The 144,179-nt window shown below is 36.5% G+C and overlaps 2 protein-coding genes and 1 non-coding gene across 4 annotated transcripts; 2 read left to right on the top strand and 1 right to left on the bottom strand.

Moving 5' to 3' along the window:
* Nucleotides 1–778: 778 nt before the first annotated feature.
* LOC138432422 (small ribosomal subunit protein uS12-like) lies at nt 779–1,257 on the bottom strand. Its single transcript, XM_069573758.2, has one exon. The coding sequence runs from the start codon at nt 1,255–1,257 to the stop codon at nt 826–828; it is 432 nt and encodes a 143-aa protein (XP_069429859.1). The 3' UTR covers nt 779–825.
* Nucleotides 1,258–25,598: 24,341 nt separating this feature from the next.
* On the top strand, nt 25,599–118,384 carry LNPK (lunapark, ER junction formation factor). Of its 2 annotated transcripts, XM_069577140.1 has the most exons (14): nt 25,599–25,754; nt 30,932–31,020; nt 32,612–32,653; nt 33,359–33,546; nt 50,853–50,911; nt 54,738–54,778; nt 65,224–65,307; nt 65,387–65,438; nt 95,411–95,623; nt 103,843–103,948; nt 105,254–105,324; nt 106,101–106,271; nt 107,819–107,901; nt 116,854–118,384. In XM_069577140.1, exons 2-14 carry the CDS (start codon nt 30,994–30,996, stop codon nt 116,860–116,862), a joined length of 1,146 nt encoding a protein of 381 aa, XP_069433241.1. In that variant the 5' UTR covers nt 25,599–25,754; nt 30,932–30,993; the 3' UTR covers nt 116,863–118,384. The 2 variants fall into 2 exon arrangements, with proteins under 2 accessions (XP_069433241.1, XP_069433240.1); XM_069577139.1 differs by lacking the exon at nt 107,819–107,901.
* On the top strand, nt 66,768–66,840 carry TRNAG-UCC (transfer RNA glycine (anticodon UCC)). The gene has a single exon. It is a non-coding gene; the product is annotated as a tRNA-Gly (tRNA).
* Nucleotides 118,385–144,179: the final 25,795 nt, after the last annotated feature.

Raw genomic sequence — 144,179 nt, forward strand, 5'->3', positions numbered from 1 at the left:
TCTTTGTGGCTTGACTAATAAAATTCTTTAAAGAAGTATAGTCAGTTCCTGCTTAGGCACAGCATACTGCTCATGTAGTTTATTCTCATATATCTTCATATACATAAATAGACTATTTGCTTTATTTAAGATGTTTTTAAGGTGTTACAGCATACTTTCTAGAAGAAAGTAGTCATGACTCATACAAATACAAATACCTATCAAATATTTAATTTAATGCATTGATTAATGAAGGAAACTGTATAATGTCACATGCAATTCAAAGAAGAATTCAAAGAACCACATACATGTGGGCAATATGGAAAGCTAAAATATATTCGCAAATGATGCAAAACTGATCTATGCATAGGGCAATAATCAATGGCATTCTGTTGTATATAACTCATTTGCATTTCTAAGGACAAGAATCATTTGCATTATCCATTTTCTATAATTTACAGAGTAATGTATGAGAATTCTTACACCAGGTACTTTAGATGGTAAAGACTCTATTATTTGAAATTTAATATAAATTATTTTTATTTATATATTTATTAATTGCTTTGGATCAACAAAAAACTTTTTTGAGTACCTATTATGTGTTAGGCATTGCATTTGATGCTGGAGATACAACAATGATCAAAAGTATCCCTTGCAGATCTATAGTTTAATGTGGAGATAGATATTAATCAAATAAGCACAAAAATAGATATACAATTTTAACTATGAGTAAAACATAGAGTCTTAGAAGAGTCCGCAGGGCTCTGACAGGGTAGAACTTGAAGAATTTTACTTTTTTTTTTGGTATATGAAAATTTATTACTATCATGCTTTCATCATCAAAATTTATGATCTTGGTCTTTCCTTCTTGCCTTTGTATAAAGCCAAAACAGAGACATTGGCTACTTTGACAGCCTTAAAGCGGACTCCAGGAATCTCACCAACAGCATGACCTTTGCGACCAAATCCAGCAACCAGAACTTTATCGTTTTCCTTAATAAAATTCAGGCAACCATCATTGGGTACAAAAGCAGTGATTTTTTTGCCATTCTTGATTAGCTGAACCCTGACACACTTCCTGATGGCAGAATTTGGCTGTTTGGCTTCAACTCCTACTTTTTCCAGCACCATTCCCTTGGCATGAGAAATGCCACTAAAAGTGTTGGCCTTCAGGGCAATGCCCAAATGAGCTTTCTTGTACTGTGTATCATGCCACTTCTGGTCTTGTCGGTGGCTACGGAGCCTCCTGGCAGTAGGAAGACCGCAACACTTGCCCATCCTGCTGGCACTGTGGGCCTCAGCGAAAGAGAATTTTACTCTAAGTAACATCTATATTTCTTGATTTTTGTATTTATCAAAGGTGATGCTTTAACTTAGAAATCTATTTTAAAAAATTTTATCTTGCTGGGTTAATTATTCATGCAAACCTAGTAATTCTGCAATAAACAAATAAGTCTAGTATTTACATATTTTGGTATTATTATAAAACTACTGTGTAACATAAACTTCTGTGTTAATTTGTTAATTAGGATCATAGAAGAGAATCATAGATGGTAACAATTAGTAAAGTCAAAACTAAATCAGCTAATCTTTTGCCGGTTGCTTCTTCTGCAGTCCTTCTTCCTCCTCATACCCAACACCCCCCACCCTATTTTCCATATAGTTCAGCAATCATTCCCCTTATTCGAAACAATGACAGGCAATATATTTGGCCCCCCAAAAGAAGTCACTCTTCAGTGCTTTAGAATCCATGACATTCTATATTTGGAAAGACTCTAAGTACCTGAGGGTTACCCAGTGCTGAAGTGTCACTGAGCACTTCTGTTGTCCATTCTACTAATTTTATTCCCTTTATCTTCAAAGATCCAATTAGAAGATTGCTTTTATGAAGATCAATTTGATAATACACAAGATACAGATTCATTCACTTTTTGAACAGATTGTAGATATCCACATCACAAAAGCTAAATTTATATATATTATGCTGCACCTAGCAGCAGAAATACACATTTTAGTTTTTCATTTTTCCCATAGTAATAGTGATAGCTGCGAGCTAAGTTTTCCCTTCTTTTCCAGATACTCCTTTTGATCTTATATGGGAAGCCACTGCAAATGGCCCAGCACCTTTAGCCCTTTACCTAGTGTCTTAGATCAGGCTTCCTAGAAGCAGACCATCAGATGAGGATTCATGTGCAAGTGATTCATTAAGAAAGTACTCCTGGGGGAAACCAAGAAGGGGATGTGGAAAGCAGGACAGGAAAGAGAAGACATACAAGCAAGGATGAATCTCAGGCCAACTCTGATAGAGAGTAGTTTCAGCCTGTGATTTGCAAGGGAATCTAAAATGTAAGTTATACCTCAGGATTGTCCTAATAGCAGAGGGTAAGGGGGCTGGTCTTTCATACTGTGGCACACATCAGTCCCCCCTGGGTGAGGTAGGGTCTGGGGAAATAAATTCCTAAGACTTTCCAGTGTTCTTAGAACATCTTCTGAAAAACAGTCCAGTGTTTGATTTTGAAAGCAGAAACACATAAAGAGGTAAAACAAGTTCTGAGGCTACTGGGGAGAAACATCGGCAGTGCTTGCAACACCCTGTCTGGGCACTCCCCCCAAATCCATTCTCCTTTTCTTCATGAGCACATAGTTAGCGGGTCTCCCTTGCCGACCATGGCCCTATAACTGTGTTCTCTTCAATGGAACAGAGTGCAAGTGTGCCACTTCTGGGCCTAGGATAGCTTCACATATACTGTCTTTCTCCTCTCTGCTGGCTGGAACTCTGGGTGACCCAGCTTATACTATAAGAATAATGACAATGACCTAAGGTTTGATGATGCAATATGATGGAAGGGCTTGGGTCACTGAATGACTTCTTGATGATCCAGAGCAGTCAGGGTGGACTGTTAGGTGAGAAACAAACCTCTTCTTCAAACCACTGAATTATTGTTGGGTCTTTATCACTGTGGGGGTTTCTCTGGTGGCTCAGTGGTAAAGAATCTCCTTGCCAATGCAGGAGTTGCGTGTTCAAACCCTGGGTTGGGAAGATCCCCTAGAAAAGGAAATGGCAACCGACTCTAGCATTCTTGCTTGGGAAGTCACACGGACAGAGGAGCCTGGCGGGCTATAGTCCATGGTGTCACGAAAGCGTCAGACACGACTTAGTGACTAAACAGCAACAACTGATCACAGCAGCCTAGCTGTTTTCTAATTAATACAAGATGCTTTATTCTTATCATAACATTATATTATAGATTTATTTAAATTGCTTATTCTTGGTTTCTTCTATTAAAATATATATATATATATATATATATAAAGCAGGAGCTTTATCTATCTTTTTCTTGCTGGCATAAAATACTCAATAAGTATTTATTTAGTGAATAAGCAAAAGCATAGTTACCTTGTCCTATAATTATTAAAAATTTTAAAACTACATTACGATTACAGAACTTACTATAACACTAAATTCAGAGTGATATAGAAGAAATGAAAAGAGTTTAAGGAAAAGTAATCAAAATGTTTAATGAGATAAAATAGTGATATAGAGATAAAAATACTGATATATTAAAAATGAATGGCAGATAAACCATGTAAACTAGAAAAAACAAGGCTGAAGGGAACCTTGGTAACTGTTTTTGCGTATTGGAAAGGTGATTATAAAGAGGTTGCTGACCAACTGTTTTCCATGTCTGCAGAGGAAAAACTTCAGGAAAGAGCTTAAACTGACCTGACAGTAATAGTGATTAAACATTAGAAAAGGCTCCAGAGTAATATTGTAGAATCTCTGTCCCTGGTGAATTTTAAGGACAAACCATCTGTCTTAGACATTTCAGGCAGAGCCTTGCAGGAAGAGAGAGGTCTGGATTAAATGACTCCTTGAGCTGGCTCCCTTTCAATTCCAGGAGTCTGTGCCACTATACAACGTATCAGGGGATCTGGCAGTGACATATTTCACTCCAGTGACCAGCCAGATTGATTAACTGGCATCTTATCTGTAACTTGAGAGAACTATTTCTCTGGATGAGGATGATGGTGTGGGTTGAAAGTAGAGAATAAGAAAACAAATTTCCCCTTCCCCAAAAAAGATATGAAAAAGTATAGTTTGCACTTACAACTCTAAGGTACTAAGTGTTTTCCATACTATCAATACAAACTAACTAGAAGAGTTCTAAGATTTTTATACCTTTCAAGTGCTGCTGCTGCTGCTGTTGCTAAGTCGCGTTAGTCGTGTCCGACTCTGTGCCACCCCATAGGCGGAAGCCCACCATGCTCCTCTGTCCCTGAGATTCCCCAGGAAAGAACACTGGAGTGGGTTGCCATTTCCTTCTCTAATGCATGAACGTGAAAAGTGAAAGTGAAGTCACTCAGTCGTGTCCAACCCTTAGCACCCCCATGGGCTGAAGCCTACCAGGCTCCTCCATCCATGGGATTTCCCAGGCAAGAGTACCGAAGTGGGGTGCCATTGCCTTCTCTTTCTAGTGCTAGATTTTATTTAGTAAGATTAACTTCTACAACGATTGAAAGATAATGGTTTACTACTATATATAAAATAGATAACTAATAAGGACCCTTATGGCAGAAAGTGAAGAGGAACTAAAAAGCCTCTTGATGAAAGTGAAAGAGGAGAGCGAAAAAGTTGGCTTAAAGCTCAATATTCAGAAAATGAAGATCATGGCATCTGGTCCCATCACTTCATGGGAAATAGATGGAGAAACAGTGGAAATGGTGTCAGACTTTATCTTTTTGGGCTCCAAAATCACTGCAGATGGTAACTGCAGCCATGAAATTAAAAGACGCTTACTCCTTGGAAGAAAAGTTATGACCAACCTAGATAGCATATTCAAAAGCAGAGACATTACTTTGCCAACAAAGGTCCATCTAGTCAAGGCTATGGTTTTTCCAGTGGGGATGTATGGATGTGAGAGTTGGACTGTGAAGAAAGCTGAGCGTTGAAGAATTGATGCTTTTGAACCGTGGTGTTGGAGAAGACTCTTGAGAGTCCCTTGGACTGCAAGGAGATCCAACCAGTCCATTCTAAAGGAGATCAGCCCTGGGTGTTCTTTGGAAGGAATGATGCTGAAGCTGAAACTCCAGTACTTTGGCCACCTCACGCGAAGAGTTGACTCATTGGAAAAGACTCTGATGCTGGAAGGGATTGGGGGCAGGAGGAGAAGGGGACGACAGAGGATGAGGTGGCTGGATGGCATCACTGATTCGATGGACATGAGTCTGAGCGAACTCCGGGAGATGGTGATGGACAGGGAGGCCTGGTGCACTGTGATTCATGGGGTCACAAGGGGTCGGACACGACTGAGTGACTGAACTGAACTGAACTGAACTGAAGGACCTACTGTATAGCACAGGGAACTCTACTCAGTACTCTGTAGTAACCTATATGGGAAAGGAATCTAAAAATGAGTGGATATATGTATAACTGATTCACTTTACTATATAACAGAAACTAAGACAACATTATAAATCAACTACATTCCAATAAAAATTTTTAAAAATTAAAAAAGATAGTGGTTTAATACCAACAGTGAAATGACAGAATAGAGAAAAATGTTACTATTGACATTCCTTTATATTTATTTACATTATTTTGCAACACTAGCAACAATGTAAGAATACTATTTATGATATTGCATTGAATTTATACTATACTTATGTTACTCATCAATAATAATGTTAGAAGTTCCCTAAAGATGAGCTCTCATTAGAAGAGGGATTTTCTAAGTCTCAGAAGTTGACTTTCTTTTATTACTGAATAATATCATGGCTACAAAAGCAATTCAATAATCTGAGTGAAATTTCACATTTTTGCTACAGTCCAAAGATATACTTTTGAATTCTTCCAGAAAAGGCAGAAAACCCCTTTAAATTCTAAGGTGTTTTAGTTAGTTCAGTCGCTCAGTCGTGTCCGACTCCTTACGACCCCATGAATTGTAGCCCGTCAGGCCTCCCTGTCCATCACCAACTCCCAGAGTTCACTCAGACTCGCGTCCATCGAGTCAGTGATGCCATCCAGCCATCTCCTCCTCTGTCGTCCCGTTTTCCTCCTGCCCCCAATCCCTTCCAGCATCAGAGTCGGTTCCAATGAGTCAACTCTTCGCATGAGGTGGCCAGAGTACTGGAGTTTCAGCTTCAGCATCATTCCTTCCAAAGAACACCCAGGGCTGATCTCCTTTAGAATGGACTGGTTGGATCTCCTTGCAAAGGGACTCTCAAGAGTCTTCTCCAACACCACAGTTCAGAAGCATCAATTCTTCGGCGCTCAGCTTTCTTCACAGTCCAACTCTCACATCCATACATGACCACTGGAAAAACCATAGCTTTAACTAGACGGACATTAGTCGGCAAAGCAATGTCTCTGCTTTTGAATATGCTATCTAGGTTGGTCATAACTTTTCTTCCAAGGAGTAAGCGTCTTTTAATTTCATGGCTGCAGTTACCATCTGCAGTGATTTTGGAGCCCCCAAAATAAAGTCTGACACTGTTTGCACTGTTTCCCCATCTCTTTCCCATGAAGTCATGGGACCAGATGCCATGATCTTCATTTTCTGAATGTTGAGCTTTAAGCCAACTTTTTCACTCTCCTCTTTAGTGTTTGCCTATTTATTTGTTTCTCTCTATGTATTTATTCATTTATTTTAATGGTAGCTATTGCAAAGTTACAACTCAGTAGGAGTCTTTTTTTTTCATTGAAAGGAAAAAAATCTAGTCATATTTGGAAAGAAATATTGACTACTCAATGTAATGAGTTTTGAAAGTAAATGTTGCTCTTAAATACATAAAGCGATAATCCACCTCCCTCATAATTAGAAAACTACAAAATTACAATGAGAAACCATCTTTAAAAATTTAAGTATAGCTGATTTACAGTGTTATGAGATACCATTTTATCATACACTGTGTTGGCCAGAGTTTGGGAGAAAGACATTTCTGGTGGCAATGTAACTTAGTACAACCTCCATAGAGGATAATTTGGTAATATCTATTGAAAGTATAGTTGTCTAGACCCTTTAGCCCAGCAGTTCTACTTCTACATATTCTTCCTTACAGGTGTACATGATATAGAAAGAAATGGCACATATAAACAATTATGGGCTTTTTTGTATTGCTTGTAACTGTTAAAAGATCAGAAGCAACCTAAATATTGATGATGAAGAATGCTACATTCTATTTGATCAGTTCTAATGAGGTAGATGAAGCTGGAGCCTATTATACAGAGTGAAGTAAGCCAGAAAGAAAAACATCAATACAGTATACTAACACATATATATGGAATTTAGAAAGATGGTTATGATAACCCTCTATGTGAGACAGCAAAAGAGACACAGATGTATAGAACGGACTTTTAGACTCTGTGGGAGAGGGAGAGGGTGGGATGATTTGAGAGAATGGTATTGAAACATGTATACTATCAGGTAAGAAACGAATTGCCAGTCTATGTTCGATACAGGATATAGGATTCTTGGGGCTGGTGCACAGGGATGATCCAGAGAGATGATATGGGTTGGGAGGTGGGAGGGGGGTTCAGGATTGGGAACTCATGTACACCCGTGGCTGATTCATGTCAATGTATGGCAATACAGTATTGTAAAGCAAAATAAAGTAAAAATTAAAAAAAAAAGCTACATCCTTTTAATTGAATATAATACAGCTATTAAAAAGACTGCCATTCTTAAGATATATGCTTAATAGTGTAGAGGATGAACTAATCTTTGTGCAAAAAAAAAAGAGAGTGAGTGAAATATATCCATATATTCACAAAAGACATCTGAGAAGCTAACCAAGAACTGGCAATAGTGTTTGCTTCTAGGGAAGGGACCTGTAAGTGCTGAGAACAGGGTAGGAGAGAGATAATTTTCACCTTATGCCCTTTTGCAACTTAATTTTGTATCATATGTGTGTGCTACCCATTCAAAAAATAAACAAAATTATTTAAAAAGAAAAATATTGTGAATAATTCATTCATTCTGAGTTTGAGGGTTTGTTTACATCAACAAAATTATCTTTAATTTCAAAGTGTAGAATTATGGCAATATCAAACTTTTTTAGACTCTGCTTTTACTTTCTATGTGGGCTATATTTACAGGTTATAATTACTATTTATAATATGAAAATCCACTTCAAAACAGTTTCAATATATTGCCCTATGTAAAGACCAACATTATTCATTTCTCCTTCATCCTTTAAGTATGAGGTCCTTGAAGCCAGGGATCTTGTACTCTTTCACCTAGAAGGATAAAACAGGACAAAATTGTTTTTTAAAAAAATTATTATTTTAATTATAAAAGTAAGACATGCCATGCATATTTCAAATTTGGTGGTTATTTTAAAACTGACCTTAAGCAAGGGCTGATTCAGACGTTCACCCGCAGTGTATGAGAATACACATTACAGAACTTACCTCAGGTAGACTAATAATTTGACCTGTTTTACTCCATCACCTCAGTGCGTGCGTGCAAGCTCAGTCGCTTCAGTCTGCAACCCCATGGACCCTAGCTTGCTAGGCTCCGCTGTCCATGGAATTCTCCAGGCAAGGATGTTGGAGTGGGTTGTCATGCCCTTCTCCAATCACCTCAGAGAAATAAGGACAAATAAATAAATTTGGCTAAATAATTTAGATAGAAAATGAGAACAACTTACTGGTATAAAATAGAATTCCTAAAGGAAGCATAAGATCTCTGAAGTACTCTGAAATGAGTCATTTTGCAAAAGGTTGAGAATGAAATTTAAATAGCTTCAGTGTAGGAAAAAATAGAGTAGATAATTCTAGAGTGAATTTATCTCTAATAGAAATTGATTTCCACAACAGTAACCTACTTTTCAATAACACAAACAATATTTCTAGGATAAAACAAAGATAATTTGCTGATAATAATTTGTTATGAGGGTCAAAGTTTAATGCCGGAGAAATTAATACTGGAGGTGTTGAAAGATGGCATGTGCAAAAACAGCTGAATATAAAAACAATAATTTAAATTTGCTATGAATAGTTATAAAAAAGTAACATTCTAAAGTCTTTCATCAAGATTTGATCACCACTACCAATGTTAATCATATTGGAGCCTAAGGCAAAGGGAAAATCTGCAATATTTATTCCATTAAACTTTTTTTTGACATTTTATTAATTACAGATTTTTTTGCATTGATCTTAACAAGTATAAAGTTTATGCTGATTACTGAGTGTTTTGACACCTCCCTATAGTTTGGATATGATGCAAATGCCTCATTCACTTCATCTAGTTCTTTTGATCACTCAAATAATAAAATAGTGTTAAAAGAAGAGAAAAAAATAATTTAAAGCCTCTCTTATGTACCATTTTCTCAATGTTCCCACTATTCTATGGAGAGATATTGAAATGAGAAAAAATAGAGTTGATGAAATGCTAAATTTTTAGAATTCTTACAAGTCAGCAAGATAAGTATATTTTCTCCATATTTTATATATGAAGAAATTGAGGCTCAAAGATGTTAGTACTTTGCTTTGAACATACAAAAAAACGTGTGGCTCAGCTAAGATTGAAACCATTTTTCTGTCATTTACCAGAGCCCAAATTCTTTCCAATACACTGAGTTCTTTCTCAGGGAATTATTGACATTTGAATTAAGCCTCAAAAGAAGAGTAGGGATTTGCTAGGAGTAGAAAAAGAGATAAGACATTTCAGGCAGTTGGGAAAATTGTGGAGAAAGCTTGGAAGTAATGTCCGGAGGCAGATTTACCAAGAAACTAAGGAGGTTGATATGTCAAGACTTCTTGGAATAAAATGTTAATGAAGCTTCTTGATAGGAACTTTAGTGATGGTGCTCTCAAAATTACATATTTTTGCTAAATTTGCCCAAGAAAGATATTTTAACTCCAACCAGTGAAGATTGCAGTGTCTTTCCTTCTGACTTTCCTCCATTCAGTTCAGTTAAGCTGCTCAGTTGTGTCCGACTCTTTGCAACTCCATGGACTGCAGCACGCCAGGCTTCCCTGTCCATCACCAACTCGCTGAGCTTGCTCAAACTCATGTCCATTGAGTCAGTGATGGCTTCCAGCCATCTCATCCTGTCATCCCCTTTTCCTCCTGCCTTCAATTCTTCCCAGCATCCAGGTCTTTTCTAATGAGTCAGCCCTTCATATCAGGTGGCCAAAGTATTGGAGTTTCAGCATCAGTCCTTCCAATGAGTATTGAGGATTGATTTCCTTTAGGATTGACTGTCTGGATCTCCTTGAAGTGCAACATACTCTCAAGAGTCTTCTCCAACACCACAGTTCAAAAGCATCAATTCTTTGGTACTTAGCATTCTTCAAGGTCCAATTCTCTCATCCATGCATAACTACTGGAAAACCAGAGCTTTGGCTAGACAGACCTTTGTCAGTAATGTAATGTCTCTGCTTTTTAATATGCTGTCTAGGTTGGTCATAACTTTTCTTCCAAGGAGCAAGTGTCTTTTAATTTCATGGCTGCAGTCACTATCTGCAGTGATTTTGGACCCTCCCCCCTGCCCCAAATAAAGTCTGTCACCGTTTCCATTGTTTCGCCATCTATTTGCCACAGAGTAATCGGACAGGATGCCACAATCTTCGTTTTTTGAATGTTGAGCTTTAAGCCAACTTTTTCACTCTCCTCTTTCACTTTCATCAAGACACTCTTTAATTTCTCTTTGTTTTCTGCCATAAGTGTGGTGTCATCTGCATATCTGAGGTTATTGATATTTCCCTCTGCTATCTTGATTCCAGCTTGTGCTTCATCCAGTCCAGCATTTCACATGATGTACTTTGTGCGTAAGTTAAATAAGCAAGGTGACAATATTCAGCCTTGACACACTTCTTTCCCAATATAGAACCAGTTCGTTGTTTCACGTCCTGTTTTAACTGTTGCTTCTTGACCTGCATACAGGTTGCTAAGGAGGCAGGTCAGGTGGTCTGGCATTCCCATCTCTTAAAGAATTTTCCACAGTTTGTTGTGATCCACATAGTCAAAGAATTTAGGGTAGTCAATGAAGCTGAAGTAGATGTTTTTCTGCAATTCTCTTGCTTTTTTTATGATCCATTGGATGTTGGCAATTTGATCTTTGGTTCCTCTGCCTTTTCTAAATCCAGCTTGAACATCTGGAACTTTACAGTTCACATACTGTTGAAGCCTGGCTTGGAGAATTTTGAGCATTACTTTGCTAACATGTGAGATGACTGCAGTTGTCTGGTACTTTGAACATTCTTTGGCATTGCCTTTCTTTGGGATAGGGCTGGAATGAAAACTGACTTTTTCCCGTCCTGTGGCCACTGCTGAGTTTTCCAAGTTTGCTGGCATATTGAGAGCAACACTTTAACAGCATCATCTTTTAGGATTTGAAATAGCCCAATTGGAATTCCATCACCTCCACTAACTTTGTTCATGGTGATGCTTTCTAAGGCCCACGTGACTTCCCAGGATGTCTGGCCCTAGGTGAGTGATCACACCATCGTGGTTATCTGGGTCATGAAGATCTTTTTTGTATAGTTCTTCTGTGTTTTCTGTTTGTGGGATATATTTACATGTTTCACAGCCACTCCTGTGCTTATTGCTAACCATCTCAGGGTAAGAATAACCTCTCAGCATACTTGAGTTGCCCTTCCTGCCAACTCACTTGGCATGGTGATATGAAGGTGCAAGGGCCAGGGGCTTCTGCCAGAAGAATGGTACCTGGATGATGGGAATAGCTTGTTAGTGGAAGAGAAACAAGATTTGAAATGTATGGACTAGAAGACAGTTTGTGAAAAATTCTTTTAATCATCAGATGAGTAAAATTATGAATTGAAAGTTGAATTTTCATTAAGAAAGTGTCCTTTTTAGAAGCCAAAAATTAAGCATCAAAATACCAAAAAATTTCTTATTATCTTGGAATACATGCTAAAAATGCCAAAATCATAAAGAAAAGGATGGATTCATTAGAGGCAAGAAAATGTAGTGACAGGGGAAGAGATAAAGATTATGAGGATCAGGGCACTCCCAAAGAGGAAATGAAAAATCTGGAGAAACAGAAAATAATCAAGCAAAATACAATTTGTATAGTCAGCAAATGTTGGCAGCAGCTTCTTGTTTATGACTTCACTGACTTTAATAAGAACTGTGGTTTTTTTTATTATGGCCCTATTGCTAAAATGTAATAATGTCATTCAGTATTTTAATTAAAGATAATTTTTCCTTCAAAATTGTGAGTCCAATAATATTTAGATAGAATCAAACAGAACATAAAATGAGCAAGAGAGATATTTCTCAAAAAGATATTTTGAAAAAAGTTTTAAAGAGTCACACCCTTATGAGATTCTGGCTAGTTTATCCCAAGGCAAAAAGAGATCATAAATATTGTTTCATTTGTAAATTATTTTCAACAAGACAGACATTACTTACACTGGATGGTTTTACAGACTAAATGAATTTATTGATAGCCCTCAAAAGCTGTGACTATTCTATGAACCACAAGACAACTATCTTTTCTTAGATTACCCATAAATCAAAAACCAGCTGAGTAAGAACATTCCAAATTATTTTGAAGTGCTGAAACAGAAGTAGTTGAGGTTATTGCATTTTTAAGGGGACTTTCAGAGGTCATGATGAAATATAATCATTCAAATAACAGAAATTTAATGGGAATCCTAGAAATAACTATTAAATTTAATTCATCTTTGCATGAGAACTTGGAAAAATGCCCAAAATTGGGGGGGAAAAGTAACAGTTTATGAAGAATGAATAGAAGTAATGGGAAAATACATAATAGAAGGGTTAACAGATAAATAAACCAGAAACCAAATGTTACTCCATTTTTGTAGCTTCTAGGCCAGATGTGTCTGACACTGATTAGTTGGCCATTGTTGTGCTCTACTGCTGTGTTCGAAAACTATATATGGTTTTGACATTTTTCACCAACTGTAAACCAGCCTTTAGCTTTATTCAACAATGTGAAATAACTTTTGGAAATAGTAACCTGTGGTTGAAAACATTCATGGAGTGTTGTCCGTCTAGACATAGGTGAGGAAAAGGGCTCCCAGCACTCTTTAAAGATATTAATAAGTATGCAGGATGTATACCACGTGCAGTTTATTCCTTTAATCTATAAGAGAAAAAGCTGCTTCCACAGTTGTTAACCATGTTGGCATTTTACAGCAGCTATTTTCATTTCAGTTTCCTCTCATAAATGGAGTATTTTACATAAACATATCAACTTGGATTTTAAAAAAAAGTCTAAGGGTAATACAATGGGTTATCCTCTGTAAAGTTGTTCAAGCTTTGCAACATGGGTCAAGGAAATTTTATAGGCCCTAAAATATATTTTTCAAAGATTTGGAAGGAAACCCCTAACACAAAAGTAAACCAAGAAGCTTATTCAAAAAATGGACACCCAGCAAATACATCACTATAACTGTAATATAGAAAGACACTTTAAAATGTTTCTATGAGATATTTAATAAATTGCAGTCACTATATTTGAATTATATAAAGGAGACCATCTTTCTCCATCTTTAAATCTATTTATAAAAAACTGAGAAAAAATTCAGATAAAAATTAATGGAATATGAAACAAAAGTGGAAAAGGTAAGCAATTAAGACAATAGAAATTATTCTGACATCAAGAAGTATTTGTAACAACAACAAAAAAGATTTGAAATCGTCACCAAAGGCAGGAATTAACCAGTGGAAGAGATATATTTCAAATAAAACTGATGAATAGGCTCTTGTATAGTTTGATAATGCACTTAATGAGAGGAAAGAATCATATTAACACAATAGAAAAGGATTTATAACTCTTTGATTTGACACAAAATGATTACATTTCAAAAAGTAATATAAAACTCATAATATGCTATTGCAACAAAGACATCAAGAATGAGTAATAACTGTTATTGATTCAAAGACTATTTTTGATTAATTACTGCACAAAGAAACATGAAAACTCTGACATTTTATGGTGCCTAGATGAAAAAATCTAGCAATCTGGTAGCACTTTTCCCTCACTTGATAGCCATTCTTAAGATTTACATATTAACAGAAAGCTGAAATGTTTTCCTAAACAATCAATAATGCAAACCATTTAAATCAACAAAAGACTGGATTATCTTTCTACTCTTTATAGAAAATGATATTATAAAATTATTGTCACGTGAAAAGTCAATGAAAAACTAGCAGGCTGAACTGATGCAGTCAAATTATAAGCCTACTAAAGCCTATCTTTCTGCTGATTACATCTAAAAACACTAGATGAAATGCAAAAAGCAACTCTCTGAGGACTTTGCAAAGTAAAGAAAAGCAGGTAAATTGGGGAAAGGAGTCAAAACCTGGAGAAGTGAGCTGTATGGCCATGAATTTCCCATATTTTTGCCTTTTTCTTGCTCATCGTCTTAAGTGTAGGCTCCTGGTACAGCTGGCACATCAATACTGCTAAGTCACTTCAGTCGTGTCCGACTCTGTGCGACCCCATAGATGGCAGCCCACCAGGCTCCCCCGTCCCTAGGAGTCTCCAGGCAAGAACACTGGAGTGGATTGCCGTTTCCTTCTCCAACATCAATACTACAGACAGCTAAAACTCAGAGAAATCCTATCTATCTTCTGTCCATAAGACCCGAAAAGGGGATCCCTGTGGGCCAGAGAGCATGGGGGTAACACTCTTTTCTCTCTTCTTTTACTTCCTTGTTTGTTTGTGTCTTACAGAGGGCTGACCTATAGTGGAGCTGAAGCAGTGGGTTTCCTGTCTTTCTGTCCAGAAGAGTTGAGAAAGGGGAGCTGAGGGCCAGAGAAGGTAGGGAGCATTCCCATTTTTTTAAAAACCTTTCTTCCCTCCCCCTGCCTTGCCCAGTGAGTTGCCCCAATTGTGGGAAACCGGCAGCAAAATGGACATCTAGAAATTCAAGAGAAATGCCACCTTTCTGGCTAGAAGATCAGGAAACAAGGCTTCAGAGGGCTGGAGAATGGGAGGGAAATCCTGGAAGAGGGAGACTTAGAGAAGATGATTCCCCGCAAATCTGTGATAAACCAGCATAATGCCAGCCGACATCACTGAATTGCACATGTGTGGGTGAGGTATTTTACTCACAATACATCTGACACTAAATGTGTGGGTTTTTTTCTTTAAAATGAACCAATTTTCCCACTCTCTGGACATCAACTGAGTGTCCTACAATTCAATTCAATTCTGGCACAATTATCAGAAATTAGCATCAGATGCCACAGGGTTAAGGGCTAGGTCCCGGAAGATTGGACTTCCACAATGGTTCAGCGGTAAAGAAGCTGCCTGCAGTGTAGGAGCCACAGGAAATGAGGGTTCGATCACTGGGTCAGGAAGATCCCCTGGAGGAGAGCATCGCAACCCATTCCAGTATTCTTGCCTGGAGAATCCCATAGACAGAAGAGCCTGGCAGGCTACAGTCCATAGGGTCACAAGCAGTTGAACACAAGTAAAGCAACTTAGCATGCATGCCCACCTGAATGACTGCCCTCACTTCAGATGCCAGTCACCAAACTATTGGGTCCCCAGGTTACCTATGCTTCTATCTGACAGCTACAAATCAGGGTTCCCACAACCTCCCTCCCTCAGGTTGAATAATTTGCTCAATCAACTCATAGAATGAAGGAAAATATTTCACTCACTTGTACTAGTTTATTTCTGCTTTATGGCAGAAAGCGAAGAGGAACTAAAGAGCCTCTGGATGAAAGTGAAAGAGGAGAGTGAAAAAGCTGGCTTAAAATTCAACATTCAAAAAGCAAAGTTCATGGCATCCGGTCCCATCACTTCATGGCAAATAGATGGGAAAACTGTGGAAACAGTGACAGACTTTATTTTCTTGGGCTTCAAAATCACTGCAGATGGTGACTGCAGCCATGAAATTAAAAGATGCTTGCTCCTTAGAAGAAAGGATATGACAAACCAAGACAGCATATTAAAAAGCAGAGACAACTTTGTTACTTTGCCAACAAAGTTCTGTATAGTCAAAGCTATGGTTTTCCAGTAGTCATATATGGATAGGAGAGTTGGGCTGTAAAGAAGGCCGAGTGCCAAAGAATTGATGCTTTTGAACTGTGGTGTTGGAGAAGACTCTTGAGTCTGCAAGGAGTCTCCAAGGACTCTTGGACTGCAAGGAGATCCAACCAGTCAATCCTAAAGGAGATCAATCCTGAATACTCATTGGAAGGACTGATGCTGAAGCTGAAACAATACTACTTTGGCCACCTGATATGAAGGGCTGACTCATCAGAAAAGACTCTGATGCTGGGAAGGATTGAAGGCAGGAGGAGAAGGGGACAACAGAAGATGAGATGGCTGGATGCCATCACTGACTCAACGGACATGAGTTTGAGCAATCTCCTGGAGATGGTGAAGGACAGGGAAACCTGGCGTGCTGCAGTCCACAGAGTCTCAAAAGAGTTGGACATGACTGAATGACTGAACAACAACCACCACTGGTTTATTATAAAAGGGATAGCCAAAAGAGAGAAATGCATATAAGGCAAGGTATGGGGAAAGTGGGTGGTTTGGAGCTCCCACACCCTCTCCAGGTGTGCTCTCTTCCTAGTACCTCAACATGTTTACCAATCTGGAAGATCTCTCAACTCACAGGTTAGAGATTTTTATGAAGGTTTCCTTATGTGAGCATGATTGCTTAAACCTTGGCAATTGGTGATTAACTCAATCTCCAGCCGTTATCCCTTCCCTGGAAGTCGGGAGATGGGTCTGAAAGTTCTAAGCTTCTAATCAAGGTTTGTCTTTCTTGTGATCTGCTCCCATTCTGAAATTATCTAGGAGCCCCTCAGCCGAGAATCATCTTATCAACATATCAAATGCATTCCTATCATATATGAAATTCCAAGGTTTTAGGAGTTCTATGACAAGAACCTGGAACAAAGCCCAAATATATATATTTTTTATTTTTTATTTTACCACAGTGGGACAGACCCAAGTTATATGGCTAAGTCTTTGTAAATGGATCTACAAATCTCAAATCTCAGACTAACTTTTAAGTGGTACATGAAAAAATATAAAATAGACTAGCAAATAAATTTAAAAAATCAATCATTCAATCAAAACAAAAGAACCCCCCCCAAACTAATATTGGGAGCATGACCTACAGACAGTGAAGACAGAAGAAGAGATGAAACTTTTGTTCTTGAATGTAAATATGTTGATTGCATGCTACCTAGAGTTAGTCAAACTGTGAAATTTGAGGGTTCAGGGTTCTAGACTCCTGACACCAATCTATATTCACATTCAATAATTCACTCAAAACATTCAGAACTCATTGAGGATTATTATGCTTGTGGTTACAGCTTATTATAGGATTCAAGATTTGAAAATCAATATCATTCATCATATCGACTCACTAAAGAAGAAAAACTATGTGATCATCTCAATAGATGCAGAAAAAGCATTTGACAAAATTCACCATTCAATCATACATTCAATATCTAACTATATTGTCCCATCTATAACATTTGTATATATAAATAAAATTCCATACAAAAATGCAATTACTACAAAAAATAAAGGATTGATTGGTAAACCTCTGAAATTAGACAACTGGAAATCCTAACTATATAAACATTTAACGGCATGATAAATATTTTCTGCAAACTAAGAAGGGACTTCCTTAATCCAATAAAAAAATTTACAGAATACTTGCATCTAATATACTAAAATTGAAAGACTGAATGTTTCCCCTTAAGATTCATTTCAGTTCAGTTCAGTCGTTCAGTCGTGTCTGACTCTTTGAGACCCCATGAATCGCAGCACGCCAGGCCTGCCTGTCCATCACCAACTCCCAGAGTTCACTCAGACTCACGTCCATCGAGTCGGTGATGCCATCCAGCCATCTCATCCTCTGTTGTCCCCTTTCTCCTCCTGCCCCCAATCCCTCCCAGCATCAGAGTCTTTTCCAATGAGTCAACTCTTCACATGAGGTGGCCAAAGTAGGGAACAAAGCAAGGATGTCTGCTTTCACTACTTCTATTCGATATTGTACTAGAAGTACCATATAGTACAAGAAAGCAAGAGAAACAAATGAAAAAAGCGGATTAGAAAGGAAGGAAAAAAAAAAAAACTCTGTTAAAACTATGTGATTCTTCTATACAGAAAATACCAAGAAATTTATAAAAACCTCCTAGTACTAATAAACCATTTTAGAGAAGTCACAGGATAAAAGGTCAAAATATAAAAATGTTTTATTTCTACATATTGCCAACAAATATTTGGGAATCAAATTTTAAAACACAGTATCATTTAAAATAGTACCAAAGCCATAAAATACTTAGACACAAATCTAACAAAAATATGCAGGACATGTATGCTGAAAACTATAAATAATGATGAAAGAAATCAAAGAATATCCGTATAGAAAGAAATACTCTGTTTTTGCATTGGAAGACTCAGTATTGTTAATATGCCACTTTTCTTCAAGCTATTCTATGTATTCAATGAAATCCCAATAAAAATTGGAGCAAAGTTTTTCCTAGAAATTGATACATTTACTTAAAACTTCATATAGAACTAGGATAGCCAAAACAATTTTTAAAAAGAGCAAAGTTGGAGGACTCACACCACCTCATTTGTTTACTGTAAAGGTATGTGAAAAAAAAGTGAAAGTGTTAGTTGCTCAATGTGCTGGACTCTTTGGGACCCCATGGACTCTAGCCCACCAGGCTCCTCTGTCCATGGAATTCTCCAGGCAAGAATACTGGAGTGGGTAGCCATTCCCTTCTCCAGGGGATCTTCCCAATGCAGGAATCAAACCCAGGTCTCCTGAATTGCAGGCAGATTCTTTACCACTAAGCCACTGTAAAGGTATAGTAAACTCATTAATAAAAAGACAAATAATGCCATTTAAAAATTGGCAAATGTTTTGAACAGATAATTTCCTGAGTATGATCTATTTGGATAATAAAGAGAAAACTGTAGAGCTGCTGTGTCTACAAAGGTAGCAAGGGAGGTGGTTTGTGCCCTGAATACACTACACAGTAAGTTTGCCTTTATCTTGGAGAGAAATATTGGGTCTGATATCAGTACTGCCATAGCATTTGGACTTGTCTAGAACATAGGTATATGTTAAGAAAACTAGTGCTTTTGAATATATAGTCTAACACGAAGTTTCTTGTGCATTATAGCTCAAAAATATTCATAAGCTTTGAAGTTGTTCACAATTCAGCTGCATATAGAGTTGTATGGAATTTTATTTATATATACAAATGTTACAGATGGAACAATATGGTTTGAGCAAGAAGTTTGATTTAGTGTCTACTGTTTGGGAAATTTAGCTCTTAACCTTTCAAGAAATGAATTGCATAGTTAGGATTTCCAGTTGTCTGTTTTCAGAGGTCTGCCAAGCAAATCAATCCTACATTTTTTTTCTCATGTATTTGCTCATGCCTCACAGCAGCAAGTCTTTTCTTCTATTTTTGTCTTTTTTCTCCTTCCTCATTTCTTAGAACTTTGTCTTTAATTTCTCACATCTTTCATTCTTCCTTCAAGCTTTTTTTTTCAAATCCCTGGCATTTCTCAATTCTCTGTTTTTATGACTTTTTTAAAAAAAATATATCCAGTCTCCCACTGGTGATCACTTGTAAATCATCATGACTTAATATTTTTCCTGTTAGCTACCACCTACACGTGCTTTACTAAGCTCAAGGCAGAAAATTTGTCTTCCATATTTTATGCTTTGTAAAACCCCATGTACTCTTATGACTCCTACTAAAAATAAATCTCAGTGTGAATTAGCTAAAGTGATATCTTCCTTGTTTTATGTGTAAGCTTTACATGCATACAAGAGAAGACTCAAGTTTCACCAGATCCCTGATTTGCCATGTGAACTCTCATTTTTCAGGAAGCATTAGAATGCCATCTTTTTTGGACTTACTGGACAGCAAGCCAATAATTTATTTTCTTAGTTTATATATATTTTTCAGAACAAGCAAAGTTTTTTTTTTCTTTTCAAGAAGAAAATATTCCTTTCTTTTACAATAATTAGTTTGGACTCACATGGAATTATCTACATGCCAGGATACTTTGTATTCTAATTTTAAATTATGCCTTTCAGACACAATTGGTCTCTGGAATTATGCATTACTTATGATAATAGGAATCTTCAGCATTAGACTTGATGTCAGTATTTATTTTCAGTTATTTCACAGCGATCTAGACTTTATGTCCCCTCTCTTTTATTGAGATACAGGAACCACATTTAGTGCTTGTTTGCTTCTGGAGTGCGGGCTGGACTCATCTGAATGTGATATGAGCACACAGGCTGAGGAGCTGTTGTGCTCCTTTCGTGGCACCCTAAGCGCTTGGCTTTTGGTGCTGTGCTTTCCCTGACTTGCCGTCCCTCTCCTCCGAAGTACTGTCTATCTATCAAACATAGCTTCAGAGGCAGGTGTAGATACAGGTGCATTTTTAGTCTGGATTCTAAACGGTGAAGCAGTCTCAGCTGCAGGTCTTGAGTAGTGTGACCTCTGTGGTCATCATCCTACAAGTGAAGGCTTACTTGATAAGCCACCAAGATTTCTGCTCAATAAGAAAGGTGCATATTAATTTTCTTTTGCTGCTGTAACACATTACCACAATGTTAGCATCTTAAAATAACACTCATTTATTATCTCACAGTTCTGTAGGTCAGGAATCCAGGCATGCTGCAGCTAATGTGCAGTAACAGCATGTGGTTAGTCTGGTGCAGGGCCCAGGCATGGCAGTATCTGCCACCTGTGTCCACCAAGGATGCACAGAACAGCCTCAGGCTAGAAAGCTGATTCTAGAGGCTAGTTTTAGAGTGGAGCCTGCTCACCTCCTGGTCGGCACATGGGCCCTCCAACCCAAACACACCCTTCAAGGTGTAGTCCCTGGAGCCTGGATTCTCTGAAGCTCAGAGTTACCTCTTTTACATTTGCAGAAGTCCTTCATAGCAGTATTTAGACTATCATTTTATTGATTAATCAGGGGATGAGAATCTCTGAGGGCCATCTTTAGAATTCTACCTACTATAAAGGTATGAAACTCATGTGATGAAAATGAAAAATTTTTTTGGAAAACACATGGGCATGCCGGAACAAATGTGGAGTCATACCATAAGCCATAAAGGGCAGGCTCATGTTGAAGGATATTATTCTCTCTGAAATTAATACCTACAATTAAAGAAATATGAATAAAAACCTACAGCCACATGGATGAATCTTAAAGATTTAACTTTGGGTAAAAGAAATCAAGACATGAAAAAAAATTTATGATTCAATTTACATTGAGTTAAAAACCAGGCATGAAATATACTATTTGAGTAATTAAGCAATAAAACTATAAAGAAAAGCAAGGAAGTCAATATTTTAATAATCATGATAGTGTTTATTAACCCTAAGTACTTGGGGGTTATAAAGGAAGGGGCACTTTGGGGCCTTTTGGGGTGTTGGTAACATTCTACTTTTTGACCCAATGTGGGTTACATGAGTGTTTTGGGTTATAGTCTTTAAGTAGTATACATCTGTTTGCTCTATTTCCCATCAAAAAAAAATAATTCTAATCTCTTTCCCCCCTTACTTTCTGATTCTTCCTCTACATCTACAGGGCTTCATAGAGAAAAAGAGAAGTTACAGTGAGACTACGCAGAGAACAAACAATTCAGTCCTTATAAAACAAAATGCTTACACAGTTCTTGAGAATTTGTTGAGAGTGAAACATAGCATTCGAATCTATTTCCCTCTCAACCCTGGCCAGATTAGCTAAAAGAAACCTCTGAATTGGTAGGAGTATATGAAGCATAACACCCATAACACCTTCCCCAGGGAGGAAGGACAAGCTTTGATGGGAGTGGTAGAAAAAGAGAGCACTGGAGTAGGCTGAGCACCACTTCAGTGGACAGGGCAGGAGGCCTGGGCTAGGAGCCAGGAAAGCTGTTATAGCAGCCTGTCAGGCTGCTTGCTGCCTACATTTGCATCATTCAACAAAGGACACCAGCTTTCCTCTGAGCTGCCTGATGGAGCACGCAGGACACTTCTGTCAAGGATGGAGGGTGAAATCTTGGACTACCTGGTACTGCACCATCTTCCTTTCTCCCACCCTCCCATCCCTAGAGGGATGTGCTTTTAATAAGCACTTAGGGTAACTCTCATGCAGGTGGCCTCTGGCACTGGAGTACCACTTTCCAGAGAAACTCCCTGAGAGGAAGACTCACTGGTGGCACTTGTTAAAATTTCAAAATTTGATGCCTCATACTAGAGAACTTTTTTTTTAAATGAAGGCCCCAGGTAATTTGAAAGGAAGTTTGGCAAACAGAGTTAGAGACTTATACTTTTTGTTTTTCCACAATACTTATATTTGCATTTTGAAAAAATAAGTACTTTGTGGAAAAGAACATATTATAAACCCGAACACTTTTTCTCTGGCTCAGACTTCTCAGTGCTGCAGACCCATAGATCTGTTTATGTGACATCTCTCCTTTTAAGTCATGAAAACATCTGAGACTCAGCCTGTTGAAATCAACTGAAATCACCATCTCCCCCCAAATCTGACTCTCCTTCAGTGCTCTCCACACCTCAGTGAACATTGCTTTCCATCCACTGTGCCTGCCAGATAGCCTGTCATGACTCCTTCCTCTCTTTCAATCTCCATTTGTTCCACTCTACCTCAATCCATTCCCTAGACCTATTTCACTTCCTAAATTGTTCCATTTTCCTCACTTGTCTCCATCTCCTTGTGCCCATCCCAATCCATTTGAACTACTTACTACCAACATTAGCCATGATTCATAGATCCTAACTGGTCCAAGACTGATCCTGTTCATATCTCCACACTGCAGCGGGAATAATCTTTTCCAAACATGGATCTGATCAGGTTAAATCCCTACCCCATTTTGTTCTCAGTATGGCCAAGCAAGTCCTGCTTAGTCTGGTCTCCTTGCAAACTATGCTCTAGTCACAGTGACTTCCTTTCAGACCCTTGGGCTTGCACTGTTCATTCCTGACAAAAGGCTGTACATACATTGTTCCCTCTGTTTCCTTTTCTCCTTTCTTCAGTTTCTCATCCTTCAGATCTGTATTCCAGGTGACCTCCTCAAACATGCCTTACCTAACTTCCCTGACCAGATCAGTGACTGACTCTAAGCTCTCAGAGCACCTATCTCTTGCAACTTTCATTTAACTATCTAAATAAATGTGGCTCACTTATTTGTTGAATTAGATCTTTACAAATTCCTTTGCTTAGAACAGTTTGTTTCCTTGCTCATCATCTGCTTTTCACTTCCTTAGAATCTACTGCAGGACAATTTTTAGTATTAGTATTTACAGATAAAACACCCCTCTGGCTGTTGCTGCCTTAGCATTTTCCAATCTTTTGAACATTTGCCTCTACCACAACACTTATTTACCTTATATTGTGTTTCTGTTTGTTTGTTTGTTTTCTCAAAGGTTTCTCTCACTAGAGTCAGTGGCTTTGCTGCTGCTGCTGCTAAGTTGCTTCAGTCGTGTCTGACTCTGTGCGACCCTATAGACAGCAGCCCACCAGGCTCCCCCGTCTCTGAAATTCTCCAGGCAAGAGTACTGGAGTGGGGTGCCATTGCCTTCTCCGGTCAGTGGCTTTAGGGCAGCTATTTTACTTATCTCTGTGTTCTCAGCACTTAACACATGGTCTTGTCTTCAATAAATATTTGGAATGACTGCTGGAGCCTTAGTTCAGCCAAATAGTGCATATGCTGATCTTTCTGCTTCTAATATCTTCTCTCACTTTGCCTACAAACTCTTACCACTTGATATAGAGGAAGCAGTGATATAGAGGAGGATAGTATTATTTTCAACAATATGTGTATAATTTTTATTCAGTTCCTTTTTCTTTTCAGTTTCATTTGAAAACAGATAATTACCTTAAAAGGTTATTGGGAGGGTTAAAAAAGTTAATGATCTAATTAGTACTCCTCTGTCTCCCCCTGTCAGGCCAAATTTCTCCTCTTCTATGTCAACTACCTAAGGCATTTTGTCTCAGGATTAGGTTTTTGGAATTTCTTGCACCTAGTTAGCTCTTTTGTTTTCCCCCACCTGTTTTTTTGTCCTCTTTTCAGTAAGTCTTGATGGATCAATTAAAACTAGAAAACAAATCATTAGCAAATAGAAAGTATCTCTTCCTTGTTCTCTAGGAAAAGAGATTGTCCTGAGGTGAGGAGCTGTATTTGCAAAACTGCACAGGCCTTTCATTTTATTTTAAATACATATACATACCCAAATTCTTTTCCCATTTAGGTTGTTATATAATATTGAGTAGAGTTCCCTGTGCTATACATAGGTCCTTGTTGGTTATATATTTCAAGTATAGCAGTGTGTACATGTCAGTCCCACACTGCCCTAACCGTCTCTCCCCACTACCCTTCCCCCGTGGTAACCAAAAATTCATTACGTTGCCTTTTTTTTTAAACTTTAAAATAAGAAAGGATGAAAAACAAAATGGTTAAATTTCCATACCAAAATAAGTGAAATGTTTCATTTTCTTTTTATGTAAAGTGTCTTACCCAGAGTATAAGAAGAAACTTTGGTTTCCTTCCCTTCACATTTACAAAGCTGTAACTAAACATTTTAGCAGTTACGAAACTCTACAGTGAATTATCTGGTAGCTTCCAGTATAATAAATTATTCTCACCAACTAAATACTTTGCTTTCTTTTCACAATTTACCTGTTTGGTTGTCAAAGTTTAAACATAGCATAATACAACGATTATACTCTTTAAAATACCATGGGCACTTAAAATGTGTATGTAACTGAACAAAATAGAAGTCCCATGAAAAATATTTGAACACAGGGGTAAATTGTGACAAGAGCTTTTGCTGAAGTTTCTCTATGCTTCTCCAACATTACCTTGTGTGACTCAAGTACTATTTGTTATTGAGACTTGTCACTCTCAGTTGACTAGTAAATTTAATGCACTTTAGCCAACGTTTCAAACCTAAGGCAAATAAAACCTAGGTGGTTTATTCGTGGACCTAGTACCAAGACCTGCCAAGGGAGTGTTCTTACGGGTTTTAAGATAGAAAACTCAGCTTATGTTGTTAAGCCACCGGTTTGAAAGCAACATCCTCGGGCAGTTGACGTTTATCACATAATGGTGAGGTAAGCGGCCCAGTCATCAAAGGACCCTTTTTGAAGTCCATGAGTCATAAAAGTCTCAAGCACTCCTGGAGTCCAGGCTGAATTTCTTCACTCGCTTGTTTGGGAACCCGTCTCTCCTAAGCTGTGTAGTATTAACTGGCTCCGCTGCCGGCTGGATGACAGCTGATCCCGCACTCTTCAAGGCGGGCTCTTGTCCAGGTGCACCTATTTCCACCGTCAAACCCACTCCTCTCTCTCGCGGCGGGGTAGGGCCATCAGGACCAATTTCGGGGTTTTCTTTAGTCAGTGAGACTTTGCAGAACAGGTTCCAAAAGAAAAGCAGGAGGCAGAGGAGGAGTAAGAAGTAACTATTGGTAAGAGTCAAAACAAATGACACTCCACCTGTGAGACGCGACGACGAGCACCCCGTTTGGCTGCGGAAGCCACAGGGATGCACAGACCTCCTCCCGCCAACCGCCTGCCTTTTTCCCCAACTGCCCGCCCTAGTCGCGGTCACGTGACGAGGGAGCGGCGCGCGCCGGCCGCGGCACTGATTGGCCGGCGGCGGGAGCGCGGGGTTTGATGGGAAGGAGTTGGCCGGGCCCGTGTCTCTGTCACTGGCTGGTGCTGTCCGCTCTGGAGGCGGACTGCGCGGTGGTGGCCGAAGCTGGCAGAGGTGGACGCCAGCGCCCGGCTTTGCTCGTTTCTACTTGAAGGTAAAGGGCTCAAAATGAGGGTCATTGGGAAGGTTCGGCAGAAGAGAGGCGCGCTGAGCTTTTCCCTGGGAAATACGCTCCCGATTACCTTGCTTGCCTCTCCCAGGCGCTCCGCCTCATGCCGAGTGGCCTACCAGTTCGGCGGCGGCGGCGGCTAGTCGAGCTCCTGGCCCGGCTGCGCGCTGACCCCGTCTCACCGCCTGATCCCCTTGGTTTCCCGGTGCAGGGGCTGGGATGGCTCTGGAGTGTTGGAGACCCCTTTTTGTTCCCGGAGGGGAGTTGGTTCCCCAGCCTTTTTTCAGAGATTCGAGGAGGGGGTGGTGGTGCGGTGACTGGGTTGAGCTGAGCACCGTCCCTTTGGCCCACCTCCCTGTCCGAGCGAAGGGTCAGAAGGTCCTACAGTAGGCCGTCGCTTTGCATGGGTTCTACCCTTGTCATCTTTTGCTGAGTTGTGCGGAGGCGCCGCGAGTGGGAGAAATCGGGAGGGACCGAAAACTGTCAGTGTCATACTGCTCGGCCCAGGCGTGTGGGCGTGGATTGTGTGCTGCTTAGAGAAGCCTCTCTTCTGCCGTTGTCCTTATTTGAGAGATGGTGGGGTGAAGGGGAGGGCGAGATTGCGTGGGTGCCATAGGCCTGGCAGAAGAAGAGCAAATCTAAACCGCATCAGTAGTTTTTAATTCTTGAATATTGTGTAAGGGGTTTAAGAGAAAGTTGGGATTGGTGCACGCAGTTTTGCTGATGGTGTGCTAAGTAAAATCTGTGACTCACTGAATTTTCCATGTTCCGTTTTTTCCCAGTAGGCTTCTGGTCTGTGGTGCCCATTGTCGACTGTTTCCTCCTTTCTCTGTGGCCTGGGTGTCACTGTTGACAAAATTGTCACCACACAAAATTCAACAGCAGTTTGTATGGTTATGAGTAAGCTTGGTTTCAGGGATATGTTCAAACTGGCAGGGAATGCTAATTTCTTGTCCTCAACAAGCCCCCGTAGTTTAGTTTTAGGAGAATCAAGTTGATTTTGAACACATTTTTAAACAAGTGATGCATTTACAATTAGAATTTCAGTTTTTCTGTCATCTACTGGGATGAGCCCAATACTGTTAAAAACTTTGGTGTTCATATATTATTAACTTGAAAGAATATAAGGAAGAAATGGCTTACAACAGGTATGATTTGTTGTAGAAATCTTTCCAATCAAGATTTCTTGAGTAGTATTTAGTTTAGAATGACTATTAACTTACTGGGAAGACCAGAACTTAATCATTAAATAATAAAAGTGCTTTTAGAAGTGTACTTCTTTTCAGTAATTTTATTTTTGAGCAATAAATGTGGTGGTTTGGGATATTTCAGAATTGTCTTTTCAGTTAGGATATTTGGAAGTTAGAGTTCTAGAACAAACCCTTTTAATCTCAAGTTGAATAGTCCAGTGTATTATAGAGGTTTCTATTGATGGTGACTGAATAGTTTCTACTTAAGTTTGAAACTTGATAAAACTAAACTTCCTTTGCTATTAAAGGCCCTACAGGGTTATTTTAATGGAAGAGTTGTTAGAGTATTTTGCTTTATTTTTTATACTGGAGGAAACGAGAGCAATACAATTTCAGTTTAAAATGCAAACTAATTTTGTTTTCCAATTTTAAAATTATGAAACAGTTTCTTTATAAGAAGGTAGAAAGAAATGTGTTCCATATGAGAAGTATTGCTGTACTACATGTGTTTTCTGGTAATAGTAGTAATAAGTTCTATAGTTTATTATACACTTCATTATTTGTTGAACACCGTGCCAAATAATGTATGATTTCATTTAACTCATGCAACTATTATGTGAAGTGTATTTTCACGGCTAAACAAATGCTAAACTGAGGCTTAGAGAGTTTAGTTTATCCAAGATCACATAGCTAGTGTGTGGTTGAGTCATGTTTTGAATCCAGACCTTTTTTATTCCATTATTTCAATATGACTTGAAGTAAGCTGAAAATTTAAGAATAACATGTCCCAAGATTTTAAGTTCTGACACTTAAACCTGAGTGTGAATAGCAGTTAGTAGAAAGCATTAGAATAATATTGTGGGCATTGTTCTTTATTGAAAAACACATTAGATGCACCCAGCTCTTATGGTCATGTCAGGTCCCATTATATCAAAGTGGAAGGAGACTCTTTGTACATGTTCATAGAAGAGTTTTTGGAATAGGCCAGTTGAGATTGAACCATCTGTCCACTCAAGGGCAAGCAAATCGATTTATGCTTCAGAAAAAATGCTAGTAGTTTGATTCTCATGTATTTTCCCTGTGTTGAAAGGAAGCAGAGATGGACTGGAGAAAGGCAACAGCCACAGCAGTAAAAACAACAATTTGTGTTGAGAAATTAGGATGTGCCAGACACTGTCGTAAATACTTTAGAATGCTTTTTAACATTTGAGAGGATTGTTACCTATCACTGTTTTGCAGATGAAGATAATGAGTAACTGAGAGGTTAAGTACTTTATTTGCCCAAGGTTTCATAGTAATGTTAATGTTTCATTAATACTGAAACAATTCTCAAGCAAATAATTGATGTGAAAGTTGGTATTAATTGTAGTATTATGCATATATTTCATATGACATGTATTTTAAAAGTGATATGCAGTAAACAAGTAGAAGTAGTACTTGAAGACTTCTCATACCAGTTCTGCCCCTACCTGGAGATACATGATTTTGGCACATCATTTAGCTTCTCTTCCATGTAGACTTCAGCATTCAAATTTAATCAAATAAAGGAATTGGGCTACATGATACACTGTACCAACCCTGGATCTTGTGTTTATAACTTTCCACTGCAGTAACCCCATTTACCAGATGTTTGAGAATGTCTGAGGGTGCTTTTATGTACAAATAATTCAGTCTAATCTACAGAAAGATTTTATTTCTGATTTTGAGTTATTGGAAATAACGTTTCTTTTTTTGGCCTTTTTTATTGAACTATAGCTGATTTACAATATCATATAAATTGCAGATATGTAACTTAGTGATTTACAATTTTTAAAGATTATTCTCGATTTATAGTTATAAAATGTTGGCTATATTCCCTTGCTGTACAGTATATCCTTGTAACTTACTTGTTTTATACATAGTAGTTTGTACTTCTTAATCCCCTACCCCTAACTTGTTGCTTTTAAAAAAATCAAAACTAAAATACTGTGTCTGGCTCTTCTATTAGTACTTACTGTCTTTGGGAACTTAGCAAATTATTTCACTTCTGTAGCCTCAGTTTCCTCATTTGCAAAACAGATTGATAATAGTATCTAAATGACAAAATTTATGAAAAACATTTGTTTTAGGGCTTGCTAGAAGATTGAGTACTAAGCGTTTAAATATTATTGTCATTACTTTCAGATGTTAAAAAATCTAGTTTATGGTAGCTGTAAGCTTGGAGGCACATCACTGTTTCAAACCAGGATGTGTAGGTCAGTTGTGTACAAATCACTGTCCTGTACACCATGCATATGTGGGATAATGTATACTTTGAAAGTATACATGTTAAGTGGTTCATCTGAATCTTTCCTCCCCAGTCACGTGCCTTGGTGATGTTTAGCATATATGGTTTTAAGATCTATTTAATGTCTTAGCTTAGAAATTTTTACTTTTATTCATTAAAGTTCCTGGGTTTCCTACAACCACATTTTAGAAATTTGAATACTGAGTTACTATTGAAGAATTAATAATAATATTTAGATTGCAACTTAAACGTGCTTTATAGCATTGATTACATTTATAAACTGCAGAAATTTTTAGGATAGATGATAGATATTTCTGTCCATAAAAGTCACTTTGTATGTTTTATAATTAGATTTTTTGTTACTTCTGTAACCAAGAGAGTTCAAGGTAGGCATGCCTTATGCTAATTCCAACCTAAAAATAGTATTTCAGAGTGTATGTACTTACTTGGTACTGGCATTATTTTGTGATTACATTTATGGGTTTAAAAAAATGTAAGAATTAAGTCCTAACTTTTTTTTGGTGGAAATGAAGCAGTTTTATATTGGTAGTATATAACTGTAACCTTGTAAAAATATATAAGTTTGAAAATATACTTTAACTATTTCAATTTAAAAGAATTAAAAATTATATAATTATTGACTGGTAAATTAATTTAGGTTATAGTATTGCTGATACATTTTTTAAATGTATGGTAATATTTAATATAGCTTCCCTTAGTGGCTTAGTGGTAGAAGAATCTACCAGCAATTCAGGAGACCGCCTGCAACACAGGAGATGCCAGTTTGATCCTGGGTTGGGAAGATCCTCTGGAGAAGAAAATGGCAACCTACTCTAGTATTCTTGCCTGGAGAATTGCATACATTTGAGAGTCATAGAAAAACAACCAAAAGATGGGGATAGGAGATACAACTACCTGGCATGACACTTTAACTAACTTGAGGGACTCAAATAGAGTTTCAGCTTATTTGGGTGTTGACTGGTTGTGGACAGACCAGAAGTCTGAAGATAGAGTTCCTTTGGGTAATGTTTCTTCTGAGTTATTGCACAAATCACTTGATTTCTTTCTACTTAATTTTCTTATCTGTAAAATGATAGTAATGAAGATTATCCTGTGAAAAGTGGTAATATTATTAACTTTAATGTACAGAAAAGAAAATTATGGCTCGGAAACATTAAATGATATGCTCATTGTCACAAGTAGCCTTGTAACCCTTATTTTCTTACTCAGAATCCAGTTGACTTTCTATTATTGTAAAGTGATGTTATTCTGAACATTGTAGAGCACCCCTAACTCCAAATAACTAGTTTAGTTGGGAGACAGCCAAATTATAGAAATGGCTGTATTTAAGAATGTAGAATAAAAGTAGAGCAGAACTTTTCTTGCAAGAACAACATAGAGGACCTACTTTTAAGGAACAGAAAATTGCAAAGTGGTATAAATACACACTTTTAAAATGCCTTGCTACTTAAAAAGTCCTTCCAGCGTTATTTTCACTTTTAAATATGTTCTGCCTTAGAAGAAAGATTTTTTAAAAGGTGGACTATCTGCAAGTCTATCTGAATTAAACTCTCACATAAGTGGAATCCAAGGAAATTAATATTTTATAGTATTTTATTTATTTTATAGTGTTGCAACATTTAAATTTTATAGTGAGTATGCTGTATATTTAACTTAAACTTTAAAAATAATTGCTTTATTTCTAGCTGTGAGTTCCTTTGGAAAACTGATGATATTTATTATTGTGCCCAGTTTCTACAAATGAAAAATGGGTGGATTATTTTCTCGATGGAGGGTAAGTTAGTTTTCTTTACAACAGTTCCTAGTCTAATGTAAAAGTGTCCCATAAAGTTATTTGTGAAGGTCTCCTTTGTGGTGTAAACTTGAGTAGTAGTTTAATATTATCCCTAACTCTATTTAATTTTTTTTTCCTTCTTGTGAATTTGTTTTTTATTTGGACTTTAATGGTTCTACTTGCTTTATAGGTGTCTCCTGTCTCTGTTTAACAGGATTATTTCACTTTGACTTATGAATTATTTTTATTTCTATCTTTATAACTTCATGTACAAACGGTTGTCTTTTATTGTTTTCATAGCACCTAAATTTCAATCTTACTTGAAAGATAGTTGAAATTATTCTATGCAGTACTTAATGTTTTTATAGGTTGTATCCTTTTGCTTAAAGCTTATCACAAATATTTACTGAAGTGATACTAGATGTACTTTTAGGAGTTAATAGGTTAAACACAATTAAAAATAGAATTTTATTTTATTGGCTAAGTCTTTAAATTTAGGATTATAAAAAACATTGATAAATGCTCTTCTTTAACATAAGAGAAGGTAATGTAGTCTAGGAAAAACTGCTTTGCTTATTTTTTTTACTCCTTTTTACCGTAGTAAGTACTTGATGCACAGTTTAGTTTTTGAACTATTGCTGGAACTGCTTTGCTTTGGATTGACGTTTTATTGATACTGTCCACCTTGCCCCCCTTTAAAATCTGATAATTGAATTTATCTGTTTTTCCTTTATTTTTCTTGTTAGGTTGAACCATATGAAATTACCAGTCTTCAACAGTTTTGACTACATAAACAGCAATTTCATATGGTTTAATCTAATATTAACAATTCCTGTGGGTACTACAATGAATTGATGATTATCATTATTGAGTATATAATTAGTAATTATTTTTTCAAGTGTTATGTGAGCCATTTTGGCTGATTTTTATTCTAGGTGATATAAAAAATGTCTCTGAAAAACAAGCTCTGTTGTAATGAAGTATTCTTAGATGCCCTTTAAAAATCTGATCTTCAGAAAAGTATTTTAGGAATTCAGAATGAAGGTAGCTTATTGATTTTTGACCCCCAGCGTCCTAAGTGAACTTTTAGCAATAGTAGATCAGAACATTTTTAGTTTTGAATTTTTAAATAGAATTTATAGTAATTATAGAATTTAATTATAGTAATTTATAGAATTTAATGTAATTATTTAGAGTTAATAATTTATAATAATAATAGAATTCTTTTGAATAATCATATCTTAAAAATTTTTCCTTAAAGGAAAATTTAAACAAATTATCTCCCAATAATTTCTAAGTATGTTTTATTGGGGTTAAGGACAGTAAAAATTGAGCTACAGAGTTGAAAGTACTTTTGGGCCTAAAAATAAGTTAAATAGGAGCATCTTATTTCTTTAGTCTTGTGTAATTTTGTTTATAATTTTTATTTAAATCTAAATCTCATTTGTAAATAGGAATACATATTGCTTGGTAATATTGAAAAAACTTAGTTTTGGATTAAAATGTTCTTTTATGATTAAAAAAGTCAAAGTGTTTCCAAGTTAGTGATAACAAGCTTTAATGCTGTCTCCTATTTCTGTTTATATAACAGACGAAACCTTCAACTGTGGAGGTTCTGGAAAATATAGATAAGGTATGTTCTTTGGCTCTGGGGTGTTACATAAATATTATTTTAGTATATATTACTTTGGAGACTAGATCTGGTATGCGAATTTAGAGGTGACATACAGTTAAGTCTGAGAACTTTCATGTTAAAGCCCAAAGTCTTATCAGTGACTTAAGAACTCTGTCAAATAATAGTGTAAATCAATGTTACACCATTATAGATAAGTAGATTATAAAATAGTCTGCAACTATTTATATCAGCTTGCAAACTTCACAGCTTTTTACAGTTTCTATCATAAAAAATACTTATTCCTTGGGAATATTCAGAATGATGAATAGATCAAGGGAATCTAGTATGGATCACTGTTTCAATTTTTATTAATCCTTTTTATAGTTGCTTTTTTTTTTTGGCCTTATACAAAGAGAATTACTACTTGTTTGTTTTAACAAATACTGTTTATTGATGCCAACTTTATACCTCTGAGCTTTGCTAGTTTGATAGGTTATCAAATATTATTTTAAAATATCTTGCATAAAGAGATTTGTCAAATCATTATAGGCATTTTAATATATTTTAAACTTCATTTTTAATTGTCTTTTCATATTATGTTCTGTTTCAAATATCAAGGTATTATATTTCATTGAATTTTAAGGGTTGTTTCTCTGTAACTTCTCTATCATGTTAAGTTTTTTTTAAACAGTTTACTTTCTTTATGAATTTTTCTCTTCACAGGAAATTCAAGCATTGGAAGAATTTAGGGAAAAAAATCAGAGATTACAAAAATTATGGGTTGGAAGATTAATTCTGTACTCTTCAGTCCTCTATCTATTTACATGCTTAATTGTATACTTATGGTATCTTCCGGATGAACTTACAGCAAGACTTGCCATGACACTTCCATTTTTTGCTTTCCCGTTAATGTAAGTAAAATATTCTTGTTGACTTTTCTTCTTTCTGACTAGATAGTTGCAATATAGTCAGTTTCTTTTTATTATGAAATATAGTACTGTTGCAGGTTGAGTAAATTTCGTTTTTTTTGCAGTTTGAAAACTATTTCTTTAAGAAAGGAGAACAGTTGTTCTAAACCTTTATTTACAGTCCAGTGTACTTGAGGAATATGACCCAGTGACATTTGTAATAATGGTTCTATATGGTAATCTTTCTGTGATTCTCTAATAGATGGTCATGCTCCCTAGGAGTATTGGGCATGGAGTGGGCATTTCTGATTGTGGGTAATGGTAAGTGAGGGAACGCTTATAAAACAAAAAGAACACTTGCCCCAGTGATTCCGAATGTATTCCATTCTCATACTGTTCCCCTCTTTTTAGTAACTGCTATAAAGTAATTGATCCTTATTATAGAAATATTTTGTAATATAGTACTTTACAGGAGGTATGTCATGATTGAAAATTTTGACAGAAAGTTGCGTGAAAAATTTGTTCAGTCAGCAAATGTTTATAGGTACCAGTTGTGTAGATGTTGGATTATTGTGGTGTATGGTACACAAAAACACTAAACCTTTGTCCATAGATCTTAGACTGCATACATTAAGTATAATGAGTATTATGAGAGTGTCAAATGGTCTGGGAGCATTTGACAGGACCCCTAACACAGTCTGGAGTGGAGGTGAGGGTCAGAGAGGTGGAGGTGGGGGTCAGTCCTTTGTTTTCTTTACTACTGCTGCCACAAATTTAGTGATTTAAAGTAATACCCATTTATTGTATCACAGAAGTAAGTCAGAAATCCAGGTAGTTTGGACTTTTTGCTTAGGGTCTTGCAGATTTAAATCAGTTATCAGCTGGCCTGGAGTCTCTGGTGGGAAGAATCTGCTTCTAGGCCCAAATGAGGTGTTGGCTGACTTCTGCTCTCTCTCTCTGATTTCCTATTTTGCCCTTGATTGGGAGAAACTTCTGCTTTAAGGGCTTAGCTGATTATATTAGATCCACCAGGATAATCCAGGTTAATCTTCCTATCTTAAAATCAATTGAGTAATAATTATATCTGCAAAGCCCCTTCATAGCAGTACCTAGATAACTGTTTGTATAACCAGAGAATGGAAATCTTGGGGAGAGAGGGGGGGGGATATCTTTAGAATTCTGCCTACCGCAGCCTTCCTGAGGAAGTGATGTTTGAGTTTGAGATCTGAAGGTTGAATATGTGTAGCAAGGGTGGTGTGATATGGTAGGTAGTGTAGTAGGCAGAAGGAACGGAATATGTGAAGACGCCAAGGGAAGATAGAGCATGTAGGTTTAAAGAACTGAAAGCTGAAGACTGGATTATGGAGAAAAATCTGGATAATTAGGCGAAGGATATTTCTTGTGGGCCTTATAGTCCATGATAAGGATTTTAGCTTTTAATCTAAGAATAGTGGGCAGCCACTGAAGACTTTTAAGAAGAAGTATGACATGATTGTATTGTTATCTTGAAAATACCACTAAGGCTACAGGGTGGAGAGTAAATTAGAGGGGAGTAAGAAGGAAGGAATAATGCTAAAGCTGAAACTCCAGTACTTTGGCCACCTCATGCGAAGAGTTGACTCATTGGAAAAGACTGTGATGCTGGGAGGGATTGGGGGCAGGAGGAGAAGGGGACAACAGAGGATGAGATGGCTGGATGGCATCACCGACTCGATGGATGTGAGTTTGAGTGAACTCCGGGAGTTGGTGATGGACAGGGAGGCCTGGTGTGCTGCGATTCATGGGGTCGCAAAGAGTTGGACACGACTGAGTGACTGAACTGAACTGAACTGAAGAATGGATCTGGAGCAGCAAGATAAAAGGTTATTGTAGCTGTCCAGGAGAGAAATAACGGTAATTTGCACTTGAATGGTGGTAGCAGCATTGAAGAGGAACAGATGGTCTGAATGAAGTGGATGGGTTGAAGAGATTTAGGAGGTAGAATTGAGGTAATATGGAGAGGTTCTTCGTGATTGGTTGGATATGGGGTGGGGAGGGGGAGAATTGCATCAAGGATAAAATTGAAGTTCATAGCTTGGGAAATTTGGTTGATGGTAGTGTCATTCATCTGAATAAGCAACAACATGAGAGGGAGCAGGTAGTTGGCCCACTGAGACTGAAATACATGTGTTCTACCCAGATAAAGCTGCCAAGTAGGATGGTTAAGTATGACTATGAAGTTCAGGAGAGAAATTTAAATGGAAGGTACAAATTTAGGATTTGGCAGTATATAAATATTAGTCAAAGCCATCATTTGTCCATTCAGTAAATATTGAGTACCTGCAATGTATTATATTTGTTTTGGAGCTGTCCCCCAGTGATAAGATCTTTGTCATCATGGAGCTTGCATTCTGTTGGGGTTGGATAGACAAAAAATGAGAGACAAGTAAACAAACAGTTAATTTAGAGAAAGATAAGTGCAATGAGGGAAATAAACAGATGATGTGATAGAGAGGAGTAGGATACTTCAGGATGGTCCAAAAGGCCTCTTTTGAGGACCTGGTATTTGAAGTGAGAACTAAAGTATGAGAGAGAACCAGTATGGAAAGGGTTGGAATATATGGAAGATTATTTATATATACAATGTAGAATAGCATGTATACCCACAGAGAGATATCGGAAAGGATTATTCTGAAAATAATAATGGTAATTTTCTCTAGGCTTTGGAATTTTAAGTATTTATTTCTTTCCATTTGCTTTTTTGGTGTTATTTGAATTTTTAATATAAATATATTCTTCAAATTAAAAACAAAATTCCAAGACGATCTTTCCAAAAGAAAATGCAAAGGCTGTGAAGTATGAGAGAGTATTACATAGGCGAGGATCAAAAATATAGGTATATCTGGAATGTGTGAGGAGAGGATGAGCAATGGAGAGGAAGAGCAATACGTGGTGAGCTTGCACAATCTAGGTCATGGAGATCACAGAGAGGAGTCTGAATTTCATTTTGGGTGAAATGGTAAATGTGTAAAGGTTTTAGTAGAAAATGGCATGATGATATCTAAGTTAAGATCATATGTGCTGTCTTAGGGAGATGGAGTAAGAGGAGGACAAGAGTAGAAACCAGGAGATCAGCTCAGAGGCTGTTATAGAAGTTTAATTTAAAAATGAAGGTGGATTGGACTTGCCAGTGACAGTAGAGATGAACAAATGATTTGGAAATATTTTGGAAGTGAAACTGAGACAACTTGATGGGAAGAAATGGAAGGTAAGGGAAAAGGAGGAATCAGGGTGTAACAAGCTTTTTGCTTTGACGTTGGTGGGTACGATCTTTTTCTTTGGGACTTCTATAGTAAACATTTTTTGTTTAGTCTTTAGGAACCCCTGGAGCTGATACAGTTTTAACTTTGTGTGTAGGTTAAAGAGCCAAACATCGAGTGCATGCATATTACAAAATAATTGTTTCTGCCATTTAAAAGTTTTTTCTTCTCTTTTGAAATCTGTTGGAATGCTTCTTAACCCCACATGTAGTCACAGATTTCATAATGCTGCGCTTCTTTCCCTGTTTCCTTCCTATTTTTTTTTTTTCCCTTTAAATGAAGAGAGAAAAATTTAGAAAGCGAGTAAGTGGGAATATTAATTGATTTAAGTGTCTTTACTTAAACTCCACTTGACATCCATTTCCATATAAAAATTGATTTTCTGATTATAAAAGATTTTTTATCTAGTTGTAAAAGAACGCCTGGCAGGAAACTACTGTGTTAATTCCAGTGCCTATCCACAGATTGTCATCAGCTATTTTGACTCAGAAGACTTTTTTTTTTCAAATAAGTCATACGCTGTTTTTAAAAGTAAAAAATACTCAGTTTCTTTAAAAATGTTTGTTATTTCTTCCCGTTTGATCTTTCCACTCTCTGAGTATGAACCTTTGTTGTTCTTACTGTGTCCTTTTGCTTGCTCTGCATCAGCTACCTCTAGTATTTCTTGGCATGTTACACTTCAGAGCTATTTCTCACTCTCTCACTCACATCTGTGACCTGGTTCTCTGCTGCAGTTTCTATTTCAGTGTGCTTGTCACTTTTGGAAGCATAGCCCAGTTATCCAACAAAGAATGGAATTGTCCTTCTGATTGATGACAGTCAAAAAAGCATGAAATAAAATATAGCAACCTGAGAGTGAATGTGGTAAATAGAAAGAAGAGTCATCACAGGACGTTTTCTTTTGAGTGTAATGTGAGCTATTGCCCAAGCTTACCCCTGGACTTTTTTTCTTTGGAAACGTCTTCTTTTTTTTTTTTTTTAGGTTTTTTCCCTTTAGAAACTTTTTTTTTTTGAGGTCTTAACCAGGTTTTGGTTAAAGAAATGGAGGCAGAAGAAGCAATAAAATGGATTGCTTCACTCTCATCACTGTCTGCATTGATTTTAAACTTTAGACATCTACCTAATAACTACAAGAAGTGACTGCTGTCTCTGCATTCCAAGTTTCCCAAATGCTTTTACTGGCAGAGAAGTTATAGATTTAGGACTGAACATATATTGCCTAATCATAACTATTCCCAAATTATCTTTTATGATAGAATATCAGTACTCAAGATTTTATTATGTCTTCTTTTTAGGATGTAATATGGAGGAACTTGGTGAGATTCCAGTCAATTATTTTTCTGCTTTTCAGATTTGATAATATATTTATATTTCTCTGATCTCTTTAACTGTTACTAAAACTGAAATTAAAGTGAACTGATTTCATAGGAATTATTAAGACTGTGTGCTCCATTGTGAGGGAAGGTTTGGGTTACAGTTAAATTTTTATATTTCTACATTATGCTGGCTGATAAATGCATTACCTTGGGAGCTGGCTCATTTTTTGAGTGAACAACTGTAAAGTTCATCTCTATCCTTAATTAACTCTTTGAGCAACCTTATAAACTTTTATTTCTGGATACCTTATTCTTACAAGTTATACCTTTCTAGAAATTCCATTCAAAAGATCATTTCATAGACCAGTTAGCATAAAATGTTGACTTCCCCATAGGATTTAACCATATTTTCTTTCCCTGTATGTGTGTTTTCCTCTTAAAATGAATTTATGAGGGGGAGAATTTAAGCAAAGTAACTGAGGAAGGTGGTTTTGTGCTGTTTGCTATGTTTTCTTACTTTTCTGCTTGAAAGCTGTTTGAGGATAGAGGTTTGATCTTATACTGTTACAATTTTTATGTCTCGTTCCCACTTTCTCTTCTCCCAACAGATTGTGATATATATTTCCTCAATCCCTCTAGATAGCTAAAAGACAGAACTTGTAGCCTTTTGAAGAAAGTTTGTTTCATGGACTTTAATAATAAAGTATCAAGTATAATAAAGTTCGGTCCCTCAGTCATGTCCGACTATCTGCAACCCCATGGACTGCAGTACACCAGGCCTCCCTGTCTATCACAAACTCCCAGAGCTTACTCAGACTCATGTCCATCGAGTCGGTGATGCCATCCAGCCATCTCATCCTCTGTTGTCCCCTTTTCCTCCTGCTCCAGTCCCTCCCAGCATCAGGGTCTTTTCCAATGAGTCAGTTCTTCGCATGAGGTGGCCCAAGTATTGGAGCTTCAGCTTCAGCATCTGTCCTTCCAATGAATATTTAGGACTGATTTCCGTTAGAATGGACTGGTTGGATCTCCTTGCAGTGCAAGGGACTCTCAAGTCTTCTCCAACACCACAGTTCAAAAGCATCAGTTCTTCGGGATTCAGCTTTCTTTATAGTCCAACTCTTACATCCATATATGACCACTGGAAAAACCATAGCCTTGACTAGATGGACCTTTGTTGGTAAAGTAATGTCTCTGCTTTTTAATATGCTGTCTAGGTTGGCCATAGCTTTTCTTCCAAGGAGCAAGCGTCTTTTAATTTCATGGCTGCAGTCACCATCTGCAGTGATTGGAGCCCTCACAAATAAAGTCTGTCAGTGTTTCCATCGTTGCCCCGTCTATTTGCCATGAAGTGATGGGACCAGATGCCATGATCTTAGTTTTCTGAATGTTGAGCTTTAAGCCAACTTTTTCACTCTCCTGTTTCACTTTCATCAAGAGGCTCTTTAGTTCTTTGTTTTCTGCCATAAGCATGGTGTCATCTGCATATCTGAGGTTATTGATATTTCCTCTGGCAATCTTGATTCCAGCTTGTGCTTCCTCCAGCCCAGCATTTCTCATGATGTACTCTGCATAGAAGTTAAATAAGCAGGGTGACCATATATAGCATTGATGTACTCCTTTCCCGATTTGGAACCAGTCTGTTCCATATCTGTTTCTAACTGTTGCTTCTTGACGTGCATAGAGATTTCTCAGAGGGCAGGTCAGGTGGCCCGGTATTTCCATCTCTTTAAGAATTTTCCACAGTTTGTCATGATCCACATAGTCAAAGGCTTTGGCATAGTCAATAAATAAAGTATCTCTCATCAACTATAGTTATAAAGAAGAAGGTATCTGAACATCTCTTGATATTTACTTAAGGAGACTACTTAGTTTTTGTAGCTAAGAAAATAATTTTGCAAGCATCCCTTTTATAATACTGATAGCTATTAAAACATAGATATTCACTTGATATAATTTTGTATTTAAAGAATTATGTACTGAGACATAATTAAGAGACAAATCCTATTCTTGGATAGGGAGATTCAGTATTGTAATGAGATTGGTTCTCCCTAAATTAGTCTAAAAATGTGTAATCACAATAAAAATACTAGTGATACTTAAAAAATCTTGGTACACTTATTCCATAATTTTTAATGGAAAAATAAGCACATAAGAATATCTTGAAAAATTTAGAAAAGGAGCAGAGGTCTACCAGGCTTCAGATGTATTATAAAATTTCATTAAGTAAAAGTTTGGTCTAAATAGGGACGCAGACCAAAGGAAGAGAAACACAAGAATCCAGAAATAAATCTCCAAAGGAATTTTTATTGCATATGGTTTTTATACATGATAAAGATAACATTTCAACTTATTGAGGGGAAATGGTGTTGAGTTATATCTCCCTTTCCATTATAAAATTAAAAAAATAAAGCTTGTATATATATGGAATTTAGAAAGATGGTAACAATGAACCTATATATGAGACAGCAAAAGAGACACAGATATAAAGAACAGACTTTTGGACTCTGTGGGAGAAGTTGAGGGTGGGATGATTTGAGAGAATAGCATTGAAACATGTATATTACCATATGTGAAATAGATGACCAGTCAAAGTTTGATGCACGAAACAGGGCGCTCAGAGCTGTGCACTGGGACAACCCAGAGGGATGGGATGGGGAGGGAGGGAGGAGGGGGGTTCGGGAAGGGGGGACATATGTATACCCATGGCTGATTCATATCAATGTATGGCAAAAATCACCACAATATTGTAATTAGTCTCCAATTAATTAATTAAAAAATAATTCTACTCAGCATTGTTTAATAAAAAAATTGTTTTCTTAAAAAAATAAAGCTTGTTCATTATACCAAAATAAATTATTTTTGTTTGTCTGAATGTGAAAATAACTCTTGCTAAAGCCTTTGATGATTAAATAAACTGACAAAACCGAGACCTGTATTTTTTCATTTTTAGCTTTATATATTGCTAAATCTCATCTTAAAACATTTCAATAAATTGGATGGGTTTTGTGCAGTTGTTAGAAAGAAAGCACTTAAATTTGGCAAGAAGGACCAAATAAGTAAAAACTCCTTTGTATATGATGATTGCTGAAAAATCATCAGAGATTTATGGAATGTTAATCTTTCAATAAAAATGAGGAAGGTTTATGTTGTTTGAGTTTTAGACATTCTGCTGCATTTTAACTTTTATCATTTCTAACTTTAATACAGTAAAAACACTGAATATGAAGGATTTAAAATGTTCACTGAATCTAAGGTGTAATCCTGTTTTATCGAAACTCCAATTTTTCATGTTAGAGCACCTTTATAAATTTACAGTGCAAGTCACTGATAATATTCAACAGAAAATCATGCTGACTTACTTTTCAAGTAACATCAGGTTCATTCAGAAAGGAACAACAGAAATAATTTAATGAATATGAGTTAAGGGATTTTAGTATGCCTTAGTATTACTATCTTAGAACTGATTGTATATATGAACTTAACTGATTTTCTGTACTAATTTTGTATTCAACCATAATAATTATCTTATTGTTTCTTCTAAAAATTTTACTTTTTGACCCTTTTTATTTTGTATTAGGGTGTAGCTGACTAACAATATTATAATAGTTTCAGGTGAACAGTTTCTAATAAATGTTTCAGTTGATTCTTGGAGAGTTTACAAGTATGCAATCTTATTATTTGTAAATAGCAATAATTTTACCACCTCCTTTTAAATTTTTTTACTCTTTTCAGATTTTTTTCCCCCTCTTTCCTAATTGTGTTGGCTAATACTTGCAGGACAGTGTTAACTTGCAGAGAAAATAGTTGTCATCCTTGACTTGGTCTTTGGGAATGCTTCTAATTTCCCCAGTGGGCATTATTCTGACTTTTGGTTTGAGACATGTATTTTATGTTAAGGAATTTTCTAGCTTTCTGTATTTTGTTTAGTTTTTTTAAAGAAAGATTATTAAATTTTGTTAAATGCTATTTCATCATCTATGGAGATAGCCAGATAATTTTTCATCTTACACCTCTTGATATGATAGATTATATTAAATATTGAATTCAAATGCTAAAATGTTGATTTCTAGGAAAATTTCTACTTTCTTAGTTGCAGTCATTTTATAAAAAATTAGAAAGCTTTTCTTTCTTTTTAAATGGTCTGTAACAGTTTAAATAGTACTGGCAGTATTTGTCCTTTGCAGGTTTAGTAGTATTCCATTTGAAATCTTTTGGGCTTCATGTTGTTTTGATAGCAGCTAGCTCTTAACAACTTTTAAAATTCAATAGTAGTTAATTTTTTAGGCTTTCTCTGTCTTCCAAGGTTACTTTTGTTAATCATGCTACAGTTTTAAAATATATTTGCAGTGTTGTAATAGTAGTCATCACTGTCTCTGATTGATTTTTAAAATCTTCCTTGTAGCTATGATTGTTGCTTCCTTATTGTTTCTTATTTTGTATATTTATAATTCTTTTTTGATTGGATTGTTTTTATTAGCTGTTTTATTCCAAAGAACAAGGTTAAAAAATGACTTTTCTTTATTAATTATTTTTTCACACTTAGGTTTACTTTATTCTTGTTACTCAAAATTAATGCTTTAATATATTTATTTTCATCCTTATTTCTTAACATAATACACGGTGCATATATTTGAGGCCATGGTATTTTCTGACTGTTTTAGTTTTATCCCACAGGACTTAATATGTAGTGATGTGTATTTACTTTGCTTATTTTAAGACATGATTGCATTTTTTAAAAAGTTTTAATAATTTAAGAGTTATTTCTAGATGGCAGGGTGTATTTGTATGTTTGGTTTTTTGGCTTAGTTATTATTGCTATTTTTTTTTCACAATAATAAAAGATATTTATCAGCTTTCACAATCAATAGTCAGACAGAAAAATAAAAGATAGTCACAGTTGCAAGCCATAATGGGAACATGATTAATCTAACAGTAGAACATAATTACATACAATTTGGAAGATCAGGGAGAGTGATGTAAGTGAAAGTGCATACATGCACATGTTTTCATCCACCCAGCCAGTCTCTGTCTTTTGGTTGATACATTTAATCCATTTACATTTAAGGTAATTATTGATCTGTATGATCCTGTTACCATTTTCTTAATTGTTTTGGATTTATTTTCTGTAGGTCTCTTCCTTCTCTTGTGTTTCCTGCCTAGAGAAGTTCCTTTAGCATTTGTTGTAAAGCTGGTTTGGTGGTGCTGAATTCTCATAACTTTTGCTTGTCTGGAAAGCTTTGGTTTCTCCATCAAATCTAAAGGAGAGTCTTGCTGGGTGGAGTATTCTTGGTTGTAGGTTCTTCCCTTTCATTGCTTTAAATATGTTGTGCCATTCCCTTCTGGCTTGTTTCTGTTGAGAAATCAGCTGATAGCCTGACGGGAGTTCCCTTGTATGTTATTTGTTGTTTCCCCCTTGTTGCTTTTAATATTTTATCTTTGTCTTTAACTTTTGTCAGTTTGATTACTGTGTGCCTTAATGTGTTCCTCCTTGGGTTTATCCTGCCTGGACTCTGTGCTTCCTGGACTTGGTTGACTATTTCCTTTCACGTGTGAGGGACGTTTTCAGCTATTATCTCTTCAGATATTTTCTCAGGTCCTTTCTCTCTTCCTTCTTTTTCTGGGGCCCCTATAATGTGAATGTTGGTGTGTTTAATGTTGTCCACTAGGGCTTCGCTGGTCACTCAGCTGGTAAAGAATCCACCTGCAATGAGGGAGAGCTGGGTTCGATCCCTGGGTTGGGAAGATCCCCTGGAAGAAGGCAAAGGCTACCCACTCCAGTATTTTGGCCTAGAGAATTCCATGGACTGTATAGTCCATGAAGTCACAAAGAGTCAGACACAGCTGAGCGACTTTCACTTTCAGAGATCTCTTAGGCTGTCTTCATTTGTTTTCATTCTTTTTTCTATATTCTGTTCTGCAACAGTAATTTCCACCATTCTGTCCTCCAGGTCATTTATCTGTTCTTCTGCTTCAGTTATTCTTCCGTTGACTCCTTGCAACCCACTCCAGTATTCTTGCCTGGAAAATTCCATGGACGGAGGAGCCTGGCAGGCTACAGTCCGTGGGGTTGCAAAGAGTCAGACACGACTGAGCAACTTCACTTCTCTTCAATATATTATTCATCTCTGTTTGTTTGCTCTTTAGTTCTTGTAGGTCTTTGGTAAACATTTATTGCATCTTCTCCGTTGTTTTCCCAAGCTCCTGGATCATTTTCACTGTCATTATTCTGAATTCTTTTTCTGGAAGGTTGCCTATCTCTACTTCATTTAATTGTTTTTCTGGGGTTTTATCTTGTCCTTTCATCTGGGAGATAACTTTCTGCTTTTTCATCATGGTTAACTTTCTATAATACGGTTTTTGTTTTAGCTGCTGTGAAACTGCTTCTTCCTTCTGCCCTCTGATGGATGAGGCTAAGAAGTTTGTGTTAGCTTTCTGATGGGAGGGACTGGCAATGGGAAAAACTGGATCTTGCTCTGGTGGGCAGGACCTTGCTCAGTAAAGCTTTAATCAAATTATCTGCTGATGAGTGGGGTTGCACTCCCTCCCTGGTAGTTGTTTGGCCTGAGGCGACCCAGCCCTGGGGGCTAGAGAGTTTATGCCAAGAGGGACCTTCCTGGCCTGCTCCTGCCAGTGTCCCTGTGGTGAGGTCCTGCCGACCAAGGCCTCCACAGGAGACCCTTCAGCATGAGCAGGTAGTTTTGGTTCAGTCTCCTGTGGGATTACTGCCCCTTTCCTTTGGGTCTTGGTACATGCAGGATTTTGTTTGTGCTTTTCAAGACTGGAGTCTCTCTTTCTCCCAGTCCAGTAGAAGTCCTATAATCAAATCCCCCTGGCCTTCAAGGCCAGATTTCTTGGGGATTCCCAGTCCCTTTGTCAGATCCCCAGGCTGTGCAGCCTGACATGGGGTTCAGAATCTTCGCAACAGTGGGAAAGCTTCTTTGGTATTACTGTTCCCCAGTCCGTGGGTCATCCACCCAGTGGGTGTGGGGTTTGTTTCATTGATGTGCTGCTCCCACTGTCTTGCTGTGGCTTCTTCGTCTTTGGACATGGGGTATCTTTTTTTGGTGCGTTCCCGTGTCCTCCTGTCAACGGTTGTTCAACAGTTAGTTGCTAGTTTGGTGCTTTCGCAGGAGGAGATGAGCACACATACTTCTACTCCGCCATTTTGAACTGAGACCTTATTTCTAGTTTCAATGTATTTCTTTCAGAGCATGTTGTTTAATAATATATCTACTTCTTTGATCTTATTGAGACTTTTTGGCGGCATGCTGTTTGGTTACTTGCTGTGTTTCATGAATACCTAAAGATAGTGTTTTTTCCCACTTACACAAAATTTGATATTATCATTGAAAATGACCTTGCTATATTATATAGGTCTTCTGTGTCCTAATAACAATGTACTTTTACTTCTTGCTATATTTCCTTTAGTTTTCCTTTATGAGTGTTGATGCTTTTCTATTTGATGAGTAGATATTCCTAAACTGAAAGCACATCCTTTAAAAAATACTTTTTACTTTGAAATAATCACAGATTCATACAAAATTGGAAAAAACAGATATACAAGCAGGTCCTGTCTCTCCTTCACCTAGCTTCCCCAGTGGTTACATCTTGCATGACTATAGTTAAATAACACAGCTGGATATCGTTGTTGGTTCAATTCATAGAGCCTATTCAGATTTCACTAGTTTTGCATATGCTCATTTGTGTACATGTATTTTATATTTGTTTAGTTTTATCATATGTGTAGCTTCATATAACTACCCCACAATTTAGATCCAGAATTGTGCAGAGTTCCTTTCTGCTTCCCCTTTATAGTCATACCAGTTCTCTTCCACCTGTCCCATTCCTAACCCCTGCCACCCCAATCTGTTTTCCATCTCTATAATTTTATTTTAAGAATATTATAAAGTGGGATCACATACTATGTAACCTTTTGGAATTGGCTTTTTAAACTCAGCATATTCTTGAGATCCATCCAAAATGTTATATTCCTGTGATCCATTCAAAATGTTAAGTATAACAATAATTCCTTTTTATTGCTGAGTAGTATTTCATGGCATTAATGTGGCACAGTTTGTTAGTCATATTCTTGTTGAAGGACATTTGGATGTTTTCCAGTTTTTGGCTCTCACAAATGAGGTTTCCATGAATATATGTGTACAGGTTTTTGTCTGAATGTAAGTTTTCATTTCTCTGGTGTATATACCTGAGTGTAATGTCAGAGGCACATGTAAATAAATACATGTTTACTTTTATAAGAAATTGCTAAACTTTTTTTCAGAGTGTGTGTGTGTGTCTGTATTCAGTCGCTTAGTTGTGTCTGACTCTTTGCGACTCCATAGACTGTAGCTTGCCGGGTTCCTCTGTCCATGGAATTCTTCAGGCAAGGATACTGAAGTGAATTGCCATTCCCTTCTCCAGGGGATCTTCCCAACCCAGGGACTGAATCTGGGTCTCCTACATTGCAGGCAGATTCTTTTCCATCTGAGCCAACAGGTTTTTTTTTTTTAATTTTCAGAGTAGAGGTACCTTTTTACACTTCCACTATTATGTTTAAGTGATCTAGTTTCTCTGCATCCTTGCCAACATTTGGTATTACCACTATTTTCTAATTTGATCATTCTGATAGGTGTGTATTGATAGATCAGTGTGGTTTTAACTCACATTTCCCTGATGGCTGTGATGCTGAACATCTTTTCATGTGTTTATTTTCGATTTGTATCATCTTCTTAGTGAAATTTCTATTCATGTCTGCTGTCTGATTTTCCAATTGAATTATTAGTCTTTTTGCTGTTGAGTTTTGAAAGTTCTTTATGTATTTTAGATAGAAGTTTTTTGTTGGATATATGGTTTGTAAATATTTTTTCCCAATCTGTAGTTTGTCTTTTCATCCTTATAAAGGGTTTTTCACAGAGCCAAATTTATTATTTACAATTTTCCTTTTATGGATTATGCTTTTGTTATCAAAAACCCCTCTGTAACAGACTCACAGACTGAGGGAACGAGCTTATGTTTGACAGGGATGGGGGACAAGGATGGGGGATGGGATACCTAGGGAGTTTGGGATGGGCATGTACACATTGCTATATTTAAAATGGATAATCAACAAGGACCTACTGTATAGCACATGGAACTCCGCTCAATGTTATGTGGCAGCCTGGATGGTAAGGGTGGATTTGGGGAGAGTGGATATCTGTATGTGTATGGTGGAGTTCCTTCACAGTTCACCTGAATGTATCACAACACTGTTAATGGCTATACCTCAATGCAAAATAAAAAATTAAAAAAAACCCCAAAACTCCTCTGTAGCTGTAGGTCTTGAAGATTTTCTTCTTTATTTGCTGTGCTTTTTTCCTTCTAACATTTTACATTTAAGTTCATAATCCGTTTTGAGCCTGTTTTTAAATATAAGATGTGAGGTTCCATTGAGATCCTGTCACTTTCTTCTTTGCCTGTGGATGCCTGGTTGCTTCAGCTGTATTTGTTGGAAAGAAACTTCATCCTTTTTAATGCTATAAAATAACCTTTTTCTAGTTTGGAGCTTTGTTTGGTTGGGGGTGGGTAGTCTTGAATTTAATTTTGTGTCATATTATGATCAAACCTTATTTTGTGTGTATTTGCCTACTATAGTTTTTGTCCATTGTTTTATTTTCAACCTTCAAAAAACTTAGTTTTAGGTGTTAGTTTATATTATAGGGTTAGTTTTTATTTTATGATCTAGTCTGAAAGTCTTTTTCTTTTGCTCTGGTGAGCTTAGCTCATTTACATTTATTTAAATGAAAGATGTTGGTCTAAGTTTTGAAACATAATTTTCTATTTTGATTTTGGTTTTTATAACTTACAAACAAAATCTATAGGTATGTGGTATGTTTACTTTACTTTCATCCAGTTATTTGTAAGAGGTTTATTTGAGAGTATAGAGGCAAGTCTTCCTACATTTTAGGCTATCTATAATTTTCCTTATGATCCAGGGTTTAGTATGTTAGTTTGTTCAGCTTTTATTTGTCTCTGGCTAATAAGGTTAGGCAACTGTGTATAAAATTTTTCATAATATAAATCTTCTCTGCCCTGCTGCCATAGAAACAGAATATTCTTTGTAAATAGGGCATTTATGAGTGATTTCTCTTTAAGCCCTGATTTTTCTGTTTCATTATTGGAACCAAACTGGGGAATTTCTGCCTGTAGCATGTGTATCTTGTTCTCACTGTAATAAACATGAGTTCTAACCTTTACACTTTGAGAAGTTTATCTTCCTGTCTTTGAGTGAGATAAGCAGTTTTCCTTCTATGCTTTTATTCTTTTGAGCCCCAGCATGATCTCTATTGTTTTGGGGAACTCTTTCACATATTTTGAGAGATGAGTTTTAGCTTATCTTAATTTTATCAGAAAATGAATTTGTGTTTTTGTTTCCCTTCTGTTTGAATGAGTTCCAAGAAGAGAAGGGGGAAATGGAGACTATGCCACTATTCTCAAAGTATAGGAGTCTGTAGAAATATCCTTAATATCTTGACAAACATGTTATTTACTGTATTGTTATAAGTTATGTTTAATTATTGGGAGAGCAACATCTTTGTTGGGATAACTAGAACACATATTCCTGAAGTACTTTAGTTCTTTTCCTAAATTTTATTTAAAGAATTATCTATTTAAAAGAATTTCATTTAACTTCTCCTTAAAAAATAGCTAACTCTATTATAGTCTGTCTTTTTAAGTCTTGAAGACTTGACACTTAGAAATGTGTATTGTTTGACAGCTCCTTTTCTCCACCAATTGTTCTGATAAAAACCAAAAGAAGAATTTGTTGTCCACAAAGGGATATTAGTAAGTTTTATTGTGAAGTAAGGGACTGTATTTTCATTCTTATAATTTGTACACTTTGAAAATTATGTATAATTTTACAAATATCTACCATTTAAGAAAGTGAATAGATTTCCTACAGAGTTTTAGTTTTTATCTCTGCAGTTCCTTCTCCTGTGTCCTGTTTTCTTCCCCTGTACTTTTTTTTTTTCCACCCCCAAATCATCTCTCAGTTTGCCACTGTTTCAGTGGGCTTGCAGTGGGGAAATATTATGGGACTTTTCTACTTTTGTAGACTCTTTGAGGGTTGTGAGTTGTATGTTTAAACTTTTTTTTTTCATCTCCCTTCCCTTGAGAAAGAAGGCCAGTGTCTTTTTTTTTTTAGTACTAGGGTAGTTGTTCAAGTACTGTGTAGGAATCTGCTGCTGGTTATTTTGGTGTTTTCATATCATAAAAATAAATTGTCATAATACAAAAAACATGTACAAGTTATCTGTTGCTATGTAACAAATTGCCCCAGAACTTTGTAGCTTAGCAAATGTTTATTTTCTCTTTCAGTTCTTGAGGGGCAGAATGTTGGAGCAGCTTATTAGCTGGATGGTTCTGGCCCAGGGTCTTTTTTCATATATAAATTGCAGTTAAGCTATTGGCTGGGGCTACAATCATCTCAAGGCTTAACTAAGGCTGGAGAATTTACTTCTAAGCTCACATGTGTAGTTGTTGGCAGGCCTCAGCTCCTTCCTGGCTGTTTGCCAAAGACCTCTGTTCTCATGAAATGGGCTTTTCTATAGAGTTCCCTGAAGGTCTTCATGTCATAGCAGCTGGCTTCTCTCAGAGTGAGTAATCCAAGAGAGAAAGACAGCAAGCTGAAGAGGAGGCCTGAGATGGAAACTGTGTGTTTTTATAACCTAATCTTGAAGTGGCATGCTGTTACTTCTGTCCTAGGCTATTGGTCACACAGACCAACACTGGTGAGAGAGGGCTACATAAAGTTCAGAGTTGTGAACTCCAGGAGACAGAGTTCACTGGTGATGACCTTGTAGGCTGATTCCTAAGAATAGCAATGATATATTTCAGAGTGAAGAACTAGTTTTCATACTTATTTGAATTTACATTTAGATACAGTGTATTTCTTTTATAAAATGATAATGTTTGTATACTTATTCTGATATGTTCTATGAAGAAAGGAATTTTGGTTTATTTACATTGAATTTAAGAGATGACCTGGACAAGTCTGTGATTAGGATCATTCTTCGATTTTCTTTTAATTCTCTTAATATCATTTGATGTCTTACTAATGTAAAGCCTAAATAATTACTCACAAAATTTATGAAAGGAGATGTTTAGCTAAATTTACTTGTCAATTATTTATTTGATTATAATATTTTATTTTTTCTCAAGATAGCTTGTCTGGTAAAGTTCCCTCTAATATTCAATAACAGGGAAGGAGTATCAACTTACATTTGTATAATGCTCTGGATTTGTAAAATGTGTTTTTCCTAATGTATAGAAATAGATAAAGTTTTAGAGTTCATGCTTACCTAGTAAGAAGGAATTTTATAATTTGTTCTTAATTTTTTGGAGGATTCATAGATCCGTTTGAGAATGATAAGGGCAATGGTCTCTCCAGAGAAATGCACTTAGGTGCACAAAGGCAATTTCACAATTTGGAGGGACCATCAGGAGGTCCATGAATTTTAGATTGAGAATTCCTCCTTTGAAAGCACAGGTAGATTTCTGGTGACTTCTGAAAGGAGTGCTTTTTTATTTTCAAAATACAAAGGGAAACATTGTCTCTAACTATAATTAGAAATGTGTATTTGTTTTCATTTAATGTGGCTTCTAATTCATGTATCCTAATTATGGTTTTTGTTTCTGATTTTTGCTTCTTCTATAGCATCTGGAGTATAAGAACAGTACTTATTTTCTTCTTTTCCAAGAGAACAGAAAGAAATAGTAAGTTTAATTTTGAAGTTTTTATAAATACTTTTAAAAACCCATCTTATATGGTGCATTGGTTTGTAATTGAATGACAGGTTATGAAATGGTATACTGAAATGACAGTGTGGTAAATATTGAGAAGTTGTTCACTTTAAAGCATAAGAAAGTTTATGAATGATCAAACTGGTTTTATTTTTCAGTTGTATTATTTCTGTCTTGTCCATTTAGAATTTTTTTTCACTCAATACACAAAATAAGTCATTTCTTTAGATGAAGAGAAATTATACTGGTTATCTTTATAGAAAATTTATGTTATTAGGGAGTAAAATATAGTTAAACATCTTTTGATTTATTCTATTAGTTGCATCTATTCCTTTCAGTCTCACAGTAGTGTGGAATGTATTATTACCAAAACACAAAGCATTGCGCTTTTTATGCATTGACAGTATAATTATACTAAAAGAATGTACATATGTATTGACTACTATGCTAACTATTCATCATGGTATTCCCAACACACAGAAAAGCAATGTCAGAAAAATTAGAACATTTAAAATGGGATATCTCATCATAGCAGAATTTCTTCATAAAAATAAAAAGTGAAAATGAAACTTCAAAGTAAGTTTTTCTGTGGCTTATTTCTGAAGTAAAGATAGCTATTTACCAGTTGTGAGTTAATTAAATTATGTAATTGCAACAGATGAAAAAAATGTATTTAGGGAAAATACTTGCTTGGCTAGTAGCCTTTTTAGCAAGAACAATTGGTTGAAGAGTTAAGAACACTGGAAGCAACATAGTTCATTTAAAAACAAGACAGATGATTTCAAGTGATTGTCAGTTGGCTCTTTTTTTATTTTGGCCACACTATTTGGCTTGTGGGATTAGTTCCCTGATCAGAGATTGAACCTGGACCATTGCAGTGAAAGTGCTGAGTCCTAACCACTGGACGGCTAGGGAATTCCCTGTCATTGGTTCTTGATGAGTTGACAGATGTTACTGATACAGCTCAATTGTAGTTAGTTTACTTGAGGCGTCAGTACTGAACTTGACGTGACTAAAGAATTAGCCTCTGTAAACAGTCTGTGTAGAACATGCTGGGAGAGAATATTTTTAAAGAAGTTGAAAAAGCACTAATGTCATACAACCTGAAGTGGACTCTGCTGAGATTCATTTACAACTGTTGGTGGTAAAAATATGTGTGAAGCAGAAAAAGGCTTAGTGGATTAATTTACAAAGCTCATGAAACTGTGAGGTGTTTAAATTCTGTGGTTATTCACTGTGTTACTCAACAGCAGATATCAATACTTGCAAAGCATATTTGAACCTGTCATGGGTTATTGAACTCGAATAGTCAATGGGGAACTTCATGTGCTCTCACAGACTTAATCATCATCAGTTATGTGATCTTTTATCAGAAATAGAAGTGGGGAGACTTCCCTGGTAGCCCAGTGGTTAAGAATCTGCCTTGTAATGCAAGGGGTGCAGGTTCAATCCCTAGTTGGGAAACCAAGATCCCATTTGCCACGGAGCAATTAAGCCCATGCACTGCAGCTACTAAGCCTGCAAGCCACAGCTAGGGAGTCTGTGCCGCAAAAAAGGATCCTGCATGATTCAATGAAGATCCTGCGTGCCACAACTAAGACCTGACACAGTCGAATAAATAAATAAAAGAAATAGAAGCAGTTGGATGTATTAGTAATAGTAGTAAAATTTTATTATGATATTTTGAACTCAGCCAGGATCGAAATGTTTCTGAGGCAGACTGCCTTTAATCACTGTGAATGAACTGGGCTTTGGAAATTAGGTCTTGCAGACTTGATAATGGTTCTTAATGAACTCAGCCTAACATTACAAGGTGAAACAGTCCTCATATGTGAAATCTATAGTGCTATAAAAGTGATTTAGAAAGCAAATAACAATTTAATGACAAAAAGTAATTTTTTAAAAAGTGCTATGAAAAGTTAAGAAGATCTCCATTCCCACACAGATTTGTAGCAGATACATTATATGAGCTCAAACTGCAGTTCCAGCAGGGTTTTTCACACCTCATGCAAGTACAAAGGAAATTTCCATATTTCAAAATCCATTTAACTGAACGTGATTAATTTGTAGTGACATAATAAAGACAAATATCAAGAGAAGAAATTAAAGAATTTTATAAATGCCTTTCACACAGTGAATATGCTCAATTAAAATCATGTGGTTATCAATTGATTTAAATATTTAGCAGCACCTGTCTATGTGAAAAAATTTTCAAAAATGAAATGTGTGAAATCTCATTATAGATAAACTAACAGATTGACTTTTGCAATCAGTTTTGGTGGTAGGGGATACTAATTTTGAATCTCAATTAAGTGAAATGTTATCCCCCCACCTACCTCCTAAAATTTTTCTTTTCATTGGTAGACCTATGTTACGAGCAGTTGACCACAATTATTATTATATTTGAATTTTGTCATTAAAAGTTTTGTGGAAATTCATTTACTCTTTTGCTTTAAAATTACCTACTTAATTTTTCCTTTTTGCTCATAAAGCTATTTACTGTCTAGCCCTTTATAGAAAAAGTTTGCTGATCTTTGCATTAGAGGCTAAATATTTGGCTTGGTCTTATCTAAGTAAAGATGATTGTTCTCTTTAAAGATGTCAGCAGTTTTTTTCTCCTTTCAGTAATAAGTCAGCTATAACATTAAAGACTACTTAATACATTTTGGAAAAAATGTGGTAAAATCATCTTTTCAGAAGTTTATATTTCTTTGAATTTTTATGTAAATAATATTATTTGAATTGATATTTAGATGTTTGCTACTAAAAAACTTCAATGAAGAGATAATTTTGTAAGTAAATGTAATGAAAAATAAAGAACAATTATTTAAATTCTATTTGATAAAATTTTTTAAAATTAATTTATTTTTTAATTGAAGGATAATTGCTTTACAGAATTTTGTTTTCTGTGAAACCTCAACCTGAATCAGCCATAGCTATACATATATCCCCTCCCTTTTGAACCTCCCTCCCATCTCCCTCCCCATCCCACCCCTCTAGGTTGATACAGAACCCCTGTTTGAGTTTCCTGAGCCATACAGCAAATTCCCATTGGCTATCTATTTTACATATGGTGGTAAAATGTTTAAATCAAGTTTTAAGTCTCTTCTTTCTCGCTGGGATAGTATTCCTATTTATGCTAGTTCAGTATTCCTAGAGAAAAAGTAGAAACCTAAAATAAATTTGTAAAGCAGATACTGATGTTCATAAATTACGTAAATTTTATCCTTTGAAATGATTGTTTATGTTCTACCAATGCAACCTAACTAAGCACGCAAATCTTGGAAAAGTTTAATTTTTGAAAAGTAATTAGTATCATCTTCCTTTCCAAGTCCCTCCTCAGGTGTAATACTATAGGTTTTCAAAGGTTTTCTTTTTAGTGCTCATTTTCTTGAGATCAAATAGCTTAATAAAATGTTTTTTCCTTATAAATAAAGAGAACATTTTCATTGCCAATGTATAAAAAGAGAATCGGTGGGATGTTGAAGGAGAAATTATAAAAAGTCATGTTTCTGAAAATATTTAAAAAAAATATTTTTTTACATTTGAGAAAAGTGTTTTATTGTATGTAAAGTCCATTTTTTCCCAGCTGAACTTGTAGTATATAATATAGGCAAACATATAAAATATATGTGGGTAAAGATGAGATAACTTCTGTCTGTACACATCAGTGAGAAATCCTAAAATGAGAACATTTTCTTGCAGTTGCTTAATGTATATCATTTGACATGATTTTTTTTCCTGTATCTTAAGCATCTTAGTATCTGATTTAGTTTTGGTTTTAAATCTTGTTTTCTAGATGAAGCATTGGATGATTTAAAATCCCAGAAGAAAAAAATAGTAAGTTAACTTTTATTTAAGTTAATTTGTATAAAGCTAATGAATTAAGGACTGAATAATTAATGTTTATATGCTGAAAGTAATGACTCTCCAAGGAACACGTATGCTTTTAAATAGCAATTTAATGGTGAAGCTAAATTATGAATATTTTTGCTAGTAAATAATGATTGACAGGAAAAAGCAGTTAGATGGACTTATGAGATTCTCAGAGTTCATATCAGTTGGAAGCTGAGAAGTTAGTAAATGAATCATTTTGAAGCACTAAATGAGGCAGAGGGGTAAAAACGTGAATATCTAGATTTATTATTAGGGCCAAAAAAGGACCAAACATTATTTCAGTTCTCAGATTTTTTTGACATGATAAGGCTAAGAGAGAGGGGAATCAAGAGGATTGGCTATAAAAGAAATTTAACAATGAAAAAAGAAAAATAACCCTAAAGAAAAGGTGGGGGTGGGGAAGAGAATATTTCTTATTTGATTTCTTCCATTGTCTGTCAGCAGTTCTAATTACATGGGCATCTATTGTGGGGCCAGTTAATGCATCCTTCAGATGGGTTGGAAAGACAAGGACCAAGAGAGAGGAAGGACTTCAGATATTTAGAAGTTGATATTTATTAGTTTTATTAAGTGAATTGAACTTGGTGTTTGACTTGAATTTACATATACCTTTTCCACATAATTATTTTTGAAATATAAAAATGGTAGTTGAAAGGAGTATCATGTTATATGGAAACTTAATGATATTTAATCATATGCAAAATCAATTTAATGTAATTTAGTCTAACGTCCCAGCTGAGCTATTTAAAATTCTAAAAGCTGATGCTATTAAAGTGCTGCATTCAATATGCCAGCAAATTTGGAAAACTCAGCAGAGGCCACAGGACTGGAAAAGGTCTGTTTTCATTCCAATCCCAAGAAGGACAGTGCCAAAGAATGTTCAAACTACCATACAGTTGCTCTTATTTCACATTCTAGCAAGATAATGCTCAAAATCCCTCAGGCTAGACTTCAGCAGTATGTGAACTGAGAACTTGCTGTTGTACAAGCTGGATTTAGAAAAGGCAGAAGAACCAATGATCAAATTGGCAGCATCCGTTGGATCATAGAGAAAGCAAAAGAATTCTAGGAAAACATCTATTTCTGCTTCATTGTCTCTGCTAAAGCCTTTGACTGTGTGGATCACAACAAACCTTGGAAAATTCTTAAAGAGATAGGAGTACCAGACCACCTTACCTGCCTCCTGAGAAACCTGTATGCAGGTCAAGAAGTGACAGTTAGAACTGACTGGTTCATAATTGGGAAAGGAGTATGATAAGGCTATATATTGTCATCCTCCTTATTTAACTTATATGCAGAGTACATCATGTGAAATGCTGGGCTGGATAAATCAGAAGCTGGAATCAAGATTGCCAGGAGAAATATCAGCAGCATCAGATATGCAGATGATACCACTCTAATGGCAGAGAAGAACTAAAGACCGTCTTGATGAGGATGAAAGAGGAGAGTAAAAAAGGTGGCTTGAAACTCAGCATTAAAAAAAGTTAAGATCATGGCATCTGGTCCCATCACTTCATGCCAAATAGAAGGGGAGAAAGAGAAAGCAGTAACAAACTTAATTTTCTTGAGCTCCAAAATCACTGCGACTGGTGACTTCAGCCATGAAATTAAAAAATGCTTGCTCCTTGGAAGAAAAGCTGTGACAAACCTAGATAGCCTGTTAAGGAGCCAGAGACATCACTTTGCTGACAAAAGTCAGTGTAGTCAAAGCTATGGTTTTTCTAGTAGTCACGTACTGATGTGAGAGTTGGACCAAAGAGAAGGCTGAGCACTGAAGAATTGATGCTTTCAAACTGTTGCTGAAGAAGACTCTTGAGAGTCTCTTAAACTGCAAGGAGACCAAACCAGTCAATTCTAAAGGAAATAAACTTTAAATATTCATTGAAAGGACTGAGGCTGAAGCCGAAGCTCCAATACTTTGGCCGCCTGATACGAAGAACTGACTCATTGGAAAAGACCCTGATTGAAGGAAAGATTGAAGGCAAAAGGAGAAGAGAGAGGGTGTCAGAGGAGAAGATGGTTGGATGACATCACCGGCTCAATGGACATGAATTTGAGCAAACTCAGGGAGATAGTGGACGACAGAGGAGCCTGGTGTGCTGTAGTCCATGGAGTGGCAAAGAGTCAGACACTACTTAGCGACTGAACAACAACAATGTAATAAGTAACAATTATGGATGAAACTAATAAAAGTTATGAAGGTTAAGGTTGATGTTAAAAATTGTTCTGTGAATTGATAAGAAAAGACACTAGTCAAGGGATTTATGTACCTGAAAAATAAAGAAGCTTTAATTTTGAAAGGATTCTTTAATCTTTTTTGTTTGATGTCTCTCAGTGTTCTGTGAGGTATTTATCAAAATTGCATTGACATTTTTGATGGTCCTTAATTGAGTTGTAAACATATTCCCACTGTATCTTATTATATTTCTGGCATTTTGTGTGTTATGGAACAGCAAAGTTCAAAATGAGGAAATGCCAACGATTCTCAATAATATAGAAGTTGTGATATGATTAGTTTGGTTTGCTGATGTGATGAAGAAGATCTGATAGTGCTGATGAAAGCCAAGCCCTACTTGTACCAAAATGGAGAAATACTGATTAACATAGAAAAGGCAAAGAGGAAGACAAAAGAAAAAAGGAAAAAAGAAAAGTTCCAAGTGATGAGAAGCTGATTCAATGTCAGTGGAATTACATGACCAGAAAACAGAATCTTAGAGAACATATATGACTGGGGAAGAATTCTCAGTAGAGGAACAGAACGGACTTAGAAAATTCTATGAGAGATCTTAAACAACCCTTAATGGAATCGCAGAATAGAAAATGTGCATCTAGGTTTGCCAGTTGGGAAATTCAGTTCAAAGTTCAATTGTTTTCTATGTATAAATGGTTTATGAGGCATCAGTATTACAGAATAGTTCAGAATGGCATTTCTCTTGCAGTATGATTAGAGAAAAATAAGTTGGCTGCACTCTAAGGGAACACAGTTTATGTTGAATTAATTGCTGCAGGTTACAGTACTGTTGCTATTGGGAACTAGTCCCTTGTCTTTAATGCCCAAGCCCTCAACAGAGATGCTTTGTTTCAGAAGTACTTTATGCTTTGTTTAGAACAATGGGTGTTAAAGGGTGAATTTGTAAGGAGTACAGTGTTAGCTAATGATTGTACTGGTAATGAGAGGAGAAAGAAGGGACATTGCTTTTCAGCGAAAACAAAATGTAACCAAATGTTTTACCCTACATTTATAGCTTTAAATATACTGACATGACAAATACCTATTAGTTTAAAACTACCCAACTCTTAACTCTTTCATTAAAGAAATTAATATAAATTGTATTTACTACTTGACATTTTATTGAAGGTGGTTTCCTCAGGGATGCATCTCTTTAATCTGGATAGATCTGTAATGTAATTTGAAATTTGTGAAAGTGTAATTTGTAACAGTAAACATGAATTCTCAATTGATTAAAAATTACTTAGAAAGGAAAATGAGTAAGAACAGTCTTTTAAAACAATGTTTTAAATCTAAGGACTTAATCTAAGTATTTACGTACTAAAATAAAGCTAGGAATTAATCTTTAGTTACCTAAAAAGTCTCCCAAGTCTAGATGTGAACATTTTGCCACTCACATATTTTGTGGTCTTTTTTTTTTAAACTTTTAGTTTAAAAATATATCACTGTTCAACAGATAATCCATCTGTATCCATGAGCATTCCATTAAAACAGTTCAAAGTCAAAATCCAGCAAAACATGAGTCAAAATGACCTCTTTAAGTGGCTTCATGAAAATCCTGTGCTTTTTTTCTCAGTAGTACAAGAGAAAAAAGTGGTAAGTCTTTCCTGGCATTTCTCAGGCAATTTATATTTTTCCAAGTCCTGAGGAGAATTGTTGGAGAAATTGGGAACATGGGAAGAAGTATTATAATTCTCTGAGAATTAAAACTTAACAATCACTACAAATGTTACTGGTTCAAAAGAATCCACTGCCAATTGAAAGCAGGAGCAAAAACAGCTGACATGCTGAGCTGTAGGTTAATATGGACATTTCAGGTAACAGGACAGAAGCACATAGAGGAGAAGTGGCACAATCTACTTAGTCTTGCTTTTGTGGCCATGTTATAAGTATGTTATGGGCCTTGTCTCTTATAACAGTGAGTTATTCTTATAAATAAATGTTAGTAAATTTATTTATTATTTTTTAAGGACTCCTTTTGCTTCCAAAGTTTATTTCATGGAATGTCACTCACAGTATACTGTAGTATACTCTGTACAGAATCCTGTACAAAGTGACATTCCATGAAATAAATTTTGGAAGCAAAAGAAGTCCTTAAATTGACAATTTTAGCATATGATTCTGCGTGGGGCTATTAATCTCACTAGAAGTTTCAAATATATTACCCAATGATATTTGCTGGCATTTTCCAGTGTCTGTAGCTATATGTAGTCACTATAGGCTACATATCTTTGTAAATACTTTAACAGAAGAAATACATAGGGAGAAGTTAGTGTTCTTGTGAAATATGCCTATGTGAAATCAAAAAATAATTTAAAATCTGAATTATTAAAAAAATATTGATTTCAACAGCAAAACTAAAATCAGGGTAAGCAGACAATATTTTCTGGTTCAAAATTGGGAAAGAAGTTTGTCAAGGCTGTATATTGTCACCCTGCTTTTTCAGCTTATATGTAGAGTACATCATGTGGAATGAGGTTGGATGAAGCTCAACCTGGAATCATGATTGCCAAAAGAAATATCAATAACCTCAGATAGGCAGATGACACCCACCCTAATGGCAGAAAGCAAAGAGGAACTGGAGAGCCTCTTGATGAAGGTGACAGAGGAGAGTGAAAAAACTGGCTTAAAACTCAACATTCAAAAAATGAAGATCATGGCAACTGGTCTCATTACTTCATGGCAAATAGATCGGGAAACAATGGAAACAGTGAGAGACTATTTTTTTGGGCTCCAAAATCACTGCGGATGGTGACTGCAGCCATGAAATTAAAGGATGCTTGCTCCTTGAAATATAAGCTCTGATATACCTAGAAATGTATTAAAAAGCAGAGACATCAGTTTGCTGACAAAGATGCATATAGTCAAAGGTATGATTTTTCTAGTAGTCATGTATGGATGTGAGAGTTGTACCATAAAGAAGGATGAGTGTGGAAGAATTGACACTTTTGAACTGTGGTGCTAGAGAAGACTCTTTAGAGTTCCTTGGACAGCAAGGAGATCAAATCAGTCAATCCTAAAGGAAATCAACGTGGAATATTCATTGGCAGGACTGATGCTGAAGCTGAAGCTCCAATACTTTGGCCATCTGGTGAGAAGAGCCAACTCATTGGAAAGGACCCTGATGCTGGGAAAGACTGAAGGCAGGAGGAGAAGGGGATGACAGAGGATGAGATAGTTGGATGGTGTCACTGATTCAGTGGCCGTTAGTTTGAGCAAACTCTGGGAGATGATGAAGGACAGAATCCTGGCATGCTGCAGTCCATGGAGTTGCAAAGAGTCGGACATGCCTGAGCGACTGAACAACTACAGCAAGACATTATTTTACCATTGTAAAAATATGTGTTTAAATGTGCAACATACCCTAAAGCTGTGAATTGAAGATGCTTTTGGGCACACTCTTAATAATTTGACCAAAGTCAATGCAAAACAAAAGACGTTTTTAGAGAAAATGTTATGTATTTATATTCTGCTGCACTGAGTCTTCCTTACTGTGTGTGTGCTTTTCTCTGGTTTCAGTGAGCAGGGGCTGCTCTTTATTGTGTGTGTGCTTCGTTGCAGTAGCTTCTCTTGTTGTGTAGCATGAGCTCTTGGGCGTGCAGCCTTCAGTAGCTGTAGTGTGTGGGCTTCGGTGGCTGTGGTGCTTTGGCTTAGTTGCTCTGTGGCATGTGGGATCGTCCCAGACCAGGGATGAAACTCGTGTCCCCTGTGTTGGCAGGAGGATTCTTAACAAATGGAGCACCAGGGAAGTCCAAAATACATTTTTCTCTTTTTAAAAATTTTGTTTTTTAATATATTTTTGGCTGCGTTGGGTGTTTGTTGCTATGCGGGCTTTTCTCTCGTCATGGCAAGTGGGGGCCACTCTCTAGTTGCAGTATGCAGGCTTCTCATTGCAGTGGCTTCTCTTGTTGTGGAGCGTGGGCCGTAAGGCATGTGGGCTCAGTAGATGTGGCTTCTGGGCTCTAGAACACAGCCTCAGTAGTTGTAGTACATGGTCTTAGTTGCTCCAAGGCATGTGGGATCTTCCCGACTCAGGGATTGAGTCTGTGTCTCCTGCATTGGCAGGTGGATTCTTTACCACTGAGCCACCAGGGAAACCCCAAAAGATATTTTTCTACATGGGGAGTACTCATTATGAAACAAGGATCAAGAATATTGGATAGGGCAATTAATGCTTTGTGTGTTTTAAAACTTTATTTCAAGAATTATAATTTAAATATTGTAGAATTATCTCTCAAAGAAAAAATGACATTCATTTTGTGTTAGTGTTCCCTTCTTTTAGTGTTCTCTGATGAAATTCTGTATCAGGTAGAAATAACTTTTATATGTTCTCAAAATATATAAGCTTGCCAAAATAATGTTGATTCGTAATAAATAAGCAACCATGTGTTTATTTTTCTCTTTTTTATATTGTTTATTTAAATTTTTGGCTGTGCTGGATCTTTGTTCCTGCACAGGCCTTTTTCTGGCTGTAGCAAATGGAGGCTACTCTCTACTTGCAGTACACAGGCTTCTCATTGCTGTGGCTTCTCTTGTTGAGGAGCACAGGCTCGGGCTTTAGTATTTGTGGTACGTGGGCTCAGTAGTTGCAGCTCCTGGCTCTATAGCACAGGTTCAGTTCTTACGGTGCAAGGGCTTAGCTGCCCCGTGGCATGTGGAAGCTTCCCAGAGCAGGGATCAAACCTGTATCTCTTGGATTGGTAGGTGGATTCTTTACCACAGAGTATCAGGGATGGGGAAACAGTTACAGACTATTCTTTTGGGCTCCAAAATCACTGCAGATGGTGACTGCAGCCATGAAATTAAGACGCTTACTCCTTGGAAGAAAAGCTATGACCAACCTAGACAGCATATTAAAAAGCAGAAACATTACTTTGCCAACAAAGGTCAAAGCTATGGTTTTTCCAGTGGTCATGTATGAATGTGAGAGTTGGATGATAAAGAAAGCTGAGCACCAAAGAACTGATGCTTTTGAACTGTGGTGTTGGAGAAGACTCTTGAGAGTCCATTGGACAGCAAGGAGATCCAACCAGTCCATCCTAAAGGAAATCAGTCCTGAATTTCATTGGAAGACTGATGCTGAAGCTGAAATTCCAATACTTTGGCCACCTGATGTGAAGAGCTGACTCATTTGAAAATACCCTGATGCTTGGAAAGATTGAAGGCAGGAGGAGAAGGGGACAACAGAGGATGAGATGGTTGCATGGCATCACCGACTCAATGGACATGAGTTTGAGTAAACTCCAGGAGTTGGTGATGGACAGAGAGGCCTGGCATGCTGCAATCCACAGGGTTGCATATAGTCGAACACGACTGAGTGACTGAACTGAATTGAACCAAGGACTCCCTCTTTATATTAAATAAAAAACTCTGGAACTTTCAATATAATCAATATCACAGAAAAGCAATGCATTCTTTGTTATATCATTCATTATTATTTAAAGGATGTAAAATATTTTGAAGTATACAGAGTAATTTATAATTTTGGGTATTCTGAGAGTTCAGTTTCTCATTCCTGAGTCCTGGTATTAATATGTTGGAAGTTGAAAACATGTTTGAAAGCTTGTTTCAAATCCACTCTGAAAAATTGAGGTAATCTCTGAAGATCGTGTGTTTTGTGTTAGGTGCTATTGTAGACTCTCCTATATTATTTAAATTGCATGACAGTGTTATGAGAAAATAGTATTATTTTTTCAACTCTACAAAAGGAGAAACTGGGGCTAACAGATTTGCTTAAAGTCTTTCTACAGCTAATTAAGAATTTGAACCTAGATGTTTTCTGATGCTGTGGTTTCAAGTTTGTATTCTTCCCACTGATCAGATGTCTCTCTATATGAAACAGATTATTCGCTTAAAATGTAGTAGGAGTAAATGTGTTAATTAAGCTATTACATGAAAAAAGATTTTTGATGCGAAGAGCTGACTCATTGGAAAAGATCCTGATGCTGGGAAAGATTGAGGGCAGGAGGAGAAGGGGACGACAGAGGATGAGATGGTTGGATGGCATCAATGACTCGATGGACACGGGTTTGGGTAGACTCTGGGAGTTGGTGATTGACAGGGAGGCTTGGAGTGCTGCGGTTCATGGGGTTGCAAAGAGTCAGACGTGACTGAGCGACTGAACTGACCTGAAATGCAAAACAGAATGGATTTGTATTTTTTGCTTTTTAAAATGATTTTAAGATACTTTACATGTACATAGACATAAACATGAATATTTGCTGAATGATGTATTAGGAGTGACAATCGTTTGTTAAAGTGGCATTTTAGTTTTTAGTTTCGAGTATTGTTTTAAAGATCACAGTTGTATCTAATCTTTTTAAACCTAGCTGTAGTCTTACTCTAGAATTGTGTTGTCCAAATCAGCCACTAGACCCATGTAGCTTTTAAAATTTATGTAATTTGGAGTAGGATAAAGAGGCTTCCTAGGTGGTCGTAGTGGTAAAGAACCCACCTGCCAGTGCAGGAGATGCTGGAGATGCAAATTCTATCCCTGGTGAGGAAGATCCCCTGGAGGAGGAAATGGCAACCCACTCCAGTACTCTTGCTGGAGAATCCCGTGGACAGAGGAGCCTGGCAGGCTGCAGTACATGGGGTCCCAAAGAATTGGACATGACTGAGTGACTGAGTACAAAGTAGAATAAAAGCCTACAGATGGGTTCCTTAGTTGTACAAGCAATATTTTAAGTGATCATTTATCACATATAGTATTGTAGCTGTGGTATTGTGTACATATAAACCACTTTCATTATTACATATAATTCAGTTGTTATAACAGTGGTCTGGACTATCAAAAATTAATTTGTAGAGGTCAGGGATTCAGTTCTTTGCTATTTCATGTAGATTATGTTCATTTGGGGATAGATCATATCTTGCCTTCTGTCCCCATTCCCAGTTTTTCCCCAACCCTAAAGAAGTAATGTTACATTTCTTTACATCAGAATTTTAGATGTGCTTGTTTTAAGACTTTATAATAATTTTGAAATTATTAGAAATATATTTTAGTTTCACTAAACCGAGATTAATAAATCATTCATCTAAGCACTTTTACTTCTTAAATATTATATTGAGTTTTTAATGAGAAATCTATTAACTACTATTGTGGCAGCATATTTTAGTTATAGTTTAACTTGGTAAATGTGCTCTGCTTTGCATTTTAAAATAAATGCCCTTTGTAATAATCATGACATTTAATGAATCTAAGTGGCTGTCAGTGGTAACTGAAAAGGAAAAGTTCCTCTTCCAAGTTTTGCAAAAGCATTTTCATTCTGTATATTAGCTGTCTGTCATAATTATGACTGTCTTATATTAAAGTAAAACTTTTTCTGATATTGGGCTTTAACTGCTAAAATGATGCTTTACTAGTGATTACTTTTGAAATTAAACCCACATATTAAGCCATAAAATGACTTGAGTGCATTGTAAATAAAATGCTATAATAATGAAGTGCTTTAATTATAGTCACTAGTGTGAGCATAGAACTCAGTAAAATTTTTACTTAAATTCTTACTGTGTTCTGTTTTTTACCTCTAAAGTTGTTTGAATCAGAGTAAAAAAGGGAGAGCTTCACCTTTTAAAGTCATTTGAGCAAATTCCATGAGAGAGCATGGCTGTTCTCCCAGTTGCTGAGTTTTCACTGAATTTTGCAGCAAGCTAATTGCTTCTGCTAATAAATAATCTAAAATCGATGCTGACAGCAGTTAATTGGCACAGAGATTTTATTTTGTAAAGCTCTTGGCTAACGACCTTCTTTAAATTAATAGCATTAAGTGCTATGAGGAAATAAATCTGAGGAATTGCCTGTCATTTGCTTGTCATGTCTAATAACTTCCAATAATGATGGCTGATAGATTTTTGCACATTCCATTATTGAAGTTGGTGCATGTAATTATTCTCCTCATTATATGTAAACAATTAGCAATATTTGGTATTTCCTTGTAGTAAAGCTGTTAAATACAAGTAGCATATTAGAGGTTAGAAGCCATTTTAAATTCTGAATTTTATTATTTGAATGTAGGAAGTCTTTGTGCTATCTGGATATATTATGTGCTATTTATTTTAAGCCTTGTACTTGAATACTTTTTGAATAGGACTTATAAAAATATGTAGTGTATGAGTGTTTTAAAATGTGACAATTTGTGAAAATTTTTGTTTGCAGCTTGAAGAAGTCATGGAAAAAGAAACTTATAAAACAGCTAAATTAATTCTTGAAAGGTTTGATCCAGATTCAAAGAAAGCAAAGGTAAGGCTGTGATATCACCGTTTTATTATAAATTGCCCATTGTAGTAGGACACTGTAATAACATTACTGTATTTGATAGGAGTTTGAGCCACCATCTGCTGGAGCAACTGTAACTCCAAGACCTGGACAAGGTAAATAAACTTTGTAGAAACTGCTGCTGCTGTTGGAAAGATCCCTGTTTACCCAAGTGAGTTCAAAAGTGTGATAGAGGTGTGAAAAAATATAAAATGCTTTTATATTAATTTGTATTTGGTTATTTGGGATATGACTTAAAGTAGATGGCAGTAAGTTTATTTCATTTTCATTAAAGATGTTATCTGTTGAGATTAAATATATAATTGGTTATGGTCTTTTGAAATTTAAATGATTTCACCAATATTTTGTAATTTCCCCCCTTTAAATAAGAGCCTCCTGGAATATCTGCTATTATGAAAATTCCTACATCTTTCTGATTTATTTTGAGGAAATTAAATGAAGATTTTTGTCAAATTTTAGTTTCTTCTAAAAAACAGTTTTAGTTAGGAAGAGGAAAATAATTTAGAAATGAGAAGAATATTGAATTACTGCTATATAATAGCATTAACTCTTGCTTTTTGAGGTTATATTGCCAGATTACTAGTGAAACCATTACTATTATATCAGGAAATATATGTAATTTAAAAAATGTTATTAAGTGATTATATAAAGAATTCCCATGGCTAGTGTGTGAAAAGGTATTTTTGAGGTTGCACTGGCTTCCCTTTTTGTTCTTGTCTCTAGAATATAATAATACATAGGCATACCTCAGAGATATTGCAGGTTTGGTTCCAGACCACCCCCAAGAGTAAATATCGTAATAAAGTGAGTCACATGAATTTTTTGGTTTCCTGGTATATATTAAAGTTATGTTTATACCATACTGTAGTCTGTTAAGTGTGCCATAGCAATATGTCAAGAAAAAAATATATATCCCTTAATTAAAAAATACTTTGTTGCTAAAAAATGCTAATCATCATCTGATAATGCAGAGCTGCCATAAACCTTCAATTTGTATAGTTTATTTTGTAAAAAGAAAAAAAGAACTCAGTATACGTAAAGCACAATAAAGCGAAGCACTGTAGAATGAGGTATGCCTGTGGTTTGTAAGGCTTTTGTTGCGATACAGAATATATTGTATTTAATTTCTACTCTTATAAATCATCAGAATTGGAGCCTGGTTTATAAAGTTAGGGTGATATTTAGAACTTTGAGAAGTCAGTACTTTTATTAATTACCACAGTGACCAGGAGTATTAATAAGCCATAATAGTTTTAGGTATTCTAATTGGTGGAGGTATGTGGAAAGAATCTCATCTCTGCCATCTTTCATAAGTAGAATTCTGGTTAATAGAAATATTAGCCTGTTCTTCTGATGAATATAGAAGTTTATCAAAAGTTATGTTAAAATTTAAAGATGATTAAAATAAATTAATTTTAGGGAATTCCCTGGTGGTCCAGTGGTTAGGACTCTGCACTTCCACTGCAGAGGGTATGGGTTCAATCCCTGGCTGGGGAACTAAGATCCAGCAAGCTTCATCGCATGGCCGAAGAAAAGAAAATTATTTGCAGTGTAACACCTACTTTCATAATCAGTTTAAATTTTTTTACAATTTATACTTCTTACTAGTAATTATAAAAAATATTGTGGCCTGCAGGCCAGGTTTCTATACTTTTTTATATAACTGTTACTAACTTTACAAAGATACTTTTGAAATAACCTTCATGAATATATTTTTAAAATGTGATATTTTGCAGAAAGCTGATGCTGTTACTTGAAATCTATTTTCTCTCATTATAAAAGAACAGATGTATGACTTTCTTAAGCATTTATTAATAATTAGGCAGTGTTAATTCATTTAAGAATCTGAACTTATCTTTCCTTAGAAACTTTTGAAACTCAAACTTTTTATCTTCTAATGTCATATTGTAACTATAGAAAAACCATCTCTGATCTCTCTGATTTGGATTCCTGAAGCACTACTTTTGGGCATTCTTTTAGGGAAAATTAACATTTAGCTATAATACAGATGAATTGTTCAGTTAAAAAATTGTATTAAATAACTCTTATGTGTAGACACCAGGGGGAATAAAGAGATGAATATAGTATGGCTTTTGACCTTAAGAAGCTTATAATCTATTTTTTAAAGTATTTTTTCTGGGGTACACTATTCTAGTATTCATAACTTTTCCAGGTTTGTAGATATTAATTACTATTTGGAATTTTTTCCCCTATTTAAAAAAAAATTATAAACTGTATCTCAACTTTATTCCCCTTATTGAGAATTATAGTTTTCATGTTAATTTGATCTTGTTACTATTCTTTTGATAGGTGACTTAATCATACATTTTATTTATGTTTAAGTTCTGTGTTTCTGTGAGTTTAAACTTGTCTTTATTTCTTTGCTTTAAACCATTGTTAGTCCCTTCCTCCCTTCCTCTTTTCCTCCCTTCCTCCCTCCCTCCCTCCCTGTTACTCTTTTCTCTTCCCTCCTCCTTTTTTTCACTTTTGTTTCTTTCACCTATTTCTGAGCTTATATAATAGGAAAGGGGAAAAACTACTAAAGGGTGTTTGTATGTACATTATGTGGCCCTTGAGCAGATCTGCTCTCCAAACTGAATCTAATTGGGGTGTCTTTATTTTACTACCTTTCTTTAATGTTTACTAAACCAGAACTTAGATTCATGTATAATAGGTAGCTTTCTCTCATTTTTTATTATTTAGGTGTAAATGATACATATTATGGGCTTCCCAGGAGGCGCTAGTGGTAAAGAACCTGCATGCCAGTGCAGGAGCTGTAAGAGATGTGGGTTCAGTCCTTGGGTTGGGAGAATCCCCTGGAGGAGGGCGTGGCAACTCACTGCAGTATTCTTGCCTGGAGAATCCCATGGATAGAGAAGCCTGGTGGGCTGTAGTCCATAGTGTCAAAAGAGTTGAACATGACTGAAGTGACTTAACATGATGTATCTTATACTAAGATTTACTATGAAATTTGTGAATAGTATTTTTTGATTTGTTTAGGTTTAGCACTGAAAGGAATATAGTACTTACTGATATAATACTAACCTGACTGCCAGCCTCCTACCCACCCACCTTTTTATCTCTTGTATTTATTTTTTTAAAAATTATTGAAGTATAGTTGACATACAGTATTGGTTTCAGGTGTACAACATAGTGATTCAACATTTATATGCATTAAAAAATGCTCTCCTTGGAAAGTATAGCAACCATCTGTCACCATACAAAGTTATTATACTATTATTGACTATATTCTTCATGCTTTACATTATATTATATCCTCAAAACTTATTTATTATGTGACTTATTTATTATTGTTTGTACCTTTTAATCTCTTTCACCTATTTTGACCATTTGCCAACTCCTCATTTCTCTGGCAACTACCAGTTTGTTCTCTGTATCTGAGTTTGTTTCTGTTTTGTTTGTTTGTTTTGGTTTATAGGTATGACGTATAAGTGAAATCATCTGGTTTTTACCTTTTTTTGCCTGACTTACTTCACTTACCAGAATAACCCATAGGTCCATTCATGTTGTTGCATGGCTGAGCAGTCGTCCATTGTATACATAAATGTATACCATATTTTCTTTATTTATCTATGGGTGGACACTTAGTTTGCTTCCATATCTTGCTATTTGACATAATATTGCAGTGAACATAGGTGTGCATATATCTTTTCAAATTAGTATTTTTGTTTTCTTCAAGTAGAAACCCAGGTGTGGAATTGCAGGATCTTCTGGTAGTTCTTTTTATTATTTGAGCAACCTTCATACTGTTTTCTATAGTGGCTGTACCAATTTATCCCACCAACATGTGAGGGTTTCTTTTTCTCTTTGCCAACACTTTTTTATTTGTTGTCTTTTTGGTAATAGCCATTTTGACACGTGTGAGGTGATACCTTAGCATGATTTTGATTTGCATTTCCCTGATAATTAGTGACATTAAGCAACTTTTCATGTTTCTGTTGGTCATCTGTGTGTTATCTTTGGAAAAATGTCTCTTCTGTTCCTCTGCCCATTTTTTAATCAGATTGCTTGGTTTTTTGATATTGAGTCATGTATATTATTTGTATATTTTGTATATTAGCCCTTTGTTGGATATATCACTTGCAAATATCTTTTCCCAATAAAAAGGTTGCCTTTTTGTTTTGTTGTTATTTTTCTTTGCTATGCAAAAGTTTTTAGTTTGATTAGTCCTGTTTGTTTATTCTTGCTTTTGTTCCGCTTGCCTGAGGAGATAGATACAAAAAGATATACTGTTGTCAGGATTTATTGCCTATGTTTTCTTACAGGGGTTTTATATTTTTAGTCTTTAATCCATTTTGAGTTTATTTTTGAATATGGTAAAAGAAAGTGGTCTAGTTTGATTCTTTTGTGTTTAACTGTCCAGTTTTCCCAATGCTATTTATTGAAGAGACTTTCACCACTTGATATTTCTGCCTCCTTTGTCATAGATTAATTGACTATAATCATGGCTTATTCCTGAGCTTTGTTCCATTCCACTGATCTGTGTGACTGCTTTTGTGAGCACTGCACTATTTTGATTAGTATGTGTGCATGCATGCTTAGTTATTTTGTTGTGTCTGGCACTTTGTGACTCCATGGACTTCAACCTGTCAGTCTCTTCTGTCCGTAGGATTTTCCAGGCAAGAATACTAGAGTGGGTTGCCATTTCCTCCTCCAAGAGATCTTCCCAACCCAGAGACTGAACCCGTGTCTCCTGCATTGGCATGCATGCTAAGTTGCTTTAGTTGTGTCTGACTGTTTGCTACCTCATGGACTGTAGCCGACCAGGCTCCTCTGTCCATGGGATTCTGCAGGTAGGAATACTGGTGTGGGTTGCCATGCCCTCCTCCAAGGGGTCTTCCTGACCCAGGGATCAAACCCACGTCTCTTATGTCTCCTGCATTGGCAGGTGGGTTCTTTACTAGAAGTGCCATCTGGGAAGCCCTTTGATTATTATAGCCCCGTAGTATAATTTGAACTCCGGGAGTATGCTAACTCTGTCTTTGTTCTTCTTTGCCTATTTGGAGTCTTTTGTGGTTCCATATCAATTTTAAGATTATTTTTTTCTAGTTTTGTGTAAAATGCCATTGGTATTTTGATAGAGATTGCATTGAATTTGTCGATGGCTTTTTGTAGTATGGACATTTTGAGTGTTAATTCTTCCAACCCATGAACATGGTATATCTTTCCATTTATTTGTTTCATTATCAATTTTTTTCATTAGTATCTTACAGTTTTCAGATTAGTATCTTACAATATCTTACTTAAATTTATTCCTATTTATTTGATTCTTTTTGATGCAATTATAAATGTGATTGTTTTCTTAATTTTTTTCCTTTCTGATAGTACATTATTAGTGTATAGAAATGAAATAGACTTCCATATATTAAATTTGTATCCTTCAACTTTATTGAATTCATAAGTTGGTTTGAAAGTTTTTTTGTGATTTCTTTAGGGTTTTGTATATTTAATATCATGTTCTCTGCAAATAGTGACAGTTTTATTTCTTCTCTTTCAATTTGGATTCCTTTTCTTGTCTGATGGCTGTGGCTAGGACTTGCAATACATGTTGAGTAAATGTAGTGAGAGTGGGCATTTTTGTCTCTTTCCTGATCTTAGAGGAAAAGGTTTCAGCTTTCTCTGCTGAGTCTTAGCTGTGGGTTTGTCATCAGTTCAGTCGCTCAGTCGTGTCCGACTCTTTGCGACCTCATGGGCTGCAGCATGCCAGGCCTCCCTGTCCATCACCAATTCCCAGAGTTTACTCAAACTCATGTCCATTGAGTCAGTGATGCCATCCAGCCATCTCATCCCCTGTCATTCCCTTCTCCTCCCGCCTTCAATCTTTCCCGGCATCAGGGTCTTCTTCAATGAGTCAGCTCTTCACATCAGGTGGCCAAAGTATTGGCATTTCAGCTTCAACATCAGTCCTTCCAATGAATAGCAGGACTGATTTCCTTTAGGATTGACTGGTTGTATCTCCTTGCAGTACAACGGACTCTTAAGAGTCTTCTCCAACACCACAGTTCAAAAGCATCAATTCTCCAGCACTCAGCTTTCTTTACAGTCCTACTCTCACATCCCTACATGACTGCTGTAAAAATCAGAGCTTTGACTAGGTGGACCTTTGTTGGCAAAGTAATGTTTCTGCTTTTTAATATGCTGTGTAGGTTGGTCATAACTTTTCTTCCAAGGAGCAAGAGTCTTTTAATTTCATGGTTGCAGTCACTATCTGCAGTGATTTTGAAGCCCCCCCAAATTAAGTCGTCACTGTTTCCACTATTTCCCCATCTATTTGCCATGAAGTGATGGGACCAGACCATGATGTTAGTTTTCTGAATGTGGAGTTTTAAGCTAACTTTTTCACTCTCCTCTTTTACATTCATCAAGAGGCTCTTTAGTTCTCCTTCGCTTTCTGGCATAAGGATGATGTCATCTGCATATCTGAGGTTTTTGATATTTCTCCCGGCAGTCTTGATTCCAGTTTGTGCTTCATCCAGCCCAGAATTTCTCATGATGTACTACTCTGCATGTAAGTTAAATAAGCAGAGTGTCATATATGGACTTTATTATATTGAGGTATATTTCCACCATACCCATTTTGTTGAGAGTTTTTATCATAAATGGATGTTGGATTTTGTCAAATGCTTTTTCTATATATATTGAGATAATCATGATTTTTATCTTTTGTCTTGTTAACATGGTGTATAACATTAATTGATTTTTGGATATTGAACCATCCTTGCATCCTTGGGATAAACCCCACTTGATTGTGGTGTGTGATCCTTTTAATGTATTGTTCAATTTGGTTTGCTAGTATTTTATTGAAGATGTTTGCATCTTTGTTTATCCAGGAGTATTGGCTTATAATATTTTTATAGTGTTTTTATCTGATTTTGGTATAAGGGTAAAGGGAGCACTGTTGGAATGAATTTGGGAGTGATCCTTCTTTTTTGGGGATAGTTTGAGGATAGGTATTTACTCTCCTTTAAATGTTTGCGAGAATTCTTCTGTGAAGCCATTTGGTCCTGGACTTCTGTTGGGGTTTTTGTTTGATTACCAATTCAGTTTCACTACTGATAACTGTAGTCTGTTCATGTTTGCTATTTCTTTATGATTCACTCTTAGGGGAGTGTATGTTTCTGGGAGTTCATCCATTTTTCCTGCTTTGTGCATTTTGTGGTGTGGTGGTGGGTTAGTTGCTAAGTTGTGTCTGACTCTTATAACCCTATGAACTGTAGTTTGCCATGCTCCTCTATTCATGGGATTTTCCAAGCAAGAATACTGGAGTGGGTTGCCATTTCCTTCTCTAGGGCATATTCCCAACCTAGGGAATGAACCCGGGTCTTCTACATTCCAGGTGGTCTCCTGCATTGCAGTGGAATCTTTACCAACTGAGCCACCAGGGAAGCCTTTGTGCATTTTATTGGCTTATAATTATTCATAGTAATCTTTTATGATTCTTTCTGTGATATTTCGGTGTGTTGATTGTAACTTCTTTTATTTCTGATTTTATTCATTTGGGTCCTGTCTCTTTTTCTTGATGAGTCTGGCTAAAGTTTTATCAATTTTGTTTATCTTTTCAAAGAATCAGTTTTTAGTTTCACTGATCTTTATTTTTTTTTAGTTTCTGTTTCATTTATTTCTACTCTGATCTTTTTTAGTTTCTTCCTTCTGCTAACTTTGGGGTTTTGTTTATTCTTTTTTCCCCTAGTTTCTTTAGATGTAATGTTAAATGGTTTACTTGAGGTTTTTCTTATTTCTTAAGTAGGCTTGTATCATTGTAAACTTAGCTGTTAGAACTGCTTTTGCTGTGCTCCATAGATTTGATATGTTGTATGTCTGTTTTTGTTTATCTCAAGGTATTTTTTAATTTCCCCTTTGATTTCTTTGTTGACCAGTTTGTTGTTTAGTAGCATATTGCTTAGCCTCCGTGTGTTTGTATTTTTCCATTTTTTTCTTGTAATTGTTTTCTAGTCTTATATTGTTGTGGTCAGAAAAGATGCTTGATATAATTTCAGTCTTCTTAATTTACTGGGACTTGTTTTGTGGCCAAGCATGTGATCTGTCTTGGAGAATGTTCGATGTGCAGTTGAAAAGAATGTATTCTGCTGCTTTTGGATGGAATGTTTAGTGTATTTATAAAGTCTTTCTGGTAAAATGTGTCATGTAAGGCCAGTGTTTTAAATTGATTTTTCTCTGGCTAATCTATCTATTGATATAAATGGGGCATTAAAGTTCCCTACCATTATTGTATTATTGTCTCTCCCTTTATGTCCGTTTTGTATTTGCTTTATATTTTTAGATGCTTTTATGTTGGTCACATAGATATTTACAAGTGATATGACTTGTTAGATTCATCCATTTATCCTTGTGTAATGCCCTTTGTTTCATGTTAAAATTTTTACTTTAAAGTCTGTCTTTTTCTCATGTAAGTATTGTTGCCCCAGCTTTCTTTTTGTTTCCATTTGTATGGATTATATTTTTCTATTCCTCTGCTTTCCATCTGTTCAGTTCAGTTCCGTTGCTCAGTCGTGTCCGACTCTTTGCAACCCCATGAATCGCAGCACGCCAGGCCTCCCTGTCCATCACCATCTCCCAGAGTTCACTCAGACTCTCGTCCATTGAGTCAGTGATGCCATCCAGCCATATCATCCTTGGTCATCCCCTTCTCCTCCTGCCCCCAGTCCCTCCCAGCATCAGAGTCTTTTCAATGAGTCAACTCTTCGCATGAGGTGGCCAAAGTACTGGAGCTTCAGCTTTAGCATCATTCCTTCCAAAGAAATCCCAGGGTTGATCTCCTTCAGAATGGACTGGTTGGATCTCCTTGCAGTCCAAGGGACTCTCAAGAGTCTTCTCCAACACCACAGTTCAAAAGCATCAATTCTTCGGCGCTCAGCCTTCTTCACAGTCCAGCTCTCACATCCATACATGACCACAGGAAAAACCATAGCCTTGACTAGACCGACCTTAGTCGGCAAAGTAATGTCTCTGCTTATGAATATACTATTTAGGTTGGTCATAACTTTCCTTCCAAGGAGTAAGCATCTTTTAATTTCATGGCTGCAGTCATCATCTTCAGTGATTTTGGAGCCCAAAAAAATAAAGTCTGACACTGTTTCCACTGTTTCCCCATCTATTTCCCATGATGTGATGGGACCAGATGCCATAATCTTTGTTTTCTGAATGTTGAGCTTTAGGCCAACTTTTTCACTCTCCTCTTTCACTTTCATCAAGAGGCTTTTTAGTTCCTCTTCACTTTCTGCCATAAGGGTGGTGTCATCTGGATTTCTGAGGTTATTGATATTTCTCCCAGCAATCTTGATTCCAGCTTGTGTTTCTTCCAATTGTAATCCCTTCAGCCATCCATTGTCTTTTGATTACAGTATTTTTGTCCATTTATATATAATTATTGCCTTTTTGTTGTTTGTTTCTGGTGTTTTTGTAGTTCTTCTCTGTTTCTTTCTTCTTGAGATTTTATAGTTGTCTTTAGCATTATGTTTGGATTCTTTTTTTGTTCTATGTGTGTATTTTGTACTTTTATTTGTTTCTGTATATGTATTATATAGTGCTGTCTGTTTTAAGTGATGATCTTGTTTAAGTTCAAATGCCTTCTCAAAGCCTTTTATTTTTTACCCCCCTACATCATATTTTATGTTTTTGATGTCATATTTCATATTTTTAATTTTGTGTGTCCCTTAACTACTTATTGTAGATAAGATGATTTTACTACTCTTGCCTTTCATCCTTTCTACTAGCTTTATAAGTGACTGATCCACTTCCTCCACTATATATTTACCATTACAAGTGAGACTTTTCCTTCATAATTTTCTTATTTCTAGTTTTTTTTTTTTTCTTTTCCTCCTAGAGAAGTGGCTTTAACTTTTCTTGTCAGTTCAGTCACTCAGTCGTGTCTGACTCTTTGCAACTCCATGGACTGCAGCACACCAGGCTTCCCTGTCCATCACAAACTCCCAGAGCTTGCTCAAACTCATATCCATTGGGTTGGTAATGCCATCCAACTATCTCATCCTCTGTCATCCCCTTCTCTTGCTTTTGATCTTTCCCAGCTCAGGGTCTTTTCAAATGAGTTAGCTCTTTGCATCAGGTGGCCAAAGTATTGGAGTTTCAACTTCAGCATCAGTCCTTCCAGTGAATATTTAGGACTGATTTCCATTAGCATTGACTGATTGGATCTCCTTGCAGTCCAGTGGACTCTCAAGAGTCTTATCCAACACCGCAGTTCAAAAGCATCAATTCTCTGGCACTCAGCTTTCTTTATTGTCCAACTCTCACATCCATACATGACCACTGGAAAAACTATATCTTTGACTGGATGGACATTTGTTGGAAAAGTAATGTCTCTGCTTTTTAATATGCTGTCTAGGTTGGTCATAGCTTTTTTTCCAAGGAGCAAGAGTCTTTTAATTTCATGGCTACAGTCACCATCTGCAGTGATTTTGGAGCCCAAGAAAATAAAGTCTTTCACTGTTTCTGTTGTTTCCCCATCTGCTTGCCATGAAGTGACAAGACCAGATGCCGTGATCTTAGTTTTCTACATGTTGAGTTTTAAGCCAACTTTTCACTCTCCTCTTTCATGTTCATCAAGAGGCTCTTTAGTTTTTTGCTTTCTACCATAAGGGTAGTGTCATCTGTGTATCTGAGGTTATTGCTATTTCTCCTGGAAATCTTGATTCCAGCTTGTGCTTCATCCAGCCTGGCATTTCTCATGATGTACTCTGCATCTAAGTTAAATAAGCAGGGTGAAAATATACAGCCTTGATGTACTCTTTCCCCTATTTGGAACCCGTCTCTTGTTCCATGTCTGGTTCTAACTGGTGCTTCTTGATCTACATACAGGTTGCTCAGGAGACAGGTAAGGTGGTCTGGTATTCCCATCTCTTTAAGAATTTTCCACAGTTTGTTGTGATCCACACAGTCAAAAGCTTTGGCGTAGTCAATAAAGCAGAAGTAGATGTTTTTCTCGAATCCTCTTGCTCTTTTAATGATCCAGCATATGTTGGGAATCTGATCTCTGGTTCCTCTGCCTTTTCTGAATCCAGCTTGAACATCTGTAAGTTCATGGTTCATGTACTGTTGAATTTCTGGCTTGGAAAATTCTGAACATTACTTGGCTTAGCGTGCGAGAGCAGTGCAATTGTGCAGTAATTTGAGCATTCTTTGGCATTGCCTTTCTTTGGAATTAAAACTAGCCAAATTCCTTTCACTTCTTTGGGAATGAAAACTGACCTTTTCCAGTCCTGTGGCCACTGATGAGTTTTCCAAATTTGCTGGCATATTGAGTGCAACGCTTTCACAGCATCATCTTTTATGATTTGAAATAGCTCAACTGGAATTCCATCACCGCCACTAGCTTTGTTGATAGTGATGATTCCTAAGGCCCACTTGACTTTGCATTCCAGGATATTTGGCTCTAGGTGGATGATCACACCATTCTGGTTACCTGGGTCATGAGGATTTTTTTTTTTTTTTGTATAGTTCCATCTTTGCATGAAATGTTCCCTTGATAACTCTAATTTTCTTGAAGAGATCTCTAGTCATTCCCATTCTATTGTTTTCCTCTATTTCTTTGCATTGATCATGGAGGAAGGCTTCCTTACCTTGCCTTGCTATTCTTTGGAACTCTGCCTTCAAATGTGTATATCTTTCCTTTTCTCTTTTCTTTTAGCTTCTCTTCTTTTCTCAGCTACTTTAAGGCGTCCTCAGACAACCATTTTGCCTTTTTGAGTTTCTTTTTCTTGGGGATGGTCTTGGTCTCTGCCTCCTATATAGTGTCACGAACCTCTGTCCATAGTTCTTCAGGGACTTTGTCTATCAGATCTAATCCCTTGAATCTATTTCTTACTTCCAGTGTATAGTCATAAGGGATTTGATTCAGGTCATACGTGAATAGTCTAGTGGTTTTCCCCACTTTCTTCAGTTTCAGTCTGACTTTTGCAATACCTTCTTGATCTGATCCACAGTCAGCTCCTGGTCTCATTTTTGCTGACCAAATAGAGCTTCACCATCTTTGGTTGCAAAGAATATAATCAGTCTGATTTTGGTAATGACCATCTGGTGATGTACATGTATAGAGCCTTCTCTTGTGTTGTTGGAAGAGGGTATTTGCTAAGACCAGTGCGTTCTCTTGGCAAAACTCTGTTGCCCTTTGCCCTGCTTCATTTTGTACTGCAAAGCCAAATTTGCCCGTTACTCCAGGTATCTCTTGTCTTCTTACTTTTGCATTCCAGTCCCCTATAATGAAAAGACATCTTTTTTCGGTGTTTGTTCTAGAAGGGCTTGTAGGTCTTCATAGAACTGTTCAACTTCAGCTTCTTCAGCATTAGTGGTTGGAGCATAGACTTGGATTACTGTAATATTGAATGGTTTGCCTTGGAAATGAACAGAGATCATTTAGTAATTTTTTTTTCTTTTTTTTTTTTTAATTTTAAAATCTTTAATTCTTACATGCGTTCTCAAACATGAACCCCCCTCCCACCACCCTCCCCATAACATCTCACTGGGTCATACCCATGCACCAGCCCCAAGCATGCTGTATCCTGCGTCAGACATAGACTGGCGATTCGATTCTTACATGATAGTATACATGTTAGAATGCCATTCTCCCAAATCATCCCACCCTCTCCCTCTCCCTCTGAGTCCAAAAGTCCGTTATACACATCTGTGTCTTTTTTGCTGTCTTGTATACAGGGTCGTCATTGCCATCTTTCTAAATTCCATATATATGTGTTAGTATACTGTATTGGTGTTTTTCTTTCTGGCTTACTTCACTCTGTATAATCGGCTCCAGTTTCACCCATCTCATCAGAGTTGATTCAAATGAATTCTTTTTAACGGCTGAGTAATACTCCATTGTGTATATGTACCACAGCTTTCTTATCCATTCATCTGCTGATGGACATCTAGGTTGTTTCCATGTCCTGGCTATTATTAACAGTGCTGCGATGAACATTGGGGTACATGTGTCTCTTTCAATTCTGGTTTCCTTGGTGTGTATGCCCAGCAGTGGGATTGCTGGGTCATAAGGTAGTTCTATTTGCAATTTTTTAAGGAATCTCTACACTGTTCTCCATAGTGGCTGTACTAGTTTGCATTCCCACCAACAGTGTAGGAGGGTTCCCTTTTCTCCACACCCTCTCCAGCGTTTATTGCTTGCAGATTTTTGGATCGCAGCCATTCTGACTAGTGTGAAGTGGTACCTCATTGTGGTTTTGATTTGCATTTCTCTAATAATGAGTGATGTTGAGCATCTTTTCATGTGTTTGTTAGCCATCCGTATGTCTTCTTTGGAGAAATATCTATTTAGTTCTTTGGCCCATTTTTTGATTGGGTCATTTATTTTTCTGGAATTGAGCTGCATAAGTTGCTTGTATATTTTTGAGATTAGTTGTTTGTCAGTTGCTTCATTTGCTATTATTTTCTCCCATTCAGAAGGCTGTCTTTTCACCTTGCTTATATTTTCCTTTGTTGTGCAGAAGCTTTTAATTTTAATTAGATCCCATTTGTTTATTTTTGCTTTTATTTCCAGTATTCTGGGAGGTGGATCATAGTCATTTAGTCATTTTTGAAATTGCACCTAAGTACTGCATTTCAGACTCTTGTTGACTATGAGGCCTACTTCATTTCTTCTAAGGGATTCTTGCTCACAGTAGTAGATATAATGGTCATCTGAGTTAAATTCTCCCATTCCAGTCCGTTTTAGTTCTCTGATTCCTCAAATTTTGATGTTCACTCTTACCATCTTCTGTTGACCGCTTTTCATTTACCTTAATTCATGGACCTAACATTCCAGGTTCCTATGCAATATTGTTCTTTATAGCATTGGACTTTTTCCCATCACCAGGGACATCCACAACTGGGTGTTGTTTTCTCTTTGGCTCTGTCTCTGCATTCTTTCTGGTGTTACTCTCCACTCTTCTTCAGTAGCATATTGGGCACCTACTGATCTGGGAAGTTCATCTTTCCATGTCCTATCCTTTTCCCTTTTCATACTGCTCATGGTGTTCTCAAGGCAAGAAAACTGAAGTGGTTTGCCATTGCCTTCTTCAGTGGACCAACAAAAAGTTGGAGGAGTTCACTACCATTAAACTAACCTTACAAGAAAAGTTCATACTGTTCATGGGGTTCTCAATACTGTAGTAGTCTTGCCTTGAGAACCCCATGAACAGTATGAACTTTTCTTGTAAGGTTGGTTTAATGGTAGTGATCTCCTCCAGCTTTTTGTTGTCTGTAAAACTCTACTTCTCCTTCAATTCTGAATGATAACCTTGCTGAGTAGTTTTCTTGATTGAAGTTTCTTTTTTTCCCTCCATTACTTTGAATATATTTTGCCACTCTCTTCTGACCTGCCAAGTTTCTGCTGAAGAGTTAGCTGATAGTCTTATGGGTAACTAGTTGTTTTTCTCCTGTTGCTTTTAAGATTTTCTCTTTATCTTTTGACATTTTAAATATAATGTGTCTTGGTGTGGACTTCATTGGTTTATCTTCTTTGGAACTGTCTGTTCTTCCAGGACCTGGATGTTTGTTTCCTTCCTCACACTGGGGAAGTTTTAGGCCGTTATTTCTTCAAATAACTTCTCTAGCCTTTTGTCTGTCTCTCTTCCTCCTGGAATTCCTGTAATGTGAATGCTAGTGCGCTTACTTGATGTTGTCCCCCAGATCCCTTACCAGTGGTCCCCAGTGTTTCTGGCCCCTGGGATCGGTGCAGAAGACAATTTTTTCACGGACTGGGGAGGAGAGGTGGTTTCAGGATGATTCAAGCACATTACACTTACTGTACACTTTCTTTCTTTTATTATTACATCAACTCCACCTCACATCAGACATTAGATCCCAAAGGTTTGAGACCCCTGCCTTAAACTATTCTCATTTTTCTGAGTTGTTTATCTTTTTTTCTATTCAGCATGGGTGGTTTCCACTTCTGTGTCTTTCAGATAACCAGTCTGTTCTTCTGTATCATCTTATCTCCCATTGATTCCCTCTAGTATGTTTTCCATTTGGGTTATTGAACTTCAGCTCTGATTTTTAAGCATATTTTCTGTCTCTGAAGCTCTCATTGTGGGCATCCATTCTTATTCTGAGTTTGGTGAGCATCTTTATAATTATTACCTTCAATTCTTTATCAGATGGTTTATTTCCATTTCAGTTAGTCATTTTTCTGAGAGTATCTTGTTCTTTCATTTGGATCATTCTCATTTGGCCTAATTCTCTGTTTTTGTTTCTTTGTGTTAGGTGGGCCCATTACATTTCTTGATCTTGGAGAAGTGGTCTTATGTAGGAGGTGTCCAGGTGCATGCTTTCTTCTATCCATCAGAAGATGCTTCAGTGGTGTACCCTTTGTGGACTATGTGCACCTTTCTATTGTTGCAGGACCAGCTGATATGGGTTTGCTGGTATGTGGAGCTGGTCCCTGGGCCCAGGTAGCTAAGATGACCTGCTTCATGTTATTACTAGGGGTACATTGGTGGACCGTGCAGGCTCTTCACATCTGGCTCTGAGGCCTGCTGCCATGCAATTTCTGTTAGCACACTGGTAGGTAAGGTAGGCCCCTGGTGTTAATAAGCTTGAGAGGATTCCAGAATGGCACCTGCCACTTCTAGTGTCATCAAGGTAATATGACATCACAAAAGTGGCTGCTGACAACATCTCAGTACTCAGGGGGAGTCCCAGCAGAATGTTTCTTAAGATCAGCAGATAGGTCTGATCCTGGCATCTTTCACACTGCTGTCTTGTACTTAATTTAGGATTGTGTGTGTTTTTTCCTGCACCTTTAAAGAGCTATGTCTCAGTTTTCTACACCCTTCTGGCTCTCCCAAATGTGAGCCCTGTTGGTTTTCAAAGTCAGACATTTTGGGGTCTTATCATGGTACAGGACTCATGGGCTGGGGAGCCCAATGTGTGGATTGGACTTCTCAGTCCCTGGGGAGGACCTCTGTAGTTGTGATTTTCCTCCCCATTGTGGGTTGCCACACTGGGGTGGTTGGATGGATCCTGAATAGACTATGTCTCCGCCTCTCCTACCTGCTTTTTTGTGGCTTCTTTATATCTTAGTTATGGGAAATCTTCTCTTCTTGTCTTTTGGTCATTCTCAGAGATGGTTACTCTCTAACCATCTTGTAATTTTGGTGTGCCTGTGGGAGGAGGTGAGCGCATGCTCATTCTGTCCTACTCTGTACTCTTGATATAGGCCCTCTTCCCCCTTTTTAGTAGGTCAAATCTTTTTGAACAGTTTTAGATTTACAGAAAATTTACAAAGCAATAGCTTGGTAAAGAGTTCCCATATACCTTTGCACTGCCTTCTCCTTATTAATGTCTTACATTAATGTAGTACATTTGTTAAAATTGATGGACCAGTAACAAAATTGATGAACCAGTAATTCACTATTATTAACCTAAAGTCCATGGTTTATAATAATTTCCTTAGTTTTTCCCTAATGTTCTTTCTCTGTTCCAGGATCTCACCCAGGATATCACATTATATTTAGTTGTTATGTTTATTAGGTTTCATTTGGCTGTGCCAGTTTCTCGGACTTTTCTTTGGTTTTGATAATCTTAACTGTTTGACCCTGACCGTTTTTTTATAAGGAATTTTAATCAGTGAACACTTAATGTTAGAAAATCAGTATTGTCATTTGATATGAAGTCATTGAGTTGGCCAAAAACTTCCATTATATCTCATGGAAATGAACATGTTGGCCCATCCAATATAAATGACAAAAAAATAGGTATATGTTTATATATGTGTGTGTGCTCAGTTGCTCAGCTCTCTGTGAGCTCATTGACTGTAACCCACTAGGCTCCTCTGTCCATGAAAATTTCCAGGCAAGAATACTGGAGTGGGTTGCCATTTTCTACTCCAAGGGATCCTCTCAACCCAGGGATTGAACCCATATCTCTTGTATCTCCTGCATTGGCAGGTGGATTCTTTACAACTGTGCCACCTGGGGAGCCCGTGTGTATATATACATATATGTATTAAATAGAGTGATATGGTTACTAGATGTGCAGCATTTATTTTAGTTCTATAGAAATAATGGACTGAGAAATGGAAGAATTTTATATCCTTACTGGATTAAAAAGTAATGAAGTTTGGATTTAGTGAAAAACTGAATTTGCCATAGTACGGATTCCAGAGTAGTTTCTTTAGGATAAATTAATATAGATATTTGGGGCTAGTGAAAAATTAAATTTCTTTTTAAGGTTTTAATTGGTATAGGGGAATAAATTTGACTTGTATGTGCTAATCTGATTTTTTCAAAATTTGTTTTGTTTTAAAATAAATGTTTAGTGAGTATGTACTGCCAGGCATTGTTTTAGGCCCTGAGTTCATAGTAGTGAACAAAAGATAGTAAGAAAAAAAATCACCTTTTGTGCATTTGGTGGGGGTAGACAATTTTATTTATCAATTTATTTGTATAATGTTGGAGGAGAATGATAAAAGGATAATGCATAGGTAGTGTCTTGAGTGAGAATGGGGTTTTAATGTTACATTGGGCTGTCAGGGAATGCCACATTGAGGAGGTAACATTTGATCAAAGTTATGAAAGAGGGTTTCCCTAGTGGCTCAGATGGTAAAGAATATGCCAGCAATGTGGGAGACCTGGGTTTAATCCCTGGGTCAGAAAGATGCCCTGGAGAAGGAACTGGCAAGCTAAAACTTCTGGTATTATTGCCTAGAGAATCCCATGGACAGAGAAGCCTGGCGGACTACAGAAGAGCCTGGTGGGCTGCAGTCCATGGGGTCGCAAAGAGTTGGGCACGACTGGGCAACTAACACTTAACTTACTTACTTACCATCTCAGTAAATACCTTGCCAGTTACTCAGGCCAAAATCCTGGATGTTATCTCTGACTTCTTTGTCTCTGACCCCAACCATACCCAGTCCATCAGGAGCTCTTTTGGGTTCCAACTTTAAAATATATGCAGAATCTTAAACCACTTCTATGTTACTAAAAGGTTCAGGTCTCATCAGTGCTTTCCTTAGGTAACTACAACTCCACTTCTATTTCCTTTGCAGCCCCAACACAGTCACCTTTCTTTTAAAATATAATTTAAAATCATGTCAATCCTCAGCTCAAAACAAAAGACAAAAAAACCTTTTTTAAAAACTGAAGTTCTTACAATGGTCTGCATTCTACAAGATCCCACATGATACAATCCTTTGCTGCCTCTTTTATTGCCTCTTTTACTATTCTCCCAATTGTTCAACCCAGTTCCAGCCATATTGGCCTCCACGGTATTTCTAGAGTAATCCAGGCATGCTTTGTATTCAATTTTTGCACTTAATGATCCCTCTGTCTGGAATGTAACTTCCCTCAGATATCTGCCCTGACTCATCCCCTCACCTCTTTCACGTGTGTTAGCTGCTCATTCATGTCTGACTCTTTGCGACCCCATGGACTGCAGCCCATCAGGCTCTTCTGTCCATGAGATTTTCTAGGCAAGGATACTGGAGTGGGTTGCCATTTCCTTCTCCAGGGGATCTTCCTGACCCAGGGATCGAACCCAGGTCTCCTGCACTGCAGGCAGATTCTTTACCAACTGAGCTACAAGGGAAGCCCCACTGAGATGGTAGAAATTACAAAAGAAGCACTTTTTGAATGGGGGTTCAGATGAGGTGATGAAGAACAGGGTTTGATTTTGGATATGTATCTTTGAGATGCCTGTTAGACAGATGTCCAAGTGGGGATTCTAAGGAAGTAGTTGAATACAAGTCTGGCAAACAGGAATTATCTGTATTAGAGGTACAAATTTGGGTGTCATCAGTTTGTGGATTGTATTAAAACCATGAAACTAGATGAGGTTATCAAGGATGTAAATGTGGAGAAAGAAGAGAAGGGACCAAGATCACCCTTGGGTACTCTAACATTGAGATATTTGGAGTAATGAAGAAGAACCAGAAAAAGAAACTGAGAAATGTTCAATGAGATAGGAAACCCAAAAGTATGTGGTGTCCTAAACACTAATTGAAGAGTTTCAAGGTAGTGATCATTTGTGATAAATAACCACTGCCAAATAAGTTGAGGGTCTAGAATTAGCCATTGATTTTAGCAATTTTGAGGAACTTGATGACCTTGAAAAGAATAGTTTTGGTGGAGGAATGGATTCATTAGAGTAGATTTAAGAAAGGGAGTAGAGAAGTTGTAAACAATGAGAAGAGACAATTCTTTTGAGTAAAGAGACTTGAAAAACATGGGTAGCTGGAGCATTTTGTATGTATGTATATGTATGGGTGAGCATGATGTGTGAAAGAAATGATAGCATGTTTATGTGCTACTGGGAATGGCCTAGAAGACATAGATGATTGATGATGGAGAGAGTGCGACAGTTGGAGAACCATCCATGAGGAGACAAGAAGGAATGGGATTTAGTGTACAAGTGTGGAGTTGGCTCTTGATAGGAGTGTGCTCACGTCATCTGTATTAGCAAGGCAGACAGAGAACTTAGGCAATTATAGGTAGGTGATTCGAATTGTTTTCTGATTGTGTTTATTTTCTTAATGAGAGTGAGGATGAGGAAAATGTTGTTGAGGGACCTGAAGAGAACGAATAAAATAATTTTCAGAATGTAGGAATACTAGGGGGCATTTATGTCCACTTAAAGTTAATAGTTATGTATTTAAAGCATAGTTGTCTGAATGTTTTCCAGTTGAGTTTAGCTGTATGAGTGCAGGCTTGGAGTAGGCAGAGAGTTGATTTTGAGTAGGGTTGGGGTTTAGTGGAATGGATTATCAAAGGGCAAGGAGATGAAGTTGTTTGCAAGGAGGTAATTATAGTGATGTATTATTGAATCTGAGATGATCATAAAGGAAATTATATAACAGGGGGATGATGGACAGTCAAAAGGTATTGGTAGTATTATTAATAATACAGGGATTTGCAGTCTTCAGTCTGTAAATCTGGGCCAAGGTCTGTTTTCTGTGGTGCTTGAGCTTAGAGTTACATATTTTAAAGTGTTCCAAGGGACTTCCCTGGCCATTGAGTGGTTAAGACTCCGTGCTCCCAGTGCAGGGTGTGTGGATTTAATCCCTGGTTGAGGAAAGGAACTAAGATCCCCATGCCATACACCAAAAAAAAAAAAAAAAAAAAGTGTTCCAAACCCCCAAAATGCAGAATTAAGAATATGCAACAGAAATACATATGTGATCTACAAAATCTTAAATATTTACTATATGATCTTTTACCAAAAAAAAGTTTGCTGACCTCTTTAATGATTAATGGATTATAGATCCCCTTATTTTGGAAGAGATGGGAACACCAGACCACCTGATCTGCTTCCTGAGAAATCTGTATGCAGGTCAGGAAGCAACAGTTAGAACAAGACATGGAACAACAGACTGATTCCAAACTGGTAAAGGAAGTATGTCAAGGCTGTATGTTGTCACCCTGCTTATTTAGCTTCTATACAGAGTACATCATGAGAAATGCTGGGCTGGAAGAAGCACAAGCTGGAATCAAGATTGCCCGGGAGGAATATAAATAATCTCAGCTATGCAGATGACACCACCCTTATGGCAGAAAACAAAGAAGAACTAAAGAGCCTCCTGATGAAAGTGAAAAAGGAGAGTGAAAAAGTTGTCGTAAAGCTCAACATTTAGAAAACTAAGATCATGGCATCCGGTTCCATCACTTCATGGCACTTTCATGGAGAAACAGTGGAAACAATGGCTGACTTTATTTTCTTGGGCTCCAAAATCACTGCAGATTGTGACTGCACCCATAAAATTAAAAGACTCTTGCTCCTTGGAAGAAAAGTTATGACCAACCTAGACAGCATATTAAAAAGCAGAGAAATCACTGTGCCAACAAAGGTCCATCTTGTCAAGGTTCTGGTTTTTCCAGTAGTCATGTATGGATGTGAGAGTTGGACTGTAAAGAAAGCTGAGCACTGAAGAATTGATGCTTTTGAACTGGTGTTTGAGAAGACTCTTGAGAGTCTGTTGGACTGCAAGGAGATCTAACCAATCAATCCTGAAAAATCAGTCCTGAATATTCACTGGAAGGACTGATGCTAAAGCTGAAACTCCAATACTTCGGCCACCTGATGCGAAGAACTGACTCATTTGAAAAGACCCTGATGCTTGGAAAGATTGAAGGTGGGAGGAGAAGGGGATGACAGAGATGGAGATGATTGTATGGCATCACAGACTCAATGATGAGTTTGAGTAAACTCCAAAAATTGGTGATGGACGGGGAAGCCTGGCGTGCTGCAGTCCATGGGGTCGAAAAGTGTCTGTCACGACTGAGCGACTGAACTGAACTGAGATCCCCTTGGAATTGAAAGAGTCATAGAGGAAGGAAGTAGGAAATGTAAGTGTGATTTGAGAGTGGGGTGCTTGAACTTGAGTGGAGTTCAGTTATCTTTAATGGCAAGGTTCTAGAACTAGGTTATGACCATAACAGTGAATGACTGAAGTAGGAAGGCTGATAAGATTTTTGGAGGATGTCATCTGATAGCTGAAAATAAACCCTTAACAGATCCTCTTATATTTGTTTTAAAAGGAAGGCACTCATACATTCTCTTTTACCTTTATATATAACCCTGCATCTCTACTAGTGAAGTTAGTAAAAGGAAGGTCAGTCAAAAGTCAAAATTGTGCCACAGCTAAGTTTGAAATCAAAAAGTTTTGAAAAAAAATTTAGTGGTTCTGGCAAATGGATTACAACTTATTTAAGTAGGTTTTTATAGTTTACTCACTTGTGTTCCATGGCATATATGGAAGATTAAAGTAGAAATCATTAATCTTTTTTGCTTTTGTAAGTAAACATAATGATATTTCATATTTTGATGTTTCAGGGGATGTGCATTTGATTAAGAAAATCTGGGAAGACATAAAATAGCAAATTCACTTTTTTGGGCGTTCTTACATGTTATAGCTGTGCTTTTATTTATTGTATTACAAGCCACTCCACAACTTAGTGGCTTACACAATGGACATGGGTTTGGGTGAAATCCGGGAGTTGGCAGTGGACAGGGAGGCCTGGTGTACTGCGGTTCATAGGGTCACAAAGTGTCGGAGATGACTGAGTGACTGAACTGAACGGAAAACAACATTCATTTGTTTTGCTCATGAATTTACAGTTTTGGCAGAGTTTGGTAGAAATATCTCATCTCTACCCAACATGGGTTTGGAACTACCTGATTGTGGATGGAGGAACTACTACCAGGATGGCCTGCTCACATGACTGACAAGTTGGTGCTGGCCATTGGTTCCTCTCCGCATGGATCTCTTTAGTGGAGCCACTTGGACTTTCCTAATATGGTGGCTGGATTCTAGGAACAAGCTGCCCAAGAGACAGAAAAGTAGTTTTGAAAACTAGAACTTATATTCTCTTGGTCAAACAGCAGTAGTACAGATTCAAGGGAGGAGACATAGACATTCTCTTTCTTCCATTTTAATGGAGGCAACTCAAATAATTTTGGACGTTTATTTTAAAAATGCCACATATACCTTAATACAGGTAACAAAGGCATTTCTGCTGCTGCTGCTGCTAAGTCACTTCAGTTGTGTCTGACTCTGTGTGACCCCATAGTCAGCAGCCCACCAGGCTCCCCGTCCCTGGGATTCTCCAGGCAAGAACACTGGAATGGGTTGCCATTTCCTTCTCCAAAAGGCATTTCTACCCCCATTCATCTTTCAGCGTTTGTCTTAAATGCCACCATTACCACAAAACCTTTCTTCAGCCCATTCCTGAGTTTAATATCCTCCTTCCTGAACCCTCCGTAGTACCTTATTAGTTCTTTTTTTTATGGCATTTACCTTGAGTTATTGTAATTTGTAATTTTGTGTTACCTTTGCTTGCCACTTTTATATGCAACTCTGAATCCCATTCTGAAGTGCCTTACTCATTGTGGTTGCTTAATAAATGTGTTGTTAAAGGAAATAAAAGGAAACTTTTTTTTAAAAGAACTCATAAATTTTGTTTGAATGTTATAAAAAATGTGACTAACCAAATGAGACCTTGACAAACCGCAAGGTGCAGACTGTTTAACATTGAGAGATAAGAGAGAACTAGAAATAAATTATCAAGGTGATGAAGAAAAGTAAATGTTTAGATCAATTGAAAGTATATTTTGCTTTATAGTTCTTTAAAAAGCAGAGCAACAAAAAAGTGAACTCAACTAAATGTTGACATGTCATATGTACTATTAGAAAATAATATTTGAAAATGTTTGAAAAAGAAAGCTTTTTTGTATGGTCTCCTGAAATTAGGCTGAAATTCTCAATGTAGCAGGCAACAAATAGGACATGACTGAGCAACTTGAGAGTCCCTTGGACTGCAAGGAGATCCAACCAGTCCATTCTAAAGGAGATCAGCCCTGGGTGTTCTTTGGAAGGAATGATGCTAAAGCTGAAACTCCAGGACTTTGGCCACCTGATACGAAGAGTTGACTCATTGGAAAAGACTCTGATGATGGGAGGGATTGGGGACAGGAGGAGAAGGGGACGACAGAGGATGAGATGGCTGGATGGCATCACAGACTTGATGGATATGAGTCTGAGTGGACTCTGGGAGTTGGTGATGGACAGGAAGGCCTGGTGTGCTGCGATTCATGGGGTCGCAAAGAGTCGGACACGACTGAGCAACTGAACTGAACTGAGCAACTAACACTTTCACTTTCACTCTGTATGTAAGTTAAATAAGCAGGGTGGCAATATACAGCCTTGACATACTCCTTTCCTGATTTTGAACCAATCCATTGTTCCATGTCCAGTTGCTTCTTGACCTGCATAGAGGTTTCTCAGGAGGCAGGTAGGGTGGTCTGGAATTCCCATCTCTTTCAGAATTTTCCAGTTTGCTGTTATCAACACAAAGGCTTTAGCATAGTTAATGAGGCAGAAGTAGATGTTTTTCTGGAATTCCCTTGCTTTCTCTATGATCTAATGAATGTTAGCAATTTGGTCTCTGGTTCTTCTGCCTTTTCTAAATCTAGCTGGTACATCTGAAAGTTCTAAGTTCATGTACTGTTGAAGTCTAGCTTGAAGGATTTTGAGTATTACCTTGCTAGCATGTGAAAGGAGTGCAGTTGTGCAGTAGCTTGAACATTCTTTGGCATTGCCCTTCTTTGGAATTGGAATAAAAACAGGTTGTACAAGCTACCGCACAGTTGATGCTTTTGAATGCGGTGTTGGAGAAGACTCTTTTGAAAGTCCCTTGGACTGCAGGGAGATCAAGCCAGTCAATCCTAAAGGAAGTCAACCCTGAGTATTCATTGGAAGGACTGATACTGAAGCTGAAGCTCCAGTACTTTGGCCACCTGATGAGAAGAGCTGACTCATTGGAAAGACCCTGATGCTGGGAAAGATTGAAGGCAGGAGGAGAATGGGATGACAGAGGATGAAATGGTTGGATGGCATCACTAACTTAATGGACATGAGTTTGAGCAAACTCCAGGAGATGGTGAAGGATAGGGAAGCCTGGCATGCTGCAGTCCATGGGATCACAAAGAGTCAGACACAACTTAGGGACTGAATAACAGCAGCAACAAAGGGATAATTATGAAAGATTTTGTATGCAACATTACAGAGCTTGGGACTTTATTTTATATGCAACATGGAAAGCCACTGGAGGCTTTGTGTTTTAGAAACAACAGCCTTTTTGTTTGTTTTTGGTGTTTTGGTAACATGCATAATGAATTCCAGAATGCCAGGCTGAACACATGGAGATGAATTAGAATACCAGCTAATATAGGTGAAAGATAAGGGCCTGCACTAGATAAATTATTGCAACAATGTTGGAAGAGATGTAAGAGAGAATTCAGACTTAAGAGCAGATTGACAGGACTTGATGGTGATTAGATTTGAAAAGTATGGAGTGGAAGGAGGAGTAAAGGTTTTTGGCTTGGGCAGCTGTTTAGATGTTAGTATTTTAAGCAAGATAAGGAACATTAAGAATTGAAGTAGATTTGTGTCAAAGATAATAAATTTGCTTTTTTATCTGTTAAGTGGGAGTTAAATCCAGGTGATATAATGTATAGATAGCTAATTATTTCAAGTGGAGCTTAGAAAAAAGTTGAGTTTATAGATACAGATTAGGAGTCATTGGGAAGTATAAGTGGTATTTATTGAAACTATGTGATCAAGTGAAATTTTCTCTCCAGGGAGAGAAAATGGAGTAAGAAAACTTGCAAGAACATTAGCATTTAAGGGTAGATGGAGAAAGAGCATCCTAGGAAAAAAAAAGATCAGAATTAAAAGAACTAAATTGACATCTAGAAAGTTGAAGCATAAGTAGGAATGATACTCTCTGCCATATTCTACAAAGGGTCAAGTGGATAGAAGAGAAATGAGTCCATTGAATCTAACAGGATATATAACAGAGTGAGGGTATCTGTCATAAAACCTTGGATTTGAAGCCTGGCTCCATCTCTTATTATATTGTAAGACTTTTGGGAAGGTACTTGACTTCTGATCTTTGGTTTCTTTTGAAAATGGGATAGGAGTTATCACAAAAAGTTGGCCTGAGTACTGTATGAAATTAGTAAACGCAAGTAAAATGCCTCATATAGTTCCTAGCAAATAGTAGGGATTTAATAAAATGTATATATAATAACGAAAATCCCATGGACAGAGGAGCCTGGCAGACTGTAGTCAGTGGGATCACAAGAGTTGGACACGACTTAGTGACGAAACCATTGCCACCATGTATAATAACAGTAATGATGATAAGTTGGTAACCAAAGCAATAGTACTTTGAGTGGTAGGTGATACTTTGGTAGCTAAGGAGGAGGACAGAAACCATATTGCATTGGGTTGAAGAATGAACTGTTAGGAAAGTTTTTCTTCTTTTCTTTTTTTCCTTAAAGCTTTGCCTCTATGGGAAGAAAAAGGTTATGGAGTCATTTTTGTTAATAAAAGGCCATTGACGTATTGAGAAAACAAATCGGATAGAAAAGCATGGCAGAAGCTGAATTTAAAGGAGCTTAGTATAAGTAGAATGTGAAGAAGATGATACAGTGAATGCAGACTTTAGATCATTTAGAAAGTAAAAGGAGATATCAGATGCATGATCTTTATTATTTTATTTAAAGGAATCATATCAATTTAAACAAGAGACCTGAATTTATATAAATTCAAAAGTAGAAACTCTCCTGAAAATATATCTCTGTGTTCCACCTAACTGCATCTCATGATCACATTTATAAAGAACCAAATTCTCCTGAATTTAAGTGTCCATATCTGCATATGCTAATCATTGATAGACTTAAAGACGTTTCTGTTGGTTACTAAAATCCTAGTCATTGAAATTTCTTCGTATGATGCTTAAGACTGGACACGATAGTTCAGAAAGCCTTTAACCAGTATTAGGGAAAATATGAGGATTGTCTCTGTAGTTCTTCCAACACTCTTTTAAAGAAATTTGAAACCCAGAGTGGATAAAAGACTTTTAGTTCACATAAGGAAATGGTGGTATCAGCTAGGATGAAAATATAGGCCTCCTAACTGTTGTATGATGTTTTTGCTACTACAGCTTAATACCAAAACAAAGACAAAACCTTCTACCTGTATGTATAAGGAATCATTATTTAAAATCTGATAAATTAGGGGACAATTATTGGTGTTATAGAACATTCATCTCAAGAAGTATTTAATAGCAAGCTAGAGTAATAGATTTAAGTTTTATATAATACATTTAAACAAGTTTGCAAATAACTCTAGGAAAACATTTAATTTGCAAACTAATATCTGTATTTTGTTTTAATAATTACTTTAGAAATTCTAGATTGCTCAGCTTTAGATTTATTATACAAGCTGGAACCTTTAGATGTATACCACTTGTAATAGTTATTAAGTACTTTTCTTATGCTCTGGCTAAGCTCTTTGTGTTGATTATCTCATTTATTCTTTATAACAACCGTAAGAGGTAAGTATTCTCATTATGAGGAAACTGAACGGAGAGATTTCATCAACTTGGAAAAGCCTTCCTGCACAGCTAATAAACAGGGTGGAGCTAAAATTTAAATCCAGACAATTTGATTCCAAAATTTATGTTTTTAACAACATAAAACATATTCTGTGTCATTACTTTAAACTTAGTTTTCTTCCTTTTGTTTATCATAAAATAGTAGTTTTCAATCTCATTTTGATTCTATTTGATTTATTTTGAATTTAAAATTGGGCTTCCCAAGTCGTGCTAGTGGTAAAGAACCTGCCTGCTAATGCAGGAAACATTAAGAGATGCAGGTTCAATCCCTGGTTCAGGAAGGTCCCCTGGAGGAGGGCATGGCAACCCACTCAAGTATTCTTGCCTAGAGAATCCTATGGACCGTGGGGCCTAGCAGGCTACAATCCATACGGTCTCAGAGAGTCGGACATAGCTGAAGCTAATGTCCTCATACTTAGTGTGATTTTTTTTGAATTATTGATTGGTCATTGATAAGGATATCCTCTAGTCAAGAGTTAACTTTATGGGATAGTCCTTGTACCTAATGAGACCTATGTGGAGTGCTTGGTAAATGTTGTTAGGGGATGATATTTTACGTTTGAATGTGGGAAATGTTCAGTATATCCAGTATGACTATTTTGTTGAGTGTGAGAAACTTTTTAAGAGATTTAATAATACAAAGCATTTGTAAATGGCACATAGCTAAAGTAGGTAAATCTTAGCTGTTTTTCATTGAGACTACCAGAATATTTTATAGTATTTTACCAAATATAGATTTGGTATTGTATTGCTAGCTGTTTTCAACCATAGTCATTGTAACTCTTTGTTACCTTCTTTTCCTTTGTAAATACTGAAACTATGTTTTCTCCCTTTCCTAACTCTTTTATGTCAGTTTTCCCTTTTGTCTGCCTAATTTTAGATTTAGAAATAATATGAAGCCAAATCTCTTTTATGGAATGCTGGATATGGTGTTCCTTTTAGTTATAGACCTTACCTTTCAGTAGCATATGAGTGACGTTAAAAGTGTGCTTTAGTTAATTTTTGCTGGGTAAATGCATGCTCAGAGGAAGCAGTCTTAAGTCTTTGTTCAAGTCTTTGTTTTAAGATAGTCTAATAAATGGTAAGCATTTATCTGGAAGAAAAATACCATTTTTGAGCTGAAAGTGAAGTGAAAGTCGCATAGGTATCCTCCTTTTTGTGATGCCATGGACTGTATCCTGCCCAGCTCCTCTGTCCATGGAATTCTCCAGGCAAGGATAGCCTCCAGGGAATTGTCCCGACCCAGCGATGGAACCTGGGTCTCTTGCATTGCAGGCAGATTCTTTGCCAACTGAGCCACTAGGGAAGCCTTTTGGAGTTAGGTTTTATCTAAAAATCTGCCAAAGAAATGATTTAAAATGTTGATGCCTTGTTTTTTAAATTAATTTCAGTAATCAGATCCTTAGATGATTTCACTGAACTCAGTACCTTTTGTAGAATTTAATGGCTTTCCTAATGTGTACCATCTTTTAAGAAGTTCCTTGTGAGTAAAAGATAATTAAGTGACCAGTTAATTTGCTGATTTAATTAGGATATAATTAATCTAGGTAAAATTGAAATTTTCCATAAACTGTAAGGAAAATAGCCAAATATAAGGACATATCCATTTATATAGTGATAACATGCTTGTAATTTATTATTGCAGTGGCTAGGTTAGAGACTAAATTAAGAACCAATGGAAAATTTGTTGGTCCCAATAATTACAGCTAAATGGTGATTTGAAAATACTTAACTGTATGAAAGCACTGTCATCTGAGATTTGTATTCAATAAATGTGATCTGTCAACTTAAAGACATTATCTTATTTAATTCTTAAAACAATTCTGAGTTAGGATATTATTATCTTAATTTTGCAAATAAATAGAGGCTTAACAAAGTTAACCCGTCTGGGGTCATGGAGCTGTAGCTGGGATTCTAACCAAACCTTTTTGACCGCAGGACCCAGGTTCTTAATAGTTGACGAGGCTATAGTAAACTGAAATCTGGTGCTCAAGTTGTGATTGCAACGAGCTGTTTCTGAAAATATTTAACTCAAATGGAGTCCAAATCTAAAGTATTTTGCTTCTGAAACTGCATGTTTTACCAGTCATGCCAATTAAAATTTATTAATAACTTCTTTAGTTTTGGCTTACCATTTCAAGATTTGTAATAATTTAAGGTGATATGTAGAATTACAAAGTTAGAAGTGCATCTTTATTTGAGATCGTACCGTCAACATTCAAGTAAGGTATTGGTGAGAATGGGGAATGATAGAATTGAATTTTATGTTACTGAGTACAGAGGGGAATCATGAAATTTTCTGTAGAGGAACAGATAGTAAATATAGTGAATGACTTTGAGAGCCATATGGTCTCTAGTGTGTTTACTCAAACTTTTCTAAAACAGCCATAGACAGTATGTAAAGAACTGTGTTATGGTGTTTCAGTGGAAAACTACAAAAGAGGCAGCAGCCTGGATTTGACTCATTTACCGACTTCTTGTAATTTCTGCATCAAAAGATAAAATTTGTTATTCTAATGTATTGTTTGTGCACAGTGAAAGTTTTCCTCTGTTGAATGTATTGACCAAAAAAAATTTACCCCAAAAGATAGTAGTATAAAGAAGAATAGAAATGGTACCTTTCTTCAGCATTTCTATGACTACTTAGATTAATTACTTCATAAATTACATGACAATTCCAGATATACTTATTTGCTCATTTCTTAGCATTACCATTTTTTTATCTTGAAAAAACAATTCCACAGTTTTCACTGGTGTTTTCACTGATTCTGATAAACTTTCTTTATCATAACTTGGGAGGGATTTATTATAAAAATATATAATGCATAATTGGGTGATTTTATTTTATTTTATTTGAATTTATTTTGAAAAATAGTATCAGTAGGTAGACTTAGATCAAGACTTATGTAAATATATACATGTAGTTGAATTTTAGGTTCAGAAATGGAGTACTTCGTAGTTAGTTTTCAGTGTTACATTGTACAGATTTCTTATTTATAAGCAGTTTGACCTTGTAGATGATTTCTAGTGCTGCAAAGCTTTATTGAATATGTCATTTGTGATATTGACTGATGGTGGTATGCTAAATGTTAAACCTAATATATACTTTTAATTCTTATTTTCAGAGATTCGTCAGCGAACTGCCGCTCAAAGAAACCTTTCTCCAACACCAGCAGGCTCCAGCCAGGGCCCTCCTCCGCAAATTCCAGTTTCTCCTGGACCACCAAAGGACACTTCAGCCCCTGGTGGACCCCCAGAAAGAACTGTTACTCCAGCCTTATCATCAAATGTGTTACCAAGACGTTTTGGATCCCCTGCTACTTCAGTGCCTGGAATGGGTAAACAGAGCACTTAATGTTATTTACAGTTTATATTGTTTTCTCTGGTTACCAATAAAATGGGCCATTTTCAGACAGTGTGGAAATGGCATTTCATTTGGAAATAGCAGAGCAGTTATCTGATTAAGTAGGAGTTCCATATTCAATTAGCCATAACTCTTTACAGCTGGCACCTTGTGATACTGAAACCTATTTCTTGAGCTCATTTAACTGTTATGGCTTCTTTGTTTAAATGGCAATAAAACTTTGTAGTATTCTGTAGTCAACAGTATAGCATATCTTTTTATATTCAGCTTTAGAATGGCTCCAGATTTATATAAAATGAGGATAGAAGAGAACATTTTGGGAATGTATTCATGCTTTTTGCTAAACCCTTCATATATATTTTCAAACTTGACAGATTAACATTTCAGGAAGAATATTCATGTACTGTAGTGTGTAATACTACTAATGTTAATGTGAGCTTGGTAGATTTTTCTTTTTTTAAGCCATAGAGCCTCAATATTTTCTGACAGATAATTTAACATAAAGTTATTGAATTAACATACTGCCTTTACTACTATTTCATCTCTTTGGATTCTCCTTTTTCAGTTTTGTAGATCTCTAGGGGAAGATCCCATTTTAGGAGTGTAATAGATTATGTTACCCTGCAACTTTCTTTTGGAGTATGATTAGGACATGAAAGTCTTCTTCTTCAGCAGATCACATTATTGTATGTAGAGTCCCATGTCAGATTCTTAAATATGATAATAAATTATTTATTTTAGGATATTTAATTTTAATTTAGATTAATTTCATATTTCATGACCAATTACATATAATTTATGACTTTGAGCCTTGTCAGAAGTTGATATTAGATATTCAGGGCATTTACATAGTCTTAATAAAATCAGTAAGCAATCTAAATGTTACTAATACAGATTTTTTCCCCCCTCCTTTTTCTTCGAAAACAGCATAAGATTTTAGAAAACTAAAAAACTATTAACTTATAAATATATTAAGAAAGTTAACTATAAATGAAATGAATACAAATCATAAATTTTAATTGTTGGTTATTGAAAAAATACTTTTAAACTTAACATATAATGATGTCACTCAGGGCAACTGTATATTTTGTGAAATTGAGTAAATTGATTGAAAATTATTCATCTTTCGGTTGTTACTGGTTGATTTGAGATACCCATGACTTGTAAAGTAAAGCTCTTAATTGTTTAATGGAAGAACTATTTTTGTGAGAATACATTTTGTATATCTAACTATTTTTAAAGAAATTAGAGTTTATCACTTATACAGAGTAATAAAAACTATATAATAGCACATGTAAGAACAGGGTTTCAATAGCCTACCATTTCATGGTCATGTAAACATAATATATTTTACTAAAGTTTTTAATTCGTTTCTGTGTAAAAGACTTTGTATTTAAGTTGTACATTGCCAAAAATGTGAGTGAACTAAGTGATTTCTTATAGAGAAGATTAATAATTCATTTTTTTATTATGCCATATTTGTGAAAGAGAATCAATTTAATGTGTATTACCACAGGGCTCCCATATGTTTGAAAATTAATAACCAGCAGGTACTTGATAATTTGCCAAGCTGTGTAAAAATGACCAATATTCCTACAATGATTGCTCTTGATGTTTGTATTAATTACTGTTACCCGTAACAGCATGAATACAAAGATGTGTTATTTTAAAAGTTATTAACATGCAAGGGAGTTAAGATATTTTTATGAAATCTGTTGTTTTATTTATCCAGATTCCTTTATGGACATTTTAATTTTAAGCATGTAGAAGTAAAATACTCCAGCAAAAGTTAAGCTGGCTTAAATGCTTTCAAAATTTAATTTGCCGTGTTTGTTTAAGTTGAAAATTTGATAATGAGGGATGACACTTAATGTCTGCATTCAAGTTTATTTTTTGATGCTAATGATTGAATGTTAAGTATGACTCTACCTAACATTAGCCAAAGAAATGCCAATAGCCAATGAAATGTGAAAAATGCACTTGATTCCTAGTACTGAAAACTTATTCTAGAACCTAATTTCATTTATTAGCTATAATTCTGTATCATTCCCCCCTTTTTAAGATGGTAACAGCCTTAAGATTTGTGACTATTTACAAGGCAAATCTCTTATCTTTTAGAATAGTATTATCATATTGCTGCCCTAAAGCCATTTTTTAAATGCTTTAAAGGTTTTGTAACAGTCATTTTGAAGACCTTTAATCCTTGTATTGCAGGGCTTGTTTCAGCAAAACCTCATTTTGTTTGGAAGGTCTCCATGTAAACGTCCATTGCTGCCTATCTTACTTTTATCTGGCCTTGTTTTACAAAGGCAAACATCACATCTTGTTTACTTTATTCTCTAACTTTCTTCTCAGTGCCTTCTGTGTAGTCTCTTAATTTTAGAATATCTCCTACAAACAGTTCTCTTTCAGTTTTCAGAGATTATGGAGTTACAATTCGTAATTTTGAATGTGTAACTTTATTTTTGTTACTGTTTTATATAATGTAATCATTAACTAAATTCTAAATTATTCCTCTACTCCTGACTCTCCAGTCATCATCTCTGATACTGGCTAATTTGTAATAGGAATACAATGTATCTCTCCATTTATTTAGATACTCTCTAGTTTCTCTTAGCAATGTTTTACAGTGTTTATAGCTTTTGTACCTTTTTTGATTAAATGTACATGTGATTATTTCATGTTTTTATCCTAGTTTAAATACTTTATTAACTGTTTCCATTGTTCACTGGTAACGTACATAGAAATTGATTTTTGTATAGTGATCTTATATCCTGTAATACTTCTAAAGTCACTGATTCTTATAACTTTTATATAGATTCCATAATATATCCTAAACAGGCTTCAGATTGTTGGTGACTAAATACAATTCTGCTTCTTCCTTTTAAATGTAGATTCCTTTCTTTTTCTTGCCTTATTACACTAGCTAGACTTTTCAGTGCAGTGTTAAATAGAAGTGGTGAGAGCAGACATCCTTATCTTATTGCTGATCTTAGGAGGAAAGCATTTACTTTTTTATCACTCAACTCAGTGTAAGCTATAGGTTTTTTTTTTTTTTAATAGATAGCCCCTATCAGATTGAGGAGAAGTACCCTTCCATTCCTAGTTAGCTGAAGGTTTTTATCAGTTACAGATGATGGATTTTTTCAAATCCTTTTTTTACATCTATTGAGATGCTCTTACAGGGTTTTAGTTTAGTTTAGTTTTTTTTTAATATCACTATTTCATATGGTGAAATACGTTGATTGATTTTTTTATTCCAATGTTAATATCTTTTTTAATACAAATTTATTTAATTGGAGGTTAATTACTTTACAATATTGTATTGGTTTTGCCATACGTCAACATGAATCCACCACAGGTATACATGTGTTCCCCATCCTGAACCCCCCTCCCTCCTTCTTCCCCATACCATCCCTCTGGGTTGTCTCAGCGCACCAGCCCCAAGCATCCAGTATCATGCATCGAACCTGGACTGGCAATTCATTTAGTATATGATATTATACATATTTCAATGCCATTCTCCCAAATCATCCCACCCTTTCTCTCTCCCACAGAGTCCAAAAGACTGTTCTATACATCTGTGTCTCTTTTGCTATCTCACATACAGGGTTATCGTTATCATCTTTCTAAATTCCATATGTATGCGTTAGTATACTGTATTGGTGTTTTTCTTTCTGGCTTACTTCACTCTGTATAATAGGCTCCAGTTTCATCCACCTCATTAACACTGACATTTTTTAGACATTAAACCACTGTGCTTTCCTGAGGTAAATTTGACTTGGTCATGTTTTAATTTTTATACATATTATTGGGTTCAGTTTGTTAAAATTTTGTTAGAAATGTGTACATCAGTTTTCCTTAAAGATACTGGTCTGTTTTGTTTTTGCTTTTTGTTTTTTTTCTTGTAATTTTGTTTTGTCGGTTTTCTTTGTTTATTTGTTTTCTTGTAATTTTTTTGTTTTTCTTGTAATTTTTTTGGTCTGGTTTTGGTATAAGAGTATTGCTGGCCTCAGTATGAGAAAGCATTTTCTTGTCTTTAGTTTTATGGACAAGTTTGTATAGAATTGGTATTATTTCTTAGTAATACATTTAAATGTTACAGGTTGAGGTGGCTAATAGGCCTGGTGTTCTTTTTGTGGAAGGTTTTCTCTTTTTTAAAAAAAAAAATTCAACTTTTTTAAAGAAAAAACTACAGACTAATATCCTTACAGATGCAAAAATTCTTAACAAAATTTTAGCAAGTTGAAGTTTCTGTTTCTTGTTGAGTAAGTTGTGGTAGTTTGGTAGTCTTTTGAGGAATTTTTTTCTCCTAATTTATTGGCAGAAAGTTATTCATAATATACCCTTATTATTCTTTGAATATCTTTATTATCTGGATTTATGTCATTTCTCTCATTGTTAATATTTTGTATCTTTCCTTTTTATCCTGATTAGTCTGACTAGAGCTTTATCAGTTTGGTCTTCTCAAAGAATTATCTTTTCTCTATTATTCTAGTATATTTTTATTAATTTCCACTCTGATCTTTATTATTTCATTTATTTTGTTTACTTTGGGTTTCATTTGCTCTTACCTTTTAGGTTCTTAAGGTAGAAACTGAATTCATGGATTTTAGATTTATTCTCGTTTGTAGGTGTTTAGCAGTATAGGTGTTTAGTGCTATAAATTTTCCTCTATGTATTGTTTTAGTTGCATATCATAAATTTGATATGTTGGTTTTTTGTTCTCATTCAGTTAAAAATACTTTCTAATTTCTTTATTTTTCTTAAAGCTTGGATTATTTATATATTATTGAGTCTTCAAATATTTGAGTATTTTCCTGATGTCTTTTTGTTGCTTATTTCTAGTTTAATTATGTTGTGGTCAGAAAACATACTTTGTATTATTGAATCTTCTTGAATGTATTGAGATTTGTTTTATGTTTCAGACTATCATTTGTCTTGGTATATGCTCTATGTTCACTTGGAAAGAATATATGTTTTGTTCCTGCTGGGTAGAATGGCTGTAAATGTTGATTGCATCAAATTGGTTAAGTGGGTAGTATTGCATATCATTAATGATTTTTTGTCTGTTTATTCTGTCAGTGCTTGAGAGAATGCTGTTGAAATCTCCAGCTATAATTGTGTATTTGTTTCTTTTTGTATTTCTTTTAGTTTTTGCATAATGTGTTTTGAAACTCTATTATAATGCACATACATCATAGGTTTAGGATTATTATGTTCTCTTGATGAATTGACTCCTTGCCATTATGAAATTACACTTTTATCCCTGTTTATATTCTTTGCTCTAGAATCTACTTTGATTGCTATTAATACAGGTGCTCTAGGTTTCTTGTGAATAGTGTTAGCGTACTTATGTAGTTTTCCCTGTCATTTACCTTTAGTCTATTTGTGTTTTTATATTTAAAATGGATTTTTTGTAAGCAGCATCTGTTGGGTCTTGCTTTTTTATCTGTTCTGACGATCTTTGCCTTACAGTGAGGATGCTCAGGCCACTTACACTTAATGTAATGATTGGTATGTTTAAGTTTGAGTTCACATCTTTTATTGTGCTAGTTTTCTATTTGTCCCATTTGTTCTGCTACCTTTCTTGTTTTCTGCCTCTTGTGGGTTGAGCATCTTTTATGACTGCTTTTAATCATTTATTTTTTGTTGCCTTATTAGCTATAGTGCTTTTTTGTTATTTTGTGGGTACTTTAGAGTTTGCCATATGTATCATTAATTTATCATAGTTCATCTCAAATGGTATGACACCAGTTCTCATACAGATTAAGAATCAAACTATAGTATACTTAATGTTTCTTTCCCCTTGGCCTTTGTGGTATTGTTGTCATACGTTTTACTTATACATGTGTTATAAACCCCACAAGGAATTACAGATATATCCTCCACATTTTGAAAGTTCACTTTACACCACTTTGCTTTTATGAAAGACCTACATTAGTGCCTGTTTCCACTAATTGAAAGAATCAGAAGAAGGTTTTCGCTTTTACAAAAAAAGATGAAAAGCGAAAATAGCGTTCAGCATTTGTTTTGCAGCGAGCCGTTGTAGAGGCAGCGTGCATCCTGAGCAGCAAGAGTGGCACCACCAAGCTCCTTCCCTGGGAACTACACTCAGCATCTCATCATCAAGCCGCCATAGCTTTGAACTTTGTCTGTGAGCATCTGTGCTTTGTCTCAATTTATTTTGTGCATCCATTAGCAAGATGTGTCCTAAGGTAATTGCTTCTTCACTTTATGCCATTTTGGCTTGCGAAAGCTTTCATGGGAACTTTTGGATAGCAAGGGAAACCTGTATTACTTTTTCTTTAAGCCATCAATTGTTTTTTAAAGCGATATAAATAATGTTTTATATATTTACCCACATGGTAACCATTTCAGGTACTCTTTCTTTTGTGTGATCCAGCTTTCTGTCTGGTGTCATTTTCCTTCTGCATGAAGGATTTCTTTTAACATTTCTTATAGTACAGTTCTTTTAGTGATGAATTCTTTCAGTTTTGTATGTCTGAAAAAAGTCTTCATTTTGCCTTCATTTTTAAAAGATGTCTTCACTAATACAGATAATTTTACTAATTTGATAGTTTTTCTTTCAGAACTTTTAAGATACTGTTTCATAGTCTTCTCGCTTGCTTATTTTCTTATGAGTAATCTGTCATTCTTATCTTTGTTTCTCTGTACTAATGTATCTTTTTCTGACTGCTTTTAAGATTTTCTGTCACTGGTTTTAAGAAGGTTGATTATGCTGTATCTTGGTGTAAAATTATTTCTTGTACTTAGGATTTGTTGATGTTCTTGGGTCTGTATGTTTTTGGTTTTCATCAGGTTTTGAAAATTTTTGTGCATTATTGTTTTGAGTCAAATTTTTTTCCTCTCCTCTTCTGAACTCCAATTATACGTATACTAGATGCTTGAGGTTGTTACACAGCTCACTGATGATTTGTTCATTTAAAAATCTTTTTAGTCTTTGTGTCTCCTTTTGCATGGCTTCTATTGCTATCTTCAGATTTACTAATTGTTTTGTAATGTCCAAACTGCTGTTCATTTCATCTGTGAATTTTTAAATCTAAGACATTGTAGATTTCATCTGTAGAGGTTCAGTTTGGATCTTTTATAAATTTTTTTCATGTCTCTGCTTAACATATTACAGTTTTCATCTAGATTCTCAAGCATATGGAATATAGTCATAATAAGTGTTTTAATATGTTTGTCTCTTAATATTATCACCTCCATCATTTCTGGGTCACTTTTGATTCTTCTCATTATGGGTTTTATTTTCTTTCCAATTTGCATGACTAATAATTTTTTATCTGATGTCAGACATTGTAAATTTTGCCATATTGGGTAGAGAATATTTTAAAATTACTGTACAAGGCCTCTCTGAATATTTACCCAGTGACCTGTGAGTTACGAAGTTTTCCATCCTGGCTGGTGGGAACATGTGATATTTTTGACCCCATGTGAGCACTGGTACCTTTAGTATTTTGGGAGCAGTTCTTTCTCTGTCCTCAGGTAGTTTTTCTCATTTGCATCCTGGGCAGATCTTTGGTGTTCTGGGTCTCTGCATTCCCTCCTCTCTGGTACTGTTCCCAGTGAACTCAACCTGCCTTGGCCTCTCCAGCGTTCCAGCTTCTCTTCAACTCAGGGAGACTAATGAACTTCACCTGGATTTACTCTGCCTGAATTGCTACCTGGAAAACTCTCCAGACAATAAGTTGGGGCAGTTGTAGGGCTCATCTTATTTGCTGTATGTGTCTCAGGGATCTTTATCCTACATTACTTGATATCCAGTGTGTCTAAAACCATTGCATAATATATTTTACATGGTATTTTAGTTGTTTTAAATGGGAGATTAAATCTGACTCTGATTACTGTGTTATGGTACAAAGTGGAAGTCTCCTAGTTTATTATTACATAAACTTTTAAGAGTCTGAGCATTTAAAAAATTAATTTGTACAGAACTCAACATAGTTTTATTCCTTAATAGATTATGTTGCTGGTTCTAATATAGCACATATATAAATATATTTTTGTACTGTAGTATTTTTAATGAAAATTTGAATACAGAGATAGTATCATTTTTGTTTTGTTAAAGTCATTTAAAAAACTCTTAACAAGCATAAGTAGTTCTTGGCAACTGAATTGAAGTTTAAATGTATTTCACACATATAAATTTTGTGTATATTTATTTACTAGGTCTTCATCCTCCTGGTCCACCTTTAGCAAGACCCATTCTGCCTCGAGAACGAGGTGCTCTGGATAGAATTGTTGAGTATTTAGTTGGTGATGGTCCACAGAACAGGTAATGTTTACTAGGGTGTAGCTAAATAAAAATGAAGAAAGTTTATTGGTCAGAGTGGGAGGGGGCTGTGTGTACACACATGTGCACATGCACTAAATGTTCTCTGATTTTGTAGTTGTTTCCTGATTTTAGAACATAATGGAGTATTTTATGTCCCTGCAAAAGAGTACATACTCAGTTATTTTTCAGTAGTAGATTATCTAGATAAAGTATTTGGATAAAATATTTTAAAATGTATTATATATAACAAAAAAAATATTGTAACTGCTATAACCCTGCTATAACATTATTTTTAGAGAATTGGAATCATTTTGTTGAATCTTTTGAATTTGAAGTTTGTCAGTAGTGAAAAGTTGGTAGGTTATAAGAAATGGAGTTTTATAGATATGAGTACTAGATGTAATGATAGTGATAATTTTAATAACAGTGAGGACAGCTTCCTGTATTTGACACTTAGAGTTCCAAAATGCTTCTCCAGTTATTTTAATTGATCCTTATAATAACTCTAGGATTATAAGTATGATATGAGCAGAGCAATTGTCATTGTATAGACTTTTAAATAATTCTTAGGGTATTTTAAGAATAGATATTTGACAAGGTTATTGGTTAATATTATTGTCTAAATAAAGAGATTAGAATTTAATATTAATGTGAAAAATTATATGTTCTTCAAAACAGATAGAATGTTGTTTGATAGGGCCAGGTATTTATTAAGTATTTACTCAGAGAACAGAAAGGGTATATAAATAGAAAATGTGGAAGATGTTTAAGTGTAACTGGGATAGCTAAGAAATCATGATATACAGAAATTAACCTTTGGACTGGGCTAAACAAAATTAAATTCATTTCTTTACTACAAGACTTCACAGAGGTTTTAATAATACTCATTTGTGAATCTCTAAGAGGCTTCATCTTTTCCACTCTTTATCTGACCACAGATTTGGGGTCTATCATCCCCAGGAATATGTGTTAGGAAACATTAAAATTTTTTTTTTTTTTTTAGGAAACATTAAAATTTAAGTGTTCTGTTATCAAATACATTTCTGCTTACTAAGAAAATTTTATTTGACTGTTTCTTAGTTTATTTTTAATTTGATATATAATATTGTAAAATAATTGAAATTTTGACTGTTGTCATAAAGAGTATTGTTTATTGTTTATGAAGTAATATCTATTATGGCACATCTAGCTACATTAAATGCTATGTAATCTAACTGTGTACTTTAGCTGTGATGGCTAAAGTAGCTTCTCCTGCTTGTTTTGTCTGCATTTGTAACTAATCTGTTTATTTTCCTTTTGCTGTAGGTATGCCCTTATATGTCAGCAGTGTTTTTCTCACAATGGCATGGCTTTGAAAGAAGAATTTGAGTACATTGGTAAGAATTATTTGGCAGTTAGATTTTAAATATTTTACTCTTAAATGTTTCATTCTGTGCCAATTGCCATGTAATGCCATTTTGTTTTAGGTGTTGCTCTGTATATGTTGTTTAGGCATATTATAGAACACACAGCAAAGCAGAAAAGACAGCTCACGTTTTTTCTTCATACAATGTACAACTTCTAGGCTAGCTGTTCTTAAACTTTCACTGTGCATCAGAATTAACCTGAAGAGCTTTTAAACATTGTGATGCCCAGGTTCCACCTACAAATAATCTGCTTTAGTTGATCTGAGGTGGGGCCCAGGCATCAGCATTTTTTTTAAAGCTCTTCAGAGTATTTTCATGTGCAGCTACTATTTAAAAATATTCAACTAAATTAATCATGCTTCTCAAATATATATAACATGCAACATTTTGGGGGGCAGATGAGTAAAGTTCTGGCTTTTAAGAGACCTCATGGTGACTAGAAGTATAATTTCTATAATACATTTAGATCATTATTATTGTTTTGCTCTTAGTTAGCCTGCTATGTAACTTATTATCTTTTCTGCTTTAAATTGGTATTATAATTCTAATAATAATTTAAAAATATACTTTAAAATAAACTTTGGTTAGAACACCTGCCATAATATTATTAAAACCATGTGTAATTTCACAAGGAATAAATGGCTTTTGAAATATTCTTTGTAAAAATAACCTTGAGGGTTACTTGATTAGTCCTTAAAGTTTCTTTGGTTTATGGTAATTTTTTTTTTTTTTTTAATTCTCTACAGCTTTTCGTTGTGCCTACTGTTTTTTCTTGAATCCTGCTAGAAAAACCAGACCCCAGGCTCCAAGACTTCCAGAATTTAGTTTTGAAAAGAGGCAGGCATTGGAAGGCTCAAGTACAGTTGGTTCCTTGCCCTCAGGAAATGTACTTTCATCAGAGAACCAGATCAATGAAGGTATGAATATGTTAATTAAAAAGTTTTGTCTCTTGATAATGTTTGCTTTCAACAATAAAAGCATAATTGTTTTAGATAAGAATGGATCAGATTTTGCAGCATGTGTATATCAGGTATTGCTCTGATATTATGGCCTCCTATGCACTTGGTTTGATGTGTTTGAGCTTTAAAATATATATTGTGTTAAGCAGGATCTAGAAATAGCTTGGTAAATATTATTTATGGAGTTATCTTTTTAATTAACTTGGGAGATTTAACTAGTAATACTTTCATGGAATTGTTTTTCAATTTATATAAATGAAGCAGATTTAAGATAATTATGAAGCCACTACTCATAAGGGTCAATTTCTTATAATAATTATAGTTAACACTGATAAATATAGGTTTGTGCCTTACCATTTCTATGACTAGAAGTTACTCGAAAACAGGAAGCTCTGAAGTTGAAAAGTCAGCCTTACATTCTTTGGATGACTATATTGACAGGACTGGTGTTCCTTTGAAACAGACAATTTATCAAGGTCCATAGAATTTAATATTGTTGATGAATGCCTTTGTTGTAAAGCAAACTTATTTTAAAGAAATGGAAGTTATTAGGATTCGTTGAGTTTTAGAACTTATCTTTCAGTTCTGTTTTAGGAATTCCTAAGGAAGTTTCATGAAAAAATGGAAAAGATGAGATGGAATGTCTGACTATTAATTGCCAACTATTTCTTGTTATTAATATTGGGTGAGGAACTATTTGTTAAGCAGCTCTGAATTATGAAGATTGCTAAAGTTATGACACAGTCCCTGATATTTTGGTGCTTCACCCCGTACAGGAAAAAAAAATCCATATGGGAAGTTTTGTTCACATAGTTTAAGGTAGCAGTCAGTATTCATTCTTTTAACTTCTGGAAGTTATCATTTACATATATATGATTTCTTTATAAAATCACTGGGTAATGGAAAAAGTGCTTTAACTGAGAAAAATATACAAGGCAGTGAATTTTCACATATCTGAAGTTTGGTATGAGACTTTGACTATGTTTGTTTTTTTTTAAACTTTGAAGAATGAACCTAAAATATGTGTGTTGACTTGGGCTTGGCTTTTGGCTTACTAACAAATATCAAAATGAATTTGAATACAGAGAGCCATGACAAGAGGCCTGTGTACTTCAACGCTGAATCGTTGTATTTGTCTTCTCCATGTCTGCAACATCAACTCCAAACACAATGTCGGACTTTTTTCTTTTGCTTAAGTCATGCTCTGAGCTGCATGCTGTTACATGCAAATCGTCTGCCTTGCCATTGCAGCCTCTTGGAACTGAAAATTAAAGAATTCCAACCTGAAGATGCCTAGAGGAAAAATTGGAGTCCCTGCCATGAGTAACTTTGCTTATGAAAGCTAAAGTGAATATTTGAAAGCAATAGTTGGGACAAAAAAAGAAAAAACAGCCAACAAAATAGATATTTTGATAATGAGTCCCATGCTTTTATCTTCTGCTAAGGTCAAGATGCAAAGTTAGCAAACAACACCCAGCTATACCTTTCCTTCTCATCTAATCTAGGAGGAGCAATACCCCAGATGTCTCATTTTCTGTCAGAAACCTCCGGAATGAAGTCTAACTGGCTCAAACTCAACCCTAATAAGGTAACGTTAATAGGTGAAGACATTGAGGCAGGGTGTGATAGCTCCACAATGCTAGAAACTGAAGCAACAATTCCATTTGGTTAAAAGAGTCACTACACTAGTAACTTCATTCTTCTTTTTGGATTCATCAAAATGGCTATTATGAGCATCGTTTTACTTCTTTGGTTTGTCAGAAGACAAAATTTTTTCCAAGACTCCTGTCTCTCAACACTGTGATATATGGTTATCAATTTCAAGCTGGATTCCATTGGTAAATGGCGGGAAGTATTTCTGATGAAGAGATAAAGCTGCACTTATTTAAACACTGTGGCGTACCTTTATGATTAAATTGAACTGTGAAGTAAGGAGCATATCATCTCAATCACCTACTCCCTCTGTTGACAGCCAGTGTGATGAAGGGCTTAGATTGCTGATTTCTACACATCTGTGTAGAATAATTACACAAAACTTAGGGTCTGAAAGAAAAACTTTCCTGTTTTAATTTTTATGTATTTTTAAAAGTATTGAACCAGCTTCTTGAGATTGCATTACTGAATTTACAGATGGAACCAAAAGGTAACTTTCTTTCATCTTAATGTTTTTTTCTAAGAATAGTTCATAACCGCTTATGTGAATCTAGAATTAATACAAGAAATCCTTTTCTCAATTTATGATGCAAGACTTTAAATTTTATCTTCATTCTACTGGAATATTTTGCATTTAGGATGAGGCATAAGGCTTTTGAAATTTTTGGACCACTCTTGGAACAACACATGAAACCTTGGAAAGTTTTCATCAAAGAAGGAGTGCTAGAAGAAAGACATTCCTCCTGTTAACTGCTTATTTGAATTCCTAAAATTCTTTCTAAAACTATGTACACAGATGTTTTGGTAATAAACTATTAGAGAAAACAAAAAATTAAGATTGTCACTTTATTCTAAGAGCATACTAAATATGGTATGTCAAAGTAATGAGCTGGTTTTTAGTTTTTTTTTGGTTTCTTTTATTGTGAAATGAATAGTGCAGTAAATGAGTGTCTGCTAAGCCATGTTAAAGTCAATTTATCAGTTTTTCTTCTTTTTTAAATGTGCTTTTCAAAATAATTGATTCATAGCATTCTTTTTGTTAGATATGGTAATAATTAGAGTACAAGGTTACTACACTATTAATATTCCAGTATAGTGATTTGGAGTTAGCATGTTTAAAAAACGTTAATATTGTTTTTGTTGTTCAGTTATATTTAGTTAGATCTTATGTAATTATTTTAGTAGAATATAACTTTTATTCACTGGAAATAACTTGCTAGTAATAAAACTCATGGCGTCTATTTAGTACTATCAAAAATAGCAAGTAAAATTTATATGAGGTGAAATTTATCTTGATAATCTGATTTTTGCTCTTCCCTTTCTTTTGTTTCAGCAATATACTGTTACCATTAGGTTATGTTGAACTAGGGGAAGTTCTGTTTTTAGTTTTGCTTATTAGGTGCTTTAGGAAATTGTAGTACTTGATAATGTAGATTTTATTGAATTCTATGTATCAGATCAGAAAAACTTATGTCTTTATTTTTAGCTATGTATAGCTTACTCAAGATGTAAACTTGCCTATATTATGTTTTTTTCATGCTTGTTTTAGACATAGAGATCTTTTAGCCGTTGGTTTCCTTTTCTGAAACACCTTCACCTAGCAGTTTTACATTATTGCTTAATAATGACATTCTAATGACTCATCTGATGGATTTGTTCAGAAATGGTAAATAATTACACAACATTTTTATGTTTAAAATGAGCTATTTTCTCATAGGTGGTTATCATTTATTTGAATTTTATTCATTGAGCCAGTAAGTTGCATTTTGTGATGAAATTTGTGTCTTTGATCCTTGAATATAAGTTGGCTGTTTTTCTTAAGGCAGAAAAATCTTAAAAAAACTTCGAAATCTATGAGTTAAAGACAAATTGTCCATTTTAATTTAACAATTTCCTTTGGGTGAATTTTATAGTCTGTACATATAGTAGGTACTGATATGTTAGCAAGGCAAAATTTTTTTAAAGTTATTGTAAAAAGGAATAAGAAGAATCTAAATCACCAAAATATTAGGAGTTTTGGAATACATAATATAAATAGAATCACGTATTTTGCTGCAGAAATTATGTGTTTCTTTTGGACATGTATGAAATTCTTTTGTTAACTATTCTTTAATTTTATTGGAGAATTATCCTTTCAAGAGCTAGAATAAAAACCCAAAGGGACAGTGGTCTTCTTAAATGTTTTTGCATGTTTGTGGTTTATAGGTGAGGCAGTGGCAGTGTTCATTATACAGTTACATTCAGTTTTATGAGGTTGAGCTATCTAGCTGAATTGAAGCTTTACCCAAACAACCAGATGCCAGTTGTTACAATTTGGTGGGAAAAGCTTTTCTCTCAAGAATATTGGGGTAGGAGAGTAGAAGGGGAATGAGTCAGGTAAGGAACAAATCCCATGGATCATTTTTGTTTTATCACATTGTGATAGATTGTTTTCTTGGCATTACAGATGTCAAAGGTGATTTTAAAAATTTTCCTACAGATGGAATTAGGTTATTCGGGTAACCCTGTATTAATTTTATTCTTAAACTGGAGCTGCACAGGGGAGAGTAGACCTGTTTAATTAGTGTGAACATGAAATATGGTTTCTCTTTTGGTATTTTATGCCCAAATATTGACATCTACTGTAATGAATTTTATACCACCAAGCTATTATATATAAACTAACAGTTTCACAGAAAAAATATACTGTTTTTATTAGAACAGGCAAATGATACTCTCCCACAGAAATAAAGTAAATACTTTTGGAATATATTTAATAATCTTTTTATAAAGTTCAGTGGTTTAGTTATTAAACTGGCATGTAATTACATCTCTGTTAATCTTGTGCATCTAGTTCACTTAAAGCTTGTTGGGATGACTTCTCACAAAATGACATTGACATACATATATTGAATATCTATGTTGTTTAGACTAGCTGATATCTGCATTATAGGTATCATGACATGTAAAATTTTTGTAGCATTAACTGCTATTAATATTACTTTTCTACAGATTAACCTGGCGGAAGAAAAGTAGTCATTAATACACTTTTTGTTCTCAAACCCTATTCATCATTTCACCATTTTTTAGTCTTCTGTATATTTTCTGAAATACAATATAGTATTGATGAGCAAGTTTTGTATAGAATGCTATTTTCTAATTATGAAAATAATTGACTTTCATAGAATTCACATGGTATTTCTTATAATTCACCTCTATATACGGTAACAAAATTAAGCATTATAAATTTTCTCTTTGTATTAACTGCTTCTTTAAGATCCCAGAATTTTAAAATTTGCATTGTATTTGACTGGGGATGTGTCTGTTTAATTATATCACAAAGCTTTAATATGATAAATCATAAACTTTGATACCTCTCCTGTTTAATACTAAGATAATCTGTCAAACAGATAACAGACTATGTGGGCCCATGTTCACTGAAGCATGCTTATTGATGAGTTGAGTCCTGAGTCCTGAGTTCTGAGCTTTTTGTTTTTTCATTTCATGTAACTTTATTGGAGGGTTTACTAAATCATCAGTTCAGTTCAGTTCAGTTGCTCAGTTGTGTCCGACTCTTTGCCACCCCATGAGTCGCAGCACGCCAGGCCTCCCTGTCCATCACCAACTCTCGGAGTTCACTCAGACTCACATCCATCGAGTCAGTGATGCCATCCAGCCATCTCATCCTCAGTCGTCCCCTTCTCCTCCTGCCCCCAATCCCTCCCAGCATCAGAGTCTTTTCCAATGAGTCAACTCTTCTCATGAGGTGGCCAAAGTACTGGAGTTTCAGCTTTAGCATCATTCCTTCCAAAGAAATCCCAGGGTTGGTCCCCTTCAGAATGGACTGGTTGGATCTCCTTGCAGTTCAAGGGACTCCCAAGAGTCTTCTCCAACCCTACAGTTCAAAAGCATCAATTCTTTGGCACTCAGCCTTCTTCACAGTCCAACTTTCACATCCATACATGACCATAGGAAAAACCATAGCCTTGACTAGACGGACCTTAGTCGGCAAAGTAATGTCTCTGCTTTTGAAGATACTATCTAGGTTGGTCATAACTTTTCTTCCAAGGAGTAAGCGTCTTTTAATTTCATGGCTGCAATCACCATCTGCAGTGATTTTGGAGCCCCCAAAAATAAAGTCTGACACTGTTTCCACTGTTTCCCCGTCTGTTTCCCATGAAGTGATGGGACCGGATGCCATGATCTTCATTTTCTGAATGTTGAGCTTTAGGCCAACTTCATTCAGTTTCTTCAAGAGGCTTTTTAGTTCCTCTTCACTTTCTGCCATAAGGGTGGTGTCATCTGCATATCTGAGGTTGTTGATATTTCTCCCGGCAATCTTGATTCCAGCTTGTGTTTCTTCCCAGTCCAGCGTTTCTCATGATGTACTCTGCATATAAGTTAAATAAGCAGGGTGACAATATACAGCCTTGATGTACTCCTTTTCCTATTTGGAACCAGTCGGTTGTTCCATGTCGAGTTCTAACTGTTGCTTCCTGACCTGCATACAGATTTCTCAAGAGGCAGGTCAGGTGGTCTGGTATTCTCATCTCTTTCAGAATTTTCCACAGTTTATTGTGATCCACACAGTCAAAGGCCTTGGCATAGTCAATAAAGCAGAAATAGATGTTTTTCTCGAACTCTCCTGCTTTTTCCATGATCCAGCGGATGTTGGAAATTTGATCTCTGGTTCCTCTGTCTTTTCTAAAACCAGCTTGAACATCACGAAGTTCACGGTTCACATATTGCTGAAGCCTGGCTTGGAGGATTTTGAGCATTGCTTTACTAGCATGTGAGATGAGAGCAATTGTGCGGTAGTTTGAGCATTCTTTGGCATTGCCTTTCTTTGGGATTGGAATGAAAACTGACTTTTTCCAGTCCTGTGGCCACTGCTGAGTTTACCAAATTTGCTGGCATATTGAGTGTAGCACTTTCACAGCATCATCTTTCAGGATTTGAAACAGCTCAACTGGAATTCCATCACCTCCACTAGCTTTGTTTGTAGTGATGCTTTCCAAGGCCCACTTGACTTCACATTCCAGGATGTCTGGCTCTAGATTAGTGATCACATCATCATGATTATCTGGATTGTGAAGATCTTTTTTGTACAGTTCATCTGTGTATTCTTGCCACCTCTTCTTAATATCTTCTGCTTCTGTTAGATCCATACCATTTCTGTCCTTTATCGAGCCCATCTTTGCATGAAATGTTCCCTTGGTATCTCTAATTTTCTTGAAGAGATCTCTAGTCTTTCCCATTCTGTTCTTTTCCTCTGTTTCTTTGCACTGATCGCTGAAGAAGGCTTTCTTATCTGTTCTTCTATTCTCTGGAACTCTGCATTCAGATGCTTATATCTTTCCTTTTCTCCTTTGCTTTTCACCTCTCTTCTTTTCACAGCTATTTGTAAGGCCTCCCCAGACAGCCATTTTGCTTTTTTGCATTTCTTTTCCATGGGGATGGTCTTGATCCCTGTCTCCTGTACAGTGTCACAAACCTCATTCTGTAGTTCATCAGGCACTCTATCAGATCTAGGCCCTTAAATCTATTTCTCACTTCCACTGTATAATCATAAGGGATTTGATTGAGGTCATACCTGAATGGTCTAGCGGTTTTCCCTACTTTCTTCAATTTGAATCTGAATTTGGTAGTAAGGAGTTCATGATCTGAGCCACAGTTAGCTCCTGGACTTGTTTCTGTTGACTGTATAGAGCTTCTCCATCTTTGGCTGCAAAGAATATAATCAGTCTGATTTTGGTGTTGAGCATCTGGTGCTGTCCTTGTGTAGAGTCTTCTCTTGTGTTGTTGGAAGAAGGTGTTTGCTATGACCAGTGCTTTTTCTTGGCAAAACTCTATTAGTCTTTGCACTGCTTCATTTGGCATTCCATGCCAAATTTGCCTGTTAACTCCAGGTGTTTCTTGACTTCCTACTTTTGCATTCCAGTCCCCTGTAATGAAAAGGACATCTTTTTTGGGTGTTAGTTCTAAAAGGTCTTGTAGGTCTTCATAAAACCATTCACTTCAGCTTCTTCAGTGTTACTGGTTGGGGCATAGACTTGGATAACTGTGAGATTGAATGGTTTGCCTTGGAGACGAACAGAGATCATTCTGTCGTTTTTGAGATTACATCCAAGTACTGCATTTTGGACTCTTTTGTTGACCATGATGGCTACTCCATTTCTTCTGAGGGATTCCTGCCCACAGTAGTAGATATAATGGTCATCTGAGTTAAATTCATCCATTCCAGTCCATTTTAGTTCGCTGATTCCTAGAATGTCGATGTTCACCCTTGCCATCTCTTGTTTGACCACTTCCAATTTGCCTTGATTCATGGACCTGACATTTCAGGTTCCTATGCAATATTGCTCTTTACAGCATCAGACCTTGCTTCTATCACCAGTCACATGCACAGCTGGGTATTGTTTTTGCTTTGGCTTCATCCCTTCATTCTTTCTGAAGTTATTTCTCCACTAATCACCAGTAGTATATTGGGTACTTACTGACCTGGGGAGTTCCTCTTTCAGTATCCTGTCATTTTGCCTTTTCATACTGTTCATGGGGTTCTCAAGGCAAGTATACTGAAGTGGTTTGCCATTCCCTTCTCATAACCACTTGTAAAATACTTGGCAAGTAAGTATTGCTCTATGGCCAGAGAGTTGTAGAAGACAGTGACTCTTAAAATTCTCCCTGGATAAATTCTGTAAAGGTAGATTACAAATGGTTTTTTACTTCCCTTGTGGCTCAGCTGGTAAAGAATCCACCTGCAATGCAGGAGACTTGGGTTCAATCCCTGGGTTGGGAAGATCCCCTGGAGAAGGGAAGGGCTTTCCACTCCAGTATTCTGGCCTGGAAAATTCCATGGACTGTATAGTCCACAAGGTCACAAAGAGTTGGACATGACTGACTTTCATTTATTGACTCCTGATGTTTTCCACTGAAGAGTTTGCTTGCCTTTGTATCAGAAATGGTCTGTACATGTCCATAGAGTTTCATTTCACTTTCTGCTTTTCCTTTGACCACTGGATATAACACAACTTCGTATAGCACGACTCGACCTCCTGCTTTTCAACTTTGGATTTTTGTAAGATTCCAAGTGGTGCACAGTGCCATTTTATGTTCCTTTTACAATAAAATAGCATTTTTGTGACATGTGAACATTCCTCATCTTTTTTGTGAGCATATGAAATTTTCATACAGTAAACCTCATTAACTTGGATATCCCTAGCTATGCAATTTTTGCTTTTTGTTCTATATATAAAAAGAAAGAAAGAGATTGTAATTAATTCCGTAAACTAGAGTCAAAAAATCTGTTTAAAAATAAGTTAAAAATTTATTTTCAACTCCACATAGAGTATGTGATATAATTTGTATTTATTAAAAGTGATAAAACCATGAATTTATAAAACCTCCATGTCAACATGTGTGCATATTTTCTTTAAAAAGTATTAATTTTGTTATCAAAATGCTGGCATTTATTATATGCTAAGTTGCTTTGGTTGTGTCCAACTCTTTGTGGCTCTATGGACTATAGCCCACCTGACTCCTCTGTCCATGGGATTCTCCAGCAAGAATACTGGAGTGGGTTACTATTCTACAAGGAACAAATCTAGAACTTTTTACTAGTGTAAACTGGCCTGTCCTCCAGATTTTTGAATCAATAGCATTTGTAATATAAGAGATCATCTGTGAGGGTATGAAAATCTCCGTATTTGCTTTGCTGATGTAGTTTAACTATATTTGTCCTAGCAGTAATATTAGTTGCTATTTATTACAGAAACAAAACAAAGAAACACCTCAAACTTAGGTGTTTATCTTTAATTTGGAAATTGAGTGGCCCAAAACTCTGCTCCTGTCACTTCCTTCCCTTTCCTATTCTTTAAACTTTGAAGAATTAAAGTTATTATTATTAAATTATTATTAAGAGATATGAGTTAGTGAAACTCAAAAGAGAGTTTGAAAGAAGTAAACTTTCAGGTTAGGAACCAATGCCCTTACTTGGCCTCTGCTAATGGAGACAGAGGCAAAAGACTCTTCCCTTTGGCTCCCTAGCGTTCAAGGTATGTAGCATATTCTGACCCAGAGGTTTAAATCCCAAGAACTTGTCTTGCACAGGGATGACGGAAGACTTGTCTTGACTTTGGAAAAGGTGGATCCAGACCCCCACAGTCATGGATAATAGAGATGTAAATCAGTGTGGGAAATCACACCACCTATACACACATATGCACCCTACAAAGGTACACATTTATACATCGGTCACAGTGTTGCCTGGATGCAAGAGAGACTAGTTCCTTCAGGAAACATAATCTGGGAGTTAGTGCATTTGCTGTTTTTGCTGGGCTGTTGTCTTATAATATATAATTCTATTGGAATTTTTATATATTCAGACATTCAGCTTTCAAATCCATCTTTAGGAAAGTTCTTAAGTATTATGAAAGTTCATTTATTTTGTGAACAATGGGACTTTAGGTAAAATTATGTTTATGGGTATGTTTCCCCAAAATTGTTTTTTCCTTCATTCATACCATTTCATATATAGTATGCTATAGGGATAGGCTTCCAAAGTGGCTCAGTGTAAAGAATCTGCCTGCCAATGCAGGAGACATTGGTTTGATCCCCATGTTGGGAATATGCCCTGGAGAAGGGCATGGCAACCCACTCCAGTATTCTTGCTTGGAAGATCCCATGAACAGAAGAGCCTGGTGATCTACAGTGCATGGGATCACAAAAGAGTCAACATGACTTAGTGACTGAGTATGCGTGCATGAAGTACTTAAGTACATTAAAAAGATATATTTTAAGGATAATGTTAGACTATTCTTCTGTTTCTTAGTTTCTTTGCACGTGCTTATCTTATTTAGTACTTATTAACATTGGCTATTCCTAAAGTTTTTACTCTTTATCTTTTCAGAATCTTTAGAAGAACAAGATGTTCTAGATAATAGTACAGAACAGACAGATGACAAAATACCAGATACAGAGCAGACAAACCCAGTGATTGAACAAGCATCTGGCATAGAGGAACCAGAGGAGAAACAAGAAGAGACCGAGAATGAAGAAACCTCAATGAGTGAAGACAAGTCCACAGTTCCCAGAGCTGATGCTGTTCCTAATCCTGAACTAAGTGGAGAATCTTTGACAATGTAGTAAATGCTTCCATGTGCCTTCAACTGGATATTTGTAGTCTTGCTGATGTCAGTTATTGCTTTTTAAGGTAGTGCTTTCTTTTTTTTCGCCCCCTCAAAGACATGCTTGGTATCGTTTGAATTTCAGATTGCCTAGCTATTTCAATATGTCAAAGTTATGTCTACTGGGTATTAAAATTAAAAGCAAATGGTGTCAGTAAAGTAAAATCCTTTTGAATGTACAGAAACCCACACTGTTTAGACAACGTTTAGGTATTTTTTTCTGTTCTAAAAGTAAACAAATATAACAGAAGTTTTGTTTTCTACTTGTGACCTGTAAATACATTTGGCATAGGAAGAACCTTGGTTAGGAATAAGTTCTAATAGCGTTTGTTTTAAGGAATGAAACTCAATTAAGATTTTTAATACTTCATTATTAAAATGGATAGAATTTTAACTCTTGTGATATTTGCCGGGGGTAAAATATCTATTTAGGCATTTACATCAAGAGGTATGAAAGTTATTACAGTAACAATATAGGCATTTGTGTGAATTCTTACAGTTGAACAATCAAGTGCAGTGTTACTTTTGATGTCTCTTATTTTGCAGCTGGGCCAGAGGTACCTGATGTATATAATTAGCTTATGTTTACATATTAACATATAGGAAATATCTCTGCACTTGACTGTACTTGAATTTTGAACATTATTTATATTTGTAAAATAATGCTGATATTATAAATGAATTTTGTGCTCTTATGTGTATTTTGTTAAGGAAAATAAAGATGATCTGGCAGCAGTTTCTTTTTGTTAAATATCTAGACTACTTCAGACAATATCTTGGTAGATGACTTAGGTACCTGAAAAGTCTTAGTAGGAAGAGCTCACAATTCAGTAAATCTATAAATTATGCTGAGAAAGAATTATGATCCTTTTATTCAAATTTGTTACCTTTTAAGTTCAGAGAATTAGTGACATTTAGAGTTTCTAATCAGAGGTTAGATTTTTCTGATTCAGGAAAACCTTAGGCCATTTGTAGTTTTTAATTTTGAGAGACATAGTTTTGTGAGAATAGGCAGTTAATTACTAGTAGTTCATTGGATTTAATATGTGTATTAAAGACTAACTGGCAATTTTTTTGACCCAGAATAATAATTCTTGTTGTTATCTTTTCTATCTTCTTTTTATCTATTACTAAGAAAAAACTATCAAGTTATGCCAAAGGAAGGAATATACAGGAATGGTGTATATGGCAAGTATTTCTAAGTTATATATGGTTTGTTAAAAATTAAATAAAATACCATTTGTTATTTAAAAATTCACCTTTATGATTTAATATCTTATATCTGATAGGTTTTTTAAAGGAACACAAATGTGTTAATAGTCTGAGAGTTTTCAAGATTACAGGATTGGGCTTAAATTCTAGCTCTGCAGTCTTGGGCAAGTCACCTGACCTCACTGAGGTCATGTTTTTTCATCTTTAAAATTGGAAGAATGCCTACTTTTTGGAGTATGAGGAAAATAAAAAGTAATTTATGTAGTGGGCCTAGCTGACTGTCTGATAGTAGATATTTATACTCTTGATATCTTTGTGAAATGTGGAAGGGCTCTGAATTCTCCTTCTTGCAGATAAGGAAATGAAAAAAAAAATGAAATATAATTTGGCCGATCAGAATCAAGCCAAAGTTTTCTGATAGGTTTTCTTTATCATATACATGTATATAAATGCATAGATTAAGGCAATAGGAACCTGAAACTGTGGAATATAATAATACTATAGAATATAGTCTTTTTTTCTTTTTTGCTGAAGCCCATCAGTTTTTTTGGTGTGTGTGTTATTGGCCCATAATATTTGAGTAACACTTTGCTCAGTCTTCTTGTTATAAAACATTCAAATTCTGAAAAATGAGTAATCTCAGAGAAATATAATTTAGTGATAGAATTAAGTAGATATCAGAAGTATCTATGGAAGAAGGTTAAAGTAGGTAAACTAATATAATGGGTAACATGCTGTAATCATGTAGTACCTATTAAAAAGTTTCTTCTGATATTATAATAAACAATTAATGGTTGAAGAATGGTATAATGTCCTATTTCTGGTTATTAAGACTAGTATAAATGAGGAAAAGCAAACTAATCAGTGCTGTGAGCTAGAGTAACCTTCACTTCCCTACTTACTAATGCTCAGCAGGTCATCATCTAAACTTCTCACTATGCCCTTAGCATAATCTACAAACATGTCTGGCTTTTCTCTCCATCTCTCTTCTACCATTATGCTGTAGTCTTAGGGTGTCTTTTCAATCCTCTAACTAAGCTAAACCCTTTCCCACCTTAGGTCTCAGTTTAAATGTTCTTTCCTCAAGAGAGATGCCCTCCCAAGGTCCATATCTAAAGTTGGTCTCTGCCTTTTACTTGATCCTGTCACTTTTTCTGTTATTATAATCTGTATTTTATCTGTTTATTAGTTTACTGTATTTCTTCAAGACTTAAGAGTCTTTGTGTGCAAGGTTCTATCTTATTTACCTTTGTATCTCCAGAGCCTGGTACAGTGTTTGACACATTTATTATTTATTATGTGAATGAATAACTTTGTTGCTAAATTCAGCAAAAACTCAGTTCTTACCTTATTCCATTGACACTCTTGGGTGCTCCCTTTAGTTTGAAACACTTTTTCTCATTTGGCTTTTGCCTTCTCACACTATTGTTCTCTTATTCCTCTGCCCCTTTTCTCTCAGTGTCCTTTGCAGGTTTCTTTTCCTCTGCCCATCATTTACATGTTGATGTTTCACCTTTCTACCTTGTCAGCATTTCTTCACTCTGTGTATTCTCTCTTTAAAGGCTCTCATCAACCCCCATGGACTTAATTACCATCTGTCTCTCTCATTCTCACATCTTCAGCCTTGATCTCTTTCCTTCACTTGTAGAGTGATAGATACACCTGCCTACTGGAATGAATGTCTCTCCCAATCAATTTATTAAAAAGTGAACACTATTTTCTCCTTTAAAACCTTCAAAAAGTTTCTATGTTTCAGTTTAATTTCTGTGTTTCTCATCTTATCAAATAGTGCTACTATGCAAGCTAGAAACTAGAGTTTGTGCGCTCATTCCTTTCCCCTTTTTCCTGTACCTTAACTGTCAATTTCTGTTTCCTAAGCATCTTTCAGTTATATTCTTATTTTTCCATCCCATTAATGTTACATTAATGATAGTAAACATTTGCATTCTTACTATGTACCAAGCAACATGCTAACTGTTGTATGAGTATTATTTGTTCCTTGGCAACAACCCTATGAGGATTTTTTTCCTCTGGGTTATAAATAGGAAAACATGTTATAGAGAGTAAGCCACTGGATAAGTGAAAAATCTGCGATTGGAATGCAGGCAAATGACTTCAGGTGGCTCCGACCATAAAGAATCTGTCTGCAATGCAGGAAACCCAGGTTCAATTCTTGGGTCAGGAAAATTCCCTTGAGAAGAGAATGGCTACCCACTCCAGTATTCTTGTCTGGAGAATTCCATGGATGGAGCAGCCTTGTGGGCTACAGTCCATGGGGTTGCAAGAGTCAGACACAACTGAGCAACTAACACATACACACACATATGACTTTAGAAGTCTTCTTATTACTGTTGTACTGCCTTCTAATTCAGGCCTCCTTCATCTCAAAACTGTTTAACAGGTTTCCTTGTTTCCAGTCTTGTCCATGGCTATCTATTCTGTCTACTTCAGCCTGAAAGAGTTTTCATAACTGGAAAACAAATGATGTCATACCATTGCTTAAACCCTCACTGTTCTTAGGATGAGATCCAAAGTTACCCATACGGCTTACAAAGCCCATGTAACTTTGCTCCTAGTTTCTTCTGGCATTTCTCACTGCAACTGCTGCCACTGTTCCTCTGCCCCTGTACGCGCACACTTTTAGTACAGCTATACAGTTTTCTCTGTTTGCAAATGCAGTGTTTTTTCCTAATCCCCTGGTCTCCTGGCGCTCTTCCTCTGCCTGGGATACCTTCCCACTTGCACAGACAGGAGGACAATCAGTTGTTGGATTCAAGAGAAATAGTTCCAGTCAGAATCCAAGTTTAGAAATCTTGCTAATTATTAAGCTTTGCTTTTTATTCTTGTACTTGGTCTTTCTCATTACCAGGCAAGAATACAGGAGTGGGTGGCCATTCCCTTCTCTGGGGGATCTTCCAAAACCAGGGATCAAATCTGGGTCTCCAGCATCACAGGCATATCCTTTACTGTCTGCGCCACTGGGGAAGCCCAATGCATTGGACACACAGTCACTATTGTTTGCTGAACATAACTGAATCTGAAGAGCTATCATTTCATGTAGTGAGGGAGAGGTTCTAATTATATAATGGTTTTCATTAACCATTGTATGCTAGGTGCTGGAAATACTAAATGTCTTACATGAAGTCATGGGGAGAGTTAGCGCCTAAGCAAGTCAGAATCTCAGCTCTTAATGTAGGATGCTTTATATTAAACCACTGTTTTTATACTGCCAATCATTATTGGTGTTAGAGTTTATGTATTTAAAATATGTAACATGTTTATTTCTATTTCCAGCTGACAGTAACTACTTAACTATCTTAAAACTTCTTACTTTTCCTTTATATTACCTTATAGTATTACTCTACAATAATGCCTGTTGGATTGTGCTCAAATCAGTTAGTGGAAGGGTCAAAGAAAGAGGAGAATTTGTGGAATTATAGCAGTTTTGAGACAATTATGGATACAGATCTGCTTTAGAAAATTGAAAGAAAATAATGTGGTGTCATTATCTAGTATAACATCAACTCATTGTAAGAATTATAGAAGAGATTTACATATAGTTTATGAACTCTTAGAGCTACTAAAATAATACAGGTATTTACGTGAAGACAGACCAAGATAGAGATGATTGTGAATTGATCTGCCAAATCTTACCGTTTGTAATTTGACTTGTTTTAGAATTATTAAAGACTTAAATATATTGACTCTACCAAATTAGTATATTGTCACCCTGGTTATTTAACTTATATGTAGAGTATGTCGTGAAACGCTGGGCTAGATGAAGCACAGGCTGGAGTCAAGATTGCCAGGAGAAATACCAATAACCTCAGATTTGCAGATGACACCACCCTCATGGCAGAAAGCAATGAGGAACTAAAGAGCCTCTTGATGAAAGTGAAAGAGGAGAGTGAAAAAGCTGGCTTCAAACTCAGCATTCAAAAAATAGATCATGGCGTCTGATCCTGTCACTTCACGGCAAATATAAGGGAAAAAATGGAAACTGACAGACTTCATTTTCTTGGGCTCCCAAATCCCTGCAGATGGTAACTGCAGCCATGAAATTAAAAGACGCTTGCTCCTTGGAAGAAAAGCTATGGCCAACCTAGATAGCATATTAAAAAGCAGAGACATCACTTTGGGAACAAAGGTCCATCTGGTCAAAGCTCTGGTTTTTCCAGTAGTCATGTATGGATGGGAGAGTTGGACTATAAAGAAGGAAGGCTGAGTGCCAGAGAGTTGATTTTTTTTGAACTGTGGTGGTGAAAACTTGAGAGTCCGTTGGACTGCAAGGAGATCAAACCAGTAAATTCTAAAGGAAATCATTCCTGAATATTCATTGGAAGGACTGATGGTGAAGCTGAAACTCCAATACTTTGGCCACCTGATGCAAAGAGCCGCCTCATTGGAAAAGATCCGGATGCTGAGAAAGATTGAAGGCAGGAAGAGAAGGCGATGACAGAGGATGAGATGATTGCATGGCATCACCGACTCGATGGACATGAGTTTGAGCAAGCTCTGGGAGATAATGAAAGAGAGCGGAAGGCTGGTGTGCTGTGCAGTCCATGGGTTTGCAGAAAGTTGGACACAACAGAGCGACTAAACACCACCACCAAATTAGTAAAGCAGTAAAACAGAGTTTTTGTTGTTAACTGCAAACAATAAACTAGTGTCTTAGTTTTAAATAGTTCATTGCTAGAGCTTCAGTTTCTGTCTCAGTGAAACCCAGTTGAGATAATCACACAGTAACACGGTCAGAGATAAAGAAGAACAGCTGCTAGAAAAAAGACAGGAACCCTAGTCAGTCCTCCTCATGGTCACTTGGTCAGTTGACTTTATTATGCACACACAGAAAAACAGAAGCAAATGAGATTGGTTAACAAGTGTGCTGATGACCTTCTTTAAAGTGATTTATATCCACAGATTCAGGCTCTTGAGTTTAGACTGATAAATATAGAAAAGTACATTCATTAGAATATAACCATAAGAATACAAATAAAGTGAGGAATTAAAAATTATTAGTGAGTACAGAATTTGTATCAATCCATAATTGTATCAGCCTAATTTCTTTCCTCCTTGGAAACTAATCTACATTTTCTACTTTAATACTATTTAAAAATGCCTTTAAAAATTATTTATTAAATAGTATGTGTCCCCCCCAGTTACCTTTATCAGTTAACCTTTGTATGAAACTTAGATTGCATTCAATTTCCTATTCTTTTTCCTCCAAAGCTCCTATTATATGTAGTTTAGTTTATACTACTCACGGGTTTTAGGAAAAGAAAATACTATCCACTTTCATAGCTCTATATTGATGTTTTTTAAAACCTAGATTTTCTGTTTTATGCATTTTTCTCTTTTTTAAAAAAATATTTATGCCTTCCTTTTTTTTTTTTTTTGGCAGCAAAATTGATAGAATCTGGAAGCACTCTGAGAAGATTAAAAAGAGTTCTCAAAATCTCCCTCATAAATTAGTTTAAGTTCTTATTCCAGGATTATATGAGAATAGGCCAAATTTTCAGCTGCCAAAGACGTTTACCAGATCCCTGGCACTTGATTTAGGAAAACTGGGAAAAATTTATTTTTGTGAAAATAAATATTTCTATCTTAAGTCTGGTTTTGAAGGATGAAGAAAGTGGGGAATTAAATGAACATTTTTTTTTGAATACCTGTTCTTAGTCAGGCCCTGTGCCCTGGATACTTTCATATACATTCTCATATAGTCTCACACAGCCATGTGAGGGGCTGGAATCCTGTCAAGCAGGGATTTAATGAATTCCCGAAAATTACTTAATTTATGGATATTGTAAATGTAATTGAAACCTAGGATCTCTGAGTTCTGTCCTTTTCACTACCTATGAGCTTTCTTGTCCTCTGTTGGCTGAAAGAAATAGACTCAGGCTCTTGGTTTTCTCATTTTTGTGATAACTCAATTGTTACTTCTTCAGGGCGGTCTTCTCTTAACCTAACACTTGTCAGACTTTCCACTCTGACGTACCCTCCTCTTGAAATTCTTTAATAATATTGTCTTTTGCACCAGACTCTGAACTCGTTGAAGTCAAGGCCATATCTGGTTTTGCTTATTACATTCCCAGTGCCTGGTGTATAGAAGAGACAATAAATTATCTGTTGAGTAGTAGTATGCGTGAACCTACACATATGCACAATGGGAAATACTGCTATAGTCTTTAGTGCAGATTTTATAGTGTGAAGGATTTTGCAAATCTCTAATTATTTGAATTATTGAGAAGGGAAATGGCCAGAAAGCTTGTTCCTCACAACTTAGGAAAATTTCAACTGATGGTTTTGTCTTTTTTTTCCCCCCTTTTTTAAAGTCCATTGTCCACATTGCTATGGGAGCATTCTAAAACACAAATTTCAAAAACTGCTGTCAGGCTCATTTGTGTCTGGCCACCTCCTTAGGTGGCTTGTAAGCATGCCCTTCTTTTCTGGCCTTGTCTCCTACCATTCTCCCTCACCTTCTGACCACACTTCTGAGAGGTGCCTTGCATTGATCTTCCATGATGCTACTCTTGTCAACTCTCATTTCCTGAAGAGCTAACTCTGTAATCCAAGTGACTTCCTCAACCTCGCTAAGCAGTTACTTGCTTTTTGTTCCTATTGTTCTTTATACACCATGTAGAACTTGTAATCTCCTGACCTCGTTTAGTCTGCCTCCCTCGTTTGATTGGTAACACAGAAGAAAGGCCTTGTTGCTCAGTCTTGTATTTCTCACTTTTGCACTCCTCCAGCAGAACAGCACAGATTAAAACAAAACTGAAACCTGGCATGTTGTCAGCTACCTGTCTGTTTAGAGAATGGATTCCTGTGATAGACCTGAGTTGATCAGTTGGTATGCTACTTCTATCTGAAACTCCTACAAATACAGGAATTGGGGATAGAAAGTGAGAAGGACTAGCTCAAGATATGAGAAAATGGAAACTGTGAGCACCTTGAGAGTGGGGAGGATTCATTTGTTTTGAATTCTTACTGTCTGAGATAGATGCTTAGTAACTGAAGGAACCAAGCTGAAGATGGCCTAAGAGCTGGTGTGCTGAGGGGGGACCACAGAGTCAGAGCTCTTCCTTGATTCATGTGAGTCCGTTATTTGGGCATGATTTTTAAATTCTATCTGTAATTTGGGTTCTTTAGCAAATTTCCATTCTTGAAGATCCCCACTCTCCCCACCCTCGATCCCATATTTTAATTACTTATGGAATGGTGTTTTTAAAAAATCTCATTTTTATGTTTATTTTCTTATTTCTGACCTTTTAATGTTGCAACTGACATTAAGTTAGAATTTTCTGGATTAAGCTGCTGGTTTTGGACATTGTGTCTGTTGGAGCCCAGACACAAAAACATCTTAAAGTTGAGTACTTTCCTCAAAAAATCATTAAACATGAGATATATTGTACATGGCAAATATAATTCAAACTTGCTTAGTGTGTTATAGTTTATGAATTATAGTCAGCTATTTTTTTTTCTGAAAATGAGAAAGGCTACTTGTGCCTTAATGTCTATAGCAAGAATTATAAAAGCTTTGCCTACCTGCCAAGAGTTGACATATTTTATTAAATTATAAGTAGTAGGGTTTAAAAAAAAAACCTTTCCTAGGAATAGATGAAATCAAACTTTGAAATGAATTTGTATTCTCAATTATGAGTCTTCATACAGCCAAAGAATACATGACTTTTCAGAATAGGATGTTGTGAATTTTATAAAATGAACTGAGTATTGACTGAAATAAAATTTATACGCTTGAAACATGTTTTGGGTGGATGTTGTAGACTCTTTTCAACATGATTTTTTTCTTTTGGTTTTTAAAGACCTGGATTCTTTTTGATGTTTGTATGATCTTTCTTCAACAGGGCAATCTCCTGTAGTTGGGCTTGATGAAAGTCAATGGTATTTTATTTGTTTAATACAGCCACAGTCCTTACTGAACAGTGGGGATTTTTCCTTTCCTGCTGCCATTTCCCCCCACCCCCGCCCTCCACCCTGCCACACCTCCTCCCCTCCCCCAACCAGCAAAGGCAGGGGTAGCAGCTGTTCAGGTTTTAGTAGATTCTGATAAGACCAGTTTATCCTAGCAAACAGTTGTTAGCAATAGTTTGAAGCAAGCATGAATGTTCAGCACTCCTTTTAGGACAGGGTGGCACAAGACTACTAAATTGTGAGTCAGGACAGTAGTGCTGTGAGCTTCGAGTGGGCAGAAGAAAAGGGGAGCAGAGGACTTGCCTTCTAATGAAGAAGCAGAATTCTGGACTGCCTTGTGCAGATGAGTAACAAGAGGTATATGGCTGACACTTCTGTTTTCTGTTTTCAACAGTGCCTCCTCCAATAGACATGTAAAGAATTCAATTTGTGCATTATAGGTTTTATTGTCTTTAAAGTGATTTATGTCCTTATATCTGCATTATTTCCCACAAGATACTGCCCTCTGTTAGGAGGGCTGTGCTATCTAATTTTTTAGACCTTTGTCTTCATTAGTACAGCAATTTTAGCTTGTGATCATTGTGCTAGCCCTCACTGATAAGCTAAGACACTGCAAGATTCATGGTACTGACATCTAACCTTGCTACTGGCTTCTTGACCCTTCTGCTTCCAAAACATGGGTTCATTTTTTTTTTTTTTTACCCAAGGTAGAACTCTATCTATTTTTCACACACATTGTGGGCAGTTTAAAGGTTGGTCAGAATCAAATATTGTGCTTTCAAATTTGATAATGTATGAGTACAGAAGGATGACCTTTGATACATGGTTATACATCAACATGACATGAGCAGTAAATGCAGCAATTACCTCATTGAAATGGTACTTTAGTTTTCATCTTCAGAGCAATTACTGCAAAAACAAAACAATGCATTTAAGTTCTTATTATAACATTTACAAAATAAGTATCTTTGGAAACAGCCCTAATTTATGAACTTATTTTCAGTATGAGTTTGATGTTCATAGGATGAAATAGTTGACTATCATAAGATCTTGACATGATAATGTTAGGCAGGTTTCTGTAAATCTACTTTGTGTTTTATAAATACATGATTTTTCAAAAGGATTAAATGCTGCTTCTGTACAAGAGGTTTACCATTTGTGGTTTGAAACATGTGCCCAGTGGCCATCTAAAGGAGTATTTAGTGGTGATAAGGATCTTTATGATATGATCATACACAGCTGCATGTAGCTTCTACCACTGTTTATGGGATTGTTGCCCCAGTGTGTTAATTTAAATATTCATTTCTCCATTAATGAGTGCCTCCTGTGTGTCAGGCACTGGAGATGTAGAATGAGTGTGACATGGACCCTCCTCTCAGGGAGTTCATTGTCTACTCAATGGTTAATCTAATAGGTCTTAAGTTCTACCTTAAGTCTCAAGATGAAGAAGCAGTAAGTTGACTTAGTAAGTCCTAAGTGAAGTATTCATAGGACTTAAAAAGTTAGGAGGCCAGGTTTGCATTTTGACTCAGCCAATTTCCAGTAGTATGACCTTGTGGGGAAATTAGGTAATGTCTCTAAACCTTGGTTTCCTTGACTATTGAGAAATGATATGTGATGCATAGAGCTGCTGTGAAAATTAAATAGGGAAAGTCGACTAGAATGGGAAACTTCCTTTTCTACTTCCTATCCTTTATCTCTTCCTACACCTCTCATCCAGTTTACTGTTTCTCTATAAATTTCTCTCTTTCTGGTATAGAGGTTGTTAACAAGGATCCAGGGAGTCCAAGGGCCTCTGGAAAATTTCTGCAGAATTTTATGTGTGTGTGTGCACATTTTTCTAGGAAGAGAATACATAACTTTCATCTAATTTTCAAAGGGGATCACAAGTCAGTAGAGCAGGAATGCTGCAGCTCTCTTCTAAGAGAATAGCTAACTACCAAAGATACTAGTGAACATTAATGTTTAATAATATTAAAAAAAACAACAACAGTTGAATCTCAAGATCCTTTTCTTCGGGCCTTAGAGAATCCATCAAATTATCCCCATGGCCAGAAGCTATATGTGAGGTACAAAGCAGCAGTGCCACAGCAGTGGCAAAATTAGTATAAAAATGGAACTGAAGTTCAGTGTGTGAGTCTTGCATGTTTTAAGATTGCTGATAGCTTTATCAGTGATCACTTTTAGACATGAGAATTGCTTAAAACTCATCAGGTTAGTTAGATTGCATTTTGAAAGTAAGATAGGGGTATTGTAAGGAATCAAAAGGTATCTTACTGGTTTTGATGTTACAAAGTTTCACCACCCTACCCCGAACAGCTACTTGTTCCCTCTCCTCAACCCAGGAACTTCCTGTTTATGAAATGATGTCATAAAATTAGCTTTTCACCAATACTTGTCTGTCTCCCTCTCTTGGTTTTTAATATAGGAAATCTAAAGTACAATGATCAAAATTTTAAAAGCTATTTTCTCTGCATTCTATCACTGTGACACATCAACTGCTTTCTCTTCCTTAGGTTCCCTTTCACTCTTTAGACCTTTTAGCTTATGTATGTGCTTTATAAATTGATAGAAACACAGTTGCATTCTTTATTGTGTTTTGTCTGTGCTGGGTATTCACAGCCTTTTCTCTAGTTGTGGTGAGCGCGGCTTCTCACTGCAGTGGCTTCTCTTCTCGTGGAGCATTAGCTCTAGGGCGCACAGGCTCCGGTAGTTGTGGCTCCTGGGCTCCAGAGCATAGGCACAGTAATTGTGGCGCACGAGCTTAGTTGCTCTGTGGCATCTGGGATCTTCCTGGATGGATAAGGGATGGAAGCTGTGTCTCCTGCATTGGCAGGTGGATTCTTTACCACTGAGCCACCCGGGAAGCACCCCCCACCCCGTCCCCACGCAGTTGTATTCTTAAACCAAACTGTGAGCAAGAGGCTCTCTGTGGTGTTCCACTTGTTTAGCTTTTCTCACATGAACTGTTATGAAAATCTTGAGTCAATTATTGACCACTCCATAGCACCTGAAGCCATGGGCATTTGGTCACTGGGAAGAGGTTTGAACCCTTAACCCTTTACAGGCCATGAACAGCTGTCAAGTGGTAATGAGTTTTTCCTTTACACTCAAGCGAAAGCAGGCCAAAGGCTTGAATGCCTGGTTTTACTCCTTTCCCTATTATCTCTGCTTACCTTAAGTTTGAGTTTGTAGATTTGCTTTGTAGGTCTAAACCTATTGCATTTTCAAGTGAGTTTCATCCCAGAATTAATTATGACAGTGAAAAAAAGTAGATGATCAAAATGTTCAGGAGTGGACAAGTTTTTAAATAATGCATTTAAATATTTTTGAAGTATTTTTAATAATGAAAGAAAATAAGATTTGACATTAAGAGAAACATGGATATAAAGTTACAAGGTGTATATACAGTCTGGTCTCATATACAAGTATATGAAAATAAAACTATAAATATAGATCTATCTATAAATAGATACAGATGTATGAGAGGGAGGGGTTTATACAAATATAACAAATTTTAACTGATTATATTGGGTTGTAGTATGTGTTACTCTGTTTTTTCATCTTTTCCCCCAAACTTTCCCAAACTGAATATCAAGAATGTGCATTACTTTTAGAAAGTCTAATTTTTAAATTAAAAATCTAGAGTAATGAGCTCCAACAAATCACTGTTTTACAGAAAGGTTTTTAATTCAAGTTAATAGTTCTGTCATTCCCAAATTCAGAACATTTTTGTATGTGCAAATTCTGGGGAAACAGTTCATTTTCAAAAAAGGCAGAGAAAAAAGTGAGTTTATCTGGTCAGTAAAATTATAGAGACCTCTGTTAAGTTACTTTGGAATAAAGAATAGAAATGGATGTTTTATAAAAAAAAAATGGAGTTAGAAATTAGGAAAGAATCTGAGAAACTTGGATTTTTTTTTCTTTCAGCAGCTTGAATAAAGTGCTCTCCGCCTATGTAGAATGGTTTGGAAGCCCTGGTATATATCTACATACTTTCTCCTCCTTCCTTTATTTGCACAAAGTCATACACAGCTCCGGAGAAGGCAGTGGCACCCCACTCCAGTACTCTTGCCTGGAAAATCCCATAGGCGGAGGTAGGGTGCAGTCCATGGGGTCGCTAAGAGTCGGAGACGACTGAACGACTTCACTTTCACTTTTCACTTTTATGCATTGGAGAAGAAAATGGCAACCCACTCCATTGTTCTTCCTTGGAGAATCCCAGGGACAGGGGAGCCTGGTGGGCTGCTGTCTATAGGGTCGCACAGAGTCGGACACGACTGAAGTGACTTAGCAGTATACACAGCTCATTAATTCCTTTAATTAAGAGGAATGAATCAAAAGGTTTTTGTCTTCTAATAAGTAGTTGCTTTATTTTTATGTAATATGACACTATAATCTTTAATCTTCCCTTAATATATTTCTTTGGAAATCTCACAAGTTATGGAGACGGCTTCTTATGGATGGTTAAATAAGTTCCTGAAACTGGGTTCTGATAAAGATTTAGAAATAATCACAAATACAGAATACAGTGATGTATCTTAGTGCAGATTGCTCTAGAATCGTCATATGATAGCAGTTATAGCAAAATCTGTCTCAAGCTTCCCAAATTGAGAATTTGTGGCAATTTGTGAGAGAGATGAGAATGAATTTCATGTTTTAGAGAATTAGGTAAATTTATAATACATTTAGAGCTTTGTAGAAATATTTACTTTTTGGGTAGTTATTTTAAATGTCTGTTAATGTACAGCAGTGTACCTGGAGGAGGCCCCTCTGATGTGCTGGTTTTCTACTAGGGAAACTGTAATTGACTGAAAGTTTAATATATATCCAACCTGCTATAAGACATCGTATATGTGCAGTGTAATTTGATCCTTAGAAGAATTCTTTGAAATAGAAAATAATTTATCTCCATTCTTTAGATAAGGAAATTGAGGTTCCAGGAAATTCAGTAACGTATCAAAGGTCACACAGCTGATAAGTGGCAAACACAGGATTTGAGCCTAGGTTGATCCATAAATGAACCTTCCCTGGTGGCTCATAGGGTAAAGAGTCTGCCTGCAGTGTAGAAGACCTGGGTTCAATCCCTGGGTCAGGAAGGTCTCCTGGAAAAGGAAATGGCAACCCACTCCAGTATCCTTGCCTGGAAAATTCTGTGGACAGAGGAGCCTGGCAGGCTATAGTCCATGCGGTCACAAAGAGTCAGACACGACTGAGGGACTTCACTTGATCCACAAATGTTTCACTATATTGCACCACTTCCAGTCTTACCTATTTGTTCAAATTTACTTTTTACCAGCAATATTCTCTTTACTTTGTATACATTAAAGCGATTAAAATATCCTGTAAAAATGTTCCATAGTAATACTCTGAGGGAAATCTTGAAGACTTCTTTTGGTAAGATGAACACTCCTTGGGTTGTCCAGATTTTGTGAGACAGTATTGGAGATGTTACTATTATTTTAGAAGCTAAAAAAGAATATGGTACTGCTTGCTGGCTCCTCCTCTGCTTAGTTAGGGGCAGTATGCATTCTTTCCGCTTTCACTGTTAGCTCTGCCTCTTTTGTGCTACCATACAGAGTTGAGTTGATTCATGACAAAAAACAGAAAAGGTGATTACTAGTCGCTCTGTACATGAATTACCTTTCTATTCTTGGTATTATGTGAATTTCTAAAACCAACATTCAAATTCTTTGATTCTGTGCCATTTAAAAAATTGTCTTCCCATTGAGATTTTTACTGAAAGCACTGAGAAATATTAAAAAAAAGATGTCTATCAAAATCTTTTTCTGAGTACATGTCAAATGCTTATTTGATAAGGATGAATATTTCTTCCTGGATCTCACTATCACTGAGGGACTAATTGTCTCTTACATACCTTCAACTCTCACTTAGAATGGTGCTTGGCAAGCAGTATGTTCTTTATGAGTGTTCGCTGAATTGGAATTGTTTCTTAGCAGGACACTGTACCTCTGATATAGATAATCTTCTTATCATCTCTGAAATTTAATATTTTTGAATGAAATGAAGAAACCTTGATTTTGAATTTCTTTGTGCCTCTAGGTCTTCAACTGATGCCAGGGAGGGAAGGGTATGGATTGCTGCTGTCCACAGCTCCCACACCTTGGGTTTTACCTAGAGATCTAGGCGCTGATGACCAGCTGCCTTTCTCTGTTTAACCTTTGGTTACATGCACTGGCCTCACGAAGGACCTCACATTAGTCAGCTGCCTTTCTAGGCCCTTTCCCCCTCCTTCCTCTCCCTTTCTTCTGTGATCATCCTTTGCTGACCTGCATCCCCAAGACTTTGCATGTCCTATTCTATTGAATTTGGGGTATCAGCTTTCCCCTAGTCCTTTATGGATTTTGCATGTAGTTTTCATGACTCTGATTCTTATGTGTAATTCATGCACTGCGATGTTCCTATTCACAAAGAATATGCTTTCTACAAACTTCTACTAACACATGTTGCTGTTAGACATTATCACCAGATGTTTGGGAAGGCAGGTGAGGAAGTAGTTCTGGGCTGTAAGACTCAGGCCCTCCCAGGAGAGTTAGGAGGAAGTGGGACGTCCTGTTGCTTCCAGTCACTTTAATAGGCCCGGCCTTTTGATGTTTCCCAAGAGTAATCTGAGGCCACCTCCATCAGCTTTCACAGGATGTGACATCTCTCCTAGCAGCCTAGGGAGTGCTGGTTTTCACGCTATATTCCACAAATCCCCTAGACTCCACAGGTCCTGTCATTCCTCAAACATTTGACTTATCTTCTAATGTGGATGTGTAGTAACTTTAAAAAATGTATACACAATGTATTTAACAATTTTTAACACTGAAGGCCACTAATTTGTGTTCTCAGTGATGGAATGATTTCATAATACATAAATGTTATAAATTAGAATTTATAAAATTCATTTGTAACAGATATTGGCAGTCTCTGTGGGCAGCCTTTAGTCTCACTCCATGCTGTTCAGACATGAGCTCTGTACTTCTCTCAGATTGCAGCCCCTCTCATCTCTCCTCTGGGTTATTTGTAACAGGCACTCATTCACTCTACTCACAATCCATTCCTAGCAGCAACCGAAGTAAGCCTATTAGGAGGGTGTGATGACTCCTCTACTCAAAAATTTCCCATATTTTCCCATCCTTTTGTCCCAGGTGTCACTAGTGGTGAAGAACCTGCCTGCCAATGCAAGAGTTCGAGCCCTGGGTTGGCAAGATCCCGTGGAGGCAGGGATGGCAACCCACTCCAGTATTCTTGCCTGGAGAATCCCATGGGCAAAGGAGCCTGGCGGGGTACATAGGGTTGAGACCGAAGTGACTTAGCATGCATATTATTGTTTTGTTTTTTAATTGAGATATAATTGACATGTAGCATTGTATAAGTTTATGATGTACAATGTGTTGATTTGATATAAACTGTAAAATGATTACCACTATACTATTAGCTACTTTTCCATCCTATCAAATGGTTACCATTTCTTTTTGTGGTGAGAAAGTTAAGATCTACTCTCTTAGCAATGTTCTAGCATATGATACAGCATCATTAGCTACAATCACCATGCCGTGCATTAGATCCCCCAAATTGTTCATTGATCTCTGGAAGTGTATAACCTTTGACCATTATCTCCTCATTTCTCCCGCCATCCCCAAACCCTGGTAACCACTCTACTCTCTGTTTCTCTGGGTTTGTCTTTTTAAGACTGTCTATTAGGTGATATCATACAGTATTTGTCTTTCTCTGGCTTATTTCACTTAGAACAGTGCCCTCAGGGTCCATTCATGTTGTAAAGGGCAGGATTTCTTCCCATTTATGGGTGGATGATATTCCATTGTGTATATAACACATCATCTTTGTCCATTCATCTGTGACAGGCATTGAGGTCCATAGTTTAGGTCCACAGTTCTCCATATTACCTAGAGTAAAAGCCCAAGACATTGCAATGGCTTATAAAGTCGTACACTACCTGCCCTCACCCCTGCTTGATGTTCCTGTTCTAATTATCCCATCTCTCTTTGGCTTTGCTGCCTTCCTTGGTCTTCCTCCAACATGCCAGCCATACTCCTGCCTCAGAGCGTTTTTTTTTCTTAATGGTCCTTCTGTCTTAAACATTTTTGCTTAGCTGGACACTCCAACCCCAGGTCTTTACTCAAATATCAACCTGCCTTCCCTAACCTGACAGCACCTTCCTTAAAATATCCCTCCATTGCCTTTCCTGCTTTTTTTCTTCTATTAAAATTGTCTAAAACTTCTCTATTGTCATTAACATTCAATAGCAGTATTATCACCATCTAATGTATTATATATTTGGCACCTTCATTTTGCAATTCTTCCCCCTGTAGAAAGTAATCCATGTTGCCAGAAATATCTGAATGTTTTGTTCCCTGCTATATTCCCTGTAGATAGCAGTTGGTAGTTATCAATAAATATTTATGTTCTCTAGGAATAATCCACGAGCCCCAGAACATTAGTAAATAAACTAGATTTTTCTGGGAATTTGCAGGGGGAGATGGATAAGATGGTTTATGTCCAAGGGAGAGATTCTCCTTTCAATTACTCCTTTCCTGAGAGTAGAGACCAGATTGTTTTGACTTGAGAGATGCTCTTCCTGGATATCACTATAAATAGATGCTTTTTAGGTCAGTACAACATATAATCAAGCAGATTAAGTGATAATGTTTATGAGGATCTGAGAGTGAGATGTGCCATAATGTACAAGTCAACTGGATTTTGGAGGAAAAAGGATTTATGAAAATTCTTTTTAACATTATCTGAAATGCAATGATCTAGATAAGCTAAATAAGTATTTTTCCTCTATTTTTCCTAACCCCCAACTACCAACTACCTCCCTCATCTCCATCCCCATCCCCCAGCTGATGAAGTAAAGCCAAACTTATTGTCCAAATGGTGGATTACCTAAGTCATTTGCTTTTACCTCATGACTTTTCTTGGAGAAGGAAATGGCAACCCACTCCACTGTTCTTGCCTAGAGAATCCTTTGGACACAGGAGTCTGGTGGGCTGCTGTCCATGGGGTCATGCAGAGTTGGATACAACTGAAGCGACCTAGCATGCATGCATGTATTGGAGAAGGAAATGGCAATCCACTCCAGTATTCTTGCCTGGAGAATCCAAGGGGCAGAGGAACCTGGTGGGCTGCTGTCTATGGGGTTGCACAGAGTCAGACACGACTGAAGCGACTTAGCAGCAGCAGTAGCAGCATGCCTTTTCTGTTTATAGGCTTTTGGCCAATTCTGTTGTTCCCCCACCTGGAATGGCAGTATGAAAACAATTAAGGTAATTAACATTATCACTTATGGTAAAAAGTTGGGTGGGGAAGAAAACAATTATTGACTAAAAGGAAATTTGAAGGGTATGCATAGATTGTCTCTCCATGTATTTTGTTAGCACATATAATTGGTAGCAATATTAAGGCATTAAAAATATTTACTTCCTGGTTTGCATTATTAGCTCATATGTATTTCATTAACACACATGAGCAAGAGTGATACATAGCAACAAGTGAGCTTTCTTTACCAGCCATTGTGCAAAGTTAGCATGTAGCTATTTTTAAGGCTGATCTACTAGTATATGTAAATGTAAACACCTCTGTATGCTCTGGTGACATCTTTAAGTGATTGAAAGCTCGGCATGAAAGTTGTGTCCAGCCTAAAGACCACTCTCAGTTAAAAGGTTAATCCTTTTAATAGTTAAATAGGCTGCCCTCTCAGACACATCTCAGAGAAGAGAATTTGTTAGGTATAATCTCGTTGGGTATGCAAGGTAAATAACCTCATTAAAACTAAAATGTGAAGGAGATGCAGTACTATTCAAATAGGGCAAAAAGGGGCCAACAAAGTAAAACAAAAAGCAGTTATGGAAAGTCAACCACTGCTCTTGTTTTGTGTTTCATATTTTGTGCTGAATAAGCAGATTAAAAGGGTGAACTGCTTAGCATTAAGAAGAGCCTAAAGGAAAAAGGCCTGGGTAAATTCTTTTGGTGAAAAAGCAACAGATTAAAGCATAGCCTGTTGGCCATGCATTAGCTGAATAATCTCAAAGAGTGGAAATGCTGGTTTCTGTGAGTGTTCTTCAAAGAGCTATAAATGAAGTGATCCTTCCTGGTTCTAAAACCCTAATAGACATTGAACACTTGTTTTCCCAAAGCATGGGTACCCCTGATGGATGACTTGACTAACTGTCTTTTTATTTGACTAAGCTCCCTTGTTGGAATTTCAAGATCATTATTTCTCTATGAAAAATTCCTCTTCCACGTAAGGTACTGAGCAACGGCCTAGAACTAGAATATCTCTCAGTTGTGTCTCTTTGCGGCCCCATGGACTGTAGCTGCCAGGTTCCTCTGCCCACGGGATTTTCCAGGCAAGAATACTGAAGAGGGGTGCCGTTTCCTACTCCAGGGCATCTTCCTGACCCAGGGATTGAAACTGAGTCTCTTGCACCTCCTGCATTGGCAGGCGGATTCTTTACCATTTGCACCACCTGGGAAACCCTTTGGTCTCCTACCTATCAGTATCTACACTTATTGTCATCTATTTCATCTGTTTTGTTATTGTTTTTAGTTGCTCAGTCATATCTGACTCTTTTACACCAGGGACTAGCCCTCCGGGCTCTGTGGGATTTCCCATGGAGAAATTTTCCATGGAGTGGTCCATGGGATTTCCCAGGCAAGAATACTGGAGTGGGTTGCCATTTCCTTCTCCAGGGGGTCTTTCTGACCCAGGGATTGAAGCCGCATCTCCTACATTGGCAGGTGGATTCTTTACTGCTGAGCCACCAGGGAAGCCCTATTGTAGTTTACCTACAGTTTTTCCAGGGGAATCTGTAGTGGTTCTAAAATAAGAATTCGCTTTTATGCAACTGGTATTTAGGACAATGAGGCCAGTATAACTCAGAAGTCATGTTGGTCATACATGATTTCCCTCAGATTATTAATGTTTTGCATCACTAAACAATAGCAGCTGAATGCAGCAAGTTAGAAGAACATAGAATATAGAAAGTAAAAGTGTTAGTTGCTCAATTGTGTCTGACTCTTTGCAACCTCGCGGACTGTAGCCTGCCAGGCTCCTCTGTCCATGGAAATCTCCAAGGCAAGTATACTGGAGTGGGGAGCCATTCCTTTCTCCAGGGGAACTTCTCGACCCAAGGATCTAACAGTGGTCTCTTGCACTGCAGACAGATTCTTTACCATCTGAACCACCAGAGAAGCCCCATAGAAATAGGACCTACGGCCAAACTATGTTGAAAAGAAGACCAACCTGTGAACAGCTTGGCTATGTGCTTTGTCCTAGAAGTGCTGAGTGTGTGGTTCTCTCTGATCCTTGGGTATTTTGCTCTTGTCTCCTCAAATAAGCAGCCTCTGTCTTTTATTTTATCCCTTCTAGCAAGCTGTCTAGTTTCTCTCTCTCTTTTATTGTGGTAAAAAATATATATCTTTTTTTAAAAAGAGGTAAAAATTCCTGTGTTTACAGTAGTCTTTTAGGAAGTTAACTAGAGCTTTAAAAAAACTGAAAATATTTTTATTAGGTTTATTATTCTTTGTGTTGGTATTTTTATTACAAAGTTGCTTAAATTTGGAGTGGTTTGCTACTCCTTTTTTCCCTATAAATCCTGTGACTGCAGAATGCAAGTATCTTTTGAAACACATATATCTCTTAGTTGCTGCTGCTGCTAAGTTGCTTCAGTCATGTCCAACTCTGTGCGACCCCATAGACGGCAGCCCACCAGTCTCCCCCATCCCTGGGACTCTCCAGGCAAGAACATGAGTGGGTTGCCATTTCCTTCTCCAATGCATGAAAGTGAAAAAGTGAAAGTGAAGTTGTTCAGTCGTGTCCAACTCTTAGCGACCCCATGGACTGCAGCCTACCAGGCTCCTCCGTCCATGGGATTTTCCAGGGAAGAGTACTGGAGTGGGGTGCCATTGCCTTCTCTACTCTTATAGCAGAAGAGCCTTTATTTCATTTTCTTAACGCATGTTGCATGGATGTCATAAGTGATCATGTTCAGAACTTGTCCTAGGAAGCTACACTAAGGTTGGAGCTGCTGCTGCTGCTGCTAAGTTGCTTAGGATCACCTATAAAGAACATAGCAGGAAGAAGTCCCAAGATCAGCCAGGAGACTTGCTGAAGTTTTTTTTTTTTTTTTAATTGATTTATTTTTAAATTGAAAGCTAATTGCTTTACAGAATTGTGTTGGTTTCTGCCAAACATCAACATGAATCTTCTGAAGTTTTGTGGGTTCACAAGTGTCAAAGTTCGGAAGCCTCACAACTATCACTCTTGGTGCAATGTTCTTATTCCTCTGGCTTCTCCTACTTCCAATGAATCAGTTCAGTTCAGTTGCTCAGTTGTGTGCGACTCTTTGCAACCCCATGCACTGCAGCATGGCAGGCCTCCCTGTCATCACCAACTCCCAGAGTTTACTCAAACTCATGTCCACTGAGTTGATGATGCCATCTAACCATCTCATCCTCTGTTGTCCCCTTTTCCTCCTGCCCTCAATCTTTCCCAGCATCAAGGTCTTTTCCAATGAGTTAACTCTTCGCATGATGTGGCTACACTATTGGAATTTCAGCTTCAGCATCAGTACTTTCAATAAGTATTCAGGACTGATTTCCTTTAGGATGGACTGGTTGTATCTCCTTGCTGTCCAAGGGACTCTCAAAAGTCTTCTCCAACACCACAGTTCAAAAGCATCAATTCTTTGGCACTCAGGTTTCTTTATAGTCCAGCTCTCACATCCATACATGACTGCTGGGAAAACCAGAGCTATGACTAGACGGACCTGTGTTGGCAAAGAAATGTCTCTGCTTTTTAATATGCTGTCTAGGTTGTTCATAACTTTTCTTCCAAGGAGCAAGCATCTTTTAATTTCATGGCTGCAGTCACCATCTGCAGTGATTTTGGAGCCCCCAAAGTCTGACACTGTTTCCATTGTTTCCCCATCTATTTGCTATAAATTGATGGGACTAAATGCCATGCTCTTAGTTTTCTGAATGTCAAGTTTTAAGCCAACATTTTCACTTTCCTCTCTCACTTTCATCAAGAGGCTCTTTAGTTCTTCTTTGTTTTCTGCCATAAGGGTAGTGTCATCTGCATATCTGAGGTTATTGATATTCTCCTGGCAATCTTGATTCCAGCTTGTGCTTCATCTAGCGCAGCGTTTCTCATGATGTACTCTGCATAGAAGTTAAATAAGCAGGGTGACAATATACAGCCTTGATGTACTCCTTTCCCTATTTGGAACCAGTCTGTTGTTCCATGTCGAGTTCTAACTGTTGCTTCCTGACCTGCATACAGATTTCTCAAGAGGCAGGTCAGGTGGTCTGGTGTTCCCATCTCATGAAGAATTTTCCACAGTTTGTTGTGATCCACACAAAGGCTTTGGCATAGTCAATAAAACAGAAATAGATGTTTTTTTGGAATTCTCTTGCTTTTTCGATGATCCAGCGGATGTTGGCAATTTGATCTCTGGTTCCTCTGCGTTTTCTAAAACCAGCTTGAACATCTGGAAGTTCACGGTTCACGTATTGCTGAAGCCTGGCTTGGAGAATTTTGAGCATTACTTTGCTAGCGTGTGAGATGAGTGCTGTGAAAGTGCTGCACTCAGTATGCCAACAAATTTTGAAAACTCAGCTGTGGCCACAGGACTGGACAAGGTCATTTTTCATTCCAATCCTAAAGAAAGGCAATGCCAAAGAATGCTCAAACTACTGCACAATTGCACTCATGTCACAAAGAGTTGGACATGACTGTGTGACTGAACTGAACTGAACTGAACTGACACTTATAGGGTGACTTCTCTGAACTTTTCTGCAACCAGTAAAAATATTTTTGGTGTCAAGAATATAGTTTGCTTAACACACAATGAAGCTCTTTTCTAAACCCTTTTCAGTTACAAAATAATCCTATATTTTCCAAGTGAAGTGAAGTGAAGTAAAGTGAATTGAAGTCGCTCAGTTGTGTCCAACTCTTTGCGACCCCGTGGACTGTAGCCCACCAGGTTTCTCCGTCCATGGGATTTTCCAGGCAAGAATACTGGAGTGGGTTACCATTTCCTTCTCCAGGGGATCTTCCCAACCCAGGGATCGAACCTGGGTCTCCCGCATTGGAGGCAGACGCTTTAACCTCTTTTTTATTTCCATCTCCCTGCCCCCAGCCCTCCCCTGCACTCAGGCCTCTTGCTCTGTCCTGTGATGCTTTCACTCATTACTAACTAGGAAGGTCACATGGACATGATCTCATGGATGCTATTTCAGTTCAATAAACATATATTGAACACCTATGACATGTAGGGCATTCTGCAAAGCAGTTTCAGTTAAGTCTCCCAGATCAGAAATTGGTGTCTTAGAGACCTTCTAAAAGGTAATGCATTAACCCAAGACAGCAACCAGATGAAACAGAGCCTCAAGTATTCCTGAAACATCTCCTTAAATCTCTTCAGGGACCCACCCTGGTATTTTCCTGGATGACCTACTCGCTCTAGTGTCTGCAAACAAGCTAGGAGCCAAGAGAAGAAAAGTGGGGAGCTGATGAGCATTCATACTTCAGAAGCTATTCCTTTATTCAATAACTGGTTTCATCCTTGACATTAGTTAAATGATTTGTGTGTGCTGGGCAAGTATATGTTCAATTATTCTGCAAAGGACTATGAAAACTTCAGTGTCCCAACAACTAAAATTCTCTGTGTTGCAAAGCCACCAAGCTGGCCTGGAATAATGAAATTCCCATGAAATTGAATTGATCCTCAAATTATTGCTTAAATGATGAGACAGTAGAAGTTAAGAGAATATTAATGCTAATGAGAGTTCTTCAGCTAATGCTATGAGACCAGCTGCAAAGTGGATTAAGCATACTATGAGAAAAGCCATCATGCTCATCTTTTCGTAGATGCATGATTTGCTTTACTCTTAAAACATTTGAGGTTTAAAGTTTTTATACCATGCTCTATGAATAGAAGTGTAATGAGGTTGAAAACCAAAATTGTACTCACCACTATTAGAAAAAGAAAAAAGAAGCTCTGGTTGAATGCTGCCCATTTGAATCCCTTTTTCTAAAAATCTAAGTTTTTTATTACTTGTCTCATTAACCCCAAGATTTAGAAAATTGAATGGTGTCTGAGTAAAATGAGTGACAGTGCAAAATATTTTTAAAGGGCTAGTCTTTCTGTTGATCTTCTCTTAAACATTTTAAAATTAAAATGTTCTTACATGATACAACTATTTGGATATGTAAGTGATTTATCCCTAAGTTTGAATCTACCTGTCTTAAATGTATGCTGAGCTTTTATATATGCTTTGAAAATATAGTAGATAAGAAGCATAAGTGTTTCTGATATTATGTTTTGTCATCTCCAGCAAAGAAGATTGAAATCTTGAGAAACAATTTTCTGAAGAAATGAAATCGTATGCCCTCCTGAACCCTTGGGGGAAAATAGCCTCTCTGTTTGCTCAGAATTTGAAACAGTAAAACAGTGCAAGTAAAACAGACAGCCATGCCATGCATGTCACATTTCCATTTGTATTGTTTGAAATGATGTTTAAAAAAAGATTTTCTGGGGTTTTATTTATTTATTTAAGAAGTAACTGGTACAAATAATATTTGCACAATCTCGCTGGTGTAAGAATTTCCAAATCAAATGTATTTATTTTCTGGGACCAGAAGAGATTGGTTTGTAACCCTTGTGATCTACGACTAAACAGAGAACATGTGAAAAAGGTTTTGGAAGTGCTCTATAGTAGTAACATTTCTGAAAAGATAAAGAGAGGCTTCCAACATCCTTGTCTCCTAGACTGTTAGGGGAGTCCTTAATAGACTCGGTGACCTCGTAGGCTAGGCAGAAAGAATAACTTACAGAGGAAGGGAAGTTTTTAAAAGGCAAAAAATGAAAAAAAATTAACTGCTATGCTTCTCAAAGAGAAGATTATCACATTTAGAGGGAAGAATTTAGAGTGAAGAATTGTCCCTTCTTATCACTCAAAGTCATGAATGTCTGCCTTGGGCCTGATGACAATCTAGATAATTCAGTACAGTTGAGGCTAGAATGGAAGATTCTGTAAAAGTCTAAAGTAATATTTTTTGCTTTTTAAACAAATTGACATAATACATCCAAACACTTCTGGGGACACATCCCTTGTTATAAGATCTTGGACTTAGGGGGAGGAGATTTTTTTCTCCTTATAAATTTAAAAGATTAAAAAATTTTACTTTGCAGTTTAACTGTATTATAAAATTATAACAGTATGTAACTGAGGAAGATCACTTGTCAGAAGTGGTTTGTCAATAATTAAAGAAGAAATCTATCTCTATATTTATATTCAAATATTATTTCTGGTGCCAAGTAGTTTTTTAAGCTGGATCACACACCTTAATCAACAGTCTCGGCTCCAGATATTTTGATCATTCCAAAACTCTAGATCTACCTCCAGTGATAAATGTTTGGTACCACTAGGAATATTTAGAGGATAGGTGGTAAGCTGTGAAGGCCATCTCCCTAATGGAGTTCCAATGCTGCGTTGAGATAGCCTCACAGACTAAGTGTGTGGTCCTAGGTTGATGGCTTTAAATGAAAAAGCACACATTTGGGCTTTAGACACTGGTTTATTTATTTAAAAATCAGTTGCTTTACTGTGGAGTCATAACTTGTGTACAATTTGACTTAGAAATGCATCTCCTCCAGGTTCTTTGAGTGCTCAGAAAGCTGCCATGGTTTAAAGCCCATAGGATCACTTATCCCTAAATTTCTGGCATCAGAGAGGGATGGTCTCAATAAGAGTAGTTGAAGTTGAACCACTTGCCAACATGAACTAAATTATCTGTTGCTGATTACTACCTTTAGAAAAGGGTCCCCACCCACACGTTTCCTAGTATTGTGTATATGTAAATAATATTTTACATAGTGACACAGTAGCCCTTGTTTGCCAGTTGTTTATAAAGGGTTTCTGAGTATTTTTATGTAAATTAATTCTTTATGCTTGTGTTAGTAAGTTTTGTGTGTGTGTGTGTGTGGAGAAGGCAATGGCAACCCACTCCAGTACTCTTGCCTGGAAAATCCCATGGACGGAGGAGCCTGGTAGGCTGCAGTCCATGAGGTCGCAAAGAGTCGGACACGACTGAATTATTTCACTTTCACTTTTTCACTTTTATGCATTTTTGGAGAAGGAAATGGCAACCCACTCCATGTTCTTGCCTGGAAAATCCCAGGGATGGGGGAGCCTGGTGGGCTGCCGTCTCTGGGGTTGCACAGAGTTAGACACGACTGAAGTGACTTAGCAGCAGCAGCAGTAAGTTTTTGATTGCAAGTGGTAGAACTCCAGCTAGTTTGAGAAAGAGGGTAATGTTTTGGAAGGTTATAGGTTTATCTTACATGACCTAAATTCAGCTGGGGAGCTATGTGGCTAGACCTTAGGGACAACAGGATCTAGACATTCAAATGCCCTCAGAGCTCCTGCTCTCTCCAACTCTCAAACGTGTTTCTGACTGTTGGTTTTGCCCTCCACTGCTGTAGAGCAATGTCTTCCATGTGGCTGAGAACACATGGCTGATGCCAAGTCTTGTATCTCATAGCTCCTGCCATTAGATTTTTCAACTGTCACTTCTCAGTTGTAGTTCAGTCAAGCCCACAGACAGGCACACCTCTAGATCCATCAGTTCAGTTCAGTTCAGTTCAGTCACTCAGTCGTATCCGACTCTTTACGACCCCATGAATCACAGCACGCCAGGCCTCCCTGTCCGTCACCAACTCCCAGAGTTCACTCAGACTCATGTCCATTGATTTGGTGATGCCATCCAGCCATCTCATCCTCTGTCGTCCCCTTCTCCTCCTGCCCCCAATCCCTCCCAGCATCAGGGTCTTTTCCAATGAGTCAACTCTTCGCATGAGGTGGCCAAAGT

The sequence above is a fragment of the Ovis canadensis genome, chromosome 2, assembly GCF_042477335.2.
Source record: "Ovis canadensis isolate MfBH-ARS-UI-01 breed Bighorn chromosome 2, ARS-UI_OviCan_v2, whole genome shotgun sequence".
Classification (NCBI taxonomy): domain Eukaryota; kingdom Metazoa; phylum Chordata; class Mammalia; order Artiodactyla; family Bovidae; genus Ovis; species Ovis canadensis.

What these genes read in the sequence shown, in the direction of transcription:
- LOC138432422 (XM_069573758.2), bottom strand. Translation starts at nt 1,257, where the DNA reads ATGGGCAAGTGTTGCGGTCTTCCTACTGCCAGGAGGCTCCGTAGCCAC.
- LNPK (XM_069577139.1), top strand. Translation starts at nt 30,994, where the DNA reads ATGGGTGGATTATTTTCTCGATGGAGG. An exon ending in CAAGAGAACAGAAAGAAATA is followed by an intron (nt 50,912 to 54,737) that starts GTAAGTTTAATT and finishes CTTGTTTTCTAG; the next exon opens with ATGAAGCATTGGATGATTTA. An exon ending in AGAAGAATTTGAGTACATTG is followed by an intron (nt 105,325 to 106,100) that starts GTAAGAATTATT and finishes AATTCTCTACAG; the next exon opens with CTTTTCGTTGTGCCTACTGT.